Genomic DNA, 144,179 nt, shown 5'->3' with positions numbered 1-144,179 from the left:
AGGGTTTTTAAAGCAGGGAAACTATTTGATCTTCATTTCTGACTCAGATTCTGATCTCAGTTATTGCTTCTGTCGCTGCAGGACAAGTTTTGTATTGAACGACGGGTAATACCCGAGTTCTTTGTTGTAGAATAGCAGAAAAGTTGTCGTGACACTACATGAGTTCCCCCTGACCTGTGTCACTCAGGCAATACACTGACTGATGTCAGTTTTAGGAAGGCTGAAAGGCCTCTGGAGGAATCGAATGTAAAAGTCCCAGCATCCATTCCTGGGAGCTGAGCACCGCGGCCAAGAGCCAGAGCGGCGCCTCAAGCAGAAACTCCCCGTCATGCATAACACGGACAGAAAAAGATGATGAGGCATTCCGAGAGTGTGGGAGCGGAGGAGGACTGGAAGCGAGATACTGAAATGAAACTAAGACGAAAAGAGGATTATCAGAAGGAACTAAAAAAAAGAGAAAGCAGATATTGATGGATAAATATGATGCGTTAAGTAATAATAAGATAGTGAACTGATTTCATGGTCAGCAGCAGTTTGTTTTGTCGAAGTGTAAACCGAGACGGCAGGCCTGGTGTCATGGTGGGCCTCAGGACTCCTGCAGGGAAGGCTTTAGATTTGGCTTCCAAAAGTGCCTACACACATTTCTTAATTTGTATTCCCAGAAAAATGCATGCTATCATTTGTACTCTCCCCAGCTGCATACACCTGCATGTGCAATATTATTTATAAAGGTGATGCGACTCATGATGACCTTCCACCTTGGAGATAAAACCAAAGTAGTAGTAGTAGTACCAAAGTGTAGACGCATGTGATCACATATAAAATTCAACACAACTGATAAAAAAAGACTTTTAAATCTGATTATGAAACAAATATGACTGATACTTCAGTCACTAAAGTGTCAGTGATCATCAAAAACAATAAAACAAATCATCGGTGTTGCATTGTTGCTGTGATAGCATCTCATAATGTAGGACTAAATTGAAATTTTGTGAAACTGTCAAATCACCCAAAGAGAAGCTTGAGGAACATTAACAGAACATTCTAAGATGTGGTAAGAATAGTCATTCACTGTCGGTTCCACAGAAAACACGCTGAACCCAATCCGACGCCAACAAATGCCTCCCGAGCGGTGAAGGGCGGAGGTGGGAGTGTGATGATATGAAGCTGTGGAAAAGGTGTGGTTAGGATGACAGTTGTAGCCAGCACCACAAATGCATGTGGATATACCAAACGTACAAGCTCACGAGATTAATTTTAAGCCTGCAGAATGTAGTAAATAAAGAGGAATTATGATCCAAGCTGTGAATGAATTGCAAGAAAACAGCAAAAATTGTGACCTGATTGGATTTGCCTTCTGATGAGGATCCAACAAGACACGTTTGTGTTGCGTTGAACAACTTTTTGACGGAGAAGAAAAAAAAATATTCAGAGCAATATTCTTCTCGCGCTGCTTCATCCAACTGACAATGGGTGAAAGGCAGAGGACACCTGGAAGGGTAGCGGTACAGTAGAGGAGGTTCAGTCGAACATTAATCCCTGTTTACACGACAACGTTTCATGTAAAAACACATCATTTTTGCGTTTTCATTTCTGAAAGGTTTCACGTTTATAGAGCAACGTTTTGAAAAGGATGTCTGTTTCCACGGAAATGGGCGAAGTGCTTGATAAATGATGTAATTAGCATGGCAGGCCATGAGTTGGCGCTGTTGGTTGTTCTTGTAATGAAATCACACACATGCGCAGAGAACAGTAGGCAATAAGCGAACAGACCTTTGTATGGACAGACGATGAAGTTGATGACTATTACGGGTGACTCTTAACTATAAAACTAGTTCCAGGAGAATATCTACAGGGAGTCATGACACTCTGGAGTCCGCCATTATAGTTATGGTCCATCTACTTGGTCCACACCACTGTGGCCGTGGTGCGCATGCACAGTTGCAGCATTTCGGAAAAGTTGCATTTCCACAGAAACGTAGTCGGCGCGTCTTCAAAAAATAAAAGTTGTTTTCAGTGGCTCAGAGCTCCATGGTCGTGTAAACAGACTCTCAGGACAAAAACCAACGTTTTCTGTTTTCACTTGAAAATGTCATGTGAACGGGGCTCATTGTTAAAAAAATAAATAAACAAACAATACGAGGGCGTCCTTTGAGAAATTGAAGAACTGCATCTCAGTAATGTGAGTTACAACAGAGGTTCTGCATCAGGCAATCATAAAGATATCCTTGGTCACTGTGCATGAACCTTTTTCATGTCGTCCGGTGAGAGGGGTTCACAAATAGCTGTTGTCATGGTCTCACGATCATGCAAACAAAACATGTAAGCAGCGGCCCTCGGACAACATCTCAATACGATCTATGCCCACTGGCAACCAACAGGAATACAGTTGAATAGCAACAATCAAACTGACGCCAGCTTCCACTGAAGCTGCAGTGTGCAGATTCCTATGGGTTTAAAAGTTGGAACATTGTCCAGATTCTGCGTCCACCGCCAACTCAGCTGTTTTTCCTGAAATTCTACATGAATAGTGGTCTTGATGAGCTTTTTCTTCTCCCCATGCACAAACATAGATATATTACTTTTGTGATTTTTTTTCACACGTTGTAGTTGTATTTGCCTCCAATTAATTGTGCAGGTATACTTACTGCACACTTAGCCAACTTTGGAAATCCAGGCCCATAGTTTAATGGATGATACAGTTCCAGGAATAGTGAAATCAAATAATCTGTAGGAGTTTTCAATTTTTCTACTGTTTCTTTTTTTTTTTTTTTAAGGTTTACAAAAGCCTGAAAGTGATGCCAATGCAATAACATTACACAATTCTGGTGATTTTATTGATAGATAAAGAAAACAAAACAAACAAAAAAAACAGTTGTCACCATCATCCGATTAAAATGTGCCTGGGTGTCAAAGTTTTGAAATATTATTTCAAGTTTTACAGCATATTAATGAAATTAATCGCTAAATTCCAATTATTTGAATTCCCTGGAGGTTTCTGCCTCTTCTTGAGACCTTTTCATGGTTCTTGGTGTTCTATTCAAAAATACATACATTTACAATTGCTCTCTTCATTACAGCACTTTGGTTATTTTCAATAATGTCAATTATTTAGTTTTAATGCCAAAATAAACATTATTTTAAAATCTATTCAAATTGCAGGTAGACTTGGTTTTGACTCTACAGGGTAAGTACAGCCCCTAGTGGACCATTGTCCTCATAACAACCAACCTCACAATCCAAAAAAAAAAAAAAAAAAGCTGATGGATGGACTTTTAAGGTCATTTCTTGTTTCTGAGTTGACTTCCTACACGGCTTTGGTTGGATGACATAATCATTTCCGGACAATGTGAGATTGGTTCCAACAGATTCCAACATTATCTTTTAATCAAAGCGTGGATTATCCTCCCCTTTCCCTCCCAGTAGCTGGTTGAGGCTAAATAAAGCAGCGATGACAGCATTTCTCCAGCCAGGGTCTTGATCCAGCTCCAGCGAGGTCGAGGTCAGTGAGTCAGAGCATCAGTGTGGGACGTTTGAGACTCCCCACTTTGCTCCACTTCCTAAATCAGTTGATTGAACTCATGCCAAGTTATTCTTTCATTGCACAAATAGGATGAGAGTTCCAGCATCTGCCTCTCTGCTGTTATTTATCCAAATTCCAGAACTGAAGACACTTTATTAGGAACTTTGATGGCACACATGGGAGCTCTTGTCTTGGAGGGTGGAGCATGGGAGGAAACCTGCAGGGGTCATTTGCTCTACGCCTTTTTTTTTTTTCGCCTCAATTCCCAGAATTCCTCACCAGTCAGAAAGTCCGAGAATCAGCCTCTCTGTGCACTGCTTTTACCAGCTGTAATGTGTTTGCCTGTCAACATGGAAAGCAAATATGTTTCTTGTGCTTCTCTTCATGTCCTGCCAGCTTTTTCTACACATGCAAATCGTGGAATAGTTTCTAATATAAAAACCCAATTTTACTATTTGAGAGATGGGTTTTTGATTATAGTTGGCATTCTTTGCTTTGTTTGCACCAGTGTTTTCACTAAATGCACCATCCAGTGATGTGCTGCGGTCAGTTGTTGGGCTTAACTATTTGATCACAGACTGTCTCTCTGGATGGGGAGGCTGGCCTCATGCTGACTGCTGCTGGCGGCTCTAAGCCGGTGCATTCGGCTGGAGCTTTGAGTGGCTGCGTTACCTCAGACAGGAGGAATGTGTTGTCTGCATAACCACAGCAGGGCTACCGGTCTGATGTAGACGGAGCAGAGGTGCTGTTTGGCGGCCGAGCTCGAAGCCAGCAGAACTATGAAACGCTCTCAGGTGAAAGGTATCAACGACGACTGTAAATGTTTAAGGATAAAGAAAGAAGCTGGATAAAATGATGTCTTTGGAAATGTGTTCGTGGCGGTCCCATCCTCAACACAAGCGCCTCAGTTGGCCACTTTGTATCCGTGCAATGACGCTGCCCTTCTTGCCAAGACACACAAGGCCTGCAAGCAATTGTTTACCATGATTATTGGTGAATTCTGAATTTCCTCTTTACAAGGGAGCAACAAAGGCCATTTGTGTCGTGTGCATCGATGAATCTTCAAGGAAAAGCTACTTTACTGTGGCTACAAATGTTCTAAAATGTTGTTGAACCAACACAGGAAGCATCTGTTCTTTTGGTACGGCCCATCCGCTTTGGCTCAGAAGTCAACTCCAATTGAAGAAAGAAGGTAATGAAATCTGGTTGTTGCAGGTCAAGGTCACTGGCCCCTTCTCATCAACGAAGTTACCATGTTTTGATTCCACACATACAGTATGTCTCTATGATGAAATGAAATACATGTTTTAACATGGATTAACTCATTTCAAAAAGACCATATAGGTGGCACTCTTCTTTCTAGGAAAACAGGTTAATGATATTTTTTTTGTGTTATTTACAGCAACATCTTGATTTACAGTGTTTACTTGTGTTGTAGTTTGATCATGCTTGCAAAAAACATTTGAAAGCCGATCTAACACAAATAACATGCACAAGCGAAAAGTGTGTTTTGGCTTCATATGGAATCTCACATACGTCTACCAGAGCTTACAAAATACTTTATGCTAATAGATTAATTCACGACATGCAGTGTAATCAATGCCTAAAATTGTTTGCTTCTGCTTTCATCGATATTCAACACATTTGAAAACAAGATGCAAATCAGCTCAACCTTCAGCAGAGGTTGTTGCTTTTATCGTCCCCAGAGGCGATTCATCATCTGCCCTCCTTTTCAGTATTATTCACACAGGTTTTATTACAAGGTATTTCCTCTCTTGTTTGTCTTTTTAGATCCTGCCATCTGTTCTTGGTTTTAGCTGTTGTTCGTTTTGTTTTTCCCCCACGGCGTTTATTGCGACAGATCATTTTCTATATTGCCCCCAAAATTAAACGTTTTTCGCCATTACTCTCCGTTATACTTTACTTCCTCCACCAACATGTCCAACTCCATATTAGAAAACTTTGCACTGCATTTCCTAGTGTTTACGGCTAAAACCCATTCCAAGGATTCAAACCTGGATCCTAACACACAATGCATGTCTAAGCAGGGACTTGTGCTATCCATAATCTAAATACTCTTGTTTACAAGTTTATTCAGTCACGCCATTGACTGGCCAAAAATGGTAGCTTCTCCTGATGCATGTTTTTACAAACTCAGCCTGACAGCATGGCTTTGAGGCTAGTTTGCTGACTTTCGTGGCAGCTCGAAGAATAGTTATCTTTTAAAAACTTGACTTTTTATTATATAAGGCCATTTGAAGAACCTATAAACCTAAGATGGTATATAAAGATGGTTTCTTGACTTTGACTTGCCTGGATTGAAAACAGATGCCCGAGACTGTGGCACTCAACCCCATCACATTGGATCAAAAGAGAGCAGAGAGCTGTGATGGATGGACCTAAATTGACTACGATCCACCGCAGATGTTCTTTAAAGGAGACATATCATGCTTTTAAATCCTTCCTTTTTACATATAAATCATACAGTTGTGGTCTATACAACGCGAAACTGCAATGCTTGGGTCTGAATTCCTCATTATTAGAGCTCCACAGGCCCCTTTTCAACCCCTTTTCTGATGTGCTTCTGAGAGCAACTCGTTTTGGGGCGGTCTCTTCAAATGCAAATGAGACACTTCATACCCCGCCTCCTCTCCAGGTTGCAGAGGTGACACTCGGTTCAACGTCACCCTGTTCGGCCATCTTTGTAGTTTGATAGAACAGATACAATTATCTAGCGGCGCAGAAACTTTATATTCACACATTATTTACAAAATGTCAACAACGGAAGATTTGTCCATCCAGCCATACATGTTGGAGCCAGAGTCGGACCCGGCGGAGCGAGATGAAAATGACGATGATGCACCTGAAGAACAACGTCTTCATATGGATGTAACGCAATGGTGTGTTACTATATTTACACTAACTTCTCCATCCATGCCCACTACTACAATACTGCGTGTATTACAACGACTATTTAACACAGAAGTTACATTATAATCTAAAACGAGCACACAGCGCTAACATATGAAGACGGTGCAACTGCTAATGCTAACAAAACAATGACAGGGACGTCTTATCATCACACTTTTTAGCGTTATATACAGCTTACCGAAGTGCTCTGTTCGTCGTCTCCATAGATAGAAGGAACTGACCGCTCAATCAGACGAAGTCTTTCAGCAAATCCTTCTTTATACTGGCGGAGGTTGCTGAAGCAGTCGTCCTTAAAGTGATTCGCGCACACAAAAATGACCTTACCCACAGATGTGGGTACATTTCTGTGAAAAATAAAACTCAACCAGGCACTTCGAAAAGGTTCTGATGCTGGGAGACGGTGTAACGAAGCTTGTGGGTTACTACATCCAACAACCGAACATTTCGACTTATCCTCTCGTAACTTCGGTTGGACTACAAAATCGCAGCGAGAAACAAAAATGGCGGATTGCTCGAAATGTCGATGTCCTAATTTGGCAGTTCCGCTGAGAATACTGTGACGTCATTGTTCAAAAAACGTAATAGAGAATAGAAAAATCGAAACCGATCGCAAAATATGACCAAAACAGAATATAAAGATATCAACGGAGCACCTGAAGAGACTACTTTGAACTTTTCTGTACTTCTAAACACTCTAAATATACAACAAAATGCATTTAAGGGCTAAAAAAGTGGATTTAGCATGATATGTCCCCTTTAAGATCGAAATTTATGACATATCCTAAACCAATCCCCAAATACCAATCAAGAAATTATGACTGTCCGTCCTATGCTGGGGTACTTACTGTCTGACTTTAAGGTTAAATGGAAAACTTGTAAGATTGTAAGTGAAGTCAGACTTTCTATTTCTCATTCTCTACAATGGCCATGCTTTGTAATGAAAGTTGATTTGCTTTAGACCAGTAGCTGTGACTCAGCGGGCCCGTCTCCAGCGCCTTGATTGTCTGTCAAGTGTCTGGCGTTCGCTCTGCCACGAAACCAAACCCATTTAGAATGTCAGTAGGGCTCCACTGTAGGACACACTGCCAACGTGTTTCATATTTAGTATTTGAATGAGGTCTTTGTTACCTCAATGGTTTTATGTGTGGGGAAAAAAAATGTAAACCTTTAAAATAGCACACATTTGGTCCTATTTTTTGTTCTTTTTGTGAAGCCTGTGAAGGCTGCGAAGTAAGGTTTCAGCAGGAGGGGTAATCCGCTTGTTGCACTTTGCAGTGATAGAGTCGTCTTGGCTATAATGACAGGAGAGTCTGACCGCTATTGAGATGCTGAGAAAAAATTCCCTTAAGCAGGCTTTAGCAAGTAAACCTCATCTATATACAAGCTGCCCATCGGCGAATAAACTGTTACTCATACTGGCAAGATTCTTCTATAAGTACATGCTGGACGTACAAACTTCCACAGGAGCAAATACCTCCGTCTCAGCCCCGGCCAGCAGGACAAAAGCCTCGCTCCTCATAACTGTCATTCCTCCAACGACCCGGTTACGAAACAGAGCTTGTGGCCCTAAAGAGTCATCCATGTAATCTTGAGCAGCTGAAGAGCTGCTGTTTGACAATGTGGGCCATGTTTTGTTGTAGCGTGTAACCATATGAGCAGTTGCAGAGCCACGCTTTGTTTTACATTTCTGTAAAACACTGGAAAAGGACAACAGAGGACAGTGTCTGCACAGTTCAAATGTCAGGCACCGGGTAGACGTTAAACAGCAATTTAAGGAACGTATTTGACACACAGAATGGTATGTGGGTTGTTTAGTTTAGACTGAAACCAGGTATCCCTTAAGTTATAAACGAGATCCAAGTGGAATCTGCAACCGGCCCTCCTTCATCGTGCGCACAGCTGCATGTGAAGTTTCCATCCTTCCCTCCAGCTAAAAACTTTACTGCTGCGATTAGTTTCATTAAGAATCATTAGCTGCAATTGAGCATCCAGCTGCAGGCTTGTGTTGGTGTACACGGTGTTGGCAAATCTGTTTGCAACAAAGTCGGTTAATTACTAAGTGCGTGCTGGCAACTGAAACACAAACACATTATGTCACATCCTGCTCTGATGAGATACATGTTTCACTGTTTTACTGTTTAGATGTGCACTTGTAATTATATATTCCCTACAGACACACAGTGACAAAGCTAATTGACTGTGAATACAAGTGTGGAGATGGAGATGTTTGATTCTAAGCATGATTTTGATATTCAGAGAAATATGCTTGTGAGCTTTCAGGTAGGTGTTTAAAAACATGTCTCAGACTGATCAGAATACCTATTTCCCTCCGAGGTTTTGTTGCACCATAGCTCACACACAATGTTTCAAATAAAAAAGCATATTTTTTGCATTTACACAGCAACGTTTTGAAACCAATATCCGTTTCCACAAAACTGTCACAAACATTGAAGATGTGGTCTGCCACTAGTGGGTGCTGCTTGTTCTTGTAATGAAATCACACACATGAGCACTTAATAAATGCTTGCAGAGAAAGGGGAGTGCACAGATGTGTGATGGGTAAAATGATCATTTGCTGCCTAATATGTCCCGCCCACTAACAGGTGCTGGGATAAAGACTCACAAAATCCAGTCAGCAGTCATTATGTTATGGCTCATCGGTGCGTAGGACTGAGAGAACTATATTTGGTTCATCATTAATGCTTTGATACCAGGGTTGTGACGGATAAAAAAGTCTTCAAATACCCTTCCTTTTAAAAAATAATTGCAAAACCAGATTGTAGTCATCCAGTAAGCTTGCCATTTTTGGATCTTCATTTTCATTTTATCTCTCAAAAAAAGTCGAGGAAAGCTATTCTGCCACTCACAGGAAGTCATGCTCTAGTCGTGCCAATGCATCTAACCATGATAGAAGTTCCCGGCCACAAGAGTGCACATGCACCAGATCTGCACAGACTTTGAAGTGCTTGCAGGTCAGTTGAAAACCTCTTGCAAGGTGGCAGTATTTTGTCAAAAAAGGCAGAAAGACACACGGTCATCAGGTCATTCTTTAGATTTGGAGATGATCTTTAAGTGAACTATGCTTGAACATCTAATTTGCACACAGACTTGCTTATTTAACCACTCATGTACTAACTGTGTTCTTTTAAGTTGAGTGAAATTGATTGGAAAGTAGTTCTGTCCACTTTCAAGGAACTTGCTTGGTTTCATACTTTCATTCAGGGGCTGCATCCTTTGAGGGACTCAGCCCTCTCTGGGTAGACTGTAGGTGAAAGGAGTCCTTGGGTCACATCTGACCATACAATTGTGTTGTAAATTGTCTCCTAGGAACTATGGCATCCGTACTGTAGGGCAAGGGAGATATGAAAACAGGACAAGAGGCAATTTGTCTTTTGTTTTTGGTGATACTTCAGCTTGAGAAGCAGAGGATACTTTACTCAGCACCACTGATGTTGGATTGGAGTGTTTTGCTTTTGCATGGACCAAACCTGTTCAGGTGTTTTTGTCCATTACCGAATTCCCGATGGAGGTAAAAACGTAGGCTTGTTGTACAAGTTGTGCAAATTCTTCTCTTCATTTGACTTTGCATACCACTGGCTCTTGGAATCTCGGGATTTATGGGACGACAGCGTTTCAAGCAAAAATGCATTATTTTTGCGTTTTCGTTTCAGGGATGTTTCACGTTCACACAACGGTATTTTGAAAATATATGTTTCCACGGAAATGGCATAAACACTTAAAACAATGTAGTTAGAATGTAGGGCCACTGGTGGGTGTTGTTTTTGTAATGAAACCACAGTCACATTTGTATGGACACACAACAAAGTTGGATTGCTTTTAAAGTGACTCTCAACTATAAAACCACCAAGTCCCAGGAGAATACGGACCGGGAGTCATGACACTCTGGAGGACGCCATTGTTATTAATGTCCATCCATCCCCCTACGTTTCCAAGTCGGGGTATTTAAGAAAAGTTCCATGTTGTGAGTCATTTTCAAAAAGTTGCATTTTCAGTGGCTCTGAGCAACATTATTGTTTAATCGGACACCCACGACGCAACAAAAGTGTTCCGTTTTAACTTGTTGCGTAAACAGGTCCCGGATGTAGTGGAAGAAATGGAGACTGTAGACCAGGCAATATTGTTCTTATTCTACTATTGTCCAGTTTTGGTGAGTCTTTGTGAACTGCAGCCTCGGTTTCTTGTTGGGAGCCGACAGAAGTGACACTCTGTGTGTCTTCAAGGTTGTGCAGAGATGTTTAGACATATCTTTGTTGTAATTGTTGGTTGTTTGAGATACTGTTGCTTTTCTGTCATTCCCAACCAACCTCTGGTGTCAGCAAGGTATTTTGGCTCAGGAACTGCTGCTCGCTGGATAGCTTCTCTTTTTCAGGCTATTCTCTGTAAACCCTACAGATAGCTGTGCATAAAAAACCCTGGAGGTCAGCAGTTTGTGAAATGCTCGGACCAGCCTGTCTGGCAACAACAACCATACCACATTCAAAGTCTTTTAAATCACCTCTCTTCACAATTTCTCATGTTGGATTTGAACTTGAGCGGCTTATCTCGGCGATGTCTACACGCTTGATTACATTGAGTTTCTGCCCTGTGATTGGCTGATTGGCTTTTTGCATCTGATTTGATCTCATTCATGCTGATGGTATTAAAATGGACATTGGTGGGGACAGATGTTCGTGTCCTACTGTTTAAGTGTCTGTTTTTAATGGAACATGTCACAATAGCAAGAGTCATTCATGGAAAGAGTCACATGGGCACAGGTCCATGGAGCCAGAGCAAGTAGTCACTTCACGCACAGCTGGGTCCCTCTGTACAGCCACACAAAACACTCCGGCATTATGGGTCGAAAGTCTAGTATGAAAACAGATTCTCAAGAAGTACTCGGAAACCGGCTGTGCCATCCACTTCCAGGAGCTTCAGAACAGACCCACACTTGATTGAACTCACTTTAACGGTGCAGAAGCAGGGAGACTTCCATTTTCCCCTTGCCAAAAATGTGTCAGTCATTTCCTCCAGACGTCCCTCATTATGTACAAGAGCAGGGTCGAATAATAGCCCCGCAACAAGGCCGCCCGCTGTCTGAGCCGAGACTGAGGCTAACCGATTATTAGGGGATGGCTTGATTTTGCCGTCATTTATTCGGTTCAATTTTGATGGGGTACACTTTAATCCGCCTCCTGTGGCTGTGACCACAGGCTCTGCCCCTGCATGCGAGCGCGGCCTCCTGACAGAGGCCCGATCAGAGACCGATGTCAAAGCATACGCCGTGAGTCAGCCCCGAAAGTCAGTATAAAGGATGTGGTTTTTTGATGGAGGATTACTGTGAATTTATTCACAAGTTGCAAATTGTTGAATGACAGAGTAAAATTTGTGTGACACCACTTTAATTTTGACATTCAAATCTTTTTTTTAAGCAGAGTTTAGGACCTAATACTTAGGGGAGAATACATTTGGCTATTGTATTAGTAGTAGCTCTTTGATTTGCAGCAGACACCCGGAGATAATAATCTGGCACGGTAGCAGACCTCCCTTTTATTATTGCATTTCTGGCATGTTGGCTGACATGAGATTGTCCCTCCAGCTATCACGCTCGGCAAATAACTTTGGCTTATACAAATACAGTACTTCATTTTTATTTGCTTTTTATTGAACAATCACTTGTGGAATTGCTGCTATCAACAGCTCGCATATTCAACATTTCTGGAATTTCTCTTTCTTGGTAAAAAGCAGAAGTTTATGTTTTTGTTATTTTTCGTATGGCAGCATGCCTGGTAGGGATGAACAATATCAGGTAAATATACTATAATGTTGAGTATTATGATGATATGATTAGTGGCGTATGAGAAAATTATATTTTTCTTCCAGTATCTTCAGTATCGTTTTTTTTTTAAATTCCTTTTTCATTTTTATTTAGTCATTTACTTTTGGCCTTTTACCCTACTTATGGGGAAAAAAAACATTTTAACCAAATTGTTCTATTATTTAATTACAATAACTGTAAATTGATGGCAAATTCTCATGGTTTTTTTTTCATATTGGAGATTCAGGTATTTTGAATCTGCAGCGCATGAATGCAAAGTGCACCAACCACGGTGGGGCAGCGGTTGGTGCTCTCGCCTCACGGCGAGGAGTTCATGTGTATAAAAACACCGGCCGGGCCTATGTGGGGTTCGCATGTTCTCTCTCCACATTTGCGAGGGTCCTCCCACGATCCATAAACATGCATGTGAGTTTAGCGGATGACACTACATTAACGTGTGAATGTGAGTGTGCGTGGTTGTCTGTCTCTCTGCGTTTACCCTGTGATAGACTGGCGGCCTGTCCAGGGTGTATCCTGCCCTCGCCCATGGTTAACTAGGATTGACTCCAGTGCTCTGCGAACATGAACAAGATCGGGATGCTATAGAGGATGGATGGAGGGAGGGATGCAAAGTACAGTACATGCAAATAAAATGTAATGCAGTTCGGTCTCGTGCTATGTATAGCGCACATGTTGTTATTGTGATGACAATGAGCTGGATTTTGTGCAGTTGTACTTATTGCAGCCGTGTTATTTCCAATCCTACTGATATTGTGCGTAGTGACACTTTTTGTTTCATAGGAAAGATAAGACAATGTACTTGTAAAGGTTATTGTATTACCATCAGTAAACTGTGGTTCCTTTAGATCAGGGATGTCGAAAAGCATGCAGCCTGTGGGTCAGAACTGGCCACCAGAAATGAACTGTGTAAACTTGATCACATCACTTCAGCAACTAATGTAGGAATTTGATGAGCATAAAATTGTTCAAGACCAAATGTAGGACAGGATGAAATACTTAGTGACCAACCTGCCACCATGGTTGGTGTCAGCTGGACATGTAAAGGGGACATCTGAGTTTTATTTTTTCATTGTTATTTTTTTTTACCCCTTTTTGGTATATTTCAACTGTATTTTTTGCTGTATATGATTCACAGAAAGCTTCTTTCAGCTGGTTCAACAACTGTTAGCTGTGTAAATGTTGTTCTGCTACTTTGTTCAGGATTTAAGGAGAGAGTTGTTGTTATATCTCAGGATGTGTTTGTGGTGGGTCTCGGTGAGCAGCAGGCTCATTCTAGGAATTACTGCAGGGATCTGGGCGGGTTGCTGGGATTCTGTTTCTCTCTGCATTCACACACACCCACACACACCCACACACATACTTTAATGTACAGTTTCCACCTTTTTCCTTTACAAACGCCTTCCTGACGTGATCGCCTATGAGTTACCGGCGGTCAACGTTGTTCTGCGTCCTGATTGGATGATTTTGTTGCAAAGCAGGTTGTTGACTCAGTGGCTGGTGGCAGTGCAGTGACTGACTGAGAAGTCACTTTTAGGTGAAAGAGGAGGCGGCCATAGGAGAGGAGTGGTGGAGGGAGGAGCTTTGCAGCATGCAGCCACGGATGCCTGCACACACTAAATGTTTGTGTGTGTGTAAGTGTCTGTAAATGAGTGTGTGTGCGCGCTCACATGGTGTATTACAGGAACCAAAACAGAGGAGAGTCCCGGTCAGCAGAGTTTCAGAGGCAGAGAGAGCAGGAGCAGCACCAGTTTAAAAGCACTTGAAGAATCCACCACAACAAGGCATCATTTGAAAGGGAGGAGGCTCAACTTTTGATTTGTAATCAGCGGTTGCAGCTGTCATTATCATCATTCTTCACAAGGAGCCTGAAAACTCACAATGGACAACCCCAGGTCTATCCAAAACGAGATTTCTTCTCTGAAAGGTATTTTCTTTACTACTTTTAATTCACAGACGGGGTGTTTGGGAGAGCGGGATACAAATTTACCAGACAAAGAATCAGACTGACGTTTTATTGTCGCGTTTCGATAGGAAGGGAGGGGTCTCCGACACAGCCATTGTTTGACATGCAGAGGAATCTCAGAATATCCTCCCAGTTAAAAACACGTTTAACTCAAGCTTTCATATGAAATGAAATAGAACTTGGCTCGTCCTGACTTGTGTATGACGCGTTCAGGCTGTTGACACAGAAAAGTGTGTCACTTGCCGGCCTGTGTAAACACACAAATGCCGAAAGGAGACAAGCGTGCTGCTATTTGATTGACGTCCGCTTGGACCTCACATTTGCCATGCAAACCTTTCTATGCAAAGCTCGAAATGTGGAGTTGATGTGTAGTTTTTTTTTCCTTTTCCCTTCAGTATTTTTTTTCCTATGGATGGATGCTCCAGTAAATACGTCTTCTCAATATGTAGCCTGTCAAGTTTTACCTTTCAGAACCGGTTGTGTGCACATGCAACCTGTAGTTTCTGCTGTCTGCTGAGTGACAAATGTCAATCGGGCATCTATTAGGTTTGTACTATAAACTCAGAATGGCTCTTGACTTCGACTACTGCAGTAAATATCACAGCAAAGAAGACATTGACAGAAAATGTAAGATTCTTCGTGAAAGGTCACAGCTAATCGCAGAAACACTTGAATATTTGTAACGTAGCTTGGCAGATAAACAGAAATGCATTGCTTTCACAACCAGGTAAAGAGAATCTAAATATGAGACGCAAGCTGTTTATGCGTGTACTAGTGTATTGACTGGTCTTATACCCGAAACAGCAAGTGAAAACATTTCAAATTTCCTAACAGGCAGAAGAAAACAAGCATGCAAGCTCAGGAAATTGAAATGACGATTGTGAGCAACAGAAGCCCACACATGGGTGGCAACTATACTTGTCTGACAGTCACAGGAAATGAAAGTTCAAGCTTTGAAGCAGTTTGACCGACTAAAAGGATGAATCTCAAGCTATCTCTGTAAATCTATCAAGTGGCTTCGTCAAAAAGATGCGCTAAGATTATCTGTTCTTCACATTTTAGATCTTCATTCAACCATATAAATATGATATTGTGACTGTTGGTGTGTCAAAACAAGACCGTTTGAAGTCCCGTCAGACTAGCATTTGTTGATTGTCATTTTTCTCCAACGGTGCACCACCTGAGTGCATAAAACATTTGGCACATTGGTTATGGGATCTGATGGTGATGCCACTCCCCTGCTTCAGGGGTGAGGCTGCACGTTCTAACTGTCATGAGTGAGTAATGGTAAAAGATCCAGCTGGTTACATTGATTTCTTTGCGGATGACTGAGCACCATAATGTTTACAGAATTACCCAGGCCTACTTGTTTTTCTTTTCTCAAGGAACTGTGTTCAGGCTTGATTTATTTTTTATTTTTTTTTTAAATCGATTCCCCCCCAACAGAACCTCAGCGACTATCACATTTAGTACGAGTTTCATCTTTCCAGAGTGAGTGATTGTGTAATTCCAGCTGCGTCGCTGTCTGACGCTGTGTGTCCTCTGTAGACGGTGTGTGTGAGTCTTCACACGCTCGCATTAATAGGAAGCTCCATATTGGATCTCACTGCAGTGCAAAAGCTGAATGAGGCTTTCTGGACACGTACGTGGAGAGGATCTGAATGTGTGATGCTCGTTCATCAGGACTTTTAGATTCTGCAGTGTCATAATACTTGGACGAGTGATGGCACAGCGCGCTGCTGTACGGACTCATTCGAGCATCAGAGAGAGTGCTAAGTGAAGGTGGGGTTTCCAAGAAGCTGTCAGATGCACGACGGTGGTGTAATTAATGGGTTCTCTCCAGGAGTCTATCTTTCTTTCTTCCTTCCGCTGTCTCTCCATCTCAACCTCTCAACCCCGGATCGATTTCTGTGTCGGATGCTCTTCCTGAGCGGAGATCTGCGTCCAAATAAAATCCCCCGTTGCTACCTCATAGCAGCTACTGTGGCGTCGGCTGCCATCCTGCACAGATCCGTGAGCAAATAGTGTCACGTCTGGCACTAGTGGAAGGAAAACATTCTCATCATCCCATTAATATATATCTTTAGTGTATTATTTTCAAACACGCGATGAATGGATTTTACTGTTGCTGATTTGCTAAATGATACTAAGATAGAGACTTTTATTTGTTTTTAGTATTTATTCAGCTTATTCACTTTTAAACCCTTAAATTTGCTTTTAATCCAGTCGATGTCCACATTTCATAGACATTACTGTTGGAGAGTCCTCTGACAGAAATCTGTGTACATTAGATGTGTATATTGCTCCCAAATCTAATGCTCAAACTAGAAACCGCTTGCACAGTTGTAAATACTGATACCATGCTTCAGGTATAAATAAACCAATCCATGTAAATGAGTGATGTAATAGCTTACTGGTGTCACGAATCATAAAAGTAATTGTGTTGAGTTTATGCACAAAGGTTTGAAAGTTGTCCTTTTCAAATTGAGACTTTTAGAGGAAAATAAAAAACAGGAAGTTGGCTCATTCAATTCCTAATTGATGTAAACGCAGGGACTAAAGTGTTTTAGTTCTGCCCCTTCATTAGGAATGAGTATCACCGTCACAACTTTACATCCAGAGTTTAGAATCTACTTATTACTCTAAATTATCGTCAAGTTATTTCAAGGCTAAATTAAATTGGTGTTTTAAACAATTTTATTAAAACGGTAACCACATTGCTAAGAATAAACTCTCCATCTAATCATCCATCTTCTTCATTTACTCCACATGGGTTCACGGCAGCAGTGAGGGAGTGAGAGTAAATAACAATATACACAAAATGTGTTTGAAAGAGTTAAAAAAGAAAATAATCTACTTGATTATCAAACTGTGGAAACAATCTTCTAAAATTGAATTATGCTTGTATTGCTCCGCCGAACATCACTGGTGAATAACTTTTCCATTTGTTGAAGGCCCTTGTTAGTTGTGTTTACTTGTCTACTGTAACTGTTCACTAACCCTAACCCGCTGGCTCAAGCAGTTCCTCTAGGATTCAGAAGGGAGAGCTCTTACCACAGTCTCTCTTTCTGTTTTCTGAGGGAAATAACTTATTACACAGGAAATTCCCTTTGGATTATGATTGTTTCAGTCCAGCATGTCTGAGGCAAAAAGGAAATTAAACCGTTTTTTAAAATTTAAACTTTTGTATCCTCACCCATTATTGCTCATGATAAAACCCTCAAAATATTGTTTTTACATGTTTTACCCCAAACGACTCAAAGTAGTGAACTCTTGAGGTCATTACAAAGACTCCTTGCCATTCCAGCTCGTAGTCAAAGGTAGTATGATGTGTCTGCACTGCTCTCAAACATTGACTTTTTTAGCATGCTTTATTTAGTAAACACTTAATCACAATCAGAGGGAACCCCCTGACCTCTTTGTACGTATTCTGGGAATACCTTTTCAAAAAGACTACTGCTTCCATTTCCGCCTTCTTGTGCCTCGGACATAGAATTTTTGCCACTGACCTGCCTGACAGGCTGCAACACCATTTCCTACTTTCAGACGACTCTTACGTCGACACAATTTCCTTTTGTAATACATGGCTGCACCTCTGTTTCCTGGTTGGAAACGCCTGTGGCAAAGGTGACATTCTGCACTCTTTCGTCGAGTCTGAAGTCTGAGGTCGACACAGTTGTGATTGGAAGGTTTTTAAACTGTGACTTCTGACTGGTTTCACCGTCCTGACATTGTGTGAATTACGTTTCGCAGAGAACACTCTACACAGGGTGTTTTCTGCATTGTGTTGAGGGTTATTATTTCCCTGTCATTGCATATTGTGGCGTCAGCATTTACACGTCTGTGTGAACTCCCTCTGAAGTGTCGTTCTGTGTCTCATGCAAACGATGAGCTGTGCCAGTAACGAGCCGGCTGGTCACGTTATCGCCAGCTTGCTGATCACAGAGAACACTGTTCTCATTGAGGACGCCTTCGGACCTGCGTTTGCTGCCAGACGTGAGGAGGCGCCAGAGCATGAGATAATGATGAATGCGTTCTCATTTTACAACAGAGTGTGAGGTGTTGCATCCTCTGAGTGTTTACTTTGCACTCTCGTCCCTTTATAGTAGTTTGAAGAGTATGTGTCTCTGTGCTCAAGGGAGGACAATGTCCACAGTGATCATAAATGAATTCTTTTTATTTCCCACCTCTGCAAGGCTTTTTTTAAATTTATTTAGCCATTCCTCAATTGTGGTTGTTGCACCATGACATCAAACTTAACACCTGTGAGTTGAGATCTCAATTGCTTATGTTGCCAATTAACTTTTTCACTGACACGCAGCTGAGAGATGAAATTGTTTGAAATTAATAGTTTGTACACTTGAATGAAATCAGTGTCTCAGCACTGGGAACACCAGATGACTTCCAAACTCCATGTATCATAGAAACACCAATAATGACAACGTATATCTTCTTAGAGTCGATTGTTGGGAGCACAAGGCAGGAAGGTGAGGGTCATAAAATGTAGTTTTACCAATTGGTTTGACTCAAACAAGGGTCAAGTTCTGATGACTTGATCACTGAAACGCAACCTCTTTAAACAGACAGGTGTCATTGGGTGTTCCAGGTATGCATTAAGAGTCACAACCTGCCAAACGGTAGTCCAAGGAAGAACAGCTGGCAAAAGGAACATGGACGTTCAGAACTCTCTATTCAACATTGGAATTAAAACTGGCCTGTGGGATCCAAGCTTCATGTGGTACAGACCACAGAATACTCTGTCGGTCTCCAATAGCCTGATGTCAACATACATATGTATTGACTGCCATCCCCTTGCAAATGGAGCTCCTTGGCCACAGACCGGTCAGGGTGCACTTACTGACCTTTGTCCATTACGGATTGCACCCAAAGTAGACATGTAGGTGTCAGAATAGGATCACAGTGCAATGGACTGACACTTGATTTGTCATTTTTGGTTGATGTTGAAGGTTACGTGCCTGAGTAGAGTTTATCTCAGGACAAAGTTGCAGCAGGATGCATTTTGAAAAAAATAAGCAAATCAGACAATATCCGGTCTGAATCTCCGGGCAGTGTTTTTCTTGGTAATCTTGAATACTTGCATCCATGTGCCTACTTAAAAACATTGTTGCAGAGCACAGAGGTATTCCCTGATTGCTGTGGCTGCTCTCAACAGGATAAATGTACCTTATTGTCTTGCTCAAAGTGTTCAGGAATGCTTTGAGGAACGGGCTGCAAACTTCAAGGTTGTGCTCTAAAATCCAGATCTGTCTGATGTAGTATTTGGGATACAGAGGTTCAAACATGCCTTATTCATGAATCACGTGCAGAAGAACTGTTTACTTCACATGCAGTGCACATGCACAGTAGCAGAGTTTTAGAAAAGTTGCATTTTCCACGGAGACGGCTGTATGATAGTTTCCAAAAAGCTTACGGTGTGTTGTTTAACGCAACAGTAATGTAACTTTTTTTTGTCTTTTATTGAATAATCCAGAAAGCCATCTTGGTTATTTTAAATATTAGCCTAAGTGAAGCTCCATTTTTTTTTTTTTTTAATTAAGTCAATTCTCTTGGTGTGTTTCCTGTTACTTTTAATACCAGGGAATCACTTCAGTTCATGTTTAAAAGGCATTTGTGACTTTCAGATACTATTTTATGAAATTTGTTTCTCCTTTGCATTGGCTCCACATCTGACATTTCAGCCTTTCACTCCTTAGAACTGAAGGAACAATGGCGCACATAGACGGGAAGGCAAAACTGCATGAGGTTTTTGAAGTTTCAGGAAGTTGTAGCTACTTTTGGTGGAGTGTCTTGATGACATACATCATACGTTTACTCTGTTACTGTTATTCTGCTGTGCAGTTGGGGTGAAATGGATATGTTTTTCTTGTTTAGTATTACAGTAGTCTGGATCAAATCAATGTAATCCATCTTGGCTGCAGTGCCAAAATCAGGCATGGCGTTGCTCTCACCTCAAGCAGTTCAACTTCAATCAGACTCAGACGGCGGCCAAAAGAGACAACAAACTGTTGACAAAAAGCTTTGTGAGAGAGATTTGGAAGGAGAGGTTAATTGAAAACTCGGGGAGAGTATGCTTAAAATTCAAGAGCACGGTTCATGTTTTTCCACTGTTTGGCAGAAAAATACAGTTTTTGGACTTTGAACTTGAAGGAATGATCAGCAGGCAGCCCCTTGAACTTGTCGTAAGATAAGTCGCTGTAGTCTTCCACTCAGCATGCAAGTACGGGAAAATAAAGTGAGCTGGTCGACGGCAAAGAAACGGAGAGCAGAGCAGCAGTTTGTATCTTTTTAAAAGCAATATCCGTTGTGACTCAGCCATTTAGTAATTTTCAACTGAGTTCCCCTGTCCAAAAAAAGATCAGTGATTAACACATGACTCCGTTTCCCACATTTTGTCTGCCAACAAACTGCTTAAATGTTCTTGTGAATCAAATTCACTTAATAACAAACATTTTCTAAAACCGCAATAGTAAACAGTTGAGAAGAAATGATGATGATCATAAATAAGAAGTAAATATTAATTACTTAAATAAAACGCGGTGTTTTCAATGTTTTTCTATCCATGTAACAGTTGCAGACTATCCATACAAGTATAATATCGTACTATAATCTGTAATGAAATGGCAAAAATCAGAAAACACATTGCTGTCAATCATAAGAAACCTCTGAAGTTCAGGCAAAATCCAAAAAGTTCATCTTCTCGAGATGTACACTGCACCTTATTTTACCTCGTGTTGAGGAGGCAGGGTCCAAGGGATGCTTAAACTCATGATAGTTTGCAGGAGACTGCTGCCTGAAGAGATCAGAAGAAATACACATAGACTAAAACAAATAGTACTCAAATTAACTGATGAATTCAGTTTGAAATACAAACTGGTGTAACATTGTTCTCAAGTTAGAAGTACAAAAGGTTTGGCTATGGAAACTCTAGTGCAGGGGTGTCGAATAGTAATACTAATACATATATCCCAATGTTATCTCGATTTGGCTGGATCAGTAAAATAGTGCCATAATAATCTTTCATTTGAAACTTTTTCTTAGTTGTGGTGGAAAGTATATGAAAAGATCTATATTTTTGCAAAAAACCGATAGCTCAGCTCAGGTCTCAGTGTCTGCTACTATTAGCAAATTATTATGTATATAGTTTTTTATTACCTACTTTCCAGGAAATTGTTAATATTTGTTTAGTTTAGGAGGGCATATTGGAGCCTCTTGTGGGATTGTTTGGGGCCACGGTCTTTATGTTTGACACCCCTGCTCTAGTGGAACTCCTATAGTTTTATTTGACGCGTCATTGTGATATGCAGTAAGTTATAACAAACGGAATTGACGACCTTCTCGGACTTTTGAATTGAAATCATTGGAGCTTAATTTACCAAAAGCATACACAATATTGTCTTTTCCCTTTTTTATTTGTGAAACCGTAAAATTGTCAAAAGCTCTTGAATCGGGAGTAGTGACCTGCGGTGCACAGGTGAAGTGCCTCCTCACTGTAATGGGAGTAATCAGTCGTCTCTTCATCATTGTTTGTCTCAGAAAAACACAATCTTTCCCAATAGAGCCTAATGTCATAATGGTGAAGGTCTTTCTTGTGTGGTCTCTCCTGTGCGGCCTATTTTAGAGGCTTTCACAGAACAAAAGATCGTGCAACTCTTATTATTGTTGACTTCTTGCTCTTCCATTCTTTCCTCCTACTTTTTTTTTTTGTTTCCAACCACATGGGACTCATCAAAATTCTCAGTTATTTATTCAACATCAGGCTTCGTCTTACATGTTACAGCTGTGGCACAATCCCAGAGTGAAGACACGATCACTCATTCACAGCCCTACTTATCCTACATTGCTTTTTGTCACTTTGTAAAATCCACATATTCTCTTGTCCACTGCTGTAATGAGGCACATCAGTTGTCACAGGCTTCGGTTTCACACCTTTCCCCACAAGGCCTCGAAGCAATTTGCACACAATTCAAGACATTCCTGAGACACGGTTATCCCCAAAAGCAGCAAGGGAAGTGCATCATGTGTAGTTTCCCTTGCACGCTGATGAACTATTTCTGGTGATGGTGAAGCCCAGGGGAAAGACCTTACAGTACGCTTTGGCTGATCCACAGCTGCGATTTGACTTGGTGTCTCCCCCATGATAAATACTATGAGATAAAAAAAAAAAAGTAAAAGGAAAGCCAAGCCCTGTCAACATCTCACCGGGAATGTGTCTATTTGTGGGCGTGCGTGTGTGTTTGGGAGGTGAGTGCATGAAGATGAATAGTTTTTGTCTTGTGGAATTTGGATGTAAAAGCAGAAAATGTGAGCCAAGAAGTAGCTAAGGACACAATCCAGACATTTCAGAGCATAGTGTTTAGTATAGCGAATATCTATTGGGGCATTTAATAATGAATTTGTTTGACCACTCAAGGAGAGCAATACAAGTTCCAGTGCCAGCAGTTATTATAAGCAAAACATCATAGTGTACATACAAAAGCATGCAGAGTAATAAAATAAAGTGTTTTGTATAAAGGTTCTGTATAAAGGTTTTCTGTATGTAACTGTAAAAGTCTAAAATGTGGGGGCAACATGACTGAAGAATGCAGTAAAAGCAGCAGAGCGTTTAGTTTCAAGCTTACAAATGTTTGTACCAACTATAAGATAAATCAACCTATTGCATGAAACTGTAAATCATTCATCTTAATAAAACACTACGACTAAATAGCACAAATAAATGTCTGACCAACTAATCACATTCAAATGATGGTCTGCACAAGCAGAAACATTTACCAGTAAAATCCCTCAGATTTACCGTGAGAAATATGAGCTGTCTAAGACAATATTAATATTTGATGAGAGCATTTTGACAGCTGTATTTGGAGTTTTCTGCAAGAAACAAAGGTTTGCTCCCTCTATCTTTTCTTGAATAAGTGAATGAGGATTGATTACAACATTGCTCCCCAATGGACGAGGAACAAGCTCTTTTATTTTCCCTCAGACTAAGGCCCCGTTGCAAAGTCTTCAAGGGAAAATGGAAAACTTTCTTTGCGTTTTGGTTGTCCGTTTCCAAAAACCCCTCAGAGTTGCTGGAAATGCAACTTTTTGAAGGAGCTCCCAAGGTAGAATTTTATTTTTAAAAACTCTTCAACTGGAAACAGGGAAAACACACTCTTTTGAAATGCTTATACTGTACATGTGCACCATGGCTGTAGTGGCGAGAGCTTGATAGCCTGAGTTTAAGGACAATAACAGCAACATGTCCTCCAGAGTGACACGACTCCCAGTCCATATTGTCTCGGGACTTGGTGGTTTTATGGTTGAGGGTCACCTGTAATAACAATCCAACTATGTCGTCTTTTCCATACAAATGTCGTGTACTTGCAAGTTTATAGCACGTTGTTCTCCGCTCGCATTTGTGTTTTTGTTACAAAAACAAACAAGAGCACCCACTAGTGTCCCAACACGCTATCTCCATTGTTTCCAGTGTTTCTGCATTTCTGTTTAAATGTACATCTTTTTCAAAATGTTGCCGTTGGATAAAGCAATTATGCGTTTTCACTTGAAAAGTTGTTGCGTAAACAGTTCCTAAAAGTATTCAGGTCAAATGATTGTACAAAATGTTGCACTGTTGCGTTCTCAAACTATAAAATCGATACAGATATGAAGGTGAAAAACATAAATCAATCATCATAACATTGAGACATTTAGCCAAATTAGCAAATACATCCGTTTGAAACTGTTGTGACTGAATGATGAAAAAGAGAAAGTAATGAAAAGGAAGTGAAGGCTCCCATCAAGGTGTTCTGTTCTGTTGATAATCTATGACCGTGTTTCCGAAGCACTCTGTAGCCCTAGTTTCCCACCTTGTTTCCTTGGTGGCTCCTCGGATAACAAAGCCTCTTCTGTCTTTGGAGTTTTTACAGTGACGAATGGTCGACACGCCTTTTCTCTCTCAAACTGCTACAAAAGGACAATTAAAACGGGAAGAAATTTCCCCAGTCGGCCTCGAGTAGATTCTGTCTTAATGTGCTTTTTAACAGATGCACAGATGTTGATACCTTCAGGGCAGGAAAATCCTCGGGACCCCTGTAATTTCTGATCAGGCTTGAAATCACCACATTCGTCTCATCGGCGTCTATTTGAGATCTTCAGCCTGGGTTAATGTGAGTGAGGCTGTTCAGCAATTTAAAAAGAAGTGTTAATCATTAACCCTCAGTTCAGAACGCCTGCTTTGCACTGCGGCTTTTATAGGACACCACTATAACCCATGCTGGTATTTGCACTGCCTGCAGGATCTAATTCATCCCGCATGTTGGACTTTTTGCAGCTTCTTCGCATCCACCTGCACAAACCTCATCGCTGCAAGCCTGATGATTTTTTTTTTAGTAGACCTAGTTAAATGTCCTGATTTTATACATATGCTATATATAGGCATTTCTCTTTAGCTTGACTAGCCGGGCCATGAGGCTGCAGTATGTGGCGCTGATCCAGAAAGTTAAAACACTGCAGCTTCATGCCAGACTGGGACTCAGTGGGACTCCACTGGCATTCCTTAGATCAGAAGACTGCACTTTTTGTCCGATTGTCACTCTGTATTTCTACTGCTGCATGTCAGCATTATGGCGCCCGATCATAGTACTTTAAGCGATGGTGGGGGAACAAAGCTTTTTATCTCGCGCAAAGCTGCGTGGAATAATTAAAATCTAGATATGTCAGATTATTTGATTAAAACAGTCAAACAAGAACATAAAGCTCTTGTTTGGGGTATAATTTTTCCCTTTCACTCGCACTGCCCTTCAATTGACGCCCTTGTTTGCCTTTGTTGCGTCCCTGAAATCGTAGCCGTTTCTCAAACACTTCAGCTTTATACTCGCACATGCACACAAACAGGCGTATTATTATGCGGGGCGGCTCTGACCTGTGAAGGAGGAGGAAGAGGAGGAGGAGGAGGAGGAGATGGGGCAGACTCCCATTCTGTTGATCTACACAGCGTGACGTGTTTGACAGAGAGAGTTGAGAAAGAACACTGATAGCAAGAGAAAGTCAAAGATCCGGCATGACACGCTGAGATCAAAAAGGACTGAGTGTGTCTTCGCTGTCGGGGGGTTTGGAAAGTCGCCGCCGTAACTCCAAAGTTCTTGGGACTATAAATCTCCAGCATGGAGTCCTTCTACTCGAGCAAAGGTGAGCTACTGGAATGAACCGCGATGCAGCTGTAAAAGAGGAGAAAGGTAGACGCGTAACAAAGGCAGGAGGTAAAGTGATACAGGTGGGGAGCAGGCGCAAGAAGAATGTGTGTGGGTGGGACTGCACACCGGTCAGACAGTACGGTAGCAAACGTGCAACAGGTGTCTTTATGGAAAATACGCCGGTCAGTCACAACCGGCAGGCATCTTGTGGGATTCACACATCGTTTCCTCAATTATTTAACAATGTCTTATGGTTTGTTTTGGCTTTTCTATAATTCATTTGAGGTCGGTCCAGCTTAATAGTGATTTGACTTTCATTACAGTTCAGAAGTCCTGTCTATGAATTCTAACATTGGTTTCTTCATGTGATTGATTTAGATTTGATAGAATCTGTACGGATGATACTTAAATTGATTTCTCGAATTGCTCTTTTAAATTTTTATTTCTCTATTTGTCCATTTCATCTATTTATTTGCCTTATCCATGTTGTGGTCGTAGGGCTGGAGCCTGTCCCAGCTGACATCGGGGGACAGGCAGGCTGCAGGCTGGACAGTTTGCCGGTTACCTTTTGTTCCATAAAGTATGTTTTGTTTAGTGTTTTGTAGCCAGTCTTACTTTCTTGTCTGTGCTTGCAGGAAACATGAGGTTTTAAGGCTGATAATGAGTGTGTAGTGTCATGGAGACTCCCAATTTTTTTTATGCTCTTGGCAACATGTAATTTTCCTTGGACTAAAACATTTTGTTTTCAGGTGGTATTTTCTCAAATTAAACTTCAAACGACAACACACAAAGCAACAATCCGCATTTTGAAAAAACAAAAACAAAGTTGAACTCTTTGTTAAAAACAATTTTATTTCCTTTTCGGATTGCATGTTTGTCTACAAACATCTGTTCGAATGACTATATTGTCCTTGAAGTTATGAACACATGATGCACCGTTTCGCTCAGACGAGAAAACGCAGCCCCTACAGCTGCTTGTGAAGATGCTAATCCTCCGACCGTATTGCTTCATGGCAGCATAATTGTTCCATTAAAGGCTTACGGCAACTTTTTTGTAACTACCTTAGCCTAAAACAACCCCCATAGAGCTCCTTTGATGAAACAAACACCCTCAAGGAAGCAAAAGGACACGTCTGTCATTCACACTCATCACACACTCACTCCAAACATACTTCAGTGAGAGTGTATGATCTCCCAGGAGAAGTAAATTAAGCACTAAATCGCTCTTACTTTGTTTTGTGTGCACAGATTTTGTGACGTAGGTGAATAGATGAACGAGGACATTAGTAGTGAGAGAAATAAATACGAGTTAAATCCCCGGTTGACATTAATAAATCTGACTTTTTAATTATTGAGATCAACTTTTTGGGATGAAAGCCTTCCGTTGGACACATTTTAGCTTGCCAGTTGTGTTGGGGCAAGTCTTTATATATATATATATATTGAATCTTCCCCCCCGCTTGCAGGATGTTTGACAGGCCAGTTTGTTTCTTTTTCACACAACATCTTTTGTACGCTGGTTCACTTTCATTTTTTTAGTTTTGGTTGCTCCATTAAGATAATCATCTAGATTTACTACATTTCGTACGTAACAACCACTTTACACACAGTTTGAGAGCTTGAATAGATAATAACATTGACTGCTACCTCACTGCTTGGAAAGTGGGCCAAGTCAAAGTAGCCCATCTTGATGGAGGCTCAGCAATTTCTATGAACTCCAGGTGATTTCAGTAGTAGGCACCTGTATATGAACAAAAACAAGTTTGGATTTGGATCAGTTCCAGCCCCCCTGTGACCCTGAACTGGATAAAACAGTATAGAAGACGGATGGATTGATGCACACGTGTACATTAGTACTGATTTAAAAGTGCTTTCATGTTGCAAGTGAGGGTAGATTTCTACTTCTCCTTATATCTGCTTCATTGGCAACATTACTTTGGAGAGCCAGTGTTCAAAACGTTGTGTAGTTACCGTAATCAAAATGCTATAGAAGTGTTGTTTTGTTCTAGTTCTGAGGGGCTTTAGGATACTATACTGTGGCTGAAAGGGCTAATTAAAGCACAAGTATCATTATCGAGCAACTAAATCGCCAAAAAAACGAAGTCACAACTCTGAATGCATTGTCAAAGTGGCTTTATGGAGTACAGTGAGGACACTCGCAGTAGAAATGATGCTCTGGCACTTCCCCTCACAATGGTTTAGTATTGACCATATCATTCCATGATTTTGCATTAGTGTATCAAACCGATAGAGGTGTAACTCAGTCATGAGTGGGTGCTGACTGTGGTCACAAGGTCCTGCACAGATTTATGTCCTTGTCTATAGTGGCAGCTCCCTAATTTCCCAGTTTATATCCCTGCTTCAGCAGCACATTACCCTCCATGTGCTCTTCTTAGTGTGATCTTGCTGCGCTGCTGACTCTGCCAAATCCCAAAGAGGAGGGATTTCACTCCCATTCATAGGCCCTTTTTTTATTTTCTGTCACACTTGCTAAGATTTCTGAGGAAAAATGTTCCCACTGAGCCTCCATCAGGCAGCAGCAGCACGATTCAAAGACCTCCCACAGAGTGAGAAGAAGTGCTGTGCTGTGTGTGCGCGTCTGAGTGTTTTGGCTGGCGGACGTGTGTCTGTCTGGCAGTGACTGCTGCTCACAGTGCTGAAGAGCTGACTAAAGGCCTAAAAAGGCTGAATCCTGAGCTTGTTTTCGCTGGTGGAGATGTGTGTGCATGTTTTGGGGGGGAATGGGGGCTGCGGACAGGGGTAGGCTGGAGTCACCACCACCTAGTGGGCAGAAATAAAACCAGATTTGAGCTTTTCATTCTTCCGCCTCTCTTCATGCAGGCATCTGCATTCTATTATAATCTCACTATAATGGACCAAAGGATGAATGGGTTTGTTGTGTTCATTATATGAACATTATGCTCCAAGGATGCTGTCTTATCTGGATCTTTCTGGAGTTTGCATGTTCTTGATGTGGCCGACAAGGTTTTCTCTGGGTACTTCAGCTTCTCCCGTAATGTAGGAAAGGAAAATCTACATTGAACTCACAGGCTGTGGTTATTCTGCACCATAAGTAAACACTAATCCAATCAGAATCACATGTAAACACTAATACTAATATTGGATTACATTGACCCCATCCAACAAATTTCTGATACGTTCAGTCATTGGAATCGGCACGTCAAATTTCTTATTGGGGGTAAAAAACAATGTTTGGGCTAAAGCAACCAAGAGGATGGGATGACAAACCTGATGCATTTAGACCTGCCTGATCACTTTCAAGTTTTCATGAAAACCAGATGATCTGATCTCTCAGTTGAAAAGAAAGTAACCAGAATGATAAAACATTTCCGTAGACTCAGCTCGCGTTTGGCCAGTATACCTCGCCCAACGTCGGCTCAGTCAGACTCCAAACCCTACAATCTGTTTGCACGTCACATTGTTTTGACCTCAGTTTTTTTTTTATATATATTTTGTGGTTGCAGTTGCATTATGAGCTCCTCCAAACATTGTACAATGTTTGGTTTATTGTTTTTTTCTTTCTTTAAATTGCAATACTTGTGTAACGCTAAGCCCGAAGCAGATTTACTGAGTTATGTTTATCAGCAGATGGTGCTCAATAGTTATCAAACACGCTGTTCAAACTTTGTCTTCTGCAATTAAATGAGCTTGTGACTGATTTATGTTTTATTTTTTGGTTTCATAAGATACAATTGTGACGCCTCCGTGCTCATTCTAGTTAATTGCTGAGGTTTGGATGAATCACCTTCAATGTAAAAAAAGGTCTACTCAAGCAAAGTCTTTTCAACTTATATTTTATTTCCTTCAAACTGAACCATTTACATGTCTATGATCTGAGGAAAACTTTATTGTGCAACTTTGACAAAGCACTCTCATTGTGGATTATAGTCCAGGGGTCACATTCAGCCCAATGTAATTATGAGTGGGCCAGACTTGTCAAAAGACGCCATTAAAAACCTTTAAGTACACATATTTGCATATCCCAATTTTCCCTTTGAGCTTGTGCAACTGTACGAAAACATTCTTCGATCTTGAAGAACCCAAACTAGTTATATTGCGGAAAAACAGGTTTACTCTCAACATAAAGCCATTTTCAGCAATCCTACATGTTGCTAAACACAGCCAGATGTTTGCCACAATTTGGAGATACGACTTTTCATTTTGCAGCCTTCGACACGCACGTTTGTGTTTATTCCTTCGCGTTGAGGCTAAACCTCAGTTAAACGGTGTGACTGCACGCCATACGTTTCTCGCTGGTGAACTAAATGTTTTCCTGGTCAGTGAGGAATTATGAGCAGCGTTTCTAGTGGCCTTGGTCAAACACAAGTGGCTCGTTAGACCAAAAGTGGTCTGACCTATGAAGATTGATTTGAAAAGAATACTCCCTCACTCCCTATTGTTTGTCAGACCCTCTTAAGGGCGGAAAGTGGCCTTAAAATAAAATATGGCTGGATGGCGTCCAAAACAAAGATGGATATTAGAGAGATGATAAAATGAAAGTCCTTGTGTCTCTGTTTTTATCTGGCTGCAGAAAAGCAGGAAATTAGCCATGTGGTATTTGAGATGCTTCCTCTCATATCCTGTTATCTGTTCAGTTTTTGTTGTTGTTTTTTAATGCTTTCATTTCCATTTGTTGTTGTTGTTTTTTGATTTATTTATTTATTTTTAATATTTGTTTCGTTTTTTAAGTCATGTGTTCTTTTTCGTGTCATGACTTTTGATTATTATTTCGCAACATTAAATATGTTGTACATTTACAAGAAAACCCCTTCCAGGACCTTTTTAAAAAAGAGTCCTCAAAGTAAGACATGCACGTTTCAAACTGAGTAGCAAAATGCAAAAGGTAAATCCATAAAAATCTTACAACCCTCTCACTAAAAGGTTACTATCCTCACTATGTTAGTGATTTACGTTTTGTCACATATTTTCTATAAATATTCGGCGTAAACACATGAGCAGTTACAGTCACCTGTTAAGAAACAGGCTCCAGTTTTAGAGGCGAGATGTTTGCCGGACCCTCACTGTCACGAGGTGATGATTTAACACGGGTGTCGGAGGCGCAGGAGAAACACTAGCGGGGCTGATGGTTGGGACCTGCTGCTTACGTGTTACTACCAATATGCAGGAATCCACTGTGCAGGGAATGTCCTGCACAGTGGATGACCGATGTGGGTGGCCAAAGACTCGATTCCAAAGTGGAGTGCCCCCAGTGTAAAGGACAGCTGCGGAGCTTGAAGCCTTCGTCTTAGTAGGAGGTGTGGTGTATTTCCAGGAGTGTCAGACCGTGTTTATTGTCTCGGGTGTTTTCTTACTCAAAAACACTAAATGCCACCTGTCACAGTGGAGACAGACTATGAAAGACAGGCTTTACCTGCTTTTCAATCTATAATTCAATTAACTAGTTACAAACACATTTCTGCTAGATTTGAGTTTTGTCCAAGTTTTCAAATATTTTCGTTGGAATCATGAAAAAACAAAAATGTGGAGGATGATACTGTCAACTTTTAGAGCTATCAGTGTCGATTATTACAAATGAAACATAGCATTTTCCTAAAATAAAGCCAAAATGTCTGTAAACGTCTAATGCGGGACAAAACATTATTAGTGCACTGTGTTACTGCTCTGCCCCTCTCAAGATGAAATCGCGCAGGATTTGGACCCTCAACTAAAATGTGTTTACCACCCCTGACCTATAGGTTTTGGGTGTCTCAGGCCATTGGTAGGTTTCAAAAATACAGCAAGAATCACCATTTCTAAGTTTGGGTTAATGTAAAATGGCAGTTTAGTTTGCACAGTAAAGTTTTTTTTCTTCTTGTTTTAGTCTTGAAAAGTCTTGGTATGGCCCTTCCATTGGTGAGAACAGAAGTCTGCAACCTTTATGACCAAAGGATCCATTTTTACCATCTTTCAAACAAGTTAATTCTATTTGAAATGTCTAATTACATTTTACAAAATTAACAATAGCTCAAATTTTATTAAAAATCTAAGGAGACATTTGGAGCTTTCCCAAATTATTCTAGTCATTTGGTGACACATTTGAAAATGATGCAGTTTTTAGTCGACATGCTCCTGAATCATTTTTTAAACTGTCGTTCAGATCCGTCGCCTCAAAGCAATGAAAATATGAGTGTTGCGAGGCTATAAGGAGCCACTGAAGAGATGTTCAAGAGCTTGTGGCTTGTAGATGCCTGAGTTAACCTTTTTGCGACCTGGAATAACTTCAATAAAAGTGTAAAGATACTGCACTGACAACTATTTGACACGGCCATGATTAACAAAGTAGAAATGTGCAATTTTACAAATACTCGCTTTTATAATAAAAACACCACAGATGTGCATCATCTTGTGTATTTTGCTAACTCCTTCTAGTCTTTGTAAAAAAAATAAATCTGTCTATATATATATATATATATATATTTATTTATTTATTTTTTCTTATTTATCGATTGATAAATGTACATTTGGGGGTCATTTACTGTGATAGCTTATTGTGGAATAAGGGAAGTGTAAACAACTTTTAGAATTACATCTGTAACATGTTTTTAAGTATTTCATGTCTAATTGTGTCTGGAAAAAAACGATCTCACAATGTGTCCGTAAACCGATCAGTGCATCAGTTCTCTGCCGTTCCTCAGTTGTTGTTGCTCAGACTCTCCACTAGATGGTGACATTAGCCAGTAAACTTTGGTCTCCACATTGAACTCTTTCTTTGAATATTAGCTCTGGTGGAGGCATGTGATCAAGATGTCTTCTTCTCTGTTTGCTAAAATCACTTTGGGGTGTGACCGTGTGCTCGGACTTGACCGTTCCAGCATGTGGAGGAGGAAGAAAAATGATTTGTTTGAAGTCTTTGCGAGTGTCAGAGGTCGAATGTGCCTCGTGACAAACACTCCCGGCCCAGCATTGATTAAGTCCTTACTCGTATGTCTGTTGGAAGTAAATGGTGTTTGCATACAATCACATTGTTTAGTTGTGTTGTTTATTTACACTCCATGTCTCTGTTTCTTTGTTTTTTCAGGTGAGTGCCCCTCCTCTTCTTCTGTTGTCGCACGCAAATGGTCCACAACATCCTGAGGCTCTGCAACAATAAGTACTCTGATTAAATTCATCCAGCTCCAGCAGCATCTTGGGAATGTAATAACACACAGGAAATGCAGCCAAAGTGAATTATAGTCGGTGATAAGAAGACGAGTCATGGTTGCTTGATTTCTGGGTGAAAGCAGGCACACACATTTTAGTTCAGGGGACATGTCCAGCCCGATTTCATCTCGAGTGAGCCGGACTTGGTAAAATACTGCCATAATAACCTTTAAATAGAAACTTGAAAGTTTTTCTTTGTTGTGGCGCAGATTATACATCCATGGAAATATCAAAATGTTTTACAAATTCAAACAGTCACGACTGAAAATGACTACAATGTCAACATAAACCCAATTTTAATGAAGCGTTCTGGTGTGAAATACAGTGAAATGTTAAAAAAAAAAAAAAAAAAAAAACTTCCATAGATGTTGCAGTATGCATGTTTTTACAAACATTATTATCAGATAAACATGCAATAATGTCATTGAGTATTGTGATAAAGATAACAGTTATTGCTGTTCGGCAATGAAGCAGTTTGTTCTTGTTGTTTTTTGTCATTTGTCCATGATTTTTCTCTCTTAATCATAGTTCTTCTATTTAACGCCTTGTCTTATTAAACTTGCACAGAATGAATACACGGTGCGTTCACAGCTCAGTCTGCAGTTCCGATATCCCAACAACAATAAATTTGCGGTGTATTCTTCAGTGATAGATTTCACAGTTTATGACTGAATGAGTCTTTTCTCCGGAATAAGTCGGGCTTGGTTCAGATCTTCCGACACCGACCCATCCTTCTTCTTCTGAAGTCCATCTGGAACACTTTACACCCTGTGTGTGATAAACCAGGGCTGGGTCTGTTACGGCTGGGCGTAGCCTGACCCTCATAATGGTGAAGGGTCACCTCACTGCTTTTGTTTTTCTCCTGCTTCATTGTAGCAGCTCAAGGTGTGTCTGACCTGTTTGTACTGAAAAGCCCTACGCAGTGAAGCTGTTTTCGACTGAAATGTTGCCGAAACGAAAGTGAAGATTGAAAACCGGGGCGGAGACGAACAATGCTCCTTCAGTTTATGCACAAAGCAAGTATTCCAAGAACGTGTGTGTTGACGTCCACCGTCAGGACAGTAGCAGGCTTTTGTCTTTTTTGTCCAGTGAGATATGGCTTAACGTTGCATCGGTGCAGATCATCTGCAGCTTTTTCAATCCCCCTCCGTCCACATGGAGTCACATTTCTCACCCCGGGGCGAGCGACGTCTCCGGTCACACCTGGCTTGAATGCTCTGGCACTCGCACAAAGCGGCAGACGATTGTTGAAGGTGATCCGACTGGTTTCTCTTGGACTCGGTTCACTCCATTTGATACTCGAGTACGCCTGATTCCCCTCTGCGGTGCATGTATTTCCAGGGTTCGGCGTTCTCTGGCAAGCTTCGGCTTTATAACACATGGGTTCATAATGTCCTGTGCAGCTATGTGCACAGTGGTGTTTATCTTTTCTTTTTTTTTTTCCCCCCCCGCAGTAATAGATTGATGAACTGCAGTACTAAGACACTGTGTTTTTTCTGCAAAGACTGCGCTTCAGGAAGGTTGCATAATCATTAAGCAGTTCTCAGAGTTGTCGGGGGGAGTGAAGTGATTGTTGCCTGCTTAACTGCCTCGTCCCCACATGTGCCACAAACCCTCTAGGCCAATCTATTACCACACTTCTTTTTTTTTTTTAACACAACTTTAGTAGATTTTCTTATGCCAGTGCGCTCGTCTGTGCCAGCAGTTGTAAAGAAAGCCTCCGCATTGTTTGCAGTTAGGCAGCTCCTCCTTAGTTCGGAAGGGAAACTCGGCCATTGTTCTCGACTGTTATTCCCTCTTTAAAGGCAGGGGTTGCATTCGTAGGTGTCGCAGCAGGAAAACAGGATGTGAAGCCAGGCTCGTGGTGCAGATAAGAGCCGGTGAAGAAAAGGAAACCTGACATGCCATCTCCTCAGCTCGCTCACGAAAATACAAACCACAACCGAGCGACGCATATAAGTTAATGACAGTTTCCACCGAGCCGTAGTGCAGACAGTTTGTTGTTGTTTCCCATGTATTGTACTCTGAACATGCAGGGATCACTTGGCCACTTACCGTGGTTAAGAAAAACAACCTTCAGGGTTATAATTAAAACTTGATAAGGGTCGGCAATTCATTTATCCCCCCTCGCCCACCAGGTGAAGCTCTGCACCTGCACGTTAGGTATTCTTATTTTCAGGTCATATCGGTTGTTTGTGAGTCTGTGCCAGGCTACAAGGTGCTGAATGATTGCACGGGGTGATGCATAGAAGCGTGTTTTTACTTCTGCCGGTGCAGCGTCGGGCTACCGGGGCATTCCTGGAGGCGACGGTGTTGATGGGGAAGCTGTCATCCTGGCAGATAGATGTCCGCAACCCATTTTGTGTAATTTGTGCAGATGTTGTGCTCCTCTTTGCTTTTCTTTCCAGTAACTTGCTGGCTTCATTCCTTCCTGTTGTGCTTCAATGGTTTGCTCTACAATGGCCGGATTTCAATAAATTAGGTGAAGATCTTTGTTTTAGTTTTTTACATCAGACAACCTGCTTTACATGTTTTTTAAAGATGTAATCAAAAATTGTACCAAAACAACTTCTGAAATGTTAATAAACCTGAGAAAGTAAGAAACAAGAGGTTAGAGTTAAGTTCTCCAAAGCATGGAAACAGAAGTCTGGTAATTTTGGTTATCAAAACAGCTGCTACACGATTTCGCAACTAATCAGACGCATTGCTGACCCGTCCAATAACAGAACTGAGGACAAAAAGGTGACTTGAGTCTTTTAAAAGTAAAAAGAGCAAATCACCACTTTTTAAAAATAATACTGGACAAATGGTGCAGGAATGCACGAAATAGGCGCCGGGATTTAGATTTTTCTCAACAAATCAGAGTCTGCCGAAACCAAACTCGCCAACATGAAGATAAAAATGTTTTGTAAACATGCAGCCGCATCTGATCCAGTCTTGATTTTCACAGTCGAGTGAGGTAAAGTGGAAAACGGTCCCTTGAATAAAGCTTTTTGTTTCCGCAACATATTTATTTTTCCTCGTATTACAGCAGCTTAAGCTCTGTCATAGAGGAGTCCAGGTGCGAAGCTTCCCTGAGCGCCATCCTGATTTCAAACCCACCGACTACATTCAGCACATCGCGAAACCATCGATGACAAATATCTGAACCGTTTAGCAGCTTTGAACGTTTGGAAAAACCAAAAATTGGAAAATATTTGTGTTCTTGAAAGAAATGCTGAAAAATAACTTCTTGAAGTTTGTATTAACTGTTGAGGTGCCAACGAATGATGCATGATACGAGCTGAACAAGTGATAATGTGGTTGATAATTGCGATAACAATACTTTGAGAGAAATGTTTATGTATATTAGGGTAATGTTTTGTGCTTAAAGTTTTTAACTTCCAAATAACCGTACACATTCTCTTGGCCCTAAATCACACTAGTTCTTCCTTGATCTTTATTTGGTTTTTTTGGGGGTTTTTTTATTCCACTATTTGTCTGCAGGTTTGTTCAGTGCAGTTTTGCTCCATCTGATTGGCCCAATATGTTGTAAACATTATTGTTCGCAGTTAAGTCAGTGTTTTTGCGATATGTATATTTGCCATGTATTGCACAGCTCAATTTCAAAACAGCTCTTTTCTTTGACTTTTTGATGAGTTGCACGTGGTTGCTACTTGTTTGTAGTTCCTCGTTTTACAATGTCCCGTCTGTTTCGGGGGCTGGGGTCGTATCCTTCCACCCAGACATACTTTTCAAAAGAGCAGCGGCATGAATGTCAAACGTTCTTCCTGACCTCGAGTGACACGGCTGTTGTGGTTCCGTCCGACACTAAAGCGTTACACGGGCCCTCTGGTGGGTGGTTCAGCGCAGTGAAGGCCGGTTTATTAAAAGTGACGGAGATAATAACGGTGGTGAGTCACCGCCGTCTGTAACTGGACTCTGAAGCGGAGGCAGAAAGGGGCCTTTTTCTCTGCTCGGTGAGAAAAACACGCTAAGAAGGTTTACAGCTGTCTTTTGTGCACAGAGCGGCTCATGCAGCCATTTATTCCCTCTGCTCCGAGGAAAGAAAGAATGCAACTGATTACCCCCCCCCCCCCCCACCCCTCCCGGTGGGCATGAGAGGGAGAGAAGGGGGTTTATGGGTGGGAGGATCATAAATCACCTGTGTGTGTGTGTGTGTGTGTGTGTGTGTGTGTGTGTGTGTGTGTGTGTGTGTGTGGGGGTGGGTGGGTGGGTGGGTGGGTGCGTGCGTGCATATGAGTGATAAGGCACCTGTATTGTATTTGAGCAGGAGCTGATCGGCAGGATGCCGGTCTAAAAATAAACCCCAGCCTCTTCAGGTTACAATGCAAATCCACACATTGCGGCAGACAGTCAGGAAGGTCGGAGTCCGTATCCCGTGTCGGACTGTGTTGTTTGATATCTGGTCGCCCGTGGCAACAACGAGCAACAGCAGCATTGCCCGTGTTCCCTGTAACCTCAACCATGGACGGCACATGGTATTTGACTAACCTGTGGGCTGCGTTACTACAGCAACCAAAGCCTCGCATGGCCACTCCTATATGGGGTTGCAGACGCTGACTCATCGGGCAAATATTCTTTTTTTTTTTTTCTTTTTTTTTTAAGTTTCCTTCTTTATTTTAGAAAGTGTGACTTTGTTTGCTGAAACAGTTTTCAGGTTTCTGTTTCTGTTCTTCTTCCCGTTATGCCTTTCATGAATGAGCAGCCCCGCCCAGGTTGGTAGTGTGTGCTACCAGCTCGTCCCAGCCGGCTGGCATGGCCTGACCTGACCTGGCACTCCCTACAGCCATTTTATATCTTCCTCACTCACACGCCTGGAGCTCCATTTTGTGAAGGTCACTTTCTATGACCATCATCATGATTTATAATTATTTATGTAGTTTACATTCACATAGGAGTCACATACCCTTACAAGAGCCTGCTTGGAAAATGTTTTTAGTCATTTCAAGCAATGTTTTTGAAAAATGTGCATCTTAATACAGTGGCCCTCCATCTATTTCTATCAGGTTTTTTTTGTTTGTTTTATTAGAAATTAAAAGGAAAAGAAACATGCTCGCAAAAAGGAATCCCCCTGACCGTGGGGTTTGATTTTCAGAGAACCACAGTTCAACGATAACTCTAGATAACCTGTAAAACATTTATCCAATGTATTTTTTGAGCGAAAGATTTGTAAATTTGTCACTCTGGAGTGCACTTTGTGCAATATGGATCAAATTACATTACATGTTAGCATTAGCATTTTCATTTGTTTACCCTTATTTCCAATAATAAAGTTGTATATACTGTATATATCTATATAATACCCTGGGTAATGCCACCTTGTACTCTATAACTTTGACTCACTGTAGCGACTCGTCTGCTCTCTGGTCTTTCATTTCCTTATACAGTTTGCCACTAAAGTTGGCAAATTTCCGTCCACTTGTTACTTCTTGCCTTTTACGTGACCAAGGTCGGCGATGCACACAAGAGGAAGTCATTACATGGTGTGATGCAGTAGGATTTTCGGTGACTGAATGGACTGACGCTGCTTGGTAATTTAAGTGGGTTTCACAATCAACCAAAAAAAAAGTAATCATTTGAACTGTTAAAATAATCATGCCATGTCTGCTGCCACAAGTATTGTGCAATTTGATAATGTTGAAATTAGATATAAAATGTCACACATTAGGCAAATACGTCAAAATAACTTTGGTTTTGTTTATACTTTTTACGCAGCATCAGGCCAGAATACATATGCAAATATACTGCTGACAATCTTGACTGTATGTTTGTGTGTTTGTCTGCTCAACAGGTCCAGGGTGCAGGGGTACAGTGTTAAGCTTCAGTCAATATGTTCATTACTGCACTAAAGTGCCCAGAGCCCACAACAGATTGGCTGTAGCTTGATGCTCTGCCTTTAAAACTGACAAAAAATAAACTCTGCCCAGAAATGTGTGATGGATCGTGGCTCACCTCAGACTAAACACTGAATGTCACACTAGAAATTAAATATACAGCAGAGCAGTTTCAAGACTCAAGCGAGCAGCTATTCCATAGGTATAAATTGGTTAAGAAATGTTTTGAAGAATTCTTCAGTTAATGAAGGAGGAGTCTATGTATTTTTGCATAACCATCATGTAATAACTAGTCCAGCACCCCACACAGAGCCCTCCGAGCTATGCACTGTTGAGTAATCCTGCTCATTTCATTCATCGTACCTTCCAGGGTCAACTGCAGGTGTTGGAAACAAGCCAGAACTCATACAAAACTGCATTTTAAGCTGTTGCCTGTCATCTTCCATGTCTCTAAAATGGTTGCACCCAGTGGTTGTTCATGCATTTGAAGAGACTTTGCACTGGAACCAGATATGAACTGAGCTGCTTCTCGTTTTGGTTTGGTAATCTGATTCCAGTTCCAGGTCTCACTCGCTGCTCTTTAATAGCTTAGAAAAGGCTTAATTGCTGTCTATAAACCGAAGAATAATTGTGCCCAGGACAAAGCAAGAGTTGTTGTTGGGTGTATTTCGGGTGCCATGGCCGTGTCTTTTTGCAGACTGGCTTTGAGTTCTTTGTTTCCTCTCTCTCTCTCTCTCTCTTGCTCTCTATCTAGTTTTCTTTTCCTTTTCTTTTTTTTTGTCCTGTGTCCATCCTACATCTTCATCGCTGGAGCTGTAATTTTTCATGAACAAGGCGTTCAGTGTGTATCTGCCTGTTAGTTGTTGCTGGAATAAAGAGTGGGCGCGCTCAGATGTATGGGACATGGGGCAGGGTATCCCGGGCAGCGGTGGGGATATGCCCAGCCTGGCAGGGCCCTCAGATTTATGGTGTAGATGTTCCTCTGCATTCATGGGACAGAGATGAAAAGATTCCTTGTTCTCATTTTTTTTTTTTTCTTCACACAAGCACCCTCCCAACCCTGAGAGTACCCCTCCACTCCCGTTTCTCCTCTTTTTTAGCCCCATCTTGCATGCCATGTTGATCCGCCAGACGGCCAGCAGGTCCCATAAGGGTGGCTCGAAGGAGCAGCGGCGTGGTAGTGACAGTGGAAGCAGCAAGAAGGCTGTTTTCTGTCTTTAGGTATTTTCCAGTATCTGTCACATCAAAGCGGCATGGAGACGGGAGATGTTCTTGGTGATCGGTTCTGGCTCAGTCCCAAAAAAGGTAAGCAACTGTGGACGTGCAAGCGACAAAGTGATTGTCGTCATTGGTCAGACTCAAAGTTTATGTCATAAAAGAGGTGTGGCCACGTAGACATTAAGTCATTTTTTGCATTTTGCAATGTGAGGCGTTAAATAGGGAGATAAATGTGTAGCAGGCTCATCTTGTGCAACATCTCTTAAACCTCTCTAAATCCCAAATATTGTAATACCCCTGCTGCATGCTGATTCTGCTCCCTGGCTGCTGTTTAGCTGAGTTGGCTTGCAGCTGACACAGGAAGAAGAGAATCGAGAGCTGGTTCAAATTTTCTGTCCAGATCCCACTGCTGGAACTTGTTTACAGCACAAAGCATTTTTGTACTCATTGGCTGTTTGTACAGACCCACGTCTGATTGCTATTACTCTTCGGCTGCAGCAGCAAAAAGCATATTGGTTATATTGGGTTTTTGTGTGTTCGAGAAGAAGTAAAATCAATGCTTCACAGAGGAGTGGATAATGGATTCAAGATGTTAGAGTGAGGGGGATGTTCTTTGCATCATCTATAAGGAACAGTATCGTCTGCCACATCACGGCGTCTGCTGTCCCCAGTTACCCCACTCCCGGGTGGGCCGCTGTCCAAGTTTGAGAGATTGCAGGGGGCGTTGTAAGGTTGGGCACATCAGGACCGCTCCGCTAATTCATGACAGGCAGCTTGTTAGAGACGGTAAATGAGAACGGAGGGGACTTGGCAAACTTTTCTAGGCACTCCAGCTTATTCTTGGGCGAAGGGAGGCATAATCTGTGACTTCATGCTCTTTCCACTCTGGAAAAGGAGAAGTCTGCATCATCCGTGACTACTGGAGTTGAGAACTGAAGCGGGGCCCCGTCATTTTTACCTCAAGCACACATCAGTTTATGGATTTTCCACTCATATTTGTCCATATATTGGAAATACAAGTGTTGGCTTCTCTTGCTGTCTTTACACAGTAGTCCATTCTATTCAAGAAATTGGCACAATTTTACTACTGAAGGAGAAGTTTTACCTAAATATTCCTCTTTGCTAACTTTGAAGGCAAAGCTTGTCTTGGTACACAGTCACATTTAAAATCTCTTGTGTAACTTCAGAGATATTTATTAGTTGGGGGGGGGGGGGGGTTGTCCAAGTTGGCAGAACTTTTCTCATAACGTCTTGATTGATTTCAGAACATTATTTTCCTAAGAACTGAGGCTTTCCCTCACTTTTGGCTGTATTTTTCTCCTTGCTTTGTATCTGTTAGACAGTTGTTTATGTATTTCCGCAGTACAGTGAGGCATGCCAGAGGCACTTCTCTCCCCTTCCATGCTCACAGGTTCCTAACACAGTGCCTCTTTGTCTGTGGCCATTTCTGTGGTTAACGCACTTCTGTGGGTTCGTGACTGGTAGTAGACTTTGGAGTTTTTCTTCTAACCAACCACTCAAAATGAGCCCTGTGGCTGTGCATTGGACACAAAGGTCTCTCTTAGTCTTCTTACGGTGATCCCTGCTCGATTATCGTAATTTCATTCAGAGTGACCAGGGGACCAGTCACCACCAGGGGTTAATCCTCACAACTTCACCCTGCTTGCATTTCAAAGGATACCCTCTCAGCCTGCTCCAAGCGCTAATTGACACGGCTGTTCATGTAGACCCACACAGACCTATCGGTCAAGGTTGCCATGGGGGTTGTATGAGGCTAGAGCTTCCTATATAGTCACCATCTTATAATAATCAGATTTAAATATCTCACAGACATTACCAAGCGGGTTTTACAAGCCTCACAATGCAGAGCATTCGCTATCTTTAGGCAGATGACCAGTGAACTGCGTCGGGGATGTCACGCATTGTAATGCGACTTCTTAGTTTTAATATTTATACTTGGTAGACGTTCACATCTTTCAGTTTTCTGCATAAGGTTCGTCAAACACTCATAACACACATTGATCAATCCACTACAACTCTGGAAAGAGTTCTTCGACTAGATGAAATACAAATGGCCGACTCGTGGATAAGTATTGTAGGTGAAGATTTGAAGATTACATTGAATTTGATTCAAATTTAGCAGTCAGCTTTTGTCAGTTTTTACTTGCTGACCAATTAAAGTAGTGAAGTGAACATAGAGTAGTGTAACAGACATTACCCAGAAAGCAAGTAACTACTTAAAAAAAAAAAAATTAAATATTTTGGAGTGAATTTTTAGTTGGAAGCCTACATATAGTCAATACAAGTACCTTTAAATTGACTTTTTCTTTTACCAAAGTAGTCCAGAATTCATTCAAACAGTCAACATCAATCCCATTACTGCACAACTCACATCCCTGTGGTAACAGAGCTGCCATGCAGGATGCCCATCCACCATTGGGAGGATCTCGTGCCTTGCCCAATGTTACTTGTGAATACTTGAGAGAAGTGAAATTCACCAGTGGTCTCCCACTCTGGGCCTGGAGATCCCGTCTTGCATATTTCAGGTCTTTCGCTGCTGCAATACACTTGAATGTAAAGAAAGATGACTCAATGGGCTTTCTTAGAAACTTAGAAAAGGTTAAAGTTATTTAGGTTCTTCATATGATATTGATTTGACCTTTGATAAATTCCAAAGTAATTTCGCCTCCAAATATTAATTGTTTTACAGTAATTACAGAGAAAACCTATAAATAGTTAGGTGACAGCCCTGACCTCCATATAAAGGTGTTTACAACAACCTCTAATTTTAGCAGAATCAACGGGTCAGGTGCTTGTGCTCCTTCATGCATGGACTATGTCAGAGGGCACAGCTGTCTCCGACTGTGGGATCCTCCGCCCAACCAAACCCGGTCGGGAGACATGCTCCTTAAATAAAAACAGGCTTATCGTCTGGATATAAAGGGTGTTCACATGCATAGCAGGATGATTCGTCATGAGCAGGATGATTCGTCATGAGTACAGAAGTGCAAGTCACTATTCGGGGTCGAGTAGGGACAGCGTTTCGCCATTATTTAACTTTTTTTTTTAATTATTACAATGCTTTAAGGTGTATTCAGCAATATTCAAGTATTCTGGTTTACGACCAGCTGCACAATGCCACTCCACTGTAAGTCATAGTAAAGTGATAGTTTATTCATAGTGCAGGGGGCTACTTTACGTTGCACATGTGTCATTCAGCGAGAGTAAGAAAGGCCCTGCTGACCTTTACTTTCCTAGGAAGTGGTTCGAGTGGATTGGATCTGGTATCAGGCTGGAGGGCATGTGTGTATAGACCCCGAGCAATAGGCCTTTACATTGGGCCGTCCGCCAACCACCTTCGGCTGGTGGTGACACATCTATTCTAGGACTTGTGGAGGTTTGAAACGGGCAGCAAAAGCAAACTCCAGACCAGGAAACCCTTTAGTTACTCTTCTCCTGAGACTTGTTACTTCATTATCTGTTGGACTCAATCATGTCGCCCTTCCTTTTGTGGTCTGCTTGCTGCAGCATTGTCTGTTTATAGTCTGAATAAAACGGGATTGCTTCTATAGTGAGCATATATCCAATATCCTCTTGGTAAGCTGCTTCAGATCATTTATGATGTTACAAACGCTTCATGAAACTTGCACATTGCTGTTGCAACCGCCAAATGCATGAGACGGAGGAGATGCAGAGATGGTCAAGCCTGGTGAAGCCGGCATATTTAATGTTTGGATGGCTGAGGGAAGGGGGGCTGGGCCTCAAGCCAGAATAAGAGTCACAGTTGGGACTTTGAAGTTCACTGCACACTTTGTATATAAACAGTGTATGAAATCACACTGATGTGCGGCCAAGAGAGCTGGGCATCACGTACAGTGATGCCAATTACCCAACATTCGATCCTGCAAGGCTTGCATTATAGTATGCAATTTGTTGACTTGTCTCAGGTTATCTGTATTGTGTGTTTTACTGTGTCACAAAATACCCTTTATAATTACCTTTTAACAGCACTTGATTTGGATGCTGAAAGGCGTCAGGAAACGGGGATGCAGGTGATGGGTCATATGTCTCATTATAGTAATTGAGTAGTATTTCTGGGTACTTGTACTTTTTAAGTATATAATGTAAAACACCCATTTAAGAGCTACTTACATTATGTATTATACTTGTGACATCATACATTGCTAATCTACCTTTAATTTTCAAATTGTTTTCTCTTTTTTATGTAGCAGTTATACAAGTTTTAGTTTTATACCTAATTATGTAATATAGTTGATTTTAATCTGTGCTATTGTTGGTATTGACATGGTGCATGTGGTAAAGAATTACCTAATATTTTGAGTAGATATTGAGAGGAGTTCTTATAATTTACTTTTACTTGTAATTGACACCAATTGAAGCCATGGATCTATAGTGTCCTACTGTATAAATTACTCTTTCCACCTTTGTTCAGAACCAAGTGAATAAGGTTTAAACATTTACTTGTGTTCTTCTCTGCAGATTCGCACATGCTAGTACATAACCATATTTTACAAGCATGCAAGTGACTCTCTCTCTGCTTTAGTGTCAGGCAAATTGTGGCTTGTCAATGATAAAACATTTGTTTCGTAATGCAGAGGAATGCCTTCCTAATACAAGCAACCTGGGAATGTTTGTCGCTCCTCCCAGCCTGCTACAGTACTGAAGGTAGCATAAATCCGCAAGGTATGTACCTTTTGACCTGGGGCGTCGCCTCGCCCCACCTGATGAACCAGGTGTCATCAACTGTACATATTGTGTGAAAGACAGTGTGACAGTTAATGACAGCCTTAGGGAAATCATCAAATGGGGTTTTTGATGTTTACCGTGTTTTAATATGTGGATGTTCTGCAACTTTTTGGTTTTCATAAGTGCAGCTGAAAGTTTGACATCATGCTAAGAGCTTGTTATGAACATCCGCGTCTCTACGGCTACTGGTCTGCTAAATGACAGTGTAGCCCAGCTGTCCAGTCCCGTGGATTTATGGCCTGTTTCTCCACTGAAAGAGGATATGCAGCTCACTCATAACTGGTGCACTTCATTTGCCTGTTGCCATGACAATTGAAATGAAAACAGTTTTTTCCCGCCAGCTTTTAGATGCGTGTGTGTGGTTTTAAACAGAGGGGGGAATGAGTCATTCCCTCGGTGCCCATTCACCACCACGCTGTGATTTCACAACTGCACTGCATTTCCGTGCTCTGCTCTCAGGTTTATTCTTATCTCTTCAATAAGTCAAAGAATTGCTTTATCCTAGAGTGGTCACTTTTGCTTCTAACTTTGCCTTTTTGCTGGACACTGACCAGGGCCGGACGCTTCCGCTGACACTCTGAGACGAGCAGGAGACAGATGTACAGGAGGGAGAAATGATCGCGGGATAGAAATATGATATGGTTCTCTGGGAGTGCTGAAAAGGTTAGCTATAATGCACAGCTCTTTATATAGTTGTGCAGGACAGACTCTTGTTTCCAAGCAAGAAGCCCCAATGTTAGCAGTCTGGAGCTGCAATAGAACTTTCGAGCACTTTACAGCATGTTGCATCACTTTAATGAGCTACACTGGGAAACAGCGATTACTCTATGCAGCCTGCTTGTCTTGGTGACTTGGAAACCCCACAAACAAACAGATAGGAATAGAATTAAAGTTAAAGATTGTTCAGATAAGCGGTGACCGTTTTGTTTTGTCTTTGGTAAATGTCTTGCTTCAAATGGCATTTAAGGGACACTGTTTCTGCCTGTGAAGTATTTTCCTATTGAATGTCGCTTCACTTAAAGAGCTTGCAACATGACACACTGAAACCACACCTTGTGTGTAGAGTAAATGGTCCTGACTGATATCTGATCATGAAATGAGTAAAACTCGATGCCTTGTACTCAGTGGCCTACATGTATGCCCAGTTAGTCACCCCATGGTGGGATGGATGCATGCCAACTGTTCGTCTTTCTTATCTCTAGCTTGAGTTTAGAAGAGCCCATTCATTGGGCTCGTGTGTGAGACACGCCAGAAGGTGCGTGTCAGCAAGCCAAAGTGTGTATCTAGAGGTGTGTATGTGTGTACATTACATGGGAGGCGTGTTCTTTCGTGTGGGTGTCTCTGTAAAAGTCACAGAGCCCAAGAACATGTGCTCAAACACACTTCATAGGTGTGTCGCTCCATTCTTTGCGCTTTCTTTATTTCACCAAATTTTTTACAGACAATTTTTTTTTTCTTCTTTATACTTCCTGTTGGACTGTTTACTTTTGTGAGATTTTTTTTCCATACCAGTTTTTTCCTAAGAGAGCGAGAGAGAGCGAGAGAGAGAAGGTAGGAGGAGCTGCGCTGAAAAGTGTGCCTCACTCCCTCTCTCACTCTCTCACACACGCTGCCTCTTCCATTCTGTCATTGCCATCTCGGCAGTACAGAGACTGTTCATTCCCAGCCACTCTGAACTTAGTGGGGGGACAACTGACTTTTGACTTTAAGTCTTATTTCACAGAGGAATATCTTTTTTTTTTTTCCTGCGACAACGTAAGGATTGGCACGAACAAGAGGAAGAGAAAGTAAGAAAAAAAAATCTCACAAGGATTAGTTGTTTCATTTTTTTCTTTTTTAATTGACTTTGGGAACACGTGACAGCCGGTTTTGCCACTGGATTCTTTCACACAACGATCCGTGAGACAAACTTATTTCTCTTTGTTTGATGTTGTGCATTTTAGCTCTGCTTTAAGAGAGTTTACTGACAATAAAGCACAATGGTTGCTGGAATGCTGATGCCCATGAGGGACCTTAGGGCCATCTATGAGGTGCTGTTTCGAGATGGTGTGATGGTAGCCAAGAAGGACAAGAGGCCACAGATTATGCACCCAGAAATACAAAATGTGAGCAACCTTCAAGTCATTCGTGCCATGGGCTCTCTGAAGTCTAGAGGGTATGTAACAGAAACGTTTGCTTGGAGACATTTCTACTGGTACCTGACCAATGACGGCATTGTTTACCTGCGTGACTACCTCCATCTGCCTACCGAGATTGTTCCTGCTTCTCTGCAGAGGATCAGGAAGCCAGCTGCTACTTTGGCCGTGGCCCACCGGGCTGCGAAGGTCCAATCTGTAGAAGGTCCTACATCTTATGTTCCTAAACCAGGACGTAGGGGTGAAGTAGAGAGCCAAGAAGCACTGGCGGAACGCCAGGGCTACCGCCATAGAATGATGGGTCCAGGGGAAAGAGAGGGTTACTCTGACAGGACCCCCAGGTTTAGGGGTCGTCCACTAGCTGCAGAACCAGTCAGACCAAAAGCATCATGGGAAAAGGAGGACCAGCGTCAGCCTCTTTTCCGGAGGGGCGCCAACTTTAGAAGTGATGCAACTGTGACAGAGGAGACCAAGATGAAATCAGCGGCTCTCCAGGAGCCTAATGGAAGCTGGGAGAGGCCAATGCCATCTGAGGAAAAGAGAGGCCTGTGGGTCCAAAAGGAAAGGATGCCAGTTTCTGCTTCTGCTCCAACAGCAGCTTTGAAACAGGATGTGTCACAGACCCCTCTGCCATCCTCCAAAACAGCTCTGCCTTTAAATGTAACTGCCGTGTCTGGAACTACAGGTGCTGCATCATCAAAGATCCCAACTGAACCCGCCACTCCTAAAACAAATAAGGAGGGGCTGAAGATCACTGATGAAAAGCCTTCCATTAAGTCTGGTGAGATGATCACAAGCATGTCGGCTCCTACGATGCTTCCTCATAGGGAGGATGAAGAAGGGAAAACTAAAAAGGCGATTGCAGATTCAATTAAATCCCCCAGGGTCACAGTTAAGTCTGCTCAGGAAACATTGAAGACCCCGACTAGCACTGCTACAACCTCACATGTTCTAACCAAAACGATGACGGTTCTCACTGTGGATCCACCACAATCTGCTGAAAACAAGATCACAACTGATGCAGAAAAAGTGAGTTCTCAAACAGCAAAAGAAACATCAAGGCCTCTTACTGCCGCTGTTACTCCTGCCATCATTAAACCAGTCAATGAAGATATTAAAGAGGTGAAGACAAAAGCAGCAAACGAGGAATCCGTTAAATCTGCAGAAGTTGATCAAATGAAAACGAGTGAAAAAGAAAAAACCACATCAGCAACTTCAGTTAAATCTACTAAGGATACCAGTCGAGTTCTTCCTGTAGATCCTGTTAAATCAGCCCATGTTGATGCAACACCTAAAACGGCAAAAGAAAAAGCAAAGCCCAAAACAGTTATTACTACGGAATCTGCCCAGGAAATCTCCAAAGCTCCCCCTGACACTGACATCACCATCCCTATCACTACAAAATCTTCTAACAAGGACATCAAAGAAAAGAAGGCAAAAAAAATGGTTTTGGATCCAGTCAAACCAGCAGAGAACAAAGCTGCAGTTGAAACAGCAGCGGATGACGGGAAGGCTCAAGGAGTGATTTCAAAGAAGTCAGCTGAAGGACATCCGATGCCCCCTGTCATCGCAAAACCTGAAGATGTCGGAGAGAAGATGGAAAAGATGATTTCGGAGTCGGTTAGCTGTACCAGAAGCATCAGTACCTGCAGCTCTAAGGAGTCAAACGATGACCTAAAGCCAGAATCGGCAAATATAGTTGAACCATTTCAGACTAATACGGCCATCAGTGTCATCACAAAACCCGCTAAAGAGGAGGTGACCAAGCTGATTGTTCAGCCAGTTAAAACTGCCATAGCTAAAGAGGAAAAAAAGGACCTGAAGTCGACAGCCAAAATTACAGCTGAATCAGTTCAGCAAATATCCAAAGCAGCCCCTGCGACAGTAAACCCTGAAGATGTCCAAAAAGAGACAACAGGAAAGGTCATTTTGGAGCCAGATAAATTGGCTAAGGAGGCAAATGCTGACTTGAAGCCACAGGCAGGAAATAGAGTTGAACCAGTTCAGAAAACATCCACTCGTACTGATACTGCGGCCACCACCACCACTGTCATCACAAAAGAAGAGAAGACACAGGTGGTTGTTGAGCCAGTTAAATCTCCGGAGATTGGTGCTACAGCGAAGGATCGCAGTGATCTGAACTCTCAGGAAGCCATTACAATAGAAGCAGTTCAGAAAAGCTCCAAGCTTTATAGTGATGCTGCCACTGCTGCCCCTCTGATCAAAACACCTGCTCAAGGTGTGAAAGATGCAGTGACAGAGGTCATCCTTGAGTCGGTTAAATCTACAGACATTAGTGCTGCACCTAAAGAACACGATGACATGAAGTCCGAAGCAGTCATTACAATAAAGCCAGTTCAGAAAACCTCAAAAGCCCCCGTCATCACAAAATCTGAAGGAGTCAAAGAGAAGAAAGGAAAGGTGGTTGAGAAGCCAGTTCAACCTGTGGACAGTGGTGTTTCAGCTAAAGAGGTGAATGACAACCTGAAGCCACAAGCTATAATTGAAATAGAACCAGTTCAGAAAACCCCCAAAACCTCAAAATCTGTTACGGAGGTGACAGAGGTGATTGTTGAGCCTGTTGCATCTGCAGACAATGAAAAACATGATGATTTGAAGCCCAAAGCCGTGGTTACAATCGAGCCCGTTCAGAAAAGCTCCAGGCTTTATAGTGACGCTGCCACTGCTGCCCCTCTAATCAAAAAACCTGTTAAAGATATTAAAGATGCAGTGACAGAGGTCATCCTTGAGTCGGTTAAATCTACAGACTGTAGTGCTGCACCTAAAGAACACGATGACATGAAGTCCGAAGCAGTCATTACCACAGAACCTGTTCAGAAAACCTCAAAAGCCCCTGTCGTCACAAAATCTGAAGGAGTCAAAGAGAAGAAACAAAAGGTGGTTGAGAAGCCAGTTCAACCTGTGGACAGTGGTGTTTCGGCTAAAGAGGTGAATGACGACCTGAAGCCACAAGCTGTAATTGAAATAGAACGAGTTCAGAAAACCCCCAAAATCTCAAAACATGTTAAAGAGGTGACAGAGGTGATTATTGAGCCTGTTGCATCTGCAGACAATGAAAAACATGATGACTTCAAGCCAAAAGCAGTTGTTACAATAGAACCAGTTCAGAAAAGCTCCAGGCTTTATAGTGATGCTGCCACTGCTGCCCCTCTAATCAAAACACCTGCTAAAGGTGTTAAAAATGTAGTGACAGAGGTCATCCTTGAGTCGGTTAAATCTACAGACTGTAGTGTTGCACCTAAAGAACACGATGACATGAAGTCTGAAGCAGTCATTACAATAGAACCAGTTCAGAAAACCTCCAAGCTTCATAGTGATGCTGCCTCTGCTGTGCCTGTAATCAAAAAGTCTGTTCAAACTTTCAAGGAGGTGAATACAGAGGTGATTGTTGAGCCAGTTCACTCTGCAGAGGGCAACAGTGCAGCTATTGCATCAACTGATAAAATGAGCTCTCAAGTGATCATTAGTGTGGAATCTGCTCAGAAAACCACCACGCCCCTTACCAATATCGACACCTCTGCTGCTGTCATCACTAAACCTGTGAATAAGGATTTCAAAAAGGGGAAAAACCAGAAAGCAAATAAACCCACTGAAGAGAAACCCCAGGCTGGGGAGTCACACACAGGAGAGAGTAAAACTGCCATTAGCACCATTCCCTCAGGGCCTGTAATTGAAGCTGAAGACGTACAGCCTGTGACAGGGAAAGCAGCTTTACGAGAGGGGATTACCCTGCAGGAAAAAGGTGATGTCAAGAAAGACAAAACAGCACTGCCAGAGAAGGCTGCTAAAGTTTCTGTGGAGGGAACCGATATGGGGCAAAAAGAGCCCGACTCTTCTCAAAATGTCGTCGGCCCTGAAGTGGATAAAGAACCCAAAATAGTGATTGAGGGGAGCTCAAAATCTAAACGGAAGAAAAAGAAGTCTCCTGGTGATATGTCTAAGAGTGGAAGCACTGAGGAGCCAGCTGACTCAAATATGGAGCCAAAAACCCCCTCTACAAGCCAGTCCCAGGAGGAGGTGGCAGAAAATGCCACCCAACCCACAACAGAGGCTGTATCACAACCTTTAACGGTGGCTTCCAGTAAAAAGACAGAGAAAAACAAAGCTGACACCAAAAAAGACACCGACAGCCAGCAAGTGAAAGAAGTGCCTAAACAAAAAGAGACGGTTTCAGGGAAAACTTCACTTCCATCAGATCAGACGTCTGCAGCGCCCCCGGTGGATGTACAAGCAAAAAACACACTTGAGGAAAAAACTGTGAGTAAGATTACCCAAGAACAATTACGCCCTGACCGGGAGAAGAAGGAGCCAGTGAAACCTGAGGGAATGAGTGTCACCACAGTGGAAACAGTGACAGTGCAGAAAATAAGCCAAGTGGAAGTCATGCATGCAGGACTTAAACCTGAAGACAAAACCCCGGGGCTGCAGTCAGAGTCTAAGTCCCTTATAAGTACCGTGAAAGCTGCAGAGGAACCTTCAAAGGGAAAAAAGAAAGGAAAAGGGAAAAAGCAGGCTAAGACAACACAATCAGAATCCTTAAACGCAAAGCCCCCCCTTTCGCCTCAAGCTGAATCATTGCCATGCACTGACGTTACATCGTTGCCCCAGGCAAATGTAAAAGCCAGCCCTGTCACGGCCTCTGAACCGACGGATACTAATGTTTCTCCAAAGATGACTCCTGAAAGAATGTGCAGTGAGGAAGTCACGCAGGCTGCAGCTGTGCTCTCTGAGGCCTCAGCAAACAAAGGGGAGGTGGAGCCAGCACGGCTCTTTGCAGAAAAGCTGAAGCGGGAGGTTCCGAAACTAGAAACATCCTCCACTGCGAGGGAAGCACCCGCAGCCGGAGAATCAGCGTCAGCAGCAGCAGCAGGAGAGGCGGCTGTAGCTCAGACACAGGCCAGCCCCCTCGTCAAGCGAGAGGAGCCTCCCAAAGTTGCACAACATTCAGCCAGTCAGGCAGCAGAGTGCAGCACAGAGGAAAAGCTCTCTGTTTCGGAGGCCTCAAAGCAGAGGGGAGAGAAGAAGAAGGACTCGCAGGAGGACACACCCTCTACTGCCATACCCGTATCCCAGCCCGGCAAGCCTCACCTTGGGGACACCTGTGAATCTGACAGCCCTGACTTAGACGAGGCCGCCATGAAGAGGAAAATTGTTGTGGTGGAGGAGATAGTTGAGGTGAAGCAGCTCGTCACCCCCGAGGCAGCTGAGGGGCAGTCACCACCCCCTCCACCTGTAGAACCCGAGGGCGAAGGGGAAGAACTGGACATGGATGTTCTGGAGGCAATTGCAATAGAACGGGCACTTCTGTCGGGTGTACCGGCTGCCCTGGTGCAGGGGGCTTCACCTGAGGCTGACTGGGACCACTCACTGGAGGACCCGGAGGAGAAAACGTGGCCCAACTTCAATGAAGGTGAGTTTTGACTGCGTGCCAGTTAACCTACTTCCTGCGTTATCTTCAGTCTCAGCGCACAAGGTGTAGTTCCCACCTTTTTTTTCTTTTGGTTTGTGGGAGGCGCCAGGTAGAATATTTTATGCTGGATATAACATTACTATCGTGTGCTTACACTATTTGATACTCGTAAAGGCATTTTTCATTGCCTTTGTCTTTTCTTCCAAAGTATTATTTGGCATGGTTTGATTACAGTTTAGGACTTTGAGAGGATTAGATGCAGCCTCTCTTTAGGAACACTTTCTGTAAGGTTGCGAGTTTAGACCTTTGAGATGTGGCTGTAATCTAATTATCTGTGTGTTTAAATAGATGGTGTGTCGGTAACACTGAAGGCTCACACCCTGTGGTGTGTTTTCACAAAGGCATGATGACGTACAGTAGATGTGGACAGGTGATGTTTCCAAGTGCAAGTTTAACTCGTTTTTGTTATATTTGCAGTTAAAGTACATTTCTTGTAAAGTTCCATATAAGTCATTTGCATTCGTGACAATGCTATTTGGAATTTCTAATGAACAAGAAAAGAAAACACAAACTAATATTTTTCCAGGGTGGGGAATTCCTGTCATGTTGAGTAATTGTACAAAGCTGTGAAATCTCCAGAGCCATCTCTGAGTGTTTGCCAGTGAGATTCTGCAGACCTGCCGTCATTCCAACAAGGTGGGGCTGCTTTTGCTGAGATTCAGCCTCGCCTGCTCTCTGAAGAGACAGTTGAGCGCGAGTTAAAGCCAGACTGATTAAGAAATGGGAGGCGTGGTGCTTGTTGGGGACTTTTTTCTCACTCTTTGCTCCAGTGAGACTTGTCCTCCTGGATCTGGGTTTTTCTACTGTTTTACTGTTCTCTCACGGCTTGTGCGAGAGATCAGCATGACACCATTATGCAATGGTATGTGTGGGATGTAGGTGATATGCAGGCAGAGATGATAACAAACTTTATGCAGTGTCAAATTAGAGAAATGGGTTTTCGAGATGCTGTGGTTAGCTTTACTGAAGTGAAACTCTGAGTGATATGGAAGCATGTGACTCCAGAGTTTTGGCTGGCGTCTGAAATTTCACAACTCTCTCTACTTTTTTTTTTTTTGGTTTGTTTTGTTTTTAAAGATGAAGAGGGTGTATGGGAAAGATCGTGCATGGGCGTCGCCTCTTGTGGGTGTGAGCAACGGACAAAAAGTCAGGAAGAGTTGGAAGAGCTCGCTCACAGCTCCATGGGTGTGTTTGTTTGGATCCACACGTGACGGCCAATGTGGATTTAATTAGCAGCCATTTATCTCATGCTTCCCTTTTATACAGTGAGATAAAATAATTTACAAGCGCAACAGCAGATGCATGTAAACAGAGAAATGTGGACTTTCGAGCAGTGCCGCGTGTGTTAAAACTGGGCTGAGCGCTGGTTGTGTGTGCATGGCGAGAGCTCACAAAGGTTTTACTTCAGATTGTGTCGGTGTGTCTGATGTGCGGACGCGGCAGTGCACTGCTGACATCTGCTGTCCATTACCGACCACTTTCATCTGTCACGCTGACCAAACGCTGCAGCCCCAGCCCCAGTCTCGGATGTCTGAATAAATCTCCAGGTTTCAAAGCGTTTCTCACCACCTGTTGAACATTTAGTTGAATTTCTTGTCCTCTTGCATAGGAAGTGTGACGTCTTTTACAGAGGTCTTACTTTTAGTGCTGTTATCCTTTTGAGTGTGGCATTCTTAGTACGTCTGTTAATTAAATGGCTGTCAGCAGACACAGCCACGCCCTGATGAGTGTTTGCTGTTCGCTACAGCAGCTATTTTCCCACAACTTTATGTCCGCCCCCTTGCTTTGCGCCGGTTATGTGGAAACTAGGAAAATGGAAAGTATTTAGAAAAATCTGACTTGTGCCACAAAAATGTGGCTTTCCAAACAAAAGGGTTTTAGATTTCAAGGAAACACATGGCTTGTGACACTTGTGCCATTCTGTTTGAATGCGGGGCGGCTGAAACAATAACCCGTGCAGTCAGTGCCTCCATAGGAACTGGACAAGCTTTTTGAGGGCTTCTACTTTAGTCTGCCCACACACGGCACCAGGGGGGCAATTAGAGAAAAATCACATCCCAGAAAGGCCACTGAGGTCCGCCGTGTTTTCATCTCCGTAACCATGCCCGCTGCATTCTTGCCTGATTGGTCAAAATGAACGGCTGCAGTGTGCTGCAGCCCGGCGTCTTTCATTATGGTGGCACATCATTTTAATGTAGTGACTCATTCGGGCCACTCTCCGATTTCAGAGCTGGATTTATGAGTCGAAACTTTTTTGAGAGAGAAAAAAAAAAAAGGATCACTCTGATTTACATGTAAACTCTAAAGTCGAAGCTTCTATTGCTAAATTGTAACTTTATGGGTGGGTCCTCCTAGTTTTTATCATAATCAACTAAGTGGAAGCTAAATCTATAAATGTATTAAAAAAAGCACATTTTTAGAATGGAATTGTTTGCAAGCAACTATATTCTATATGATAGTTATCATACCAGATATTTCAAGAACTTTATTGTCATTCAAAGCATCTGACAAGCTCAATGATTACTTATGGACCCCAACAGCTGTTAACATTGTAATCCGATTACATGGAAAACAATATATTTCAAGCTCTGTGAGACTAATCTTCCCACACTTTAAAAAAAGAAACCTTTGCCCTAAATACAGTGACAATAGTAATGTTTTATTTCAAGGCACTCAAGCTCTCCTCGCACTGAAGAACATAGAGATCTACAAAATAAAGCAAAAACATCCAAAATAGTTTTATAATAATAGATTAGATTTAATAGATTAACTGACTTAAACGTTACAGTTGAAGTGAATTCGATGTGAGGCGGGTTTGAATAGCAGTTGGAGAAGAAATTGTTTGGATATTTATGGTACTGAGGTCAAACAGTGGGACTGCTTGGAGGTCTTCTGAAAGGCTGTAATATGTTGCTGTGATGGATTGGAGATGAACCATAAAGACCCCTGAATCTTAACAGCAGGATTTTTAAATCCATAGATGACCCTCGCTGCTTTGCCCTGCCTGTTCCTACTGACTCCTCTTGTGAAATCCCTCATGATATTCGGTTGAGTGTCAGAACATGTTGGTCTACATTTCCCAAAGTGACACGCAAGCACGCCAAGCAAACATTTTGACAGTGGGGGGATGTCGATAGGCCACTGTGTGCCAGTGTTGAGAGTACTGAATGAAATTTGAGGCCCCACCTCTCGCTGTGTCAGAACTTTGGTATTATTCTTGTGGAAGTATGAGGCAGACAAACCTCAACCTGAGCGTCACGTGGTTGAAACCAATTCCAAAGCTCATCCATCATAATTAAGACATTGAAATAAATCAAGGAACAGATGAAGTAATGATAGAATACATATTGCGGTGAACTAACTACAGATTGTAATGAGCATCTGACTGACGAAAACATAATCCTCCCACATTAGCTGTTTGCATGCAGCCAACCAGTACAGTTGCCAGTTTGAACTGCCGTGTTGGTGGGCAGAGAGATATCAAAATTAAAAAAAGGAGTTGATTGCAATATACTAAGAAGAGGCTGGAAGGTGTCGCAGAGTCCAAAATCTGCTGGAGCAGTTAACTCACCGTAGACTGAAGTCAGGAAACGGAGGGATCGATAACATGTGGAATAAATTGAGGGTTTGGCCCGGATGCTTATGACGTTAGTCATTTCCCATGATACATTTTAGGCCGCACTAACATGACTTCAAACTTGAGAAAGAGCTGGAGGGAGATTTTTGTTTTTTTTCCCCTGAACTTTCATATGTTCACCATTCAGAGGGACATTTCATCCTCAATTAAACTTCATCTGAAATTTTAACACGCGGCTGTCAAACACATTTTATGTAAGGGGCCGCATGCAGCCCAACTTCACCTTGACTGGGCCAGACTGGGAAAATAGTGCCATAATAACCTTTACATTTAAACTTTAAAGTTGTTCTTTGTTGTGGCACAGACTATATGTGATGAAAATGTCAATAACCAAACAATTACTATGGGAAATTACAACAATCTCAGCATAAACCCAATTTTAATTATACTTTCTTGTACAAAATACAGTGAAATGCCAAAAAACTTTTCATTATGCTTGTTGCTACAAACTCACCGTGACGCTCTGAGTGTTTTGTTTTGTCTGCTTAAGACATTTGTCAATCTGTAATAAGTTTTATTTGAAATTGTACAATTTGTTTGCCGGTTGTGGCTGACTGACACCCCCAGTTTAACACATTAACCGTCATTCATTTAATTTAGAAAATGAAGGCTAACATTTCGACTATTAATCTATTATAATATTCAGCAACACACACAACATGCCCATCTCCCAAGGGTAGGTAGGACATAAAACAACAATCTAAAAACGTTCAATTAGAAATGTAACTGCATTTTCAGTCTTACAGACAATGTAAAAATCAATGCTTTCTACTATATTTTTAAAAATGTAATGGAAACTTTAGTCATAGCTGGACCTTTTTTCCGCACGTAGCTCTGATTATAGCTAAAAATTGATGCCAGTTCTAACCACAGCTAAATTTTGCTGGACTCTACAAGTGACATATGCTCCCGTGTGTATTTACTCAGGAGACCACCACCTGTTTGGTCAAAACAAACTTCAAAAGAGCAGTGTTTACATTGTTGAACTTACCTACTATGTGGCTCTAGAGCACGATACGAGGTACCCACTTCCCTCTGGACGCAAGCTGAGAATACCTTTCAGTCCTGTGTCCTAACATGGATGACGTGTGAGTGAAGTTCTTGGTGAGTTCAGGAGTTCGGGAATGCTGTACATGAAGATGTTGATGGAGGAATTCCCTGCGATCCTCTTGCTAAATCCCCCCCCCCGCCCCCTCTTTAGGTTTCTCGGTATCGCTGCTTTCATTTCACTACAGGACCTCCATCTATAGTGTCAATGTTTCGTGAGAGCATCCAGTCTGGGCTCTGCTCTCCAGACACCACTGTGGAATTGCTCCCAGCATTATTGAGAAATGGGGCCAGTTGTCAGTGCCACAATTGCCAAAGCCATGTGCATATATTAGAACTTGCTATATTTAGAGAATGTTGTGGATTGCTGCGATCCCAGAAGCGACGGGGGAGGAACGCTGAAGGCTGTGTCCATCACTGAGCTCTGATTTTGTCAGTTTACCATCAGTGTTTGCTCTCAATTTTCATATTTACTGTCATAGTTGCTATTTTTATCTCCTTGGCGTTGCTGCCAGGGACTTTTTCCCATAATGACGCTGAACATATCCAGTTTAACTCACCTCACGAACACTTCTGTTTTGGCAAAAGCATTAACATCATTACAGGCATAAACAAAGCGAAGGAAGTTTAGAAAACGCAGTTTTCGATGACCCACTTCTTGTTTGATCAGCCTATTTTTGGATGGACTGGTGATGTTATATCCAAGTGCTGATTCTGGCAAATGGTGACGAGGTTATGTGGTTTAATATCACAGAATGAAGCTGCCACCAGCATCATCAAAGAGTGTGAGGAGCGGTGGGAGGGGCTGTTTGTGTTTGCCTCCAAAGGGCGAGTGTGGCCAAGTGTCCCGCCAGAGCTCTTCCATCAGTTTCTAAGTGTGACATTGTGCGATCATCTGGCTCTAGTGGGTATTTATAACCCCCGGTCAACTGCAAGCCCCCTCCTCTCCTACCCCTTCGCCCCGGCCCCCTCTCCCCCAGCCTTGTCGTTCCTCCTCCCCTGGCCACGGGAGAGCAGACTGACGGGTCCCAGCAGCAGGCACAGCCTGTCAAAAGTCAACACAAGGGAGAAACGAGGCAGCAAACAAACAGGAGCTCTCTCCTGTCGCCGTCTCTTCCCCATCTTGTCCAGCTCTCTTTCTCTTCACCCTCGTCCTCTTCCTCCCTGTACCGTCTCTTAGATGAAGATCGTACCTGGTAGGTCAACGGTGTGGGGTTGCTGTGTGTGTCTGTCTCTTGTCTAACTGCGTTCGCCTGCCCGGCCGTGGACTCTCAGGGTGTTTTTGGCGAATGCCGGAGGCTCGCTGTGTTTCCAGGCAGAATCAATGCATGTAACAACCCACACAAGACGGAGGGACACTGTGACTGTCAACAACGTGACGCCCAGATTGTATTTCATATTTAAATTTATCCACCTTATGTGAAAAACTTTAATTAAACTTATAGTCACCTGCCATGTACTTTTCAAAATTTGTTTTTAATAGATAGTAGTTGGGAGTTTGTGAGGGCAGGGACTTGTGAAGGAGGGGGGTGGGGGGTGGGGGGTTGGAAACATCCACGCCCCCCCCCTTCCTTTGCTTTTCTGATTGATGCCAACAATCTTCCAAAGCATGAATTTGCCTCAAAATGCTTTTGTGTGTGTGTGTGTGTGTGTGTCTAAGAAAGAGAAACAGGGCCGGTCTTGTGCGTCTGTCTGAACTATTTCAGAGCTCCATAAAATCACAACCAGCTGCCCCATTGCTGGGGCATCTGCTGGAGTTTACTTCTGAGCTGAACTCAAATTGGGATGATAACACTATCCTCTCATTGTAGATATCAAAAAGAGATAGGCCGTTGGTTATTACAGCTCTTAATGTATTATCAGATTTGACTCTATTCTTTGGAAATGACTTGTCGTTCAGGAATGCAGATTGCAGACTCACCCCTGCGTGATGTTGAAATTACAAGGTTATCTTGCTACTTCAACATAGATAACAGCTGGGAGGATTGTAGTTTAGTTGAGTCTAGAAAGTGGTTGAAAATATGGAATGTTTTGCTCGCTAAACAGACCTGAGTTTGACCCATGTCATGACTGTCGGCAACTCTGACACTGATAGTTAAGAGGTGGAGGGAAAAAAACTGCTGGAATTCCTGCCTGCGGCATCTCCATTTTCCTCCCCTACCCAGTAAATGCACAACTGTCATGACCGCCCACTTTGTCATCTCATCCCCTCTACCTTATCATTCCTCTGCTAACAAATGCCTGTCAGTCCCGAACTTGTAGCTTTGGGGTATTTCGTATCTCTGAATGTTTTAAAAAAACAAGAGGTAATGTAGGAGAGACACAAGATCTTAGTGGTGAAGCTGGTCGTCACATTAAAAGGAAGAATGATAATCCTGTCATAGCAGTTTGCCATCCAATTTGCTTACAGGTGTGTTATTTTTCCATCTATATTTCTGTGGTTTTATTGTTCTGGACACTCGACGAGGTCACATTACCAACACTTCAAGCTTCCATGCGCTGTACAGTTTCACGTGTGGCATGTTTACCCTCAGTATTAGTCATGCGCAACCTTGAGAGCCGTCAGTCTCTGTTCACGGGTTCTGTTCAGAGGTTCCTCGGGACCTCGGCGTGCCCGTGTCACACTCTCTTGTCACCACCTACTGATTGAAGGGTCTGAACTTACCTGCTGCTGCAAAGAGATTAGCAGTCATTAGGCCCCGACAGCGTGGGGGGGCTGTCGATCAGGCTCCGGTTGCACTGTCTTTGTCTTGTAGCCTTGGAGACATGTTGGTCTGAGGTGCCTCAGGGATGGAAGCAAACCAGTGCTGGATTGTCTTTTGGGACAGAATGCAGGTGGAGTGGTGTTGCGTTAACAGTACTATTGTATGGTCACTTTGCGAACCTGTCAGGTCTTGTTTCGTCCAGCAGAGAGAAAACCATGTATTTGTTTATTCAAAACACTTAGGTGGTCTTTGGACATTTGTCAAACTGGATCTTTGTAAGTCCACTACCACTACCAATACCACCTTTTCCTATTGTCCAATCTTGGTAAACTCAAGTTATTAGCATGGCTCAGGTGATTTTGTGGTCAAACTCTGTATTTGTCAGTCCAGTTCTGTTCTGGTTGTCTGCAGAATCAATGTACCTTGCAGATTCGAACACATCTAAATTGTGTTTTATGTCGACTCATGTTTTGGCCTTTTGTTATCTTAATTGAGTCCTTTAGTATTGTACGCTGTTAGCCATATTAGCGAGCCTCTCAGGCTTGTGTTGGTTACTCATTATCTTTTGACATTATTCTGTCTACAACTTCTCAAGAATCACTCCAAAAAACCTACTCTTTGAAATAACTTATTGTACTTAGTATTTTCAAGAACTGGTAAAATAATTTTTTTTTTTTTAATAAATGGTACCGCAAATTAGCTGATGTTATGTTGTGTGGTTGTATTTTTGTTTCATCTTACAATTTTTTCTAAATGTAAGATTTTAAATGGACGTCATCTCGACAGTGTTTATTAGCTTTCCAAATCTATGACAGCAATGAAAAGGATACTGTGATGAAAGGATAATTAAAAAAGCGGTTTTCAGTTCAAATGTCCTAACCTACGAATGAAAAACTACATTTTCAGGGTACAATTCTAACTGTAAAACCCCTGGTAGAACTGCAGAAGTAAGACTTTAAAAGGGAATTGAAGCTTCAAAACTGTTTGATTTGCCAGTCAGAAGTTTTTTTTTGACTATTATTCATTTGATTTTTGTTTCTTTATATTGTCAAAGCCCCCCAAAAAAACAACCTATAAATATCCTCTTGATCGTCTCGACAGGTTTCTTGTAATGTAGCATGAGCAGCATGTTGAACAGAACTCGAGCTCGGTTGGTCGAGTGGGTCATCTTCCAAATCCAAGATTAGTGTTTAGAGTCTCTTATCAGTCTCTCTATGTCCTGCAGTGTCTCTGGCCAAGTCAACAAACCTCAAGTCGTGAGTGTGACTGACTGTGCAAAGCATCATTACCTTATAAAAATGAATAGAATACACAGTATTTTTGAGTGAAGTGAGTGTGTGATTTAGAACTGTAATTTGGCTTAAGTCATTTAAATGTCATAGTGACCAGGAGAACCAATATGCTGTATGTTTTTTTTTATATCTTAAATATCTTATAATTATTTTTTTATATGAGTTTAAAAGGCAGCATAAATAAAACCGCAAAGATTTATCCCCTATTTATTTCCTCACTTAATCACTGACAGCTGGCTTCACATGTAGATGATTTAGTGTCATTCGCCCTTCCATTTAGTCTGTCATGTCCTCTCAGATAATGTTTTATTGTCTAGGATCCCGAGGGGTTAATGCAGCTGCTGTCCCCTCGCACTGATCTGCCCACTTCGGTCCAAGCTTTCAGGTCTTAGCTGTCCCCCCTTTTTTTCCCCTGGCACCCGTCCCCGCTGATGACAGCTCTGTCCTATATCCACTCACCAGCTCCCCTTTGCCATTCCCTTATTACCCGAGTGTAGAGCCCCCACCGCTGAGAGGAGCTGGTCTGGCTTGTAGTCTGATACGTTCAGCCGCCGCTGCTGTGCGTGCAGAGGTGGGAACACGGTTCATAACATTCACCTCTGACTATGTTGGAATTGGGTCGTCGGAAAGGTCGTGAGGAAAGGGGCGTGGCCGAGGTAGATTGTAAATACTGCGTGTGACACGCGGGGGAGCATCACTCCTCTGAGCTCTGACCTTTCAACCGTCAACCCCGGGGGGCCCGGCAGGATGCACTTCAGCATAATTCTATGAAGTTGAACCTAATATGTCGCAGCACCTCCATATCTGACTTTCTATTGAGTGACTTGCGCTTTAATGAGATGCAACATTTATTTGCATTCTTGCCATGTGAAGCATTTGTATAGCTGGATTCCTCATGTAAAGCAAGGTTGACAGGCTGCAGATCTCACATACAGGAGCAGAGAAGAATGTCTCAGTGCAGTTTATTATCCTGTTTCAAATGTACGGGTCTGCACCCCACAGCTCTGGAGCTCCAGTAGCCTCTCTGTAGTGAACGGTTCAGGAGTTGATCAACTAAAACATGTAAGATAATATTCCATCCGAGCTGGTCACTAAACGATATAAGTTTGCGGTGGAAGCACTAAATGGGTAAAACTGCTACAACAGCTATAATGAGAGACACTTGAAACCATTAGTACTTCAAATTAGTTCAACAGATCAAACTGGTGATTAACCATATAAATAATTGTATAATCAAACTATATAATAAAATAGCTGAGTTTATGTAATTAGTAAAGTGGCAAAAACTAATAAGTTATATAATGAAAAGTCCTTAATTGTACTTTTTAAAATTTCCTAATGTAAACCAGCATAAACTATTTAGTTGAATCCAGCAAATTGTTATACTTGGTAAGTTTATGTGCTGTTTTATTTTTACTTTGACGTGTTTTTTTATTTTTTGGGGGGGGTTCCAGGCATATTTATTTGGTGGAAAGTGGGCAGAAGTGGCTGTTTTGCTCATAAAGGTTGCAGTTCTCTGTGTTTGGAGGCATGAGTGCAATTTAATCACAAGTACTCCTTTAGAAACAACAGAGGGGGCCCAGACGAAGCAGTGTGGGCTGTGATGGTTGAGTTCTGGCTGTGGCTTTGGCCTGGTTGGTGGAAAAGGCCACATTCTTCCTGGAAGCAACCAGAACTCCCACACTGGAACAATTCAGCAACTTACTTTCTTTACTGTACACTGAATATGTGTTTGTCCACTTTTTCCAGGCCTTGTTGAACACAGGCGGTATAATAAAAAAAAAAAAAAAAAAAAGCAACATCATTGTGGTCGCTGAACCGGTTGGCATGAGTCATAAAATAAACAGTGAGGGTTTGAATACAGCTCTTGTGTCCTGTGGGATTAGTGAACACGCTGCATGGAGCCCCTATGGACCGATCATGTACCGCTGACTTATTTTTGAGTCACACACATCTGGTCATGAACTGGGAGTTTATTTATAACCCCGGTGACCCCCATCAAGGGGGTTTCAACACACCTCGGTCTATATTGTATACACATGTGTGGTTTGCTTAAAGATGCTTATATATCAGGAGCAAACATATTCTTTGACATTGTTTATGGGTACACAGACGAAAAAATGTGGTTTTAGTTAACTATTAGAGGAAAAAATCTCACAATGTTTTAACAAAATCACTCTTGAATCAGTCAGTGGTCTGTCTCACTACACCATCTTGTGGTACAAATTAGTATTAGTCTTGTTTAGGCTGGTGTTGGATAGAAAAACTTGCCATTGTTGACATAATTCGGTTTCCCGGGTGTACTTTAAGCTACTCTCTTTGTCACGACGAGAACGATTTCAGCGAATACAAATCCAGTATCAGTTGCCACATTTGAGGTGAGTTACGCAAGAAATATAAGGCATGGTTTAGTGCGTTTTCCTAAATTAACTTTAATTTGGATTTACATAGGTGACTTAATTCAGTGTACCGGTAATAGCATATATTTATTTATTTTTATTGATAAACACATTTAATTACCCTTAAAGAGACATTGTGTTTAGTTATGTTGAGTAATTTTGGAAATTACTTAATTACCTCTATTTGGTTGATCATAAGTCTGCTATTTCCCGATAAATTTTATACTATAATTATTTAAAACATCACTCAGGTAAGTGGAAATTGTTGACATAACTGGATTAATTAGAATCAACAAATTGTTTTTGAGTGACATTGAAGAAAGTCAACATCCATCGTTTCTTTTCCCTTAATATCATGTTAATAATGCAGTAATTAGAATTATAATAGTGCAAATGTGGTTGAAATGACTTTCCTCCTTCCATTACCTGTTGAACCAGTGATTTATTACTTTTGGGGGGAAACTGGCTCACTTTACCGTGGTCTAAACACAAAAAAAACACAAAAAAACATGCTGCATCTTTAAGAGTTTCTGTGTCTCTCAAAAAAAAAAAAAAAGGTGTGTTTGTTCAGAGCTTCCTGCAGGGCTACGGGTCAGACAGTGGCGCTCCAACAGAAGTCGACTTGTCACATATAGCTCCCTTTTTTCCCTTTAAATCCCACTCAGGAGCAGCTCAGCTGTGCCCCGTCGTAAATTGCCACATCTTACAGTTAACTGGTGACGGTAGCTGCATGTGTCAGTCAGCGTATACGGTTTCCTTCTGTGAGACGCAAGGATCTTAACACAGTCGGGTGTTTCACTGTCCGCAGCACTCAAATACATCAGTGCTCCTGGAAGAAGTCGAGGAGCTGGGACTATGTTAAGCTCGTAGGTTTTCAGATTCTCTCCGGAAAGCCTCGGGGGTGCTAAAAAACTAACAGCCTTATCTGAGGAGGCGCACATGTGTTGCTTCAGGGCCAGAGTATGTCTAACAATAGTGAAAGAAACACGTCCCTTTTTAAGGCCTGTGTGTATAAACTGAGCTTGAATTGATGTTTTGAAAGGATTTCTCGTCTGATCAGGGTTAGTAGTGAACAAGTATCGCTGGATGGGCGGGCGTTGGGTTGTGTAATCATTCTCCTGGCTGGAAACAAGCAAAAGTAAAAGTATGCAACACTGTCCTTATGTGTCCTTAAGATGTAGTACCGCAATACTTCATCAGTTAATCACACAAATACCAAACAGTGAATTCATCCTGAAAACTATGTTGAATTACCTGTTATCTTCGGCCTCACTAAAATAAATAAGAAAGTAAGGTGGAGGGGAAGGGCCCTCGAGCCTCCTGTCACCTGTTAGAAAGCGTTTCTTGCTTTCACCCATCACACCAGCTGGTAGAGCGCCTCTGATCTGAAACTCACAGGGGGGGCTTCAGGAGGTCTGATGGAAGCAGTTTGGAGCTTCGCTCGAGGGAAATGTCCTCCAGAGATGAGCTTGTACGGAGAGCGGTGCACATACCTGCACAGAATGATGTGTTGTATAGGTGAGTGGCCACGCTTGACTTCTCTGACTTGGTGAGGAGGAGCCTGATCGTTGGTGGTGGTGTTTTCAAGAGAGGCGATATCGAAAGGTTGTGAAGAAGAACATGAGAAGGTTACGGGTGCTGGGATGGGATTATGTGTTAGTTTAGACCCTTTGCAGTGTGATTTCCAATCTAAAGACATTACAGAATGCATTATTTTATTTTGGTTACATCAAGAATTTTGGAGATTGTACAATTCATTATGAACTGAACGGTGACTTATTTGCTGCATGCGTCTGGATTTGACTCATAGATTCAAGAGTGAAGCTGTACATCTTCAGACGTGTAACATACATATCGGTTTTCCCTCAGCTGCTGCTGCAATTTCAATGAACTTAAAGACCAGACGTGCAGAAAAAGCCCACGTAACGGGCACATTATGACAACCAGCAGCTGCTCTGTGACATTTGTGTTGGGATTGTGAGGGAAAACACCGTAAATATGACGGCAGTGTCTCTATAAAGTAAAACGGTGAGGTGCGGCAACACGTCTCACGGTAGTAAAAAATCTACTGCACGGTGATAAAAACGCAGTCGTTCAGACTGAAAACTGGCTGTTTAATGTATCTGAGGCTATTTTGTGGAAAATGAAACCTTTATAGTAACGTCTTGGTAATTAGCGACTGTGAGCGGTCGTTGAAGTTAGAAAGCGGCACACTTTCACCGATTCGATGTAAACATATAGTGGAACAATGGCTCATCTAATGCATACCAATAGTCTAACTGTGCTCATGACGAACATCACTTTAAACATGAATTACAGAATATTGCAAGGCAATTTATATTGGCCTCAACATCAGTGAGTTAAGACATTTGTTATCTGTTAAATCCCAAACTATTGCAAATAAATCACAATAAATTGTGCTTATTTTTTTTCAGAAAAACTCACTTTATCCCAGTTGAGTTAATTTGTATATATATATATACAGTATATATTTATTAAAGCATTTTGAGACTGTTGAAGCAGTAAAAATGTGCTTTATAACTGAAGTCCATTCTGCACCACATGAGGCACTGCTGTTCCTTTCTGCCATCAATCTGACACTCTTTATTCCCCAAAGGTGTGCATTTCAGACAGAAAATTTTCATTTGTTTTCATTTGAACCAGTGATATTCATAGATATATTATTCATTGTATCAGTTTGTGCATTTGTTGTTTCACTCTGCTGTGTACACGACATGCTGGTGCAAAGTAACACACAGTAAAGTATTCTCACGCACACACTCGAAGCCACAAACACGTTAATGATAACGTTTCAGCCCTACTTGGATCAGATCTTCAAGTCTGCATCAACACAAAACACACCCGCTTCTATTTCTACGTCTGGAACAGACGAGGCGACAGCTCTGTGATGGCAGGTGTGGTTCTTACAACAAAGAGCAAGTCAATCAAGGACATTGGAAGAAATAGACGCATATACACGGTAGTAAGAATGATAAAATGATTGTATTCTCTGAAAATGCCAGGTAATCGCATATATCTGAGTTTACTTCACCTATTGCCTCAAGTACATTTTGTTGCTTTCAGTTTAAATCAAATCACCTGTCAAAAATATATTACTGTCATTGAATAAATAAATGTAATTATTCAATTGTATATATTTTTTAACTACATATAAGTGAGTTTGCTGGCCGTGTGTGTATGCAATTTCTCAAACGCCTTCACACATGCATGCAGACTCTTATCAGGAAGGTATTAGCCAGTGGTGGTACATAAGCACCATCTAGTGGTGAGTTCATTACACTGCCTCCTTCCTCATTCAAGGAGGGCAGAACAATGTTCACAGGATGGGGTTTTCCTCTCCATGACAGACTGTTCCATTACTGGAGACTCCTCCGTCTCTGGAGCTAAAAATATAGCCGTGACTAAGAGCTAGTCACAGTTACCACCAAAGCACATGGCGCCTCGTGTTTACGTGCGCTGCCATAGAAACGGCTCTGAAGTTCTTCTTTTTTTTCACCCCTAAATATGCGCGGCTGTGTGGAAAGTGTTGAGGGCGAGCTGGCTTCTGGGAACGCCGCATGTCAGGGTGATGGATTAATGGCTGACAGAATGAGGAACCTACAGTAACATGAGCTACATTGGGCAATAAAGATGGATGCTACTTCTAAGATCACATGTCCAGCTCATAAAATTAGTCACTTCTTAAGGGTGGCAGCAGCATTGCTTGAATCAAATTTAATGACCGACAGACTGCTTTTGTTAATGTTTAAGTCATTTTAAAATGTAATTCCAGAGCATTAGGGAGCTTGATTTTCAGTTTTGCTTTTCCTCCCCTCGTGAGGAAAGTTAAGGTGAGTTTATTTTTAATGTTATTATTAGAAACACTGTGATCGATAAGCTCAAGTTATCAGCCGAGTGACTCCAAACTGTTCTCACCTGCAGAGGGAGACACAAGCTGCAGCCCAGCTGAGGCGTCGAATTCCCTCCCCTCTCCAGCACGTTCATATTCGCCTAAATTAAACATTTACAACGGTCACAATCCCAGATGTGGGGCTTTCCACAGCCGGAGCCCACCACTTCAGCTATTTTAATCCTCAGCTGCCGCGGCTAATCTGAAGGCCCGTTGGGTCGGAGTTAAATTGGGATTTTGGGCTTCATCGGCGGGTCTAACTCTGACAGCATCATCTGAAGTCTACTGCCAGTGAACCTGCGTCACGGCACAACTACGACAAACATGCCCGCGATCCGATTGAACATGCAGGGCACTGATTTATGTTAGCCGGATAAGCTTGAACTCATTCTTCTCCCCTGACACAAACATAATCATTGATGGAAAGATGATTGTTTAATCCATCGGTGCCTTTCAACTGAGAAAAAAAAATTACAGTTTATTGTATTAACTGTACTTAGCAGCCAATTTAACATAATTGTGTTTAGCAGCACACCCTCATGACAACGTATTCCCTTCAAGCCTGTGCTTTCTTTGGGATTTGTCGTGTTTTAACTTTATATAATTGGATTTCAGTGGAATAACCAACGGTGTCTATGCACTAATCTCACAGCTGTAATTCTTTTGCTTTTGATTTCCAATGAAAAACCCAACAAATGAGCTCCAACATGTGCAGTATTTAAGGCAGCAGCAACCCCGCCCTGCGTCTTCTTCCTCATGTTTCTCCTCCTCCTCTTGATTTACCTTTTATGGGATAGAAAAGGGGGGGGAAAAAGCGACGATCCTGGGTGTGTTTTATCAGCATTCCTTTCCTATGAGGTGTGGTGGCCGCATATTAATGTGAAAATTTACACTTTCACCTGAATTGACCAAGACAGAGAAGAAAAAGGAAGGGGGGTGGGGAAATGCGGTGGAGAGATAATCTAATCTGAGCGAGCTAATCCTCTCTGCAGTCCCTTTTCTTTTTCTTTTTTTATCTCACAATGAAACGAGTCCTCCCTCTCTTTGGAACCCTTGTATTTTCTCTGCAGTTCAGCACTTTCTAAAACCATAATGACACATTCTCAGGATGCCTTTGTGCTCTAATTTGGCTTCTTCGGTCGCTCGCTGCCTAAACACTGGGTTTTCCTCGTCCTCTGAAGCGGCTGCAGGTTCGACCATGCGTTTGCTGGTATCCCTGAGTGACGTGTAGGTTTTCTAAACGACCAACTTAATGCCTCGGTTTACATTAAACGGAACAATTAGAGCAGACAGAGACGTTAAATTGCGTTGCAGCTGCAACAATTTCAACTGAGCAGCCGGTGAGAACCATATCAAGGCACTGCAGTGGCTACAAATACAGGTTTATGGCTGAAAGGTACCGTTTGCCATGTTAAAGCAGCTGATGTGTGAGGTTTAAGTGCAGAACTAAGCATTTTCACAGTCACAGCTGAACAAAATTGTACCTGGGTTATTATGAGATGGTTTTTCGCTTTAGAGGAATGTGAGTAAATCATGCAGTGGTTGTTGAGACTTGTCAGTGCGCCGATTGGAGAACGTACGATTCACCTTCTTATGTCTGTGAAGGCTTGTCAATAACTTTAATTTTAACCTGTACGTATCAGATCACTATAAACCGATGTGTTGGACTGATCATCTGACCCACAATGCAAAGTGCTTATAGGAATGTTTGGCTTTAGTTGAACAGGAGATATGCAAAAATGTTGAGTATCGCAATGAAAGTATTATACCAGTGCTCTTTCTCTTGCCGCTAATTTACACACACTGTGACTGGGCTATAGTAATTATTTTGATTAGTTCACATGCACGTCTTTTTATGGATAAATCAAGATTATTCACATTTTTCTGTCTTATTTTCAGTGCTGTCATTTTCAATTGAAATAATTATGTTTGCGTTCAGTCCTTTGTGATGTGTATATCGTTTTCATCACAATAACAATAGACTTTCAATATATTATGCAGCCTGACATGAAACCACTTCAAGATATAGTAATGCTTAATAGTACTGCTTTAACGCGGTACATGGTGACACACGCTTCTGTTAATGACTCGACAGCACATCTCGTCATTTAGTTTCGCTTGCACAGCAATCTTTCGAACAACGTTTAGTTTTTTGTTTTTTTTTCACTTTTGTATACAATGTTTTTTTATTCAAGTAAATTGTTTCATTTTTCAAATTAACTTATGAACTTACATGTCAAGAAGCACAAATCTGGCCTTATTTCTATGTTAAGATAAGGTTTTGGAAATTTTGCACTGAAGTCTGAGAACAGCATTTGTCTTTATTTGTTTTTGTGTGTGTGTGTGTGGGGGGGTGTTATCAGGTTATCAATATCAAATTTGTGCCCAGCTATAAAAAAAAAAAAGCAACAGGGAATGAAAAGAGCCACTGAGTTTGTCCCAGTAAGCTGAATAAAGTAACATAAACATAAATGTCACCATAAAAAAAAAGTGATCAGATTTCAAAGTTGTCGTTTAGAGCAAGAATTATGCCTCCTCCTATTTTCACCAAACACTCTCTTGGGGAAAAAAAAAACCCATCGGGTTTTGATGAAGCCAGATGAGGGTGCAGAGTAATAAGCACATTGAGACCTCAATGATATACCTCTCTTTTGGAGGAAAAAGATCTCATGACGAAGATGTTCCACACTTTCCGCACCATCGCCGGTTCCTACTTGGGTCCCCTGCTCGCGTTTCCCACGAGCGTTACTAAACCGTGCTCTCGTCTGACTCAGTTCGCACCTATTGTTGGATCTGCGTATCAGAAAAACCTGCAGGAAAAATCATCCCCAACTTGTGTTTTTCATTGATGGAGGAAACCCTGCCTTGTGAGAATTATTTCCATGGAAGTACGGAGTGTAGTTTTAGGCTGTGTTCGCCTTTTCCAGCCAACTCCATCAGTGTTTTTAACAGTACGCCGTCCCGTTCCTTTTTTCCTCTTGTCACATTTAATTGCCTCCCCTCGTACCACACCTTAATTCCGCAGCTTGCCTAGACATTGCATGAAGCTACGAAGGTGTGTCGGCAAATTTGCTAACGCGGCTCGAGATGAGTCAACACACACACACACACACACATACACTCGCACTGACACATTAAGTGTGTTCATGTTCACACAGGTCGGGCTGAATACCCCCGCCAGAGAAAAAGTGGTCCGAGGTGCTTGATGAATCGATGTCAGCGCTGGTGGGGAAATGGGATGTATATCCATCAGACTAGAGAGAGTGAGAGAGGATTTAGCCGAAGTGGGACACACCCCCGGCCTCCAGCTTAACTGTCAGCACATACTACAGACAGGGTATAGGGGGGCCACTATGGAAGAGCTTTGTGAAATATAAGCCTCAAAGCCTTGTGTTGAACCAAATAATTTTGTGTTTTTTACAGGGGAGCTTCTTTTTTTAAAAATTCAACTTTTAGATTGAGAAATAACGCCATTGTAGTCCAACAAGGAAAAGTTGGACTTGTGAAGTAACTGCATGCACACTTGCACAATGCATCAGACTCACCGATTCAGCATTATCTGATCAGATGTTGGCAGATGATGGCAAAGCTTTATGGAATTCCCATAACTGGAACGGCCTTGACTTTGAAATGGTTTTGATGAAAAATTCAGCAAAAAAAGAGAAACATCTCTGCTGGGTTTTTTTTTTCCCCCTTTTCTTTTTGATGCTAAGTCAATCACAGTAATTCATCTTGTGGGTGTAATCTTGGAAATGTCCCTAAAATCTCTTTTCTTGCTGTAGTTCCAAACACACTGTTTGCTTGTGCCTGTCTGGCAAAAAAAAAAACTGGTTTATGAGAAGAGACGAATTAGGTTTTTTTTTCCCTGTAATTTGTTTGGATTGAAGACTGCAGATTGGGAACTGTGCAGTGAGACTGAGGAAATGTGCTTCAGTTAGAGGTGTACATGCAAAAATTCAAATAGATGTTTTCCGTTGCAAAGTTCTGTTGAACTTCTCAGTAAAATGATCGCTGATGTACAGGGTGTGGTCGCCCAGCACCACCGTCTGGAAATCCAGCCCAACCCTAAACTATCTCATCCCGCCATCACTTCTCCTTTTTCAACTCTCTCAATGTGACATGCCTGAGGAATGCCGTGATTAAGTAATGATTAACCAGAGATGTGTGTGTACAAGTACGACAAAAAGAAAAAAAGACACCTTTTTCAGACTCCCATCTTTAGTCAATGTGCAATCTTTATAATCCGCAGTCTTTCAATTGAAGATAAAGTAATCGAGTCAGCCATAGCAACTCTCTTGACCTCGGCTTGAGTGTGGATCGTCTTGCGCAAGCCCGAGCGATTAGACGCTGCAGGTTGCCACACCTCGCCCTCACCCGCCTCTGCTCGCGCCGCAAAGAGGAAGGGGTGTGTTCCGTGCCCTACCCACAGTGTCCTCCGCACACTCCAGCCACTAAATACACAGTTGCACATCGCGCACGAGGACGGGCCCAGACTTCATAGCCCACAGGCACTGCTTGCTATGAAAGGAATAGAGTGAGCGGGTAGGAAAGGGAAAAGAGAGAGAGAAAAAACATCGGCAGGAAGAAGAAGGGCAGAGCAGAAACTAATGAGCCAGTGAGGAGGTTAAGAGGGGAAAGGAAGGCAGAGAAAGCCTAGGTTTCGCGCCGGAGAGACAGATAGAAGAGGGAAGGAGCGGACGGTCCCACCGGGGATATTTCACCAGTAGGATTTTGTGCGTTGGTCAAAGGCGACGATGAACTCTCAGCAGCAGAAGTACAGGAATTTCTCCTCTGGCAGCATGGGCAGAGACAGGATGCCCTCAGACGATGGCTACTACCAAGGGATGCTGAAGGCTATGGACGGCAGGAAAGGTACCGGTGTGACTGCGGTCCCATTGTTCCTCTGTGTTCGAAGCTGCTGCGTGACAATTCAGTGTTTTTATCTTGGGCTGCGGGTGAGGTGAGGTGAGCCTTTTATTAGGACATCGATCGGGTTGCACACCTTTGTGTTGAGACTTGGCTGATTTCAAGCGCTGTATAATGCATGATTTTGTACATCAGAAAGCGTTTTTCCATGCTTTCTGTTTGAAAAGTTACTGGACGACACTGTACTGTCCGGTGTTTTCCCTACTGGGTGACTTAAAAAGAGGATACTCCCCTTTTCTAATGCATCAGCAGCTTCCTCATCTCGCATTGGTCAGCAAAGCCCATTCACAGTTTTCTCTTGCACACGCACACACACACACACACACACACACACACACACACACACGGTGGATCTGGGTGAATGAGTCACTGCGTCTCCATTCTGTCTTCGTTTGCAGCATCCGTTAATGTCTCACCCATTCCCTTTCTCATTCAGTCTCTCCCTCCCTTTTTTTTTCTATACTAAGTTATTTTTAACAGTTTTCCAAGGAAATCGGTTGCTGACTTGGAGTTTTCCACAGTTATTGCTTTTCTTTTCTTTCTTTCTTTTTTTTTTTTCTTTGCTTTGCCTCTGAAGGTATCATTAGACTGGCCAGTATCCTCAGTCTCTTTAGCTTAGATAGAAGCCTGACAAATACTAACCAGTGTAACAGTGTTAAGATCATTGAAAAACTATAATGGAAACGTAACACTTCATGCAATAAATCCAATTTTCTTATTTTCGTGGTGACGTAGATCCTATGCGTTAAATTAGATTTTAGTGTGAGTCAAATTACAGTCTTGGAATAAAGGATGATGGAATAAAATATGATGTATAACTTCTGTAACATACATAATGAATAAATTTTAATTCCATCTCTGCTGAAAATGAGAGTTTTATGAAAGTAAAGGTGTTTTTACTTCAATTTTAAAACACAGCATCACATTTGTATGCATCCTTACACCATGGTCCTAATTAGAAAACTGTTTGTTACCATAGATCAACAAATGTCCACTTTGGTGTCTTACTTTCCGCTGCTGCTGTTGACTTGTGAGGACTTAAAGGGCCATAAACTCCACGCCCCACTGGAGAGTGCTTGTGTGTGTGTAAGTGTGTGTGAACATGTGATAATCGGGAAGGTCACCCTGCCCCTATTCACCCGCATACCAAGCCTTTCACTTGAGGAGGAGCAGTGAGTCCTCAGGTTTGATATTCAGCTTGGAAAGCAACCTTTGTGTTCCATGATGTGTGTCACCAGTTATCACCGGAAGTAGACATGCCGGGGCCTTGTGATCGGTCATCATTGGTCTCATTGACTAATGAGGTTTCCATTCCATTTAGAGAAGTTGCTCATGAGGAAACCCAGCCTCTGGGTGCCTATTTCGTTAAGGTGCCGCCTGAACAGCTTTTCATTGCTGGGTGTGTCACTGAATGCAGCCTCATCCGTACCTTTGAACACAAAGTCCTTGGTCTTATCAGTTCAGAGGTTCCTGTTGCTGTGCGAATCAGTGAGTAAAGTAAACTTGACTGCTGTTCGATTGGCCCAGAACCAAAGTTGTTGAGTTAAGCTCAACTTTTTGATCATTCAGGGAGCTGGAAACGGGCCAATCCATCCACTGTGTTCATAATAAAGACACACCTTGTGGTTGTTGCCTAAACTCCTCAACACTCACGGCTTTGTTGACTCTGGTGGGTGTATTCCCATGCCCGGGACCGTGTTCCTTCTTGTCTGAAAATTGCACTCGGTAATAGTTATGCCATGTCTTGTGGCAACCACACGGAGCATCTTCGCACTTCAAGAGCATTCCACCTTTTTTTTTACGATCCCATCCTTTTATTGTTCTTCCCGTCTCGGAGCACAGCTGGCAGTGGTGTCATCGTGAAATGTGACCTCCAGAACAATACATCTGCACACAGTGAACATGCTGCGATGTGTTGTGACTCATATGCAAGCTGACTTTGTGTTGTTTTTTTTTTCTTTTTCTTTTTCCACCCAGTGATAAATTGTGTTTGTCCTGCAAAAATACAAAACAAGTTTGGCCTCCTGGCGTGTTCCTCTTTTGCTTCACATATGTATCGTACTGAAGTTCCCAGCTGCTATTCTCACACAGACTGATTCACTTAATACAGTTCAGCTTTCTTTTCTTTGCTTTTTGCATGTGTCTGATGTTTGCCATGTTTCTGTTTTACAGATGAACGGGATCGTGTACAGAAAAAGACTTTCACAAAATGGGTGAACAAACACTTGAACAAGGTAAGAACCTGTTTCTGAAATGGCCACATTTCTGCACTCGCAGTAAAAACACACACATGAAGAAAACATTTTGGATAGAGATCAACCAAATTTCACCTTAAGGTGGCCAAATGTTTCACAAGACATTGTGGTTCACCGCACCGTTGCACACCAACCACAGAGATTACCAAAGGGTGAAGTTGTGGTCCAGGTCCACAAGTGATCAAACAGCACATCATTGTATTGGGATTTATTCTCCTGGTTTTGCTTTTAATTGCACAATATTTGTTTTTAAGGTGTCTAAAACTTTCACATTCGGAATTACTCAGACTTGGTTGTTGTTGGCAAACGTTTTGATATGGTGAACCGTCACAAAAATGTTATTGGGTTCATGGTAGGGATATATCGTCATTTAAAATCCATATAACTACGATGATGTAAAATCACAGATTTTTCTTTTAAAATACGGTGTAAAAAATATGAAAACTACTTAAACACATAGAAAACATCCCGTCACTTTTCTTTCCAAAACCCCTAAGCGTATAGATCAATTGTTATTGGGGTATTCCATGATATCTATTCATCCATCTGTGTGTGGTGTGTATGTATTACTAATTCATCATCTCCATTTCTCAACGTCACAAGAAGTTTCATGATGATTAGTAGTTTTTTTAATTATTCACATAAGAAAATCAAAAAGAGTCAAGACAGAAGAAGTTCCAGTGTGATATGAAATCCTCGTACAAAGCAATCAGAGTTTAAAACGTACTGCAAGTGTGCATGATGCAGGAAATGTTGGAGGCCTTAAAAAGAATAAATAAATAAAAATGAAACAAAAGTACTTTCCATTTCCTAGAAGATGGAAAAAACTTCCTGAGTGCAGCCTTCTGTCATGTTCCCACTGACCCAGAACCCAGAATCACGTGGCTCCACCTGGCTTCTGGACTGTATTTAGCTTTACACAGATAACCACCATAATCAGTTAAAATGAAGATAATGAAGAAAAAAAAAAAAAAGCTGCCTATCAGTTTATTCCTAAATTAGCAGTAGTCCGGGATCAAGTTAATCATTGGTAGCCAAAGTAAACACTGACTGACTTGATGAATTCTGAAGAAGCTTAGTGTTATGAGAGAGGGAGGATCAGCTGTCTCCTCTGTTGGTTCCTGGTCTGATGGTTCCTTCAACGCAGCGTTAAGTTGTGGATCATTTGAAGCTGCAGGCCGTTGTTTACTTTAAGGTAATCCATCGTTCAACCGTCGGCTGTAAAGGTGATTACCACCCTCTACTCTCATGAACACTCATCAGCCAGCCGCTGACTGTTTCCCACTCGGTCACCAGCTTTACGCTTCTCGCCAGAAGTCCACTCTGTCACCATCCAAGACGCTCTGCGATGCGCCCGTCGGCGCCCGTCGGCGCCCGGTCCACTCTCGCATACCTCACTCCGACAGCCTGAAAGCTCACCAATGCATCACACGCTGGACGGTGAAGGGGTGTAAACAGGTCAGGAAGGGAGTGAAGTCAAACAGAGAAGCTTTACCAGTCGAGATTTCCCCTCCTGTAACAAAACACAGGCTTGTTTTCTGGGAAACTCCCCCAGATGCATTAACATTTAGTGATTCCACATCATATGCATTTCACTCAACAGGTTTTCATATTTTTTTCTAGAAGTAGAACAAGGGGGGACAAAAGTAAGCACAAAGACGGTGTGTACTGCTAACCTCCCCTGCCACTGTGTGCGAACATATAGTGGTAACTCATTCCTGTTTTTCCAAAGTGTTCAGTGGGAATACTGCAGGGTGACTCACAAGCACATCTGGACTCGCTTAGCTCCCTCTGAAAGGCAGATCCCGGTCTGGGCCCAGAGCTCCACGCTCCGTTGACGTCTAACGGTAGCACATGCGCTGCCCAGACTCTGAGGCCTGGGCGGGTGCTGGCATCTGTGCCCGCCTAAAACTGAAAGGCAGGCATTGATGCATGGAGAGCCGCGTAATTCTTCACGTCAGTGTAACTGTAACTATTGTATGAAAAAAGAAATCACATAATGTGGAGCCGTTGTTACCGCAGGGTTTCAGTCTTAAACTGATGGTGACGCAAGCCAGGAGACATTTGCTGGTAGGCATATTAGTCTTTGGCAATCACTGTCAGCTCCAGAAAGGTTGGAATGTTGTAGGATATTGCAGATTGGGTAGGTAACTGCATAAGAAAATTCAACAACAGGATAAACCTTTTGGAGTATTGGAGAAATCCATGCACCCATGTTTTAAAACAGCTCGGCTCTATAGAAGCCTTAAAATCGAAATGTCTGAAGTGATTAATACATACAGCAGGGAAAGTGTTAACTGTGTGAAAGTGCTCTGGGAAGGTTAAACTGGTGTTAAACTGATTTAATGACTTAATGGGTGGCTCGACATGGAAAGACTTTAGGTTGAGCGCAGACCATGAAGAGCTGTAAAGGGCCACTGAGTGGTGTCTCCCACTTAGTAAATCTCTACAGATTACGTAAGGTTGAGCAAAGCAGAGCGACGGACCAGATTCCAAGCAACTGTTTCATTAAATATAGTAACAGAGACCAAGGTCATGTAGAGCTGGCAGTGGTAGGAAGGAGAAAACTGAAGTTTAGAGGGTGAACGCCTTTTTCTAGCATAATGTTTTTCCTGTTTCCTGTAAAAAATAAAAAATTCAGAGCTGTATGATATTAAGGAAACGCATGGTCACATGCAATAATGAGGTTAATGCCTTTGTGCTTTGGGATCTGCCCTTTCAGGGAACAGTGCTCCTTCTCTGAATTTACACAATCATGAGTTAATTTTTGTGAATCAATCACAATAAACACTTTCGATATTTAATATTATTACAGTGTAAATTCACACAGCCTGATTGCATATTGCAGTGAGTAATCTGCATATTGATGATGAATTTATAATGCGTTGCAAAGACGTACTTTAATAAAAGACACATTTTGGATCATAATATATTGTATAAGTGTAAAAGAGAAGTATTAAGATTATAAAAATTAGTTTGTGAAAAACTGTACATGCAACAGTCACGACAATGACAGACTATATATGAAGACTTAAAAGTATCTCACTAGCAGGAGAAGAGTTATAGATTGTTGTTTTTTTCTTGTCTTTGCCTCCATTCAATCGATCACTGGGCATCGCACAAAGCATGAAAGTGGCGAAGTGTCATTATAGTGGAACCCCTGTGAGGTGGGGCTCATCCTTCCTCACTTTGAAAGTAAACTGCACAAGACGAAACATGTTGAAGTGTGTTGTTTATAGAGAGCGCGGGGCCGGGGGTAAGGGGCTGTCAGCCACAACCATGTTCATTGTTGCACTAATGATTTTCACCTTGAAAAGACCTTTTTTTCTTTGCATCTGGGAGGGCAATTTGTCGTATAACACCTCGTTTCCAGCAGCAACTAAACACAACCGCAGCCGCTTTGGGACAACGTAATGGACGGGTGGTGACAGATGCTCGTCAGTGCTCAGATTACACGGTGCAGGAAAACACTAGACGTGGATATACATGCATAATTAGCCTCTTTGGTTTACGCTTGAAACAAGAAAGCAACTGGATAAATATGCTTTATCTGTTTGCAGAAGTGGTTTTCAAAGTGAGGCGGGTCCTCTCTTGTGCAGGAATTAGGGTGCTTCATTAGGGACAAAGCAGCAGGAAAAATGCATAGCAGAAAACCAATGGCTCATCCCACAAATGCATATTCTTTACAAATATGTCACCGTTAAGAATAATGTTTGGGCTTTCCAATGGTATGAGACAAAAAAGGTGCAAATTACATTAAAATAGGCCCAAGTCTTAAATTTGAAATGAAGTGGGAGAGCATTGGAGTGTGAAGAGGGACCTCTAGTGGCCACAGTGTTAAATGCATTCAACAAATTCACACACAGACAGGCAGGCAGGAGCATATCGGAGTCAGCTCCAGTGGCTGGTGGAGGATTGTTTTGGAATCCCTGCCAGGATAAATCAGCTTCTGTTGTAACTTGCAAAGAAAAATTTACTCTCATTCCACTTCACGGTTGAAGTGCCCCCCCCCCCCCCCCACCCCCATGTGGTCCAACACACCCACCTTCATTGGTTTGTGATGGACAAAAAAAGAAAGAGTGCGTGGTTTTGTGATCCAGTGTTTCATCTTTCTGTGTTTCATTTCATGTTTTGTTTGTGTCCCCATCCTTTCCTCCTCCTCTCGTTTCCATTCTCATCCCGCCATCTGTCACTCAGCGTTGGAGGGGACAGGTAGGTGGCGGCACGTTGGGACGGGACTTTGCTGAATGTCTGGTCACTTGCATGTAGACTGTCCCCACCCTTCCTCCTCCTCCTCCTCCTCCTCCCCCCCCTTCTCTTGTGCAGGCTTGTGTTTTCAAGCATCAGGACTTTTTTTTTTTTCTTTTTTTTTAAATTCCCCTCACATCTCTGACTCACATCATTGTCTGGTTGTTATTATTACTCCACACTTCGGCTCACAACAATGATCTCTGTGTCACATATCTGATTTCCAGAAGATTCAGAATGTAGCCTTGTCTTTTTCTTGGTTTTATATTCACCAGAGCAACTCTTTACCCCTCTTTTAAAAAAAAAAAAAGAAAAAGAAAATAAAAAGAAAAATCCGATCCGTTGCCTCTCAGGGTTCACAGCTGCCTTTTGGCAGTGGGAGGAGAAGTTGGGCTGTGCTGCTGACGGCGATGCATTCCTGACCTGTGTCGGATTGTGCTTCGTTCACAAACTGCTGCCAGCACTGCAAAACACTGAAATAACACTGTCCAAAAAAAAATCTGATTTGAAAAGTGATTGTGGAATAACTCTTTTGTCAAACTGCACCAAGTATTGCTGAGTGCTGGTGAAAGGTGGTGTGTTGTTGATTGAATCCTGATTTTCTTTCCTGTCTTCTCCAGTCGCAGCGTCACGTGACAGACCTGTACGAAGACCTTCGAGATGGACACAACCTCATCTCGCTGTTGGAGGTCCTCTCTGGGGACTCGCTGGTGAGAACATCCATCACTGCTTTTTTTTTTTTTTTTATGGATATTTGCCAAAACGTATGGGAGTGAATAGCATCTTGATAATTAATTGTGACTGTGTAAAGTTCAAGAACTTTCAAAAAAATGTTATTGTAAAGTAGCTATTGCAAAAAAGATATTTATTTACATTTTGTTTCAGATTTTGCGACGCATTCTAAAGACTTGCTCTGTTACACTTAATTAACAAAGTTTCTTCTGAAGTAGTGATTGTGGGGGGGGGGGGGAGACAGTCCTACTTGTAGTTTTATTGGAAGAAAACCAATTTTTTAAGACAAAGTTTCGTATTCATAGAATTGGTTTTACAGAAGAATTTGTCAATTATATAAAATTTATAGGATGAAATTTTGAAAGAAAATTGTGGATTACCATTTCTACACAAACAGCTAATTGCTCTGAATGAACAAATATGATTATGATAAAACAATTTATATTAATGTGATATTTGCGTACGTTTTCTCTGGATTTGCAATATAAGTTCAAACTAACAAAGATCCTATATGAAAAATGTTTCCAGACTTAGGTTTGTTTTGGTTTTTTTTTTGTCAAAGTTCAAAGTAACGTTCTGAAATGAGAAGCTCGAACGTCACCCACCAAAATGATCTTTTGGGGGAAAAGAAACTAAACTATATACATACAGGTATCGTAAGGAGGACAACCTGAACGTAAACCATGTTTTTTTCTCAAGCTCAAGAGGGAGTTTCTCACACAGCTTTGTAGTTTCTCTTTAATTTGTAAAAAAAAAAACCCTTTTAGGTTTAATGCTTCTTTCATTTCCAATATGCTTCCAAGCAAATACGACTAACTTAAACCAATGCGTCGTCCTCTAACCCTGGACATAATCCTAATTAATTTCGTGAGGTTTTCTCGCCTTAATCGGACTCAGATTTACTGCATTTTTGGAGAAACCGTCTGATTTATAATCCAAACCGCGCCCTCCACTTTGCCATCTTCTTTGTTTTGTTTTTCTTCTTCAACTTTTCTCAGCCTTAACGCTCAGGTGCTTGTTTTAAAGGCGGAGCAGCTGCTATTTTGTGTTCTTGCATTTCGAAATGTTCAGAAGCTTCTCTGCACTGCTGCTCATGATGATGATGATGAGGATGATGCTTCAAGCTTCTTCTGCCAGCTCCAGCTTCGCCCATCTTGGGAATGCCTCCATAGCCTTAAACACATTAACACCTCTCTGGTGTGTCCGTACGCCCGTCTGATCCGCACTTGTTCTCTTCCAATCCTCTCTCGACTCCCTCCTTCCTCTAACCTCCGTCTGTGTGTGCTGATGTTTGCCGTCTGGCCTCGGCGTCCTCTCCCTCGCCTCGCTGCTCCCTGCTGGGGGGGTCAGCCCAGGGAGAGGGACGTGGTCAGGAGCGCCCGGCTGGTGAGTGGGTTTCTGACTTAACCGTCCTCTACCTGCACTTTCCATCGTGGCTGTGCATGGATCTCCGTTCATGGTGACTTTTTTTTTACTTTTCTCTCAAAAGAACCTTTCTTTCTCTTTTGGCTCATGCAGTTCCAGTATTTCCCATCATGTTGACTTTGTTTAGTTTTTTCCCTTATGTGGGATGGCGGTGTACGAGACTAAGACAATTGTAACGTTTAAGGGTCAAGAGTCTATTACCATTTCCACCAAATCGGAGCGTCGCCATTCATCCCACATTTATCCAGTCTTTTTTTTCCCTCATTCATTTATTTCCGTCTGCTCCACCAAAAGGACCGTCTGTACCTCCGGTAGCACTGCAGGTCGTTCCGTGTCGCTAAGCACGTCTCTTCTTCCTCCTCCACAGCCCAGAGAGAAAGGCCGCATGCGATTCCACAAACTGCAGAATGTACAGATAGCACTGGACTTCCTCAAACATCGGCAGGTAAGCGGCACGAAAAGACAGACGCCTGAAGCCGTTTCGGTGCGTTGGCGTCGTGTTCTGACCACCGCCGTTGTTTCCCTCAGGTCAAGCTGGTTAACATCAGGAATGACGACATCGCCGACGGGAACCCCAAGCTCACCCTGGGGTTAATATGGACCATCATCCTCCACTTCCAGGTCTCCTCCTCTGTCAGTGTTGTGTTCCATTTTATTATTACTCTGTCGCGTTGTCTCTGGGATCTGCTCCTCTCCACTGCCGTTTCTCCTCGGAGCCAATCAGAGTGGACTCTCCCCTTCGAAGCTCATCACCCATCACCCATATCCATATCTTAACACACTAACGCCACACAGATCATTTGAGCTGTTATGAGAAATCAAACACCATCAGGGTGTGTGAGCGTCAGTCGGCCTCTCCCAGAGGAGCGGGCGTGTCGGGCGCAAGACATGTTGACATGTTCCACTCCCAGTCACATCCCAAACACGCTTCCTGTGTATGCCAAGAGCTGCCAAGGCAGAAATCCCTGGGCATCGGCCGAGTGGTCGGGGCCTCACCCTCACCGGCATAGAAAGTAGTGGTTTAGGTTCATATTGTTCATATTTAAAGGAAATAAAGCGAATGCTCAGCCTGGGAAAGCAGCGAGACACTGGTGTGCACACATTAGTAGACACACACCAATCCCAGTCTTTTTATACTTTGATACAAAAGGAGGAAAATAAGACAGCTGGATGGGCGGTGGCTACTGGTGAGTCATGGAGACTGAAGGAGTATCATTTCCCTCTAAACAACTCTACGTCGCTTCTATTCATTTTGCTGGGATATCAAAAAAGTTATTAAAAGTTTTAGCTTCTTTTTTGTGGATTTTCTTAACATTTAGCAGCCTTATGACACAGGAAGCATGTCGGTGTGCTACTTTTTTTTTATGTTTTTTTTGGCAGATTTGCAAGGAAAACATACACACACACACACACACACACACACACACACACACACAAAATGGAAAACCCGCTGCCTGCCATGACTCATCTTCCCCACACCAGTTTCCTGAATTAAACTATCTGTGTGCCGCAGCTCCTCTGGTGTTCAGAATGAGTGATTCGAATGAAAATAAAGTACAAAATCAATGGTGAAAGATGTAAATCTGTTAATGGGTTAAAAAAAAAAATTTCTGATGGTGCGTTTGATGGTGTGTTCATGCAACTACGAAACTCAGAGAGTTGCTCCATTTCCCAGTGAGGAGCGTTCACGTGACGATATCAGATTCACTCTGCAGATAACTGACCATGTTGGCCAATGTACCAATCAAAGCTGCTTTTGTTGGCAGCAAACTACAAAGGTCTAGTGCAGGGGTGTCAAACTCATTATGATTCAGAGTCCACATACAGCCCAATATCATCCTAAGTGGGCCAGACTGGTAAAATAGTGCCATAATAATATTTAAATTTAAGCTTTGCTTTCTTGCAGCATCAGTTTAAAAAAAAAAAAAAAAAAAAAGCTTTGTTTTTGCAAAATGTTTTATAATTCTACCTTAATATCTCAACAAAAAGCCAATTTTAATGACACATTCTGTGCAAAATCCTGTGTAATGTAAAAAAAAAAAAAAAAAAAACCTTTTGCATCCATATTTTATAAATGAATCCTGATATTAAAAAGACAATGTCTTTGTTGCAATTCTGAATTATTTGCTCGATTGTTTCCTGTGACCAATTTGGATCCTCTTGCCAGCCACAAGCTTTATGTTTCACACTCCTGGCCTAGTGGGTTTCACTCTAAAGACAGGATCTTTTTTCCTTATTATATGGTATGTCAACCAGAAATTCTAATAATTTTTTTCTTCACATTAGGTTCTGGGAATTGGAAATTGGGAACTTTCCCACCTCCCAAATTGTTTATGAACGCACCATTAAACCAGTCCAGTTTCAGATCAATTTCAATAAAATCAGGGTCTTTTGGTTTCCACTAATGACTAATTTTATTTTCCACAATTCCTCAGCGTACATTACCCATAATCCCTCTGTGTCCCGGTTGATGACGTTGTGTATCTGCATGGATCGTTCCAGATCTCAGACATTCATGTGAACGGCCAGTCCGAGGACATGACAGCCAAAGAGAAGCTGCTGCTCTGGTCCCAGAGGATGACGGACGGCTACCAGAGCATCCGCTGCGACAACTTCACCACCAGCTGGAGGGACGGCAAGCTCTTCAACGCCGTCATACACAAGCACTAGTGAGTCCGGTCTGCTTGAGTGGGAATAAGCCTGTGCACACCCTTCTGTGTCATACTGGCATTCAGCATTTCTCCTTTTTGGAATTTCTGTGGAGTGTCCAAGTACAACTGTGTTGCCTGAGGATGCAGAGCTTTCTAATTACTTTTTTAGAGTCATAGAAAAAAAAAAAGAAAACACCATCATCTGTAAGTTTAATTTAATGTGGCGTGCACTGGCGCAGAAGTGAGCGAGTGCCTGGAATGCCTTCAAATGTCAAATTGCCTTTGATAATATTCCAGTTTTAACCTGCGCACCAAAACAAAACTCTTGCCCTCAGCACTTATGGGACATCTCTATCCTTTCACACATCTGTGGCTGCTTTGCGGTTTATTAACGTCCATCCTGAAGGATTGGGAGGAGGAGCCAACCTCCAAATAGCTACTTCTCTGGAAAATAGAGATATTATTGTGCTTTTTTATTAACATTTTTGATGTCATAAATAATTTGGGATATTGATTTTATTGTCGATTAAATCCTTCGAGCTGGATTATTGCGGTGGTTGAATCTATCAACAGTTGAGATGTCCAGTTTAATGGCTAATTCCCTCATGAGCTGCATTCGATCATAAACAGGAAAAAAGTCTTCATGTTAGTACAATTTTAACAAATCATTTTGCAATCTTATCACAGCCAGTTGACACAGCGAGACAACAGTTGAGATTAACATGAATGGCAAAGAAAAACCTATTTACTTTTACTGCGACTGTCAAAGATAATAAGAACATTTTAGGATTAATGATGATGCGCACCAGCAATAATCCTAATTTTTATGAACTACTTTCATATCTGAAAAGCCCTTGTGGGTTGGGTTACACTAATGCTGGCTAAACATGACAGACAGTAAAACCTTGAGCATCTGCACTTGTCTGTTTTCACTCAAGACAACAGTAACTATAATAACTGACACGTCAGTAATTGTAATCATTACTGCCAAAAGCCTTTGTATACGGCTTTATTTTGGAAACATTCAGCTGGCCTTCCTTTTTAAAACTTGTTTTCTAGTAACCTGACAGTATTCAAACCCTTTCAGAAAGTCTGCATTCATGTGTTTCCAAGAACTTTTAAAGCCTTTAGGCTCTGAATACCAGTAGTAGGTGTTGGCTATGAGTAATTCTGTACTTAGCACTCAGTCAGGGTTAGTATTAAGGTGTTATGTTGGGATCATAATGCCTCTATTAAACGTGAAAGGCTTGTTAAACAGTTTAAAACCTACTATCAGTGGTCGTTCTTGCTGTTGAACCCTAAATATGGTAATCCCCTCCAAAGCTGTTGTGTAGCTTTAGATTGGCATTAGTAGCTGAAGATTGCCTTTGTGTGGCGGCATCCTGGGAAATAAATGTCCTCGGGTTTCTCAGGAAGACTCGTCAATGAAATGTGCCGTGGCTTTGTTTAATGCAAACTGGTGGAGAAAAAAAAAAAAAGAAGCGATTAGATGGAAGAACTGTTTGCTTTTTTCCCATTATGTGCCATTATGATTTCAGTCGAAAAGGTAAGGTGCCTGCAGGGACAAGTTTCCTTCAACCTGAGCGTGTACCTGCAGCTTTTCTCTCCATCTTGCACACACTCCTGAGGCTGGCTCGATTCTGCATTTCATAGAATGTCAGGGGTGTGGTGTGTGTGTGTGTGTGTGTGTGTGTGTGTGTGTGTGTGTGTGTGTGTGTGTGTGTGTGTGTGTGTGTGTGTGTGTGTGTGTGTGTGTGTGTGTGTGTGTGTGTGTGGGCGTACCTGTAACACCGTGTGTGTCTCTGTGGAAGCTACAGAGTTACTCTGTGTGGAGGCATTGGTCAGGGCGGGATGTCAAGGATTTAATTACATGTAATGAAGCGTTCCAATCTGGATTTGCAAAGCCACAGCGGACGCTACCTCATCCGTGGATTGCGTGGGTCAAGGACCAATCCCTCGGTTTTAACCATGAGGAAGCTTTACTACCTCCTTCACAAGGATTAAGAGAGTTTTCAGAAGATGACTAGCAAACAGGACGTGGACTTGCGTGGATTTGTGTGACAAAGTGAACGCAGCCGTCACCTGTCTTTTATACATGGTGACAAGCTGCCATGTTTAGCTCAAAGAAGAAGCCGAAACAGAAGAAATGGAGCCTGAGCTTCATCGGCAGGAGGGTCTCCCGGTCCGTCAGCGATGTGGAGGACCGCGTGGTGATGCTGTGTGAGGACGTCCCGTCGGAGGCGTCCTCCGGGGACTCGGGGAGGGACTCGGGGAGGGGCTCTCAGAGCTCCGGGGCTCGCTCAAGCAGCGAGGAGCTGAGCCACGCATGGCGGTCTCACAGCTTCCACGGGAGAGAGGGGCAGAGCATGGAGAGTTCCTCCCAGCTGACAGGGCAGCGTTCCGCCGGCGTGGAGTCCACGCCCATTTACGCAATCACTACAGTGCATCCTCCTCCTCGTGTCAGAGAGATGTATGAATGTGAATTACTCACTTGACTGCATAATCAAATGGATATGAAGACATGTGAAGTGCTAATTTATCATATTTAGTATTAGTCACTCCTGCATGCTCGCGAGATGAGATGAGCGTCCCTCATGTATTCGATCACCGCGCTCTTCACTCTGCACACGTTTGTCTCCTCTGGGGGTCGTGCGGCGGCTGGTCGCCCACTTAAACCGTGTCTGCTTCGATTGTGTTGCCGCTCGCCACGTTACATTCCACCTATAGATGCTCTGACATCTGCCAGAGACTCAGACGCCCAGAGGACAGACTAAAGGCAGGTGCTGGTACAGGTTTCTCAGAGAGCGAGCAGGTGGGCTTTTTTTAACGGCATTTAGCCGCTGCAGGAGGAGTGAGAGGCTGCGACTGCACAGGGGGATGGAAGTCGTATTGGTCTTAGTTTTTAAAAAAGCTTGAAGCATATTGTGGAAATGAAAGCATGACTAGAATCTTTATATTCTGTCTGGAACAGTTTTAGCTGTCGCATTAACAGTATCACAATTGTAATTTGTTCCTGTTACACTCAATAAAATTTATTTTGATCATATTTTTCTTATCAAAACTCCATAGAAAAAAAATATTCCATTGAAAAGGCATTAGCCTGACCAAGAGATTTTCACTATAGCTTCACCATAGGCTCATGCCAACACCATTAAAATTGGCAATTTAAAAAAAAAAAAAAATTTTACTTTGTAAGCTTTCAGTCTTATTAGCTGGCATTTGAACTTTAGTTTTAAACTATTCTTTAAAGGAAACCGTTTTCATGGTGCTTTCACAACTACTAAAGCAAGAGTATGTTGCCAGTATTGGAAAAAACTGGAGCTTTCAAAGTTCCAACTGTAATTTCAGACATTAAAAGTCAAACCGAAGCATGAAGCACCAATTTAAATAATGAAAACAAAAGCCCAAATGTGACTCTGTCGCTTAGAAAACAGAAAAACTGTCGCAAATCTTTTTGCAAACTTCCTAAAGTTTGAGATTTTGCTCTTGCAGCAGGAAACTGACAGTGGGCGGGACTTCCTTCTTTTCTTTTTTTCTCAAATTTTTTGCCACACATAAACTCCTCCCCTCAATAGAATTTTAGGTTCATGTTGAAAAAACATGTTCAAAGAAGTGAATTCCTACAAGTCATTTAAAGAACCGCTGTTGTACACCAAATGGAAATCACTACTGCACATCACTTTTTCTTTATTTCTTTTTTTTCCATCTTGTTAATCACTGATATTTCTTCGTTTCCCAGTCCCAGACTCATCGACATGGGCAGAGTGTACCGACAGAGCAACCAGGAGAACCTGGAGCAGGCTTTCGGTGTGGCCGAGAGGGACCTGGGGGTGACACGCCTGCTGGACCCCGAGGGTGAGCCTGACCAACCCTCAAGTACACTGTTTCTGGAATACGCCATTGCAACTCAACTCAACGTTCCTTTACTCTTTCAGACGTCGACGTCCCACACCCTGACGAGAAATCCATCATCACATACGTGTCGTCCTTGTACGACGCCATGCCTCGGGTTGAATTGCAAGCCACCAGAACTAATGTAAGAGGAGACGTTCCATTGTGAAATGGGCTTTGGGATCACACAGCCGTTCGCTGCAAGTTGATCAGATTAACTTGAAACCGAAATTGCTTGTGACTCCGCTTGTAAACAAGCTTTTGTTATCTGCAAGCAATTCAAAGACTAATAGGAGTCTTGTGAAATGAAGCATCAGAGAGGGAAGGGCTTTGTCACGTATTGTGATGGTCAGACTCTTCAAGTCATGTTTTTAAACATTTACCTGTGGAGAAATCGAGTTGATCACAGATTAAATATAGACTTATTCACGTGTTTTCCTTTTGATTTAGTGAAAAGAAGCACAGATACATTATGAAAATCATCTAATTTAATGCATTTTTTATTTTTTTACATTTTAGCAATTAGCCATTTCAGAGATTATTTCTCGTAATCTCTGAACAAAAAATCTTCAACATTTCTCCCACCATTGTTTTACTTCTCCCACCCTCTTCAACAACACCCAGCTCTCCTCTCGGCCTTCTCATTCTCTCACACAAGACCTGGATTGTGGCCTCCTAATCGAGTTTAGGATAACACATGTGTGTGTGTGAGACTGGAGGAGAACGGAGACGCAGCAGAAGAAGAGCCCCCCTGTTAGCTCCTGTTAAACGTCTCCGCTGTCTTTTTCTGCTGTGTTTGCTGCAGGAGCTGGAGCTGCGCTGGCAGGAGTACTACGAGCTGGTGACCCTCCTTCTGCAGTGGATCCGGCACCATGTCATGATCTTCGAGGAGAGGAAGTTCCCCGCCAGCTATGAAGAGATCGAGGTGGGCTCATTTTCTTTAAGAAATGTGCAAAAATCTTTTGTTTCTAATCCCAATCCCGATCCACGAAAAAGTTCCTCAAATAGCTTGTGCATGTATGAGACATGCAAATGCAATCGCTTGCATAATGTGTGAGCGTGTGCAGATAGATAGCTCTGTTCGGGACTATTTGTTGCCGTGTGGGTGTGGCAGCGCCGCGGCTGAGAAAAAGCAGCCAAGAGGCAGATAATGTTTCACTTTAATCTTTTATGGATTCCCACTGTGCCACTCCCAGTCGTGCTTCGGAACAAAACGGTGGCGTGACTTCAGTTTTTTTTCTTGTAATTCTCACTGAAACCAGAGCGCCACCATAGCGATTGTCTCTTTCAAAACAGTACGTCAAGTGAAGTTTGGTTCTTGTTTTTTTTTCCTCTCTAAACACAGACAGTTTAGTTCTGTGACTCTTGTAAAAGGTTGATTTGATTTACACCAGTCATGGGAATAGACGTCAGGTCACCTCGTTGCATGCACTCCTATCAGCTGCTGTGCGACTTTAGCTTCTCGTCAAGAGACATTTAAATACAATTAAAAAGATGCGAATTGCTACTATAATTGTCTCTTTGGTGCATTTTTATTTTCCATAGCTTCTTTGGCGCCAGTTCTTGAAGTTCAAAGAGAGCGAGCTGCCAGTGAAAGAGACCGACAAGAACCGCTCCAAACACATCTACCAGTCATTCGAGGTTAGTTTTCCCTTCTTTTTCCCCCCAGGAAATGGACTAATAAATGTGACTGACCTGTTATGCTTGTTATACACAGAGTGCAGTGCATGCTGGTCAGGTGAAGGTCCCCCCAGGCTACCATCCCATCGATGTGGAGAAGGAATGGGGTCGACTGCACGTGGCCATCCTGGAGAGAGAACGGCTGCTCAGGATAGAGTTTGAGAGGTCAGCATATATTACTCGATACGGACCTTGTTGAGTAAAAGACAATAAGGTGTCCACATGACAGAGGAACTGTCGGTTCCAATCAAGGGAGAGCGCTTTAAGTTTCCAGACACAACCCGCCTGGAGGTGAGAAGTGACCGTCTCCGTCCAGACTGCTAAAAATAGTATTAAAATCAGGCTAATAGAAGAGCTGTGTTTCCTGAGTGTATTAGGATAATGGCAACTTTGGCTTCTCCTGTAAGAGGGTCAAGAAAAGTGAACACAGGAGTAGATTTTTAAATGCACTAATAACAGAGGGAGCTCGTCCCCTCATCCAGCTGCCTACTCCCCACAGGGCCTATATGTCTGGATTATATTATGGGTCTTAATACTTTGTTATGGATTTATTATCTAGATCTCTCTCTCTGTGTCTCTATGTCTCTGTGTCTCTCTGTCTCTCTCTCTGTCTCTCTCTCTCTCTCTCTCTCTCTCTCTCTCTCTCTCTGTCTCTCTCTCTCTCTGTCTCTCTCTCTCTCTGTCTCTCTCTCTCTGTCTCTCTCTCTCTGTCTCTCGCTCTCTGTCTCTCTCTCTCTGTCTCTCTCTCTCTCGCAGTGGCACATAGCCTATTCAATTTTATTAAATCAAATATTATAAATATTATATAAATTCCATATTAAATTAAAAGCCAAGGCTCCTTCTGGATAAGGGATCCACGATATAACGACCTCAACCAAAATTAAATCGCTTCTTCCTTTGCATATTATTAGTTCCTCTGCAAAATTCATCGAAATATGACTCTTTTTACTAAAACCAACAGACAAATCAATAGCAACACAGACCCAATAGTGTCTAAAGAGAAGATGAATTGTGTTAATTTTGTCATTTAAAAAAAAAAAAAGAGTCTAAGAGAAGGCCTTTATAGATGTTGCCCTGTGATTCAAATCCAGGATAGAAACATATCAAATATTTGTTGACCAAAAATATGTCCAATAACTTTTGTGATAATAAATCATTGTGGATTGATGATTTCTGCCTTTTTAATAAAACGGTTGGTAACATTCAAATAAAATCTGCAGAAATCAGGTCCCATAAAGGTCAGCATAGGTTAGATAAGTTAAACTTAAGTGATGTTAAGTATTATTTAGACATGTTTGGGTTTACTTCTGTTTCTGTTTTTAAGTTCATCCAATAACCTGAAAATATTTTCTTCAAGCCTCTTGAAATGTGACATATCAGGTTGGTATCAGGTTGGGCACAAACATCGGAAACAATCAGGCCTGATGAAACACAACGGGACAAAAAATGTTATTAGAGAATTATTTGCGTCATGCCAGGAAAATGGCATGATTTCATGTCATGGGATTGTCCGGGAAGCATTCGGTCCGCCTGCCTAGTCGACGCTTCTGATACGCAGAGCGACCGAGTGAGCAGACTCGACTCCTTTGTCTGTGAATGCAGGCGATTTTTCTCTCACTGCAAGCTTCTGCAGTGACAGTGTGAGGAGGCCCGTAGACATGGCATTCGTCACTGATCCTCATAAACTAGAGTTTCTGTTGCGTCGTAAGAAGCCGTAAGTGCTTTTGACTGTGTGTCAGGCAAGACTTTTGGGTCTTGAACGATCGAGGGGGGACTCTTTTATAACTGGCTGTTGACCAAAGAGGTATTTTGTCTTACTGATTTCCATTTCTCTTTGTTCAGACTGGAGAGGCTCCAGAGGATTTACAGTAAGATCCAGATGGAGTCTGGAGCGTCTGACGATCAGCTCAGCCACCTGGAGGCACTGCTGCAGACGGTGAGTCCCCGAACTCTTCAAATAAGAAGCTTTACAGATACTGCATAACAACACCAAATGTCTTCGGCTCAGTTCTTTTATAAGACTAGCTAGTTTTCTTCTTGTAGAGCAGATCTGGGCAACATCAAGCCTGTTGGCCTCTGGGTGTCACTGGGACACTTTATTATTGACTTTATTACATCAGAAATGGTCAGATTGTTCATGTTGTTACCCATTATTATGCTTTTGGTTGTGTCTAGCACCTTGGCGAGCAGAGCAATTGTTACTTCACAGAACTGGTGTTTCACAGTGGAAAATGAGACGATTAATGAAAAAATATATATTTTATTTCCTTGTGAACTGAAGTCAGACAAAGGATAGGAAAGAAAAAGTGACACAGAGTAACAGTAGCTCATATTAATTGTGTTAAAAATGGCTTTTTATCTGAAGATGGGTCAACTTGATTCACTGCCCTCAATAGTAGTGCTAAGTTTTCATGTGTCCCTTTGGAAAAATCAGTTGCCAGTTACCATCCCGTTGGAACTTTGGGCGGTTCTTGATCAAAGTAAGACATTAAAATTCATTTGGCCCGCCTGTCTTCCAGGATATCCGTCTCATGAATGCAGGGAAACCTCCTCAGCACACGGCAGAGGTGGATAGAGAGCTGAACAAGGCGGAGGACGTGGTCCGCCTGCTGTTTAATGATGTGCAGGTACTGAAGGATGGGCGCCACCCTCAGGCTGAGCAAATGTACCGCAGGTAGGTGCACCCAAGTCTGTAAACTTAGCAAATTCCGGCCTTGGGTTAGATAAAGTTCTAACATTTCTGCTTCTTTTTGTCGTACACAGAGTTTACCGTCTCCACGAGCGCCTGGTCAACCTCCGCAGCGACTACAACCTGCGCCTGAAGACTGTGGTGACAACTTCCCATGTTTCTCTGAAACAGAGTGCCCAGCAGGTCCAGCAGCCCGGCGTGAAGTTGCGGCCCGAGTTGGATGACGTGACCCTGCGCTACGTCCAAGACCTGCTGGCCTGGGTGGAGGACAACCAGCACCGCATTGACAATGCGGAGTGGGGGTCCGATCTGCCCACTGTGGAGTCCCAGCTGGGCAGCCACCGAGGCCTGCATCAGACTGTGGAGGACTTCAAATCCAAGATCGAGCGGGCCAAGGCCGATGAGGTACGTTTCTCATCAGAGCAGTGGGACATTTTTTGGGAACAATCTGACGTCGTACTGTTGATTTGAAGAGAAACTGCAGAAGTTGGTGTACAAATACAAACGTAGTTCAACTTTAAGAGTTCAGATTTAAACAGTTCTAAAGTTGGATTGTTCAAAACGATAATGGGTCTAAATTGTGTGAAACAAAAATCAGTTCACCTCATTGCGCAATTCATGACTATTACAAGATTAAATGAAGTTGAAGGTTAACAGTAGTTTTTAAAGGTACTCCCGCATTCGTATCACAGCCACATGTGGCTTTAGTTTGTTGTTGAGGTTACGGCTTCTTTAACTCAAACTTTATTATTAACACCAGAACTTTAAGAACCGGTTGCAGCAAATTGTCCAGTTTGTCTTGTTGAAACTGTTGAATTTTGTTATGAATTGTAAGAAGATGCAGAATTTGTTTCTTACATAGCAGTGCCACCTTGGATAAATACAAAGTTAGCTCAGTTAACTAAGCGGAGATTCCAATAGTTTTGCTGAGTTTTGCTAGACTAATGGCAAATTTAGTGTTTTCTATGAAGGAGAAAAAGCAGCTCTCGAAGTCTTTAAATCACACATGCAACAATAAATGCTCAGCCAAAGGAATGTTGGTCACGCTATACTGTAAACTATATATATATATATATATATATATATATATATATATACTTTTATTAATACTTTAAGCAGCTCAACAGAGCCAAAATCAAATTCACTTACTCCCCAACAACTGTTGATAGCAGCAAGAAATCTGGAAAATATGTTAAAATAGTTCTAAAGTGAGAAATAGTGATAAATAAGCTGCTTAGCTGTTCTTTTTTCAGTTTATTTGCAAATTTACACAATGAAAGCTTGAACATATTGTACCTTCGGGTAGATTTCAGTGCTTCGTTCCTCTCAGTAATATCTGTTCCGTCTTCCCTATGAAACAGGGCCAGTTATCACCTCTCAGCAAGGCCTCATACAAAGAATACCTGGGAAAGCTGGACCTTCAGTATGGCAAACTACTGGTTAGTATTTCAAACGTTTGTTTCGTTCTACATTAGGTAGCTCATACTGAAAGACTTCTTTTCATCATACTTTACGCCAACCCTTTCCGTTAGAACTCTTCCAAGTACCGCCTGAGGAACTTGGATGCGCTGCACGCCTTCGTCAGCGCCTCCACCAAAGAACTGATGTGGTTAAATGACAAAGAAGAGGAGGAGGTCAACTTTGACTGGAGTGACAGAAACACCAACATGACGGCCAAGAAAGACAACTATTCGGTGGGTTTTAACAAGTGGAGCGTTTAACAAAATAATCTGTTAATTTCATCCCTTCCCATTCTTTTAATGAAGACTACTTTAAAGCCCAGATTCTTTGTCATTTGTTTCTTCAGGGTCTCATGCGAGAGCTTGAGCTGAGAGAGAAGAAGGTGAATGACATCCAGGCCTTGGGAGACAAACTGGTCAGGGATGGACATCCTGGCAAGAAAACAGTTGAGGTGAGTGCAGCTGAACAACACAAATAAAAAAAAATAATTTTTCAAAGTAATCCAGCATGGTGTTTCCCCGGTCTCTTCCAGGCCTTCACCGCAGCCCTGCAGACTCAGTGGAGCTGGCTCCTGCAGCTGTGCTGCTGCATCGAGGCTCATCTCAAGGAAAACACAGCCTACTACCAGGTATGCAACTCTCAGATGAAATACACACTGCTCAGAGTTTCCTTCAGATCCAGAATGTGTTCTCACACCATGTCCCGACTCTGCAGTTCTTTGCGGACGTGAAAGACGCTCAGGACAAGATGAAGAAGATGCAGGAGAACATGAAAAAGAAATACAGCTGCGATCGTTCCACGACAGCCACACGCTTGGAGGATCTGCTGCAGGATGCTGTGGTGAGAAGATGTGCAAATATACATCTCAACAGGTGTTTGCTTTTTTTGTTTTTTTTGTTTTTATAATCGAGTTTATTAATTGTTTTCAACAGGAGGAGAAAGAACAGCTGAATGAATTCAAGAGCCAGGTGACCAACCTGAACAAGAGAGCCAAGTCCATCATCCAGCTGAAACCACGCAACCCCACCACCTCCATCAAGGGAAAACTGCCCGTCCAGGCCGTCTGCGACTTCAAGCAGCAAGAGGTTGGAAGAGGCCACATGTAGGGAAGGGTATTCATTCACCAGCACCAGAAAACTGAGTCTGGATTCTGTTTCAGATCATTGTCCACAAGGGAGATGAGTGTGCTCTTCTGAACAACTCCCAGCCCTTCAAGTGGAAGGTCCTAAACCGCTCTGGACACGAGGCAGTGGTTCCGTCAGTCTGCTTCATGGTACCTCCAGTCAACAAGGAGGCTGTGGACAGCGTGTCCAGGTACTAGAAATGGAATAACAGCCTCTGCATGTTTGACAGTAAATGTGAAGAAGGCCCAGCATAACGCGTTTTCCATTCGTGTCCCGTTCTAGTCTGGACTCCGGTCATCAGCAGATGGTGTCCATGTGGCAGCTGCTCCACGTAGAGATGAAGAGCCTGCTGTCATGGCAGTACATGATGAGAGACTTTACTCAGATACGCACCTGGAACATCACCACGGTTTGTAGATCCCAACTTATACACAGCAAAAAGGAGAAAAATGTTAAGCTTAGACAAACTAGTAGCTTATAACCAACTGTGAAGTTTGTATTTTCATCGAAATACACAGCAGTGTAGTGGTTAGATCTCTTGCTTCGTAGAAAGGATAACAGGATCGCATGTTCTTCCTGTGCATGCACGTGTTTTTACTGGGTACTCCATTTTTTTGTATTTGAAGAAATTTGACTTCTAGGACCTAGACTTTGTTTCTCATTTCATTTTATTTCATTGTTTTGTATTGTGTTTTAATTGTATTGTGAAGCCTTGGACATAGGCTTTCTCCAATGTTTGTATAAAAAACATTGTAAGTGTATTTTTATATTATATGAGTGCTTAAAATGTAAAGCTTATAATGAAAGCATTGTGCAATTGTTAGTATGACTCAGTCAGAATTTTCACGTTATGAATTCAGCTTTCATTGTAAACTTGTTTTAGATATTACTTATTTGTTTGGAGACGTTGGAAAAAACTCTCACAAGACTGAGACATAAAATCCTTTTTTCACTGTTTTACGTGCTTAGTTATAATAATTTTATACTGAAGTCTGAGTTCTTCCACATATATGGTCACATGGCTTTCAGTGCATAAAAGAAATACTTTTATTCAACATTATGGGTTTCAAATCAATTCTAATTTAATCAGGACAATTTAAGTGGGAAAACACTCATAAAAGTGTGTTCGACAAGCTGAGAAAAAGCCCCAAAATTCATCATGACATCAATTTACACCATCAACTACGTCAAGCCTTCTCATCCCTCTCTTCTGTTCTTTGTTCATCTCCCTCACCGTGCAGTTAAAAACCATGAAACCAGACGAGTACCGCCTCATCATGAGAAACCTGGAGCTCCACTACCAGGACTTCATGCGCGACAGCCAGGACTCGCAGGTCTTCGGCCCCGACGACCGCATGCAGGTGGAGGACGACTACACCAAGTCCTCTCAGCACTTTGAAGGCCTGATTCGCTCCATGGAGAAAGGTAAAAAAAAAAAAATAATAATAAATTCCCGACATCCTCTTAATACAACCTCTCAACTTTGATCATTTACGGCTCTACAAATAAAAATTTAAGAACTATGCAGCAACTTTACAATCCTCAATTCACCTTTTAGGACAAATGGCTGTTAGGCATAAAGGTGAGTGATATTCATCCAGGCTGCCGAGTGGACACGCTTTCCAGCTTTGAATTGGATTTTCACTGACGAGCCTCAGCATTTAGACGAGAGCCATGTGTGATTGCATGTTGGTGTGATCCTCGTGGTCTTTTTTTTTTGCAGCAGAAAGTCGAGTCCACGTTGTTGATTAGGTGGCAATTGTATGTTCTCGCTTTTTGTCATGCAATAGCCAGATTGGATTGGCACAGTATGCAACAGAGGTATCTGCACATTTCAACCACAATTCATGAACGACTGCATGTGCAACGTCGCTTTAAATGCACTGCAGCACCGCAGCGGATTGAGAAAAAAATGTTTCTTGTTTGTTTGTCTGCACAGTATTTTGCTATCGAGCTCTTCCAACGCCTCGAGAGTAACACAACTGCTGTCTCTTAGGTCAAAAGGACGAGACTCTGTGTAAGAACTACCTCTCTGAGGTCAAGGACCTGCGTCTGCGCATCGAGGACTGCGAGGCCCGCACTGTGGCTCGCATCCGCAAACCCGTGGAGAAAGACCCGCTGAAGGAATGCATCCAGAAAGCCACGGATCAGAAGGTACTGAGCACCAAGCTGAGGTTTGATTTCTGTGAAGACGACATACAAGGGAGCAGCAGTGTGTGCCCGTCAGACTGTGGCAGACGCTACACAGCGGGGAGGAGCAGATGAAGGAGTGGAAAACAGAAAGGAGCAGAATTATACATCAAGTTGTAGAAATGTACCGACAGCTGCAGTCATAGTAGTTTTGGAGTGGGGGGGGTGCATGCGGGAGTTGGATTTGCTTTCAGCTCTGAGGTTATTTAGAGTTCAGTGCAACTCGGAGCGATTTCAGGGCTGCCGGCTTCTTTCCTAATACAACCAAACTGCACCCTGCTGATCTGAAGCTTTTAACTTTGAACGGCACCTCAAGCTGCATCACATAACAAGAACCCCAAAAGCAGGTCAATGCAAAATTTAAAGATTGCTTAAAAACGTTTGCTACGTTAGAAAAATATTGCGAGGACTAAAGGACTTCGGGAGGACTAAAAGGAAGGCAGAGAAACTTGTTTGTGCATTTATTTTCAGCCTGTGCTTTTCCTTTGCTTTGTTTTAATGTATTTCCTTCCTTCTCATGTAAAACACTGTGAATTGCCTTGTGGTGGTGCTACATAAATAAATCTGCCTTGTATCTGTTGTACAGAAAGTCCATGTGGAGCTTGACGGCCTCAAGAAGGACCTCAATAAGGTGTCCGTGAAGACAAAGGAGGTATTGGCATCCCAGCAGTCCGCCTCAGCCCCTGTGCTTCGGTCCGAGCTTGAAATCACCGTGCAGAAGATGGATCATGCCTATAATCTCTCCTCTGTTTATATGGACAAGTGAGATCACACACTCTAAAGACAAAATGCATGTTTCCCCACATCCTGCCGCCGTCCTCATTGGCTCTTTGTTTCCGTTGCCAGGTTGAAGACTGTTGAGATGGTCATCAGGAACACACAGGGTGCAGAAGGAGTCCTCAAGCAGTACGAGGACTGTCTGCGTGAGGTTCACACTGTCCCCGGTGACGCCAAGGAAGTCGAGGCTTACAGAGCAAAGCTCAAGGTTAGAAAACACTCGCACATCTTACTGTCTTGAGTCGCTGCGGATGAAACGAATAGTTTTTCACGGTTCTCTTGCTTTTGCTTAATGCAGAAAATGCGAGCCGAGGCCGAGGGTGAACAGCCAGTGTTCGATTCCCTGGAAGAGGAGCTGAAGAAAGCCTCCACCGTGAGCGACAAGATGTCCCGGGTCCACAGCGACCGGGACGTGGAGCTGGACCACTACCGCCAGCATCTGTCTGGCCTCCAGGACCGCTGGAAGGCCGTGTTCTCCCAGATGGACCTGCGCCAGAGAGAGCTGGAGCAGCTCGGCCGCCAGCTCGGCTATTACCGAGACAGCTACGACTGGCTGATCCGCTGGATCGGCGACGCCAAGCAGAGACAGGAGAAGATCCAGGCTGTGACCATCTCCGACAGCAAAACTCTGAAAGAGCAACTCGCCCAGGAGAAAGTATGCTGTGAATCCCTTGACGTGAACTGTAGTGTTGTGTGGAACGACTTACCTCAACTTCTGTTTAAATGTCTTTTTTTTTCTTAATTTTTTTTTTCCAGAAACTGCTGGAGGAGATCGAACAGAACAAGGACAAAGTGGATGAGTGTCAAAAATATGCTAAAGCATATATTGATACCATCAAGGTAGGACTATGTTACTTAAACCAGGCGTGTCAAACGTAAGAACCGTGGGCCGAAATTGTACAATTTTAAAGAAATCAGTTTTGTTTTAAACAGACTTTCACAACCCGTTTTGAAAACCACACTGGTTTACACAGAAAGGGAAGAAACACTAAAAAAAACTATGTAGTTTGTATGCCAGGCCATTCATATGAACAGAAGACAAACAGAAGAAAATGTTGGATTGCTATTACTGGTGATTCTCAACTATAAATACCAAGTCACCGGAGAATATGGAGTGGGAGTCATGACACTCTGGAGGACGCCATTGTTACTTTCCATCTACTCATGCATGTGCAGAAGAACTATTTACTCGGCCATGTGCAATAGCAGCCTTTCAACAAGTTCCACCATGGGAGCCATTTTCAAAAACACCCAAAGCATTGTGTGAATGTGGCCCGAGACCCTGACATTACTGGCAAACCAGCCAGCATGAGTTTGTAAAAACATGTATAACGTAACAATTTTTTGGACATTTAACTTATTTTGCATCATAATGTATCGTTAAAATTGGCTTCATATTGAGATTGTAGTCATTTGTGGTAGTAATTGTTTTTAACATAGATATTTTCATCACGTACACTGCGCCACAACAAAGAAAAACTTTAAAGTTTAAATTGAAATGTTATTTTGGTGCCGTTTTACCAGTGTGGCCGACTTGGAGAGGAAATTTTGGCCATATGTGGCCCCTGAACTACAAAGAGTTTGACACCCCAAACTTAAACTATTGTCTCATATGTAACATTTAAGAATTGTTTTCTAGCATCACTGGTGATATGGGCATTTTCTTTTTTCCAACAGGACTATGAGCTCCAGTTGGTTGCCTACAAAGCTCACGTGGAACCTCTCACTTCTCCCTTGAAGAAAACCAAACTGGATTCTGCCTCTGACAATATTATTCAGGAAGTGGGTTAAAAAAAATGTTAACTATTTGTATGACATGCTGTCCGTGTGTGGCAATGTTAATCCGTGTTGTCCGTTTCTTCCTACATCAGTATGTCACACTGAGGACCCGTTACAGCGAGCTGATGACTCTGACGAGTCAGTACATCAAGTTCATCACCGACACTCAGCGCCGCCTGGAGGACGAGGAGGTGCGTGACAAATGGCTGAGGATCCCAAACAAGCTAAACTCTAACATTAACCTAACCAACAAAACAAATAACCGACCAACAAACAAAAACACCCGCCGACCATCGACTGCACGCATGCACACACTTGTCTCTGACGTGCCTCGTGTGCACACACACAAATACACCCACGTCACATTAATGTACGGGTGACAAACGGTTCCTTTGCACTTGTTACGCATGAAACATTGGCATGCTGTAGCTTATCTGAGCTAGAGAGAAGCATATATAATGCTTCCATCACAGATTTTGGATCAGTTTTATTACAAATGTATTCAAATAATACATTAAGATACACTGTATTTTGTTTTAAGTGAGTACAGGATCAGGGTGACCATTGCTCTGAATGTCTCAAAATACAATACAACACAGTGTTGTGTGTTCATTCACATGTTGAGGACCCATATCCATCCATTCCACTTGTTGTGCCATTGTAGATTCAGAATGAGGGGTTCTTTTTTTCACTCCTTTGAGTTTTTTTCTTCCTTTATTCCCTAAGGTTTATAACAACTGGGTGTGCCTGGTTGTCGTGGTCTTCATCTCTCTTTTTTTCCCTCAATTAAAACGAAAACTTCCAGTTTTACGTTATTTCTTAACACCGGTGTTTTTGTTTCTTTGCTTCTCTAAACTGCCTGCCAGTGCTTTGCCATGACGAATGCTTAACTTGTCTGAGCATTAAAGAGGTAAATTTCTCAGTGTTTACGGTGCTTACCTGCTAAGTAATCCTCATTCCAGTTGTCATCCTAACATTGTTGTCTCGCTTCATTTTGCCTTTCCATTGTATCTTCATTTTCTGTTTTCACTGCTGCTTTTGGGATAAGAAAACGAAAAAAGACCTGCTCATACTGTCTGTCTTTATCTGAAACATATTCCTTCATTCGCCAGCCAGCCTGCTCCCTGAACTCATCACAGAAGCTAGTTTACCTACTGACACTCAATTAACCTAAACCCTTTATCTTTGACTTTCCTCTCAATTTCTTTGTTGAATACGGTGATTTAAAGAACCCCCAGTGCATGGGAAATGATTGAAAACCAGAGAGTGGTGTGAATAATACTCTTAACATCAGACTCTGTAGTAAAATACTGAACTGATTGAACAGATATTTCCACATTGCCCATGCAGATAGTTTAAAGAATATTTAACATAGTGGTGATTGCAAATAAATTACGTGTGGGATTCATGCAGGTAATTTGGCATTGATTTTGGTATTAGATGTAGATTATGATTTAGTGTTGATCAGTGCTCCAGCTACAGATGCATGCCATATGATTTTCTTGCTGTGTTGTGAAGTGATATTTTGTTTCCATACATTAAGCATTACATCCTCACCCTCAATTTATTTTTTCCTGTATTGTCTTGTTGAATTATGTTGATTGCATCGTGAATTTAACATCATTAATGAATGTGCATCTAATTTTGCATCTAGTGATTGATTTAATTAATCTTGAAGCTAATTTTAACAATAACATTGCTTGGGTAATACCGCACATTAAAATGCTCTGACTTCAGTGTGGTTTGGATGTGATTACTATCATAATTACAGTTTGAATCCACACTGTTGTGAGCTGATTAATGTAACGTATTGCCTTTAACCTGTCATGCTTGATTATAATCCTTTCTTTACCATTTGCTTCCACTAATGCAGAAAGCTGCAAAGAAACTCAAAGCGGAAGAGCAGAAAAAAATGGCCGAGATGCAGGCCGAGTTAGACAAACAAAAGCAGTTAGCTGACGCTCACGCAAAGGCCATTGCCAAAGCTGAGAAAGAGGCCCAAGAGCTGAAGCTCAGGATGCAGGAAGAAGTGAGCAAGAGAGAAATCGCTGCCGTAGATGCAGAAAAGCAGAAGCACAACGTCCAGCTGGAACTGCATGAGCTCAAAAACCTCTCCGAGCAGCAGATCAAGGACAAATCCCAACAAGTGGAGGACGCTCTTCAATGCCGCTCCAAGATCGAAGACGAAATCCGCCTCATCAGGATTCAGCTGGAGACGACGGTGAAACAGAAGTCCAATGCCGAATCCGAACTCAAGCAACTTCGCGACCGAGCAACTGAAGCTGAGAAACTCCGAAAGGCCGCCCAAGAAGAGGCCGAGAAGCTCCGTAAACAAGTCAATGAGGAGACCCAGAAAAAGCGCTTGGCCGAGGAAGAGCTCAAGCGTAAATCCGAGGCCGAGAAAGAAGCTGCCAAGCAAAAACAAAAAGCACTGGAGGACCTCGAAAACCTCAAGATGCAGGCCGAAGAGGCTGAGAGGCAGGTGAAGCAAGCGGAGGTCGAAAAGGCACGACAGATCCAGGTCGCTCAAGTGGCGGCTCAGAAGAGTGCCGCCGCCGAGCTCCAGAGCAGACACATCTCTTTTGTGGAAAAGACTTCAAAGCTCGAGGAGTCACTCAAGCAGGAGCACGGCGCCGTCGTTCAGCTGCAACAAGAAGCGGCGCGGCTCAAAAAACAACAGGAGGATGCAGAAGATGCCAGAGAAGAGGCAGAAAAAGAGCTGGAGAAATGGAGACAGAAAGCTAACGAAGCACTCCGCCTAAGGCTCCAAGCTGAGGAAGAAGCTCACAAGAAGAGCCTCGCTCAAGAAGACGCTGAGAAACAGAAGGAAGAGGCAGAGCGTGAGGCCAAAAAGAGATCTAAAGCTGAGGACTCAGCTCTGAAACAGAAAGACATGGCAGAAAAAGAGCTTGAGAGGCAGAGAAAGGTTGCCGAGAGCACAGCTCAGCAAAAACTTGCTGCCGAACAAGAGCTCATTCGACTCCGGGCAGACTTTGACAATGCAGAGCAGCAGAGATCCCTCCTTGAAGATGAACTCTATCGCCTGAAAAACGAAGTTGCCGCAGCTCAGCAACAAAGGAAGCAGTTGGAGGATGAGCTGGCCAAAGTTAGGAGCGAAATGGAAATGCTTTATCAGCTCAAGTGTAAGGCGGAGAAAGAGACCATGTCCAACACTGAAAAGAGCAAACAACTTCTTGAGGCGGAAGCTGCCAAGATGAGAGACCTGGCAGAAGAGGCCAGCAAGCTTCGAGCCATCGCCGAGGAAGCCAAACACCAGAGGCAAATTGCTGAAGAAGAAGCGGCACGTCAGAGAGCAGAGGCCGAGAGAATCCTCAAAGAAAAACTGGCTGCAATAAGTGATGCCACACGCTTGAAAACAGAAGCAGAAATTGCCCTCAAAGAGAAAGAGGCGGAGAACGAGCGTCTCCGTCGGCACGCTGAAGATGAGGCTTACCAGAGGAAAGCCCTTGAAGACCAGGCCAACCAGCACAAGCAGCAGATCGAGGAAAAGATAGTCCAACTCAAAAAGTCATCTGAGGCCGAGATGGAACGACAGAAGGCGATAGTAGATGACACCCTCAAACAGAGACGGGTTGTTGAAGAAGAAATCCGAATTCTTAAGCTGAACTTCGAAAAGGCGTCATCTGGAAAACTTGATCTCGAGCTGGAACTGAATAAACTGAAAAACATTGCGGATGAAACTCAACAAAGCAAGCTCAGAGCGGAGGAGGAGGCAGAGAAACTTCGCCAGCTTGTCCTCGAGGAGGAGAAACGGCGGAGAGAAGCCGAGGACAAGGTCAAGAAGATTGCCGCTGCAGAGGAAGAGGCAGCCCGACAACGCAAGGCTGCCCAGGACGAGCTTGAACGTCTGAAGAAGAAAGCTGAAGAAGCAAAAAAGCAGAAAGATGAGGCCGACCAAGAGGCTGAAAAACAGATCGTTGCAGCACAGCAAGCAGCCCTCAAATGCAATGCAGCTGAGGAGCAAGTCCAGAGCGTCCTCGCTCAGCAGAAGGAAGACAGCATCACGCAGAAGAAGCTCAAGGACGAGTATGAGAAAGCCAAGAGGCTTGCCAAAGAGGCAGAGGCTGCCAAGGAGAAGGCAGAGAGGGAGGCAGCTCTCCTCCGTCAGCAAGCAGAGGACGCAGAGCGACAGAAAGCTGCTGCTGAGCAAGAAGCCGCAAACCAGGCACAAGCCCAGGAAGACGCTGAGCGCCTGAGGAAGGAGGCTGAATTTGAGGCTGCGAAACGTGCGCAAGCAGAAACCGCGGCAGTCAAGCAGAAGCAACAAGCCGATGCTGAAATGGCGAAGCACAAGAAACTGGCCGAGCAGACCTTAAAACAGAAGTTCCAAGTGGAACAGGAGCTCACGAAGGTTAAGCTTCAGCTTGACGAAACAGATAAGCAGAAGGTGGTCCTGGATGATGAGCTGCAGCGCCTCAAGGACGAGGTCGACGACGCCGTCCAACAAAGGGCCCAGGTGGAGGAGGAGCTTTTCAAGGTCAAGGTTCAGATGGAGGAACTGCTGAAGCTGAAAAACCGAATTGAGGAGGAAAATCAGCGTCTCATCAAGAAAGACAAAGATAACACACAAAAGTTCCTTGCAGAAGAGGCTGAAAATATGAAAAAGCTTGCCGAGGATGCCGCTAGACTCAGCGTGGAAGCCCAAGAGGCGGCACGCCTAAGACAGATCGCAGAAGACGATCTCACCCAGCAACGTGCTCTGGCAGACAAAATGCTCAAAGAGAAAATGCAGGCCATACAGGAGGCATCTCGGCTTAAAGCCGAGGCAGAGATGCTCCAGAAGCAGAAAGACCTGGCTCAGGAACAAGCGCAGAAGTTGCTGGAGGACAAACAGCTCATGCAGCAGCGTCTGGACGAGGAGACGGAGGAGTTCCAGAAGTCGCTCGAAGCAGAGAGGAAGAGGCAGCTAGAAATCATAGCTGAAGCTGAAAAACTCAAACTTCAGGTTTCACAGCTCAGTGATGCCCAGACCAAGGCTGAAGAGGAGGCGAAGAAATTCAAGAAGCAAGCGGATATGATCGCTGCCCGTCTTCATGAAACTGAAATTGCCACCAAGGCGAAAACTACAATAGTGGAAAAACTGGAAGTCCAGAGGCAGAATACCAGCAAAGAGGCTGACGATTTACGCAGAGCTATCGCAGACCTAGAGAACGAGAAGGCTAGGCTGAAAACGGAGGCTGAAGAACTTCACAATAAGTCTAAAGAGGTATTGTGTCAAAAATGGCATAACTTAGCAGTGTATGTCATTGTTAACTAAGAACTAACCCACTTCTTTCTTTAAATTTCCTCTATCCCGGTCTCCGAATGTACTAATCTTTGAACCTATAAACCTAAACTATATCTTTGATTTTGAATATAATTTTCTTTTTTATTTACAGTGCACTATGCTCATGCAGATTGCATCCCGAATGTTTCTTCAAATCCTGGAATGTTTTACTTTTCCTTTCATTAATTTAAAGACACGCTTCATGTTCATTTCTTACAGGTTCAAATCTCAGTTGCAGTTCAGAAATCGAGTGTTTTTGGTGGGGGGGGCCACTCAACAAAATCAAGTTAAAGTTTATCACATTTGGCAATTTACAGCAGTCAAAACGTAGTTTAAATCGGTCTATTTTCATCCTCATTTATTTTAGCAGCGTCATACATTTCATTTTCACAATGATGTCCCTACAAACATGCACTTGTTGTGGTCAGTATGTATTGTCAATACTGTGAGATACAAACATCCTGAGGACTTGTGCTTGTCACAGCTGATATATGCATTCATATTTGTCCAATAAGCACAAAGACAAGTCAACATTGGCTAAGACAATTAATTTACAATGTGCTTAAAAATCTAAAAGTCATGTACAACCACTATTACTAATGCTTAAGTTGGACTTGGTTACAGGCAGGGAGTAAGTTGCAATGAAAGGGATGTTTTTGATGGGCTGGGAGTTGTTCAAGGCCTTGTTTACACGACAATGTTTCAAGTGAAAACAGATTATCTTTGCGTTTTCAGGGTTTTGCATTTACACGGCAACGTTTTGAACACGAGATCCATTTACATGGAAATGACAGAAACGCCAAAAACACTGTAGTTACCACGTCAGACCATGAGTTGGCACAGTTGTTTTTGTAGTCAAACCAGACACACGTGCGCAAAGAAGAATATGCTTTAAAAAGTAACAATGGCGAGTACATGGACATCTTTATAAACAGGCGAAGTTAGATTCTTATTACAGGCGACTCACAACTATATAATCGCCAAGTTCCAGGAGAATATAGACTGGGAGTCGTGATGCTCTGGAGGCCAACATTGTTATTGTCCATCCACTTGCAAAAACTCGACTGCTTCCTACGACAGTAGGAGCATTTCCGTAAAGTTTAATTTTCCCCGGTTTCGGCAGAGACCGAGCATTTCTGAAAAGTTCCACCTTGGGAACCTTTTTTCAATAAGTTGTTTTCACTGACTCCGAGCATCAGTGTCGTGTAACTGGACACCCAAAGTTTTAACCAAAGTGTGCCCTTTTCACTTGAAAATCTAGTTGTGCAAACTGGGCCAAAAAAAGAAGGATAAGAGCAATACATAGAGGTAGAAACATACTTAATTTAAATAAAACATAATCTTTACAACTTAGCATTTTAGTAAGAAAAAGAGCATTAGTTGTATATTTACTATACTTATGATCTAGATTAGACTTTCTATTAATTCTTCTTTGAATGGAAAAATCTCTTGCTGTTACCCATCAACAAATGTCATGTATGGCTTAGCAATGGAAAATGCAGGATTTTGAACACATTGGATAGCCATCATTTGTAAAATGTACTATTTGGTGTGAGTAAAGCGGTGTGCAGCGTTTTTATAAGTTAATCACAACTTACACCCCTAATGTGTGGCGGGTTCTGCTTTGATGACATTTACTGGATGATTTTTAGTGCATTGGTGAAGTAGCTTTTAACACCTCCCATTGATAAAAGTGATTCGACTGAGATATGGATACAAAGATCAGCAGGGAGTCTATCCCCCCAACCCATAGAGCAAATAACACAAATTTAACCACATTTAATAGCATTGTCAGGCTTTTTTATTCAATTTAATTTTATGTATTGTAATTAAATGAATAGACTTCCACACTTGAAAGTAACAGACACAAATGTTCTCCAAAATTCAAAAGTCATTTGTTGTATTTGCTACATTCACCTCTGCTTACGTCTATCTTCACTCAACAAGAACTTATCACATGTTAGTGTGTGTCAATGAGAAAACATTCGCGAACTTACAAGGGGATGCTGACTTCTATATTATGTCACTTTATGTTGAACATTATATTTTTCCAATACCATCTACTCAGTATTGGGATCTGCAGACATAATGTTAAAAGATATTATTTTTTTGACGTGTCTTTCTGAAACCAGTTCAGTGTTGTAAACATGTCTGTGCTTGTTTATCATTTGATATAGTGCCAAATTGCAGTGATCTTATAATCCGTTTTAGTCAAACCACTTTACTGAAACGCAAAACCGAAAGAATGAAAACACAATCCAAGTAATATTCCATAATTCACAGTTACCACGTTGAAGACTTTTTTAAACCATATCGCCACTGTGCATTGCCTAATTGTTAAGGCTAAAGCCAATAAGTGGAACAATAAATGCTGTATTTCAGATAAAATAGGTGGGAAATTAGCCAGAGAACTACGTGCATCCCTTAAAACTTAAGATGCCAACATAAAATGATTCTTGACGACTAAGTCAGCAATAAACTAATTAGAAAAAAACCAGTGTGCATAAGCAGAGTGCATTGTATAAATATTTATTAAAAATTTAATTTAAGCTCATGTAAGAATATGCAACAAGTTTAATACATGCCAGTACTATAAAGCCATTCTAACTTGTGTTTCCTATTCTTTCCAATAGATGGCTGATGCACAGCAGAAACAAATAGAGCATGAGAAGACCGTGCTCCAGCAGACATTCCTGACTGAAAAGGAAATGTTGCTAAAGAAGGAGAAGATGATCGAAGATGAGAAAAAGAGGCTGGAGAGCCAGTTTGAAGAAGAAGTTAAAAAGGCCAAGGCTCTCAAAGATGAACAGGAGCGCCAGAAACAGCAGATGGATGATGAGAAGAAGAAACTCCAGGCCACCATGGACGCAGCCCTCAACAAACAAAAAGAGGCTGAAAAAGAGATGCTGAACAAGCAAAAAGAAATGGAAGAATTGGAGAGGATGAGACTTGAGCAGGAAAGGATTCTTGCAGAAGAGAACCAGAAACTGCGCGATAAACTGCAGCAGCTTGAAGACGCCCAGAAAGACCAAGTAAATAAAGTCCAAATAACAACGATTGAGACAACAAAGACAGTGTACAATGGTCAAAATCCTGTTGTTGCCGTCGATGGTATGGAACAGAAATCTGATCCAATGTCTTTTGATGGCATTCGTGAAAAGGTACCTGCAAGAAGACTTCATGACCTTGGTCTTTTACCCAAAAAGCAGTTTGATAAGCTGAAAAATGGCAACACCACCGTTCAAGAGCTTGGTGAAACTGAAAATCTTAAAATAGTTCTCAAAGGAAAGAACCCTATTGCAGGTGTTCTGACACCATCCAATCAAAAAATGTCCATCTATCAAGCATCCAAAGAGAAGAAGATTACTCCCGGGACAGCATTGATCCTTCTTGAGGCACAAGCAGCCACTGGATATATTTTAGACCCGATTAACAACCAGAAACTCACAGTCAATGAGGCTGTCAAAGAAGGTGTGATTGGTCCGGAGCTACACAACAAAATGCTCTTGGCTGACAGGGCTGTTGTTGGCTACAAAGATCCATACACTGGAGGAAAGATCTCTGTTTTTGAGGCCATGAAGAAAGGTCTGATTGAACGTGACCATGCCATAAGAATCCTTGAGGCTCAACTTGCAACTGGTGGCATTGTCGACCCAATTAATAGCCATCGTGTACGGAATGAAACTGCCTATAAACAAGGGCAGTACGATTCAGAAATGAATAAAGTCATGAGCAATCCTTCTGATGACACAAAGGGGTACTTCGACCCGAGCACTCAAGAACCTTTGATATATTCTGAGCTTATGACGAGGTGCACCACTGACCCGGAGACCGGCTTGCTGTTCCTGCCAATTACAGACAAAGCTGCCCAATGCTCAAGTATATACACAGAGGAAGAGACCAAGGATGTGTTTAGCAAAACAACTGTGTCTGTGCCATTTGGAAAATTCAAGGGGAAAACTGTTACGATCTGGGAGATCATTAACTCTGAGTACTTCACTGAAGACCAGAAGAAGGACCTCCTCCGTCAGTACAAAACGGGCAAAATCACAATCGAAAAGATTATCAAGATTGTCATAACTGTCGCTGAAGAGAAAGAGAAGAAGAATGAAATCACCTTTGATGGGCTTCGAGCACCTGTCCCAGCTGCTGAACTCCTGGAGTCTAAAATCATTGACAAAGGTCTGTACAACAAACTTCAGAAGGGCAACGTGACACCCAAAGAGGTGTCTGAAATGAAACCTGTCCACAAAGCTCTGAAGGGTACAAACTGCATTGCAGGTGTTGTCATTGACTCATCCAAGGAGACAATGTCCTTCTATCAAGCTTTGAAGAAAGATATGATGAGACCTGGACCTGCCTTGAATATGCTTGAAGCTCAAGCAGGAAGTGGCTATGTGGTCGACCCTGTACACAATCAGAAATACACTGTTGATGAGGCTGTCAAAGCAGGTGTTGTTGGTCCCGAGTTGCATGAAAAGCTTCTGTCTGCAGAGAGAGCCGTTACAGGTTACAAAGATCCTTACACCGGGAAGACGGTGTCCCTGTTCCAGGCCATGAAAAAAGATCTTATCCCTAAAGAGCAAGGAATCAGATTGCTTGATGCCCAAATGACCACTGGTGGCATCATTGATCCGGTGAAGAGCCATCGCATTCCTCATGATGTGGCTTGCAAGAGAGAATATTTCAATGATGAAATGAAGCAGACTCTGAGCAATCCCACTGATGACACTAAGTGCTTCATTGATCCCAACACAAAAGAAAATGTCACATACTCACAGCTCTTCAAACGATGTGTCACTGACAATAAAACTGGTCTCCAGCTCCTGCCTCTTTCTGATGATGCAATCAATGCGAAGGAGGAGCCGACATACACTGAAGCCCAAACAAAAGAGGCGATGACTCAGGCAACTCTCGAGCTCGACTCTGGACCATTCAAAGGAAGAAAGATGACCCTTTGGGAGATTCTAAACTCTGAATATCTCACTGAGGAACAAAGACTTGAACTGCTGAAACAGTTTAGATCAGGAAAGATTACCATCGAAAAGATCATCAAGATTATTATCACCATTGTAGATGAGAAAGAAGTTAAAAATCGTGAGCAGTCCAGCTTCAAGGGTCTCAGAGCTCCTGTGCCTGCAGATTCCTTGTATGATTCCAAAATCATTGACAAACCAACCTTGGACCTTCTTAAACAAGGAAAAACTACACCAAAAGAAGTCAGCAAAAATCCAAATGTCAACAAACACCTCCAGGGATCGGAGAGCATTGCTGGCATCTATGTAGAACCAACAAAAGAGAAGATAAGTATATATCAAGCTATGAAGAAAAAGCTCCTCCGCGACAACACTGGTATCGCACTTCTGGAGTCTCAGGCTGCAAGTGGTTTCATAGTAGATCCTGTGAAAAACCAATGCCTGTCAGTTGATGAGGCAGTAAAGTCAGGACTTGTTGGTCCAGAGCTTCACGAAAAACTTCTTTCTGCAGAAAAAGCTGTAACTGGCTATAAGGATCCATTCACCGGCAACAAAGTCTCCCTCTTTCAAGCAATGCAAAAAGGTCTCATCCCAAAAGAGCATGCCATGCCCATGTTGGAAGCACAGATGGTCAGTGGAGGCATCATTGATCCTGTAAACAGCCACCGTGTACCTACTGATGTTGCATACCAAAAGAAGATTTTCAGTAAAGATGTTGCCAAGACACTTTCTGAACCATCTGATGAGAACAAGGCTTTCGTAGACCCTGAAACAGATGAGAATGTCACCTACAAACAACTTAAAGATAAATGCCAAGTAGACAAAGACACAGGCTTATACATTCTACCACTGTCCAAGCCTCAGTCCCCCACCGTTGTGGAGAAGACATACATCTACACAGAGGAACAAACCCAGAGTGAATTGACGAACACCCAAATCGACATACCCATTGAGGGACTTGCAGAGAAGTCATTGAACCTGTGGGACGTCATGAATTCAAATTTGCTTCCAGACCAAGAAAGACAGAAGCTCATGGATGAATATCGCGCTGGTAAAATCACTAAGGAGCGGATGATCATCATCATCATTGAAATCATGGAGCAAAGAGAAATTGTCAGAAATGAAAGTCCTCACTCCTATAAGACTATAAGGAGAAGGATAACTCTTGATGAACTGTACAATGCTCGTATCATTGACTTGGAGACATACAACCTGATCAAACGAGGCAAGAGGGATATCCGTGACATAATGGAGATGACCAGTGTCAAACAGTATCTCTATGGCACAGGCTGTGTTGCTGGTGTCACAACGGACTCTGCTGCCAAACTCAGCATATACCAAGCCATGAAGAGAGATTTCATTAAACCAGAAATAGGCCTCAGCCTTCTAGAAGCACAAGCTGCTACAGGATTCATCATTGATCCAGTCAAGAATGAGACACTCACTGTGGATGAGGCTGTTCGCAAAGGTGTTGTCGGCCCTGAAATCCACGACAAACTTCTTTCAGCTGAAAGAGCTGTGACAGGATACAAAGACCCCTACCTTGAAAAGACCATTTCACTCTTCCAGGCCATGAAGAAGGAACTTGTTCCTGAGGATTATGCTCTGAAAATGCTTGAAGCTCAAACTGCCACCGGTGGCATTATCGATCCTGAATTCCAGTTCCACCTGCCTGCAGACATTGCCCTGCAACGGGGTTATATCAACAAAGAAACCAATGAAAAACTGACTGATGATGTTAAGGGATTTCTTGACCCTGCCAATGATGAGGAAGTGTCTTACGCAGAGCTGCTCAAGAGATGCAGGCTGGATGGTGGATTGCGCCTCCTCTCCCTAGGAGACAAGAGACTAACTTTCAGAGGTCTGAGAAAGCAAATCACAATAGAGGAGCTGATTCGCTCACAAATCATTGACCAGCAGACTGGTATTGATCTGAAAAGTGGCCTCATTTCAGTGGAAGAGGTTAGCAGTAAGCTATCAAGGTACCTTGAAGGCACAAGCTGTATTGCTGGTGTGTTTTTGGAGCCCTCAAAAGAACGCCTTTCAATTTACCAGGCCATGAAGAAGAACATGATTAGACCAGGCACTGCATTTGAACTTCTTGAGGCCCAAGCAGCCACAGGGTATGTCATTGATCCAATCAAGAATCTCAAACTCACTGTTCATGAGGCTGTAAAAATGGGAATTGTGGGCCCAGAATTCAAAGACAAACTTCTCTCTGCCGAGCGTGCAGTGACGGGATATAGAGATCCTTATTCAGGCAAGACCATATCCCTGTTCCAGGCAATGATGAAGGGACTCATCTTGAAAGATCATGGCATTCGCCTCCTGGAAGCACAGATCGCCACTGGGGGCATCATCGACCCAGAGGAAAGTCACCGTGTGCCAGTTGAGGTGGCTTACAAACGTGGCTTCTTTGATGAGGAGATGAATGAGATCTTGTCCGATCCTTCTGATGATACCAAAGGCTTCTTTGATCCCAACACGGAAGAAAACCTGACTTACCTCCAGCTGATGGAGAGGTGCATCACTGATCCGGACACTGGTTTGGTTCTCCTGTTACTGAGAGAAAAGAGGCGGGAAAGAAAGACCTCCTCCAAATCCTCAGTCCGTAAACGCAGAGTTGTCATTGTCGACCCAGAGACAGGCAAAGAAATGACTGTGTATGAGGCCTACAGGAAGGGACTTATTGACCATCAAACGTACATTGAACTTGCTGAGCAAGAGTGTGAATGGGAAGAGATCACCATGACTTCCTCTGACGGGACTGTAAAATCCATCATCATTGACAGAAGGTCTGGAAGACAGTATGATATTGATGATGCTATTGCACGTGGTCTTATTGACCAAAACGCCCTTGATACATACAGAGCGGGTAACCTGGCTATCACTGAGTTTGCTGACATGCTCTCTGGAAACATGGGGGGCTTCCGATCTCGTTCATCCTCGTTTGGTTCCACCACTGGTTCTACCTACTCAGCTCCCATGAGCCCCATACCCTCCATTAAACCACCTGCAATCATATGGAATGATCCAACTGAAGAAACTGGCCCCATCGCTGGAATATTGGACATAGACACACTGGAGAAGGTGTCTATCACAGAAGCAATACACAGAAACTTGGTGGACAACATCACAGGTCAAAGATTGTTGGAGGCACAAGCCTGCACAGGTGGAATAATTGACCCCACAAGTGGAGAACGATTCCCAGTCACTGAGGCCACCGAAAAAGGGCTTGTTGATAAAATCATGGTTGATCGCCTCAACCTGGCTCAGAAAGCCTTCCATGGCTTTGAAGATCCCAGAACCAAAGTGAAGATGTCTGCCTCCCAGGCACTGAAAAAAGGCTGGTTGTATTATGAGGCTGGCCAGCGTTTCCTTGAAATTCAGTATCTGACTGGTGGATTAATTGAGCCTGATGTTGAAGGCAGAGTGTCACTGGATGAATCTATCAAGAAGGGCGCAATTGATGCCCGCACTGCCCAGAAATTGAGAGAAGTTGGTAGTTACTCTAAATATCTGACATGTCCAAAAACCAAGCTGAAAATCTCCTTCAAAGACGCCATGGACAAAAGCATGGTGGAAGAGGGATCTCATCTGAGGCTTCTGGAGGCCTCGTCACAGTCCAGCAAAGGCCTCTACAGTCCCTACAATGCCAGCAACCCTGGATCTGCGTATGGCTCCCGGACCGGCTCCCGGACCGGATCTCGAACGGGCTCCAGGAGAGGCAGCATCGATGCTGGCTCCGGCTTCAGCATGAACTTCTCATCCTCCTCTTTCACGTCCTCATCCAACTATAGCCGCAGATTCTAAACACCTAGTTCTGTTCCAACTTGTGACTAAGAATCAAGAATACTAATGCACTTTACAGCTGCATTTCTAACAGGAAGACAACAGTTACATTAACAACAAAGACATAATTTATTTATTCTTCCCAGCATGTAGTCACAAGAACTGCCTAGGTTATACTTTTCTTTTTTTTCATATCAAACATCTGTTAAAACATGTGCCTTTTATATGGAGGAATAACCAATCATTGCTGAAGACATAGAATTTTAATTTCTTATAATACTGATCACCGAGTCAGATTATATTTTTCAAAGCAACGCATGACATTTCTGCTGATTTTTAAGTGACTTCATCTTAAACCTGTCAAAAAGATGTATACTTGTGCTTTTTAAAACTAATATATAGTGTATGTATGTCAAGCAGAAATATTTTTCCAGTATTTCTTATTTCCTTTAGAATTCAACAATATTTGTCTATTTTCTATCATTTTTGACAGTACTAGTGAGATATTGGATGTCAACATATTGTTTTTAACTGCAAATATATAGATGCCTTCAAATTATCAAATGTTTGTATAGAGTATAGACAGAGAGTGTGTGTTTTTATGCTATAAGTTGCCTGGGTAACTGTACACCGTGCCCAGTCAAGTGAAGCACACAATATATTTGCGAGACACTACAAAACAAGTCACTAGATGAATGCACCATTGAAAAGAAGTGCCAGAATTATGAAATCATGCAGACGTTTTAAACCAGATTCAAACCTGTCATTACTTCATGCTTTTCACCCTTCTCATCAAGTAGACTTGAGCATCCTTTAAGTTCTTGCAAAGGTTTTTGTTTTTGTTTTTTTTCTTCTTTTACACACTCCAAATGTTTCACCGTCATATTCAACTTGAGTGTTCCTGGTAAATCCCAAGATGATGTCAGCTTCCATCCTGCTCCCCCTCACAGACCTGCCTCCTCTTATTTTGATTCTTGTAAGTTGAAATTATTTTGTTCTTTATTTTTCTTTGAATTTGTTTCAATGTCTGCTTTTTTTTTTTTTTTTTTTTCAGTTGTGTCACCTCAAAGCTTCCATCAGTGTCACTGTTAACCTGGTGTCTGGTCACTTCTAGGCCCCGTTGACACGACAACATTCTCAAGTGAAAACGAAAGAAACAGTTCTTCTGCACATGCGCGAGTAGATGGACAGAAACAACAGTGGCGTCCTCCTGAGTGTCGTGACTCCCGGTCCAGATTCTCCTGGGACTCACTAGTTTTATAGTTGAGTCACCGATAATAGAACGTTCGCATACTCCCCGTCGTTAATGTTTACAGCGTATTGTTCTCTGCGCGTTTGTGTAGTTTCATCTCAAAAAGCACCCACTAGTGGACCGACATGAAAACTACACCGTTTTCAACCTGTAAACATGAAGCTTTTTTCTGAAACAAAAACAAGAGTTTTCACTTGAAATGTTTTAGTGTAAACGGGGCCTTAATCCTTGAGGCTCCGTTAACTAGAGTATTTTTCTTCCTCTTGTTTTCCGACAGTTGCCTCAGTTTCTCACAATCCAGCATCTGATCACCGATGCTCAGTCGGCCAGAGTGGTCACTCCCTACACCGTGGACGGATTTGCGAGTCCTCACACAGTGCCACAGGTACAGTCATGTAGTGTTTTATTCATCATTTTTAATTTGGTGCAATTTGCAGCACCCCCAACATTTTCTTTTTGATCAATTTTTTATTTTTTTTCTGTGTGTGTGTCTGGGCATGCTTTGGTTCATTTCAGTTTTGTTCTGTTTCTTTTTTTATTTCTAGATCTGCCATTGAGTTTGTCCTTTCTTCCATTGTACATCACACTTGAAGAAAGCTGAGGCTGAGCCTACATCATCTTGGGATGCGCTTCTAGGAACAATCTCCATTCATCATATATTTTTTTTCTTTTATTTATTACTTGAACGCTAATCGTGATAATTATGTTCTGATATTTGTTAGCTCACACTCCCCAGTGAATTGGCACTCTTTTTTTTTTTTTTCTTTCTTTTTTTTAGGAAATAGTCCACTAAGTGCATATTTTATTATCTGTGTAAATTCTATGCAACCAAAGTGCCTATTAAAGAGATTTGGAAGATTGATCTATGTGATGCATCACCCCATTGCATGAATGTATGTATTATATCCATTTACTCCCTTCAGTTGACATTTTTGCGCGATATTTGAATTGCAACTTGAAAATCAACTCAAAGCTTTATTTTTTTCTTATAGTTATTTTTCCACAGCTGGGTTTTTTTCTGCCATGCATCTTTCAGGCGTTTTACCTTTGTAAATCTCTTTCATTTGTTTTCATGTTTTTGATAATATGAATTTGCCTTGCATGTTCAACTAACGTCTCAAAGGATAATGGGGGGGGGGGGGGGGGGTAAAATAAAAAAAGCTTATTGCTGAATGTCTTTGTTGCAGTTTATGACCTCACCAGTTAACACTTAGGTTTTGCTTAAGGGGAGATATTGCTTTTGATGATATGAGTTTTATGTGAACATAACACTATGTTGTAAATAAATATGCTCTCAAGAGGCAGTCTTTGTCCTTCATGCATCTCTATCTGTGCATCCAGAGTTATTATGTAGAATTACTTCATTTGATTCTTGCTGCTTTAAGTGATATTAAAATTCCCAAAACACCCGTCGGAAAATCCATCCATCTATTCCGCTTTATCCTGCACAGTGTTGTCGGGCGCTGGATACAATCCCAGCTTGCTATGGATGAGTGCAGGGCACAAAAGGGACAGGTCGCCAGTCCATCACAGAGCTGCATCTGAACTTATCAGTGAAATCGTTTTGCAGACTTACCTTTTTTTTTTTTTCCACCTCATCCTGTTCCGCAGCTGAAGAAAACAATATTGATGATTGAGCAAAAACTTAGCTAACAATTTAAAAAAAATATATATAAATAAATGTTGAGCATCTTTAAAAAGTCTATTGTCAAAATGATCACATCCAGTTAAAAAAGGTTTTGTACAATATACCATTTTTCGGGGATCCATTTCTTTTTTTTAATTATGAATTCTGTATTTGAGTTTATGCTTAAATCGAAAATGAATAGTTTTACTATTTCGCATTTTAACTTTTCAACTATCACATATACTGTTTTTATTATAGAACTTTTTTGTTTAAAGATAATTAAGTGCCAAATGTATGTACGTGTAGGTTACTAGGTACTGTTACAGGCAACCAGTTGTATTTTATAATGGGGATAGCCTGTGACGTTGACGGTCTACTTGGCCCCGGCCTCTAGGATTCACCCAAAGAGATCAGTTCCCCCTGGTAATCAAGTGTGGAGGATATGTTAAGGAAAACTAAATACATAAATAAAACTCTAAAGCTAATGAGGTTATGATTCATTCGCAATAGGGCATACATTCAAATGCAAATAGACCATTATGTGATATAAAAATGGTTGATATATATGATCAAAGTCTACTAGTAGTTAAAACGAGGCAGACGCAGGTGAAAATCCAGACTCGGTTGAATATTTAATAAAAATGCTAAAAATGGAATAAGCGTTTATTGTATGAGTGAGCATATTTTCAAATTTTCACATTTACATGTCTTTCAATCTTATAGTCATCAGCTGATAATACTTAAATGCAAGACGTATGATAGATACAATACATACTAAAAGACATGACATTTTTTTATGGAAAACATACATTTCAATGATAAATATGACTGAGAAGCAGTCGGTACTTAATAGCCTGTAGACAAACTTTTATTCAAAGACTTTCATAAAATATGGTGTTTTTTTTTTAAAAAGTATGGCTTTTGTTGGTGTACTGTTGTTTTGAATAGGTGTTATCGCATGTCGTATATGTTTTTCCTGCATTCCTTGATATTAAAATATCTAAACACTCTGGGGTGGAGCATTTTAAAGAGTGCTCGTTAAAAAAATCTAATAATTTGGAGAGCAATATATTTTATTATACACCGATCAGCCAAAACATTACACCCACCAGATGATATTGTATAAGTCGATATTTTTGTGCAATAAACTGTGCAGCACATTGAGTTCTCACAGCTTAGTTTCCATCAGAACAAGCATTCACTTCTGCAGCCGTTTGAACTACACTTGTTTACTCGTGAGTCATTCACATAATCTGGTCATGTTACAGCAGGTTTATGTGTCTGTTGGTCAGAGGGCTTCAAATATTTAACCAGCCTGTTAAGTATCAGTTGGTACATTATGAAGTCCATCTCGCCAACACAGAAACAGTGTGGCTTGCAAATTAAAGCCAACAAGGATGAAACACAAGACAAATATGACATAAGTGGCTCTTACAACCAGCAAAGAAATGTCCCCATTTTCCCACAAAATGATGCAAATTCACTCAGTTTAAGACAAAAAAGTGTCTCGGTTCACGGTTTGGAGTTTGATGATCTCATTGTTGGTCACAGCATCAGACAGTTAGCGAGGAGAAACCTGGAGTTGAGCAGCAGAGGGCAGTGGTACTCTGACCTGCATCCCATCTGCAATAGATTAGTTGACCCATGTCAAACAGCCATTTGCTCCAACACCTGCTCCATAACTTGATCCTATTATAAACCTGCTGAGGCCAGTGTCTCGGTCTTATTAGAGGGTATTTGGCAGATAAACAAGAGTTCTACCATACTCAGACAGCCAAATTTCAAATGCAATCCTATTGGTTTGATCCCTCGTACGCTGGGGTTTACTTTGACGTGTGCGTCTTTCCGCAAACAGCCAGTAATGCGTCTGGATTCACACCTTCACACTCGCTGGATCCCTTTTTTGCTTTATGTACCAACGTTAGCCCCCGAGTCTGGTGGAGGAGCCGGCCAACACAAGCAACGGCGCATTCACCTCCTTGAATTCCTCACTCAGCTCCCTTGACTACTCTGATCCGACCCCCTCCGTCCAGGCGCCCCCTGTGTCCGAGCCCGGCGGCGGGGAGGTGAGAGTGCAGAGAACAGTAAAATAAAACACTCTCGTGGATTTTTTATGAATGTCGCCAACTCAAATGGTTGGAAGGAGACATATCATTCTGTCTGCATTTGTCCACTCTTTTCTTGCAGGATAAAGACGGTTCTGCGTTTGGATCTCCGACGTCACAGGACCACACGTACGGGTACGCTACTGTAAAAACCATCAACCCGCGTACAAACTGAACCGATAAGCAAATATTTAGAAAGATTGAAGGAGAACAAAGTGGAGCCAAAGGAATTAAGGGGCGCCTTGTTGAAATTGGCCACCAGCAGTCCAATGAAACCAAACCCACCGACTGTGGCGACGGTTGGTCAACTGCGTCAGCTCCGCAGACCAGTGCACCCGACGGTGCCAGCAACCAACTATGAATTGTTTAATAAGCACTGAGTGTAAAGCATCTAATTGAAGCACCGTTGGAACAAAGAAAGTTTAGGTTCCAGCCCAGCAGACAGAGAAAACAGATGCTTCCCTAATGAGACATTTCGTTGACGTCTTTAGCCAAGAATCCCCGTTTCAATCCGTTGAAAACCGTAATGGTTTCTGAAGGTTCGTTCTGCTGGAGGTTCATCCATGTCTTGGTTCTGTCCGTTTGAAGTGAGTCAGATTAGAAGTAGCAGCTACCAGCAACATGAGGACGGGTGAAGCTGTTGATTAATGACCCGCCAAAGCACTGGGGGACAAATTAAATTGATAAATCTTACCTATATTGATTTAGGACAGCCATTTACACACACAGCATATACAATTAAATACACTTCATCAGGGAGATAATCAGAAATTAATGTATATACAGTATATCAGAATGTCTTAGTCACTTAGAAACACCCTGATGCTGATTAAATACATTCTTTTATCATGTCATTAGTACACTTTTGCCATGATCTGTATCAAGGGTGTCAAAATCATTTAATTTAGGGGCTACATATTTTGATCTTTACCATATTAACCCATCTATAACTAAACTCAACTGTTTCCCTTTGATTTTGTGCGTAAATCTATTTGATCATATTCTGACAAAATCAAATTAAGATTGTGCAGTTTCTACAGTATGTCATTTTTAACAAAAAAACAAACAAACAAAAAAGCACCTCGGTATATAGACGATTAAAAATGTTTTGGGAATAAATTGTGTATTATTGTGTTTCAGGACGGATGTGGAGGACATGAGCCAGTGGCAGTGTGAGTTCAGGGGTCAAATCCGAGCTCTGAGACAATGGCTCAAGACCATGGAGATGAGGCTCTCGCCACAGGACCCCCGGGTCAGTACGGTGAGACACGTTGTCTTCTTGTTTACCTCCACTGTCTCGCCAGAAACACACTCCTTTATGTTTCACACGCACAGTTTCAGAGTTTGTGCTTGTTGTTGTTGTTTTGTTTTATTTACCTCTACAAAGCCATCATAAACCCATTTGCATCCTTCTTTGTATTTGTCAGCCTCGGACAGTGTCGAGGCTGACAAAGGTGTGAGAGGCTCTATTTTTTTTCCTGATTGGCATCATGTTGAGTGAATTAATATTGTAGTTGTACTTTATTAAGGACAGAGAAAACTGTGTTTAGTCTCAAAGCTTAACACATCACTTTGCATTTTAGACATTCTGGTTCACTTGTTTCAAATTGATCATTTTTTTATTTATTCGATTTTGGTTAAATGTGTCAGGCAAGGTTTCAATGTTTAAAACATGATCAACATTTTAGGTTTTATTGTAAAAAAAAAAAAGCTGTCGTGGTTGTTACGTAATCACATACAGCCTGAGCACCATATCTCCATTTCAAATGTTTTTCAAGGTCATATTATGATGAAATCACACTAAATCAAGTATCTTAGTGGCAAAGCTTGGAGCATTCAGGAGAAGTCTTGAATAAATGAATCTATTCCCCTTTGTTTCTTTTTCTTTTTTTTTTTTTGTAATCTTTTGCAATGTTTTTGTTAACTACAATAGCTTCAACACATTGTTGGAGATTATTCCCACCATCACCCATTCAGCCACCTTCTAATCTCAGCCTCTCGTTCCAAAAACTACTTAAACCGCTAACTTTCATAATGGATCAGACTAATCGTATTACAGAAGAAAAAAATAATAATAATAATAATGGCTGAAAATATCTTGAAATGAGGAGGAATAGCTGGCACCTTGGTTTGTGGAATACCCCGAGGGCCACTGTGGCGGTCCTCCTCCACTTCTTTAGGCCACAGGGGGGACAGAGGGGCTGGGGAGCCAGGCCTCATTGTGCCTGGGCCGGACAGCCAGGCTGGAGGAGAGCTTGGCACTGGAGGCCCTTTGCACACATGAAGGAGCAAACTGAAAAGACATCAGACTCAGATGGGAGGAAGAGGCAAAGGGGGCATAAAGAAAGAAAGACAGGATCTTTTTGCTGAGACCTCTCTGATCTGACTATGGGGGCATTTATTCAGCACAACCGGAATTTGTCTTACAACCATTTACACCAATGATTTTACCGAGACCTGGCTCCGCGATGGCCGCTCATTCGTTCCTGCTCCAAATCTCAAACTGATTCTCAGCAGGTGGGGCTTTGAGATAGTTACAAGATAATAATCTGAGTGGGAAGAAAGTTTATGATGTTTGTAAGTAAAGTGTAGGATTGTGATTTTTATAAATTTTTAGCAGTTTCAGCCATTTTACTATTATGAAGCCTTTTAAGACATTTTGACTGCTTTACTTTTTTGAATTGTCTAAAGAAATTTCAGGGTTTTTTTCTTTTTTTCTTTCTATTCACAGTTTTAGCTACTTCAGCTGATTTGACTCAATATGGCCATTTTGACTATTTTCAGATATTTTGACAATGTTTGGCCTTTTTACATTTTCTGGTGGTTTTAGCTATTTTAGGCCCACGACAACATTTCAATTGAAAATGCATTTTTTGGCATTTTTGTCTGAGAAAAGTTTTGCGTTTACATGGCAACGTTTTAAAAAAAATTATGTCTATCACCACGGAAATGTCGGAAACGGTGACGACGATGTAGTTTTCATGTTGGGCCACTCGTGGGTGCTGTTGGTCAGTTTTGTAAAGAAACCACAAACACATGAGCGCAGACATCAATACATTATAAACATTAACAATGAAGAGAACACGGATATTTGTATGGAAAGACACCAAGTTATTTTACCCGTTTGGACCGGGGTTTTTTTTATTTGAAAGTTCCACAGAGCCGTGTTTTCCATAAGTTTTCATTGACTTCAGGCACTGATACAATGCATTTGGAATTTCAGCTGGTTTATTTAGTGTCATTTTCTTTCTTTCTTTCTTTCTTTCTTTCTTTCTTTCTTTCTTTCTTTCTTTCTTTCTGAGTTGTTTTTAACCATTTCAGTCTTTTTTCTCTCTTTCTCTTATTCCTTTAGCTTCTTCAGCTGTTTCAAGCCATTTTAGCTCTTTTGCCTCACTTGAGCCTCGTTGTTTTATCGCTTCAACACAACTTTTGATGGTGAATCAGCAGTTTGCAGTCAAAACAAATGAATCTGTTCATCTTGAGGGAAAATCTTTTTTCTTTTGAGAATGTGGGGTGATTGAATCATTCTTTCATTTTTCATATTTGTCACATTGAAGACTGCTGTAAGAGTCTTTTTGAAAGATTATTTGGTGCATAAATGAACCCAATTCTATGTATCATTGGGTCTAGACATCTAGCATTCATCTCCATTTTATAACATGAGAATAGGGTTATAATTTATTTTAATATTCTAAGTGAGAATCTGATGTTTTTATTGTTGATGTAGAAGTTTGTAGTTGTCATTTAGTTTTATGTTCCAAAATGAATACCATTTATTGTCAGGACTGAACATTTGAGGCATTCACAAGTTTAAAGTGCCCCAGAAACAAAATAAGATCTTTGTTTGAACCCACGTGACCCTTAATGAAGCCACCTTGTCTGCCTCCCCTGAGACCAATGGCTGCGATGCGCAGGCATGTCTTATCACATGGTGAAAGCTCAAACGCTCCGGGAAGCTTTAGTCGGACCCCCAGTGAGAGTCTGTGAAATAAGGGGCTCTTTTTTTTTTTATCTTTGCCATGCCTTCATCGTTCTGCATCCGACCACCGACCTTTGTCATGGTAATGCTGCGAGTCTGCTGCACTGCTGCCTGCAGTCTGGGCCTGAGGGACTCGTTAGTTAGCAGCATGAATGAAGACGCCCCCCCCCCCCCCCCCGCCCCCGCCCCCACCCCCCCACTCCAATCATACATGCAGACCCTTCCACAATACACAGGAGAGAGTCACACACCTGCTCCTTAACAGCACAGGCACATCTTCAACTGTTGTTCCCATGAACACCGTCATACATGCAGATCAGCCCTCAAACTGGAGGCTGTCAAGCATGAATATAAGTAATTCCTTGGGAATACTGAACAAAACAGGAATCCATAGTTGGAGACCCTGGAGACCTGAACATTTTAGTGCCAGTAGTGGCAGTAGGAAGGAGACGTTTACAGAATGTAATAAAAGATCAGGAATCAATGAGGTTAGGCAAGTCAACGAGGAAAAAGTCCCTCAGATTGTAAATCACATGAAATATGTCCTCATATGTTGCATACAAGTCACTCCTTCGGTAAGGAGTAACGGTCCTTATTAAAGGAACTCACCTCTGATTAAATGACATGCCTTGCTTTTATCCTGGAGTAGTTTGCATTCATACAGATTGGAATTGAGAAAAGCTTTCCCTTTGAAAGCTAAATTCAGTGTTAACGTGACAACAATAAACAGGATGCACGGCAGCTCAGTGAACGACAACAGAACCAAAAAAGGGTCGACAACTTTGACATCACCCATAGAAGACCCCGCTTACACAACGTTTCAAGTGAAAACGCACCTTTCCTGCCTGTATTTAAATTTTTTTTAGAAAAGATTGGTATTACATGGCAAGGTTTTTAAAATGCCTATTTACATGGAAATGGCAGAATTGCTGAGAAGAATGTAATTAGTGTTTTCTCCCATTTACATGGAGTTGGTATGTTTTCACAAAGTTGCACCCCCCCCCCCCCCCCCCCCCCCCCCCCCCCTCCCCATTTACACAGACAGAATCAGACATTTTCAAAAGGTTCCACCTCGGGACGTGTTTTTCAAAAACAAGCATTTTCATTTGTTCATAACAACACTCTTTCGTTTTCACTCGAAAACATTGATGAGTAAATAGGGCCAAAGACTCACACGCATATTATTTGTAGCGGCCGGGCTCAAACGGATGAAAATTCTTTTAAGCTAATGTTGCGATGTACACAGATTTCAACATCTGATTCAGGTTAATTCCTTTCAGGAAACTGCTTCTGTTGATTAAAAAAACAAACAAACAAACAAACACAAATGAAATAGTGGAACATGTTAAGATGCACCACACTGAGTGAACTTGGTGACACTTTTCCAAAGTTAAAAAAACAACATGGAAACTGTTGCCGATAATAATGTGTTTGTCTTCTGACATCGACCATCAAGATATTGTTTCTCTTGTTTGTAATCAAATAAAGCACAAATGTGTGCGTTATCATTGGTCATCCTAAAAACATTTCAGTGGTTTTCAAAGCCGTTTTTGGCCTTAGTGATGACCCCTACTTTACTGCCCTCTAGTTGTAGAATTAATAATAGAAATAGTGCATCATGAGGAAATATGATCCTACATGTAGATATCCAGTCGTTTGAGGGTGTAACGCATCATCATCTCAACAGAGGAAAATCTCTCATTTTTCAGCTACCTTGTTAATGAAAAACCAGCTGGGAAAGACTGAGAACATCATGTTAGTCACCTCACTACTGACAAAGAAGACCAGTTTCAACCGGATGGGGAAAAGAGGACAACGTGCAGTGCCCGGGTGTTGAATGTGTGCCAATGACTCACAGCTGATGAGTCAGTGGATTTAGCTCCGCCCACTATTTTTGGGGGTGGGACTGGGTCTCCTTTCAGATCTGATACTGAGTCAAATCAGAGCTGGAATCTCTGATACCAGTATGATACTGATACTTGTAGAGATACTTGGCAGAGATAATTATGTCCAACAGCATAAAAGAACAGTTAAGTAGTATCTTAACTGTTATAATTGATATTTTAGAATGGGAATCAATCCAAAATCAGACATACATGGAATCAGAAGTATCAATATTTTAGTATCGATCTGCACAATACTACATCTCAGAAATACTGACACCACCACTGGAATGGTACAAGAGGACATTTCTCCCCCTGTCTAAACATCTTTAGGATTTTATCTATAATGGGACAGGTTTGTGGAGCATGCTTTACTTATTAAGTGAAATTTTTTCTCACATTAGTCATGTAAAATATCAGCTTTTCAAGTTTGTTTTTTTGTTTTATTAATTCTGATCACTTGGTAAACATCCATACCATCGCTTCATCACTATTATACATTCATCAGAATATAGTGAGTCCATAATACTTCTCATTACATCCTCATTTGTAGAAATAACTAGAACGACAAATGTTGACTCTCTCTGTACGCGGTGGCCACACGGTCTGAAAGACATCCCTTTCCTCTGATGGTCATGTTGAGGTCAAAAGTTCTGCTCTCTGTCCCCTCCAAGCTTGTCCCCCCCCCCCCCCCCCACCACCACCACCACCACCATTGATGAGGTTTCTGTGGATAAAGACGGTCTGTGTTTTAAAGGTCTCTGGTTTCCCTCAGCCTGTGGCAGATGCTGCATCCCAAATAAGCCTTGTACACACAACTTGCAAACAGGCGCAGGAAGCGGGGTGAGGGATCACAGCCTATTATCCCCTCCTCTCTGCCCCCGCCCACCCCCCCACCCCCCACCCCCCTGACAGTCTGCAAACAGCATCCCTGCTCTTTAACGCTGCCATAACCTCCAGGGGAAAGAAGGGGCTTGTTTTTCTTGCTGTGAATCACCTTCGTAGCAAATAACGAAGTACGCTTGAAGTAAACTGGTTTATTTTGATTCAGATTGGAATTCCACCTTCTATCTATAGGATGGTTTTTCCCTCACTCGGTGTGCCGAATTGATTTTCCTCCGATAACTCTCATGTTTCTAGCCTGAGTTAATGGCAGTATGGGGCCTCTTCTTTTATTGCCTATTCTCTTTCTGTTCTCAGGAGAAAATGCAGACTTATGGCTGTAAATCCTCTCTTCCTGGGAGCGATTGATTCAAATGCGGAGTTGATGATGTGGTTGAACTCCTCTATCCCCAAGTGCCTAAATCCTCCTCTCAGCCATGACTGGGATTTCCAGTAACCAGGCAGCCCGGCAGGGCCCAAGCAACCCGGCAGGGGAGCCCATCATCCTTTCATCCACTTTTCTTGGAAGCAACCTCTTTGGGTGATAAATGACAGCGTGCATGCTGAATGATGCTTCTAGTTTGACCCTCAAAAGGGACCCCCTCTTTTTTTTCCCCGTTTCTTGTGAAGAGGGCTAATTCCCATGTTCTGTAGAGGAGCTATTGAGGTCTTATTTAATTTGAAGGCAGCAGAGAAGCTGCGACAGCAGAGGACCGGCGGGAGGGGGGGGGGGGGGGGGAGCATGCCAGCCCGGGAAAATTAATCTTTTTCCCCGGGTCTTTTCTCACATGGGGTTTGTGATCAAATTTAGCCCCTCCCCATCCCACCCCCCCATAGGAGGCTAATTTCAAATAACATTAATTTAGAAGCTTGCTTAATCCCAATCCCAAACCTGCTTCCATCCCATTATCCCAATATAAAATGAAGCTAAATTTCACCTCTGCAGCACAATCTCATTAACGTCACTGCATCAGCCAGTCGCTCTTCAACCGCATCAGCTCTCTATTCTAAGGAGAATTTGAAGATTCCGTGTGCACCTACTGTGAAATGGAGAGGAGAGATTTTTGGCAGTGCATTTAATTAGTACAGAGGGGGCTGGATGATGCTGAAAGCAAGGATCAGGTGTCATGGTTTTACAACAATGTCTCCCTGGCAAAGCCGTGCCTCATCACTGCCAGCCTCTTTTCAGATTAAGAAAGGGTGGGCAGGGAATGAGGGCCATACTTTCTCATTAAACGGCTAAAGACATAAGCTCTCCAAGTGACCCAAAGAGCCAGCCATCACTGAGTTTGTGCGTGTCTTACAACTAAAGTGTGTGTGAGTTTGGGTATATTGTTGTTTTAGCACCACTGTACTGCTTCAGATGGAGGATATTCTTAAGTAGACTGAGAACTCTCACATCAGCACTGGAGGACTCAGGGGTTAAATAACTTGACCCTGCAGGGGTCATTCTATTCAATTCACTCACTCTTTCAGTGTCCACAGTGACGGCATTTTCTTTTTCGTCTGCCTTTTTTTGGTCATTGTTTGCATAAATTAGGGCTGCATGGGGGTAGGGGGTCAGAAACAGGACAGTACTATGGCAGCTGAGGAATCCTCTGAAATCCTGAAGCAGTTTCAAAGCAGAATAACAGCCTGTTTTTACCACCTCAGGGTGTTTAGGGCTCATTCAGAGAAGGAGGATTTAAATGCTGTTGAACACAAGACAAAGACATAAAAGACTGTTTTACAAGACTAGAACTGTATTAAAGAGAAAGAGAATATAGTAATGTTAGAAATATAAGGTACCTGCAGTCCCAAACCCTGTTTACACGACAACATGTCAAGTGAAAACATATCATTCTTGCATTTTTGTTTCAGAAATGTTTCGCATTGACATGGCACATTTTGAAAACCATGACAATGGCCATTGACAGAAACAATGAAAACAATTTAGTTAGTTTTAATTTAGGCCCACTAGTGGGTGCTGTTTTTTTGTTTTCGTTTTTGTTTTTTGTCATGAAATCGCACACACAGCGAAAAATATGCAATGAATATTTACAATGGCGACTACACGAACATTTGCATGGCCAGACAACCAAGTTGGATTGTAATTACAGGTGACTCTCAACTGTAAACTACCAAGTCCCAGGAGAATATGGAGTGGGAGTTTCAAAACAAAAGGGCCCCCACTGGAGTGTTACTATTTAGGTAATTGCTCAAATTTTGGCATCGTCAGAAATATTCCCTCAGCTTTCGGTCAAAAAAAGATAAACATACAGGCATTAACCCTTTCAGAACATAGCAAGATGGAAGCATAAAAGCTAAACGCAAATAGATCAAATTTCCTTTATTTGTTTATTTGGATGGGACAGTGCATATTAATAAACAAGCCATCTCTTCACGAGGCTGCAGTAAACATGCTGCATTCCGTGATGCCAGTAATGCATGCACCTCCAGAAAAAAGTGGCGGAGAGCTGTAGGCTGCAGTGTCTCTTCAAAGTCTTAATACTGATGATAACTGAGTTTATGAGCTAAAGCCTGTTTCTGAAGCATAGTTTCACCAGTTCAATAAACGTGCCTGCAATGCATTTTGTAGAAGCAGCCACGTGCGCTGGCTATTTAGACTTTCTTTCAAAGTGCATTATGAAAAAAATGTATTTCAACATTGAATTGCAGTGCATTTAATGTTTTTACCTCTGATTTTCAGAGGTCCAAACAATACATTAAAAAGCAGTCAACCGCTTTGCGTTGAGTTATTGAGTTATTCTAACTGAGTTGTAAATAAAAAGTGTTACGAGCAAAAGTACAAATAGCCGCTGTGCATGAAGACCTATAGCACCAACTGTGGACTGCTGAGTGCAAAGTTTACCATGTATATGTTATTTGCCTCAGAACAACAACAAAACATTCAATTGTGTTTTGTTTGTGTCTGGTTTTGCCCACATTGGATGAAATCTTTGAAATGTGTTGCATTCCCTCGACTTTGAAGCAAATAGAACAAATGATATAATAGAAGCAAAAAGATAAACTGAAATGTCAATTCTTTTTCACCCTGCTGATTTTGTAAGTTTGTACCATTGCAAAGAATTGAACAATGTCTAATTTTCATGGTAGATGTATTTTTTTCCCAACATTAAATAAAGATTATAAACTGATTTGCATTTCATACAGTAAAAACAAAACTATTTGATCCCCCACCATCCAGTAAGAATTCTGCCACCCACAGACCAGTTAAGTGCCCATGAGAAAGACAAATTATTCCTGTCGCTTTCATAGAATTCTCCAAATATCAACTCATTATAAGTATAAAAGCTTCCTGTCACAGAATCAGTGTCTGCAAGACTATCGGCAAAAAGCATAGTCAGACAGAAACTGCTGTTGATCATTTATTAGCTGTAACCCTCCTCCTCCTTGACAATTTTTTCCATGAACACGTCCAGTCACATTTCATGTGGCGCTTCTAGGCTCAGCCCTCTATCCAATCACTCCAATGCAAATTACAACAAGCGAACAAACGATTTCATATCCAGCACATTGTTGTTAAAAAAAAAAAATGGTCCAAGGAACACAGAGTCTTCTTTTGAATACTCACATTTGCACTTGGTGTCACTCGACGATCGGTTGCATTTGCATGTAGACTGGAAGCGCCATTGTTGGTTGATCAATTTATTTCTCAGCGAAATGCACTTAACCTGCTTGCAGTTATTGTAAATGATAAGAGCCGTCGTATAACTCTTTGTTAATGGAGTTCCAGTGTGATCATGTCACCCGTACAGAATAAATCAGGACCATTCACACCGCTTATGCTGAATAAACTGGGTTTGCATTGACTAGCTCAAAGACTTTTCTGCTCACATGAAACAGAGTAGGCACTTTACACAAGACCAACTGGTATTGATTATGTCATATAGTAGTAGGTTATATATGCACCTGTACCATGGTGTGCAAGAGGAAAGGCTCATCAACATTCCTGCAATGAGAATGAGAAATGACTGCCATTAATAACACTCGAGAAATCATTGGGGGGGGGGGGGGGGGGGGGGCATCTTTATTGTTCAACACATAAAAATATGAACATCATGCAGCTATTGACTGAAAATCTTTATGGCGCATACAGTACAGCACTCATGCCTTTGTGGATTTGGGGAGGAGGATGAGTGACGAGTGCATGTGTGTACTGGCAAGACCGAGGGTGAAAGAGTGTGTGGGTGTGTGTGCGGCTCTACATGCATGCGTGCCTTTGGTGCATCAGTCGATTGGGGAATTAATCGCTTGGCTGGATAAAGACTGAAGCACTAGAATAAAGAGGACAAAAGTCACCTGTGTGCACATTTTGGTGCACACTGCATCTTTTTTTTATTGAAGTGTGTTCTTTCAATTCCTAATCCCATCTGTAGTATTCCATACAATTCACAAACTTGAAAATGTGATTGGTTGTGTGTGTGGACGTGTTCACATGCAGCCACATTGCTTGGCAGTTGGTGTAAGACACTTCTGAAGCAAATATTGTGACTTTTCCCAAATGGGGCATGATAGAATTTCACCATAGGGGTCCTTCCTTTGCTTCCCCATGCCAACAGAATAGCAAAGACTCTACTTTATCTTCTCGTTGCTGTTTGCCTCCAGCCTCTTTGTTTATCGGTTTAGGTTGCGATGGCTGGAAGTGAGTTGAAAAGTAATCTGAGATGTTTTACAGTAATTAGTCGTCTTTGTTGCTGCTCTGCAAACTGCAGCACTGGCTCTGAATGGGCAGTTGGGGACTGCAAGGGGGTTGGGGGTGAATGTGTGAGTGCGTGGATAGCAGGGTGGGTGTGGGTCCCTTCTTTTGTAGCCTCCACTTCTCTCCCTCGCGGTAGAAGGAGGGAATGGGCTGAGGCAGCTGTCACTTAACATGTGAATGTTTCGAGGTCGGCCCAGGGGTCTTTAGAAAACTCTTCTTTTTAGACTCCCCCCCCCACACCCCATTTTTCAAGCAGAAGCGGCATGGAGTTTCTGAGCCTCAGTCAGACCCAGAGGAGGGGCTTTGTTGGATGAGATGGGTCTGAGAGAGAGAAAAAAAAAAATCCAGTGGAAGGTAAAGGGGGCACGTTGCCGCCTAGCCGCCTGGTATAGGAGCGACCTGAGCGGCAGCAGCACCGTTGAGAATGGCACCAGCCCGCCGTCGGATGGAACTGGCACAGTCTGACCTCCATGTGAAAACTGCTGTTGGCTGGGAACTGTGGGAGTTCATCTGAGCCGTTGGAATACATTGTCTCCATCCGGGCGCGCTATCCCATCGGCGGCGTTAACAAGGAAGGAATTCCTCTATCGCAGCTCCCACAACAAAGAAGAAAGGGGAGAGGAGCAGGGCTGGTGGGAGGAGAAGTGAAGTGAGGGGAGGGGAGTGGAAGGGTGCACTGTGAGGGGAGAGGAGGACATTGTTTGCCTGTGACTGTGGGCAACGGAAAAGCATGAGTTATCAGGGCATGTGTGAGTGTGTTTAGAAAGTGTGTTTGTATGCAAGCATGTGTGAATGACTGGGTGTGATTGAGTGTGTGTTGGAGGGAGGATGCATGTGCATGAGTGTGAGGTGCCTTCAGTTTAGGGTGTTTGGAGCTGGGAGGCCGTTCAAAGGATGCTCAAACAAAGCTGTGGGGTGTTTTTTTTTTTCCTTTCCCTCTCTCTCCTTTTTTGAATGGTGACTGAGGACTGGCTGGATTCCTTTGCTCATGCTGTTGGGCTGAACTCTGCTTCAGGGTAAGTGTAATTCACGTCACTTTCTAACCGCCAAAACTGCCACAAACTCACTATTGCCCCAGGGAGAGTTTACTTGTGGACTCAGGTGGTCAGCAAATGAATGGGACAGCCATGTGACGGGGAATGAGGCATTTTCTTCATTTATTGGAGGATGTGAAAAATGGAAGCTTGTGACATGAAGCTCTTAAGGTAAAAAACATAAATGCGAAAAAGATCTTTCATATGTGAGTATATTTTATTGTTTTGTTGGGTTATTGACAATTGAAATACCTCATTCAATACATAATATGATCTCAATATTTTTTGGCTGGTATTTTTGTCGCGTTGAGTAATTAAAGACAGATTTTTGAGATGATCCTGTGACCTTGTCCAGTAGCCACCCTAACGTGTTATGAGTCTCCAGAGTGAATGCACAGCTGCCATCCCAGATTAGGGACCACTACAATGATTACTACTTTAGGACCTCAGTGACACAACATTACGAGGGTCCACTGTTGTGATTGATGATTATTGTTCTGCTACTAATTAGAAATCCACCCATAAAGAGCTGCTTGAATCACATGAAAGGCTCAATCAGACGAACACAAGAGCTTTCATGTCGTATGTTGTTTGAGATTTTGAAGAAGGCACGTGCTTTTTCACACATTATTCTAGACGGGCGCTTTAGACATCACAGTCGCATGAGGATTCATATTTTCATCCATGTGTCTTTTGCTGTACCGTGTTGCAGCCGATATGCTACAGACGCAATCAAATTCATCAGGAAATGGACTCGTGTAGTCATGTATCATAAATCACCATTGAGAGCAGCGAAAGGGCTTGTCTGAACTGAGGGCCATTTGAAAATAGGTTAAGTGATGGGATGGTTAGGTCATCCGCAATATGAAGTGGCTCTCTGGCTCCTCGGCTCATTTTCTGCTTCCATTATACCAGAAAGTGAGAGGTGTGTGGATATGGGCTCGAGGAATGTTGAGAGGGTTTGCTTTCGTTGTAGAATAAAAGTAGGTCAGTGTATTGTTTGATTCATTCATGCAAAGGCCAAATAAAATAATTGATTTCGCTCCACAAAGTGGCCCTTTACGGTAAAAAGAATAAAACACATCAGCGTGTTTATTGTATATAATATCATGCTGCTAATGGAGCGTGATACTAGCACATCCTCAGACCCTCAGCTGTGAGATCACTGTAACAGCAAATGTGCAATTTAGCGAACGGCCACACATGCAGTGCAGTAACCAGACACGGCACGCCCTCTCTTTTGAATTGTTAAGCCATGTGGACACAGCCACAGACACTCTCTGCCCTCCTCGAGAGACCGCTGGCCAGTGATCTGAGCTAACTGGGTAATCATTGATCTTGGGGCAGGGGCTTTGTCTGGGCACCACTCTCTGATCAGACTGTGTACTCCCCTGTGGACCCCTCCACTGCATCATCTGCTCAACAGAAGCATGAAGGATGTAGGTAATTACTTGCCTAATGGAAACAGGGTCATCATATCAAAGTAGGTCATATTTAGATTCTACATATCCTCAAATTACAAAAAATGTTGTGAATGAAACTAAAAAGTCATATTAGCCCATTAGGTTGTGTCTGTCTGTGAAGATTCTCTTTGTTTAACCTCTGGTGAGACTAAGAAAGTCGCAGATTCAGCATATTTGTGTGTGCCAACAGCCTGCGTGCAGCATGTACAGTAGCTATCTCCAGGCTGCATTGTATGCATCAGTCTCATCTGCGTTTGTTTTTTTTTTCAAGCCAGAGTGAAAACATCTCTCTCAGTGTTGTGAGGAGCCACCGTCCCAATTTCCCCTTTGCTGACCCGTGCAAGCCCCCCTACAGATCTTTAGTCACCAGACATGACCTGAGATGACCTGTGTAACTCTGAATGGACCGCCTCAGAGGCAGGACCAGGCAGAGACAGGAACCCTCACTGTCATCTCCTGATGGGCTCACCTCAGCCCCTCCAGGCCTGGATAATTATATTCACCTTTAGTCCGTCTGTCATAACAATAAGGTCACTGAGCTGAGAGGGAAGCTGACAGGCGGACACGGTTTGATACTTCACTGTTCTCTTCAATAATACATAAAGCTCGGTAAAAATAAATAAATAAATAAATAAATAAATAAATAAATAAATAAATAAATAAATAAATAAATAAATAATAAAAAATGTATTAAAAAATTTAAAAATTTAAAATTAATAAATAAATAAATAATGCTAGATCGTTGCTAGATTCAACAGTAATTGACCTCTTAGGAAAATCACTATATTCCAATAGTTCTGTTTGTCTGTTTTTGTTTTAAGACATCCATTTTCACTCAGTAATCAGTGAAAAGTCTTTCTGTTGACACTTGAGGTGATGTGTACGTTTTTATGGCTGTCATATTTGATCAGGCCGTTTAGCGGGTTTCCCAGGATTGATCCAGGCCGGACTTACAGAACGCATTGGCTGGTTGCCACTGGTTTGTTTTGTGCCAGGCGCAACAGTGGGATCCCCGACAAGCCTGTCACATTGATTTCTAAGCCCAGAATATTTTAGTTGGTGATGCTGAGAGGGAGGGAACTGTGTGTGTGTTTGTGGTTGGAGTGAAGACAAAGGGACGGGAAATATCTCGGCCAAGTATCTCTGCTGTTAGTGTTCTCTGGACCGTCTGTGCCAAGAGAAGGGAAATGTTTGCGCAGAAATTTAGCAAATAAAGAAGGTGAGGGACTGGCTTCATTTAGTCTTCTCTAAATCTGGGTTGGGGAACAGAACAGTGAATGATGCTGGGAAACTTCTTGTTAGTCGCATAATTACTTATTACCAAAATGACCAAGTGTTGACTGAATGATGATCCAAAGCCCCCTGTCTTATTTTAGGTAGCTGAAGGATCTTCTGCATGCATGGCCAAGGGGCCTTACCTCACCAATCACTTCACTCGCCTCTGGGCTGAGGGATTATGGGAAACCTCATCAGTCGGCCCAGCTGCTTGGGCCAAAAGTCCAAGCATGTGAGGTCTGAAGAGGCTTTTCTGAAGGATCGTTACCAGCGGCCAAGAGAGTGGCAGCCCGCGGAGCAACATGGGGAGGCCAAAAGAGAAGACGCTTTCAAAGACAACACCAGGGAGGATTCAAACAAGGAGCAAGAGGTGGAGAAGGAGGCCCAAGAAACCGAACCCAGAAGAGAGCAGGGAACTTATACTCCTATTTCGGACAAACCTGTCAGCAGCTCTCCCGCCTCAACGATCAGGAGCTCTAGTACCCTGGAAAACGCCTGGCACAGCAGTCCTTCTCCAATAAAAACATCCCGTAATGGGACACTGACAAGGAGGTCTGTGCCTCCAGAGTTTGCCAGATCCCCTCTGGCTCACCCAGACAAGAGTTCAGCAGAGAGGAGGGCCAGCTTCCAGAGAAGAGACTCTCGGGAGGGAAGCCCCTGGTCTTGGAAGACTGTGGCGTCACGCGAGGTCACGGAAGTGACGGAGGTGACGGAGACGACCGTAACTGAAATCGTTGAAGTCACCGAGTATCCAACAGGAGACAAAGGAGGGAACCCCATAGTCACCAGAACCGTTAGAGTCCTGAATGGTGTCGCAGAGGAGCTTGCTGAGGTTGATAAAAGCACCAACTTTCTAAAACATCCATTCTCGTCTGTTTTTCATTTCATTATCTTAAATCCTGCTATGCTCTCTTGTCTTATCTATAAAAACAACCTTTTGTCTTTGTCATATAGTAGAGTACCATTTTAATGTGATTTTATCAGTACAAATGAACTGTCTTTGCAGCTCCAAAATGATGGACATTCAAGTTCAGATCAAGATTCCATGGATAGATGGAGGGTATGTTTATTGCCTTTCCTTCTCTTTTTACACTTAGAATGTTTTTCTCGAGACCAATTTACCTCGATATGAATCTGGTGGTGAAAACTAACTGATTTTTATTTTTATTTTTTTTACAAGGGAACAAAATCTGCCTTGGCATTGAGGGATGTATCAACAGACTCTGAAACGTTTCTCCAAAACTTGGAAGCATTGCTCACGTGGGTCAGTGAGATAGAGGAGCTCACAGCCAATCAGAAACCCCCATCCTCAGAGGTCAAAGTGGTGAAAGCACAGCTCCAAGAACAAAAGGTTTGCTATCACATCACCTCATTCCTTGTTCCCAAAAGCATCATCGAGGCTCTATAACCAGAATACACCTGAAAGGTTTGCTTATGTGTCGGGGTCATGGAACATGCTCAACTGCTTCCTTTATAAGATATATCGTGGTCTATTTGGCAGTGAATAGGTGGCTTTCATAGCTACAAAGCGCTTCTGTACGTCTTTGTGAACATGTCCTGAGGGTATAACAAAAAAGCAGTCAAGTCTCTCACCTTTCAGCTGTAATCACAGCCATTGTGAGTTCTTTGGACCAAGTGAAACCTTCCCAGTTCTTTACAATGTAAGTCCGACACATGAGACAGGTCTTCCTCCATACTGACATGAAGGTGTGGCAAAATACTAGAAAGGGGCCTTCATCAATATTAAATCTTGCTGCTGGCGGCTGTTCTTGGAATTTAAATCTCAATTCTGTCCTGAACTAACTGTAGTGTCTTGGATTCCATAAAGTATGACTTTACCTTATTGTTATTTTACAGCTATTGCTCCGCCTCCTGACAGACCGAAGGCGAAGCATGGACTCTATGATGTTTGAGGGCCCTCGTTTGGTGGAGGCCCACCCAGGAGAGGAGGGGGAACAGGCAAAGGTCAAGCTCTCTGCTCTCCAGCAGAAGTGGGAGGCCTTACAACTGGAGGCTCAACAAAGGTCGGCAACTTTTACTGGCAATGTCAGACTTTTTGTTAGGCGACGTGTTGATGTGGGAAACAAATTCTTTCTCACCAATTATGTTAACATCGGTAGGAGGGCGAGTCTGGAGCTCATTCTGCCCCGGGCCCAGCTCTTCCAAGAAGGAGTGGACAGCTTGCAGCAGTGGCTCATGTCTGTAGAGCAGACCCTCGCTGAGCTACGAAACGCGGAGAGAGTCATGCTGCATCTCTCAGAGGCAACAGATCGAGCCAAGGTTGGCAAACTGCAATTTCAAACTGATCTACGATCGTTCAAGTAGTGAAACACAACTCTGACACGTCCTGTTTTTTAGGCTATCGTTGAAGAGATTCATGTCAAAACTGCAGACCTCGGGAAAATACAGAAGACGGGTCACGATCTAATGGAAGCAGTGTCGGGTAATGTTTACTCAAAAGTGTCAATGAGCATACTGGTCCTTGTGTTTGGCAATTTTTAAGACTTTCTTTTTGATAAGTTTCACTATCGACCTCACATATCATCAACATAATGTTTTTTTTTTTTTTTTTTATTATTTTACTTTCAGAGGGCGAAACACAGCAGGTACAGGAAAAGATGGATGCTCTGCGTATCCGCTGCTCTGTGTTGAGTCTGAGCAGTCTAGACGTGCAGCAGAGGCTGGAGCAGGCCCTGGAAGCGTCCAGTCGTTGCACCTCCAGCCAGGAAGACCTCCACTTGTGGCTGGGCCGCATTGAGAGGGAACTTTTGGGGACAGCAGGAGTGCAGACTCATACTGGAGACGCAGCGCTGTGTGCAGCTGAAAAACAGAGGGTAATCTTCTCAAACAACAGTGAAATGTTCAGGTTTTGCGGTAGCGGCTTAGGCGGGAGCTACAGGCTAGATTTGTGCAGGCCCACAACAAACGGGTTTGTGTTGTATGTTACATGTTACGAATTACAATAAAAATCATCACACATCATAAAGATTACCTTTGGTTAAATTAACTGACTGATTTCAAATGCAGATGCTTTAATCATCTGAATAAGTGAATAAACTTTTCCTTTAACAAAGGGCATTTTAAAATGAAATGTATGAAATAGCCTCTGGCAGATTTCTTTACAATGAAACAATGATTTAGCTTCAGTATGCTCATGCTGGTGCTAATTTACTAGATCCAGGAGTTTTCATACGAACAAGTGCCCAAACTTTGGCTCTTTGCATGCGATACATTATAATGTTAGTAACGGTGAAGGAAGCAGTTTTATGTTAATTCCTTCTCAACCCCGTTTACTTGACGTTTTCAAGTGAAAATGGAGAAACTTTCATTGCATTTTTAGTGTCCCTTTTTACAAAGATGGTGCTCAGAACCACTAAAAACGAATATTTTTTTTTTTTTGGAAAAAGCTCCCAAGGTCAAATTTTTCAAAAATGCTCTGACTCCATCTCCATGTAAAAGAGGAAAAAACACAACTTTTTGAAAACGGTGGGCCTTAAATAGGTGGGCATATTTACCAGAGAAGGCTCAGCCAAAGGACCCCCATGTAATACCTGACTGGTTTTAAAAATGTCATTGGATGCCAAAACCTCCGTGCCATGATAAATAAAATTGGTTATTGGCTGTTTATCAAAAAAAGACATTCGGTTTTTGACAGCGTTCATATGCTTTTCTATTTTGCTGTTATGTGGTCACAATTATAACAGTGACACTCTTACTTGCACCATCTGTAAATTGGTTGAAGTTGGTTTCTGTTGATATGCTAATTAGCTGTATCTACTGTCATTGTCAGCTGGAGCAGGCGGTATTGAAAGAGGTGGCCTGGTTCAAAGACACGGCGCTCAATCTTGAAAAGCTGAAAACTATTAACCTGGATCCAACATTCATAGCAGAACAACTCTATGAGCAAAAGGTTGGGACAATTAAAGAACTGATTCTGTAGTATTTTATTATTTGAGTCTAATACAATTGCTAAACACATGTTTTGTTTGTGATGTCAACTTTGGGTCACTATGACCTGAACAGATTTTAGCAGTGGAGATTCTTCAGCATCGGTTCAACATTGAGAAGATGGTGAAGATCACGGAAATCCTGATGACATACAATGATGAAGGAGAAACCACTGACTTTCGGGTGAGCTATCTTTGTGACGGACATTTCTGAAATCAAGCAAACAATTGCGCCGACAAGACGCTAAAATGTTGCTTTATTCTCGCTTCTCCGCGCAGACTCCTATGGAGGCCTTACAGGAACAATGCAACACCACCTCTGCCACTAATGCCCATGTGGTCCTGCAGCTTGAGCATGCTCAGTCGCTTCTTCTCCAGTTCTCCGAGGGGCTGGCTGAGGTTTCACCTTGGCTGGGAGAAACTCAAACCCTCATCGGTGGGCTGTCCCTCTCCACAATTAGCTATGAGGCATTTCGGGAACAACAGGACCTCTTACAGGTAGAAGAGACCTGCTTGGCCACATTAGAGTGCCAGCTTTTCTCTTTTTTTCTGTCTTTTTTTGTTGAGGTCAACAAAGAAGTTCTTTTATACCTCACAGTCTGCCACTATTCTAACCCCCTGGGTAAATAAGCTGATCTGTTCCAGCACAGTTCATTAATGTAATCTACTTTATGAAAGGGTAACTCTTCCACCAGTGCACTATAACGACATTACTGTTTTCCTTGTCGAGCCATTATAAGTAAGACAATGTTATTTTCTTTCTTTCTCTCTGTCCATTTATGGATTAAACTTGGATTACGATACCTCTGGGGGAATGAAAGAAATCTGCTCTCCAAATTGTTATGAAAAGGTTTTGTTGTCCTCTTTTGCCAAGGGTTTGAGGGAGTCCATAGCAGAACACAGGCCTTTGATCGCACGCTTGTGCTCTCTGGCAAAACGCCTGTCAGAACTAAACCCTATTCAAGGGGATCAGTTCTGTCGCAAGGCAGCAGAAGCTGAGGAGCACCACAGAGCCATCAGAGACCATGTGAGAGAGACCGCCAACCTACTCGAGGAGTCTTTGCCTCGGTTCACGCAGGTAACGATACTTCTTTATCCCAATGAATACGCCACTCTAGAAATTCACACATATGCACAACTTCCCGTCTTGTTCTCAATCCGGCAGCTCAATGAGAGGATGACTCTCATACTGGAGAGTCTCGACCGCCTACGCAGTCGCATACAGACACCAGCTTCGCTTCAAGGTCTCACCCCACGGATCCAAGAGCAGCTACAGGACAACAAGCAATCCCTGGCTGAGTTATCAAAGCTGGAGCTGGGCCTCAGCAGTGTGAAAACACAGGCCGACGAACTGTTGGCGAACACCCAGGCAGCTGGGGATGGTTCCATTGGCACAGGTGGTCATCCTATCCGACACATTTTCAGTACAAAAGCAGAAGTAGCTGTTTACTGGCTTGGATCCTAACAGTAATGTGCTTGCTATGTTATTCTCCTTCTAGCAATTCAAGAGAGGGCGTCCAGTCTGTCCCTGCTGTGGGAGGAGACGCACAGTCAGGCCCAGGAAAGGGAAACCTGGCTCCTGAAGCTGTTGGACCTGGCCATGAAGTTCTGGAGTGATGTCAGCGACATCGCTGCGACTCTCAGTGACGCTCAGCAGGCGGTCGTGGATCTCAACGCCAGTCGGAGGGAGTCTGAAACAATCCGTCAGAGCCTGGAGACCATGCAGGTGTGTCAGGAAAAGTGCAAAGAGAAACACGTGCAAACATACAAAAATGAAGCATTCAATCTCTTCTGAAAGAGTGAATAAAGGCCACACTTTTGAACAAGTGACACATGAATTAGCCAATTTGAATCTATTTTCATATTCATGACAAAATAGGAAACTCACAAAGAAAAAAAAAAGGCTCACTTTTAGTTAGAGTCAGTGGTTTAAAGTAGGTACACATGATTGGAACCTTGTAAGTATTTAGAGGAACTGGTCTTATTTACACCTCCAATAATTGGAACGTACCGTTTTCTTTATGGCAGGGTGTTCACATCTGATTTAAATGAGGGACTCCTTATTGGGCTTTTCCAGGAGCTTGGAGAAGACATGAGCATTAGGCTGAGTTTATTAAAGGAGGGAGACAATACATACATGACAGGGGCTCTCCAGGAGCAGGGCTGAACATTCCTGCATGAAGCTATAGTGGTTAACACTGTTTCCTGACCGTTTTTTTCTTTGGCTACTGTCGTTTACTCCCAAAGTCCAAAAACATGCATTTGCAGTTATTTGCTTGTATGGGTGAATGTCTGTGAGTGTTTGTGGGGGTTATCCACATGCTTGCTTGTAGGACTGACTGGATCAGCTCATACACCCGAAAACATACTTAATTTATTTTAATTTGCAGACTCTCAGGGAGGATATAGACGGCTTGCAGGGCGATCTGGACATCCTTGGCGTTCTGGGAATGGATCTGATGTCGGCATGCGGCGACACTGACAAGCCAGATGTCACAAAGAGCTTAGACGAGGTACGAAGTGGATTCAAAGAAAATATATTTCCGACACACATTGTTTCTTTGAGTAACTAAAATAACAAAGTATTTTGTATTTTTGCTGTCTTGAAGCTTTATAGCACGTGGAACAACTTGAGCAAACTTTGGAACGAGAGTTACAAGAAACTGGAAGAGTCCTTACAGATGGCGCTGCACTATCAAGACACCATGCAGGTGTGTGATCAATCTAGTACATTATTCAATACCAACTTTTTATAATCAATGCTAAAAGTCCATCATCATCAGCATACTTGTATTATGTGTTCCACAAAGTGCACGTGTGATTTCCTGACAAAGACACAGCTTGTCTTTGTTTCTATTCGCCCACGAAAGGCAACTTCCCTGTGGTTTTGCTTAATGTGCAAATGAATGGGAAACTGTGTAGTCCTCTTACGAATGCAAATAAGTTGGATGGCGTACAGTGCATGAGGAGGTGGCGTCATATGATTAATAACCCGTCTCTTCTTTACAAACAGGGTCTGTTTGAGTGGTTGAAGTCAGCTGAGTTAAGGTCCACCGAGGAGTTCATGGTGGGAAATGACCTGGAATCAGTCAAAGAGCAGCTATGTGACCTCAAGGTGAGTGTCGAGCTATTTCAATGATGCACGGAGATGCCTTATAATCGTCTCAATCACCAAAGAAATCAATTCAGATACATTCTCAGAGGTTACTCAACATGCTTTGTCAGGCCTCTTCCACAATCCATGGTAAAGAGAAATCTCTAATCTTTTTTATCCATGCTGTTTCACAGTTTGAAATGTGAACACACCCACAGCTGCATTTACAGTGCATCTGTTTTCTGTGGTCCATCACCTATTTTCTTTTAACACCGACAGCTCTGTGTGCCGGTTTTAAAGTCCATTTATATACATCCCATTAAAAACAATGAAAATTGGACATTGTCCTGAATTTATAAACCCCAGAAGTCTTGAAATGCACCTTATCCCAACTCGTATTCACTCTTCATTACAGGAATTCAAGCGTGAACTTTACCAGAAGAAGATCGAGATAGAGAGCCAGAATCATCGCTTTGTGTGTCGGCTGTCTGCTGGCTCGGAGCGTCCGGGCTCAGTGTCCCCGCTGTGTGACTTCAGGCAGCGCTGGGACAGCCTGGAGTCAGAGACCGTCGGCAGACAGGTGAGAACATGGAAGCAAGTCCACACTATTCACTGCATGGATTTTATTGAAATTCCAGCTCTTCATTTTAAAGCACCTCTTCTTATAATACAATGTCTCTGTACCATAATTGTTTTTTCTCTCTATCTGTTCTGCTTGCAGCATCAGCTGGAGTGTGCTCTGCTGGGTCTGGGTCAGTTCCAAAACACCCTGGACGAGCTGTGCACATGGCTCTCCCGCACTGCCGAACAACTGCAGGGCGGCCAGCCAATCAGCATCGACCTTCAGGCCTGTGAAATAGAGCTGGCTAAACATAAGGTTGGTGGTAATGTCATTCCTCTAATATTGTTTTGTGTGACTGTTATTAATTTGAATGCATTATCATTTTGCTTCAAGGTTTTGCGGAACGATGTCATGTCCCATGTTCGCACCATGGAGTCCCTCAACCAGGCGGGCAGGGGCCTGCTGGAGGTCGGGTCGGGGGACCACCCACACGGCCTGCCGTCTCGGTTGGAGCATCTGAACGAAAGCTGGGAGTTTGTTCGCTGTGAAACTGAACGCAGGCAGCTGGAGTTAGAAAGCAGACTGAGTCAGGTACTATCACTTATTTAAAAGTGGAGATAAAGTCATATATATGACCATTTATCTGTATATGTAGCTGATTTAGGTCGCAGTTTGCTGAGACTGAAATCAGTTTCTTTGGGGGGCGTATGTGTGCTGCTGCCCTCTTGTGATCACTCTGTGAAGAGCAACAACCGATGTGACTTTTTAAAAGAGTTTTGTAACAAATAACCAGAAACATGGATATACATGAACTTAGTAAAATAGGAATTATCGAGAAAGATTACAGTTTATGTGACATAGTTTAAATATTATGTTGTTACAGGTGCAAGATGTTACAATGGAGATTCAGGACCTTCTGCAGTGGCTGGAGAACACAGACCTGAGACTCTCCTCCTCCAAAACCATGTGGGGCATGCCAGACTCTGCCAATGAAAGGCTTAACGTCCACCTGGTGAGGCTTATTTCACATTAAACATTAAAAACAACAATGAAAATGAATACAGATGTACTTTTTTTAACCTGACCCTCTAAACTCATTGCAGGAGTTGTGCAATGAGATGGAGTCAAAGCTCCACTCCTACACAGATGTGAAGAACGCCATTCACCGGATGCTGGAGAGCAGCGATGTTGTCCGGGGATCGAGCACCGAGCACAGTTTGTCCATCCTGGAACAGAAATGGGCATCAGTTTACTGCAAAGTCCAAGAGCGAAAGGTAGCTTAATGTGACACACTCTACCCATTTCTATCCTGAAGAGAAAATGGCATGACTGCGATGTTAATTTGTGCTGGATGTTTCTCCCAGGCCAAGCTCATGGAGGGTCTGAGCCTGGCTAAAGAGTTTCACAGCAGCGTTCAGGAACTTCTCACCAAGATGAACAAGTGCGAGGAGTCCATTGAACTTCTTCCTGCTCCCAGTTTTGTTCTGGACACAGTTTGTACTCAGCTGCAGGAGCACAGAGTAGGTTTCAGTGTTTCATCTAATATTGTTCAGCTATAGCCAACCAGCGATTACATTACGACCACCTATTGAGGATTGTATAAGTGCATCTTTTGCATTCTGACACATTTGTATGAGAACTTCTGCAGCAGTTTGAGTTACAGTCTGTTGCATCATGTGTTTCAGCCTTGACGCCCCACATGCATCTTGGCTGTTTTTCAATCTATTCTCTGGTTTCCCTGTTTGCTTTCCTTGGGCCAGTTTTAATAGATACTAACTGCTGCAGACAGAGAACACCCAACAAGAGCTGCAGTTTTGGGAATGTTTTAACCCAGTTGATCAAAACTGCACAATCTGATCCGTTGTTGGTGCCTTTTGTCACTTTCTAGAACATCTAATTCGAGGACTCGTCTGTCAGTGGTCGTAATGTCGTTGCTGAGCGACGTATATCTTGTTCTGACGTTCTATATAATCTTGTTTTCAACCTGAAATACTTTCAACTGCACAGACACTGCTGAATGAGGTGAACTGTTACGGAGAGAAGAAGACGTTGGTGGAAAACACAGGCTGCAGACTGACAGAGCTGAGCAGAAAGGAAGACTGCGATGTGATCCATAATCTGGTCATGGCTGTCCAAGATCGGCACAAGAAGCTTCAGCAGCGAGCGTCAGAGAGAAGCCGTCTGCTGGAAGATGTTAGAAAGAACGCAAAACAGGTATTTGAATACCGACTTCCTCTTTCGCAAGATGTACTTGCAGGATCAATGTGCAGGAGATAGGGGTGAGGCAGCAGACTGTAGCAAACTTAAATGGGTTGTTTAAGAAACATGGCTGTCAGTTATAGTTCAAGGGCGTCAAACGTAAGGTGACCTTGTTGCTATCAAACAAGCCTCAAAGCCATGCTGTCAGGGTGAGTTTGTAAAAACGTGCATAGCAAAATAGTTATAGGTTTTTTAACATTTCACTATATTTTGCGCCAGGTTTCATTAAAATTAGGTTTATGCTGAGATTATAGCAATTTTTTTAGATGTAGACTTATTCCACTTCTGTGACTATATTACGCCCAGTCCTACATGTTTTACCATCAAGACAAGTGCTACTTTAAAGATCTTCATACAACGTGTCTCTATTCCGCATATTTCAGTTTAACGAATCCTGGCGCCTCCTGCTGGACTGGATGACCGAGGTAGAACAGACATTGGACACTCATAAAGAGATTGCAGTGTCCCATGAGGAGATCAAACAGCAGCTGACTGAACAGAAGGTATAGTAGTTATTCCATTACATGCAGTAAAGCTACATGCTTTGTTGTTTGCTTATTTGCCGATGACTCTTGTGATCAGGAGTTCCAGAAACTGCTGAGATCCAAGCGGCCCATGTACGAGGCCACTCTAAAGCGCGGCCGCAGCCTCCATGAACGAGCTCAGAGCAGCACTGACAGGCAGCATCTAGAAAACCTGCTGGCGGAGCTCAAAGACGCCTGGGACACCATCAGCGGAAAGTCTATGGAGAGGTGTCAGACTGCTGGACAAAAACACAAACTTCAAATCTTCCCAGAATAATGATAGAAGAAATATCATTCAATGTTGCGTTTGTGTGTGAATTTGTTAGGCAACACAAGCTGGAGGAAGCGCTGCTGTTCTCAGGAAGGTTCACCGATGCGCTGCAGGCACTGAACGACTGGCTCTACAGGGCCGAGCCGCAACTGGCCGAGGACGTGCCCGTTGGCGGAGACAAAGACATGGTCAACAATCTCATTGACAAACACAAGGTACGGCGCACCCGTGGATCAGTGTGAACCAGTGGTATTAATGACATGCAGCTTTTCAACTGAAATGAGACAGTAACTGATTACCAAGCCAAAATGAGGTTCCAATTGGACATCAGTTAAACATGCGACGATGTTATCGAGTAATACAGTCGTGACATCACTTGATATGAATAAACAAACA

The 144,179-nt window shown here is 42.4% G+C and overlaps 1 protein-coding gene across 7 annotated transcripts; it reads left to right on the top strand.

The window, feature by feature from the left end:
- The first annotated feature begins 45,783 nt into the window (after positions 1-45,783).
- Positions 45,784-115,313, top strand: LOC308114472 (plectin-like). 7 transcript variants are annotated; one of them, XM_080471356.1, is made up of 35 exons: positions 45,784-51,991; positions 74,140-74,201; positions 79,091-79,180; positions 80,995-81,072; positions 81,156-81,248; positions 83,130-83,296; positions 87,018-87,133; positions 87,214-87,314; positions 87,975-88,094; positions 88,715-88,810; positions 88,887-89,014; positions 90,692-90,785; positions 91,369-91,523; positions 91,613-91,943; positions 92,900-92,977; positions 93,071-93,232; positions 93,346-93,450; positions 93,532-93,627; positions 93,714-93,839; positions 93,932-94,084; positions 94,159-94,313; positions 94,406-94,532; positions 95,365-95,548; positions 95,682-95,705; positions 96,120-96,277; positions 96,900-97,075; positions 97,160-97,298; positions 97,389-97,745; positions 97,847-97,930; positions 98,768-98,872; positions 98,962-99,060; positions 100,743-104,096; positions 106,790-113,900; positions 114,454-114,561; positions 114,722-115,313. In XM_080471356.1, exons 1-33 carry the CDS (start codon positions 46,405-46,407, stop codon positions 112,943-112,945), a joined length of 19,056 nt encoding a protein of 6,351 aa, XP_080327482.1. In that variant the 5' UTR covers positions 45,784-46,404; the 3' UTR covers positions 112,946-113,900; positions 114,454-114,561; positions 114,722-115,313. The 7 variants fall into 7 exon arrangements, with proteins under 7 accessions (XP_080327482.1, XP_080327484.1, XP_080327483.1 ...); XM_080471358.1 differs by lacking the exon at positions 95,682-95,705; XM_080471357.1 differs by lacking the exon at positions 95,682-95,705 and having other exon boundaries at positions 81,156-81,260.
- Positions 115,314-144,179: the final 28,866 nt, after the last annotated feature.

Source organism: Lipophrys pholis, assembly GCF_963383615.2.
Source record: "Lipophrys pholis genome assembly, chromosome: 9".
Classification (NCBI taxonomy): Eukaryota; Metazoa; Chordata; class Actinopteri; order Blenniiformes; family Blenniidae; genus Lipophrys; species Lipophrys pholis.
The sequence above is the reverse complement of the archived record's forward strand: the minus strand, read 5'-3'. Positions and strand labels throughout refer to the sequence as shown.

Bases quoted from the DNA above. Each gene is read 5' to 3' on its own strand.
- LOC308114472 (XM_080471356.1), top strand. From the start codon at position 46,405: ATGGTTGCTGGAATGCTGATGCCCATGAGGGACCTTAGGGCCATCTAT. The intron at 94,085-94,158 runs GTTGGAAGAGGC...ATTCTGTTTCAG, and splicing joins GCGACTTCAAGCAGCAAGAG to ATCATTGTCCACAAGGGAGA. The intron at 95,706-96,119 runs GTGAGTGATATT...GCTGTCTCTTAG, and splicing joins AATGGCTGTTAGGCATAAAG to GTCAAAAGGACGAGACTCTG.